This window comes from Pituophis catenifer, unplaced genomic scaffold, assembly GCF_029215685.1.
Source record: "Pituophis catenifer annectens isolate HBS135680 unplaced genomic scaffold, rPitCat1.0.hap2 SCAF_2, whole genome shotgun sequence".
NCBI lineage: Eukaryota > Metazoa > Chordata > Lepidosauria > Squamata > Colubridae > Pituophis > Pituophis catenifer.
Window position 1 is genome coordinate 31266405 of NW_027256882.1, and position 144179 is coordinate 31410583.

At 43.7% G+C, this 144179-nt stretch overlaps 3 protein-coding genes, 1 long non-coding RNA gene and 1 pseudogene across 5 annotated transcripts in view; 4 read left to right on the forward strand and 1 right to left on the reverse strand.

Moving 5' to 3' along the window:
* LOC139312052 (zinc finger protein 3-like) overlaps positions 1-7033 on the reverse strand; it is a 9317-nt gene extending 2284 nt beyond the window's left edge. The window contains exons 1-3 of one of the 2 annotated variants that reach the window (XM_070936575.1): positions 6738-7033; positions 4328-4467; positions 1016-1124 (exon numbers count right to left, since the gene is read on the reverse strand). In XM_070936575.1, coding sequence (XP_070792676.1) covers positions 1016-1124; positions 4328-4444 — 226 coding nt within the window. In that variant the 5' untranslated portion in view covers positions 4445-4467; positions 6738-7033. Of the gene's footprint in view, positions 1-433; positions 465-1015; positions 1125-4327; positions 4468-6737 lie in introns of those variants that run through there. The other variant, XM_070936576.1, reaches the window with a different exon arrangement.
* LOC139310066 (zinc finger protein 3-like) lies at positions 6721-14421 on the forward strand. Its single transcript, XM_070934230.1, is given in 7 exon segments — positions 6721-6846; positions 7360-7692; positions 7694-7789; positions 11533-11646; positions 13022-13148; positions 13477-13673; positions 13675-14421. Coding segments are annotated over 7 exon segments (1740 nt in total).
* Positions 14422-21260: 6839 nt separating this feature from the next.
* LOC139310067 (uncharacterized) lies at positions 21261-66019 on the forward strand (annotated as a pseudogene).
* Positions 52729-57495, forward strand: LOC139312075 (uncharacterized). Its single transcript, XR_011599966.1, has 3 exons — positions 52729-53123; positions 53414-53771; positions 56200-57495. It is a non-coding gene; the product is annotated as an uncharacterized lncRNA (long non-coding RNA).
* Positions 66020-75446: 9427 nt separating the features above from the next.
* Positions 75447-98611, forward strand: LOC139312070 (zinc finger protein 420-like). Its single transcript, XM_070936596.1, has 5 exons — positions 75447-75768; positions 76420-76533; positions 78386-78512; positions 79426-80536; positions 96570-98611. Exons 1-5 carry the CDS (start codon positions 75451-75453, stop codon positions 97531-97533), a joined length of 2634 nt encoding a protein of 877 aa, XP_070792697.1. The 5' UTR covers positions 75447-75450; the 3' UTR covers positions 97534-98611.
* Positions 98612-144179: the final 45568 nt, after the last annotated feature.

Below are 144179 nucleotides of genomic sequence, written 5' to 3' on the forward strand. Positions count from 1 at the left end.
GCTTTGAGTGCTAAGCACACAGCGTTTATAAGACGTATCCTCAATGATAGGAAGCGAGTTTCCTATAATCTTCTCAGCTGTCCTTACCACTCTCTGTATGGACTTTCTATCTGAGGCACTGCTGCCTCAGATAGAAAATCCGTAATAACTGATAACTGATGTTCCGGCTGTCCTAGCAAGCTCGGCTTCACGTGATTGTAATCCAGGCACTTGGCAACCAGTTCACAAATGTTATAGAGTCTGGTAGTCATGTGATCATCATTTGCGACCTTCCCTGCTGGTTTCCCACAAAGAAAGTCAATGGGGAAGCAACAAAGAAGGTTACAGATTGGTCCTGTAAGTTGCTGCCACCCCCACCACTTCTTCTACTGATCAGTTACAAAATACAAGATCCCAGGTAACTCATGTTCCATCCCCCATAATGCATACCCACCTAGCCACATTGTAATGGTGCCACTGCAGGCCTGGTAAAAGGAGAAAATAGAATGTTTATTTTCTGTTACGTGTAAAATTGAGGCAAGTTACAAATACCTTATTAGGTAAGAATTACAGGTAGTGCTCAATTTACAACAGTTCATTTAATGACCGTTCAAAGTTACAACAGCACTGAAAAAAGCGACTTATGACCGTTTTTCACACTTACAACCATCGCAACATCCTTGTAGTCACGTGATCACAATTCAGACACTTGGCAACTGGTTCATATTTATGATGGTTGCGGTGTCCCAGGGTCATGCGATCCCCTTCTGCGAACTTCTGTCAATGGGGAAGCCCGATTCACTTAACAACCACGTTACTGAATTAACAATGGCAATGATTCACTTAACCAACAGTGGCAAGAAAAGTTGTAAAATGTTCACTGAACAAATGTTTCAGCAGTGTAAATTTCGGTCGTAAGTTGAGGACTACCTGTATAATGTGTTAAAAAAACTCATTGGGTTTCTTTACCTCTATCCCTTCCTGCAGCTGTCCTAATTTTACATTAAAATAACATGAGAAATCCAAGAAGACTTACTGGAAACGGTGGTCTTTCTGTTTCCTTCTTGATGAGTTTTGCCAGGTGGCTGCATCTTCTTTGATTCTCCCGCATCTTTTTCCAAGTTGGAGAAAAGTACCTGGACTTGCTATAAAAATAAGTATGAAAGCAAAATACACATAACTATACCAAGTCCCCAGTTCAAATCATACAGTGACAGCATTCTTTAATACGATGCTCTCATAATTAATCATGCATGATTTATGAAAAGGAAACAATTTTTGACAAGCTTTTGCATGTGCATGTGTTGACTCCAGGCAACTGCCAGATTAAGCCCTTGCAGTTTTTTTGGCAAGACTTTAGAAGGGGTTTGCCCCGGCTTTCTTCTTCCTTGGGCTGAGGCCCAGTTGGCTTCATGCCAATGGCAAGACTAGAACTCACAATCTCCCAAATTCCAGCCTGGTGCCTTAAATACTTAACTGAACTGTCTGTCTTTGTCAAGTTTAGAGCTACATAATGCCAAGCCCTACACGAATTCAACTCAGCATATCATGGGCCTGAAGCAAAATGTTGTTGAATGAAGATAGACGGAATTTGAGTGGTATCATCCAATATTTCTGTCAGACATTCATACTATCCTTTGGTAGTTACAGGTAAGCCTTGACTTACAACCATTCATTTAGTAACAGTTCGAAGTTCCAACAGCCCTGAAAAAAATGACCGATGACCATTTTTCACACTTATGACCGTAGCAGCATCCCTGTGGTCTCATGATCAAAATTTGGATGCTTGGCAATTGGGCATGTATTTATGACTGTTTCAGTGTGTCCCGGTGTCAGGAGATCATGGTTTGTGACCGTCTGACAAGTGAAGTCAACAGGGAAACCAGATTCACTTAACAACCCTGTTGCTTAACAGCGGCCGTGATTCAACTGTGGCAAGAAAGGTCATAAAAGGGGAAAAACTCATGTAACAGCCATCTTACTTAGCAACAGAAATTTTGGGCTCAATTGTGGTCGTAGGTCGAGTAGTTCCTTCAAAATGGCCCCATGGGAGAGATTCGTATCATGTTCCCAGGTGCATTTATTCCTGCTCCCCATTCTTGGGCATCCCATCTGGGAAGCCCAATCTGGCTTCTCCATGAAAAAGACTTCAGTACGTGTTCTGCCCCAGCTACGGACCCCAAAGAACGCAGCACACACAAAGTCTGTACAAACCTTAGTTTACTAAATTAAATCAGTCTTTTTCAAACAAAGGCTGTTAATTAACTTTCTTAACAGCCTACAAGAATGCAAAGAATAAATAATCGTAATCTTACTATGGTTGGCAGAAAGCCCAGAAGCAATTTGCAGGAAACTGATAAGAGAACTAAGATCAAGACAAAGGAGAGTGAATGAAGTTGTTCCCTGCAAATTGCCTCAGTCGTCCTTCCTTAAATAGGCTAAGGGAGTGGCCAATTAGACCCAAGCCTTACTCTCGAGGAGACCTCCTCCTGAGGAGCCACTCCTGCCTTTTGGCAGCTCTGCGCGCCCGTGCATTGCGAAGAGGCTCCTCCTCTTCGTCCTCTTCATTAAGGGAGCTTCTGGAGGTTCTGAAGGCCCTGGCTGAATCCCTGCTTCTGGCACCATATCTTCTCCAGCCTCCTCATTGTCCAACTCGAGTGCCAACTGCACAGGCTGCTGGCGCAGCACCACACCAGCCTCCTCACTGTCGGAATCAGCTACTAGCTGCACAGGCCACTGACGGGCCACAACAGTACGAGGACCAAGTGGCCTGTACCAGAATCTAGAATTGGGATGGGCAACTTGTGTCCTTCTCAAGGCTGTGGACTTCCATCAATCCCAACATTATCAGGAAAATAACAAACAGGGGAATTACTACCCCAATAATACATGTAGTCCTCAACTTACAACCACAACTGAGCCCAACGTTTCTTTTGCTAAGCAAGACAGTTGATAAATGAATTTTGCCCCATTTTACGACCTTTCTTGCCACAGTTGTTAAGAGAATCTCTGCAGTTGTCAAGTTAGTAACATGGTCGTTAAGTGAATCTTAACGTGAGGCTTCCCTATTGACTTTGCTTGTCGTAAAAGGGAATCACACAACCCTAGGACACTACAACCATCATAAATATGAGTCAGTTGCCTGCATCTGAATTTTGATCATGTGATCGGGGATGCTGCAATGGTCGTTAAGTGTGAAAAATGGTTATCAGTCACTGTTTAGTGCTGTTGTAACTCTGAACGGTCACTAAATGAACTGTTGTTAAGTTGAGGACTACCTGCACCTTAGGAAGGCCATCCACTGACCTGCCCTCCTGATCTACGTCTTGTATTTCCTGCTGCTGTTGGAATCTGCCAAAAACATGTTTTGCCCAATTACCTTTTGAGGTCCCTTGTCATTCTGGCACCAGAATTCCCAAGAATGGCAATACTTCCTCTTCCAATTCAGTCCCTCTTCCTTATACAAAGCCCCCTCCTTCATTCCCACAGAAGACTCCAAGCTAAGTGACCTCTGCAGGGTTTCCCCTGAGATCCAGCAAGCTTTGGGACACCATCTTTTCACTCAGCCCCTGCCTGGCTCTGGCCTCCCTTGAGAGTGAGCCAGTGGTAAAATGTAAAATTTGTTATTACCGGTTCTGTGGGCATGGCTTGGGGGGGGTGGGGAGTTAATGTGACTGGGTGGGCGTGGGCAACTTTTATTTTTTCTACTTTTAAAAGTATTTTTTCTACAACCTTAAGAGGTTGCAGAAAAAAAATGCTTTTAAAAGCCTCTGACAATCAGGCAACCCAGCTGGGCTTGTCAGAGGCTTTTAAAAGGATTTTTTCTACAACCTTAAGAGGTTGCAGAAAAAAAATGCTTTTAAAAGCCTCTGACAATCAGGCAACCCAGCTGGGCTTGTCAGAGGCTTTTAAAAGGATTTTTTCTACAACCTTAAGAGGTTGTAGAAAAAAATGCTTTTAAAAGCCTCTGAAGATCCCAGCTGAGCCATGAGATCATCAGAGGCTTTTTAAAAAACTTTTAAAAACATTTTTTCAGCTGAAGAGGTTGTAGAAAAAATGCTTTTAAAAGTAAAAAAAAAAGCCTCTGATGATCGTGCAGCTCAGCTGGGCATGGGGGGGGGGGGCACAGGGATTTTTGCTACCGGTTTTCCGAACCACCCGCCACCATTGCTACCGGATCAGGCAACCCGGTCCGAACCGGGAGCATTTCACCCCTGGAGTGAGCTCTGCAGGACATTAAAAGCTTCCTCTGATTGAAGCTGAGGCCGCTGGGGCTGTTTCCATTCAGGCTCTGACTGGCTTCCAGTAACTCCCGCCAATGACTTTCACCCCTTTGCTCCAGCCGCACCTCTGATTCCTTCTCAGATTCTTCTGGATTTGCTCCAGTCAGAAGCCTTCCAATAGAGTCACTTCCTTTGTCTTCCTTCCGCCACTGGTTTTCTTTCCACATGGCTTCTAATGCCATCCTGCATTGTTTCCTGTACTCGTCTGGAAAATAATTTATAAAAGCATACAAATTAAAGCAGAAACAACACGTTCTTCCAGATGAAACAGGGTTTACAATTCACAGAAAAAGCTCATTTTAACCATGACCTGTTGACCAAGTTACAGAGACATGATTCGCTGTTTGCGTTCACGTGCTTCTCTAAAGGAAAGTCAAACAAAGCAAATTGGGAATTACTGCAACATAACTTGCCAGCCAATATTAGTATATAATCTTGGGAGTTATTCATACCCTGACCACCACAGATGGAAAAAAGGCCTAGAATTCTACAGTTGAAGAAGCCCAATTTAAACAAACAAACAGACAAACAAATCAATGGGAAATTACCAATGCCATGTATTCCAATATTTATTTATTTATTTCATTATTTTAGCATGCACACAAACACAGCTTTCTTCCAGGAGCTTATTTATTTTAGAAGTTGCCTGTTGCTCTAATTCAGAGGTCATCAAACTTGGCAGCTTTAAGACTTGTGGACTTCAAGCTATGCTGGCTGGAGAATTCTGGGAGTTGAAGTCCACAAGTTTTAAAGCTGCCAAGTTTGAAGACCTCTGCTCTAATTCACAAAGTGGATCACAAACAACATTGCAATAGGACCATTAAAACATTCTCTCTGAAATAATAAAAACAAATTAAAATCCATGCCAGAAGAATAATAACATTGCAAATACATAATTTAGCAGGGGGCTTCCCTTTTCATAGCAAGCCCACATCCAAAGCCCATTGGAAGAGCCACAATACCTATAATACTTGACCAGCACGGTAAAGCCCTCCTACAGCAAATGCTTAAATTTGTGAGCCATTAAGGTCACCTGAAGATTTATCTGTGTCATAGGGTCACCTGAGTGGTGCAAATTGGTGTGGCGCCTTCTTGGAACTGTTGAAAGGACTGTGTTGTAGACTGGAGATAGATGATGTCATATCCCTCCCCCTCTGTTGAGAGAGGGCTGTTCAATTGACAGAGGGGCAGGGATACGATACCATCATCTACACACACCAGTCCTTTCAACAGTTCCAAGAAGGCTCCACACCTATTTGCACCACTCAGGTGACCCTGATGACACAGATAAATCTTCAGGTGACCTTAACAACTTGCTAAAAGAATGCAAATGTCCAGCTGTCTGCAAGGAGGATAAATTCTTCCATTCCCCACCATCCAATCAGAGCTGAAGAAGCTTCTTGGATGAGAATTGAAACATCTTCAAAGAAAAACCAGTCCAGTTGCCTCTCGAAAAAGCACCTTTGGGAGAAGAGGCACCTGCTGATACAAGGAAAGTCACCAGTCCAGCCACTCCTGCGAACTTCAAGGGCAAGGCAAAGGCGCAAGGCTTCCCTTCCATTTTGCAGCCCCCCCAAATCCAATCTGCCTTCCCCTCCAATACCCCCCTCTCCAATTTTAATCCCCCATCATTCTAGCCACTCTATGCACTCACGAACATCTTGTTCTGTAGACTTAAGACTTAGAATAACTTTGTCACTTTGATTGTGCCCTAATTGGCATACATTAAAATGAATTTTTGTTGCATACAGGTCTCAAAAGGGTCTCCCCCTCCAATATACACTACATAAACATGGCAAGATAGATAGATAGATAGATAGATAGATAGATAGATAGATAGATAGATAGACAGACAGACAGACAGACAGACAGACAGACAGGCAGACACCGTGTTTCCCTGAAAATAAGACCCTGTCTTATATTTTTTTTGAACCCTGAAATAAGCGCTTGGCATTATTGCCATGCACTCAAAAGCCTGATTGGGCTTATTATCAGGGGATGTCTTATTTTGGGGGAAACAGGGTAGATAGGATGGATGGATGGATGGATGGATGGATGGATGGATGGATAGATAGATAGATAGTTAGATAGGATGGATAGATAGGATGGATAGATAGGATGGATGGATGGATGGATGGATGGATGGATAGATGATACATATATACGATAAATAAGAAAGATAGATATAAAGATAGATGTAGGTAGGTAGGTAGAAATATGTAGAAATAGATAGGTAGAAATGGTATAGATAGATAGATAGATAGATAGATAGATAGATAGATAGATAGATAGATAGATAGATAGATAGAAATGGAGAGAGAGGTATAACTAGATAGGTAGGTAGGTAGGATGGATAGATAGGATGGATGGATGGATGGACGGACAGACAGACAGTCAAATACAAAATTATGCATGTACCCACATATATGACACGGAGAAACAACACAGTCTAGTTCGGATGTTATACACAAGTACCTGGCGAGAGAAACGAATCTTGCGAGTTTTGCGAGGTGAGGAAATGTGTTATAAATGGCAAAGGTGCTACCGGGCGCCTTTCCTTTCATCTTCACCTGGATTCACCGACGTAAATGGGAAAAAAATCCCCATCTTTGACAATCCGAGGGGCTCCCCGACTTCCCTGCACGGCGCAGGGAGGACCCAGGGAGGTGGGAAGCGCCTGATTTAGAGGGGCCACTCCGAGGTCATCGGTCCTTTCCCTGCCTTTTGCACGCAACGCCGTCCCAGCCTCCGTTTCCTCCGCGGACCTTTCTCCGAAGCTTCCCCCATCCCCCCCCCCCCGCTCCAAACTCTGGAAAGAAGAACAGCGGCACAAAACCTCCCGGCAGGCCGGAAGAGGCAGGTTCCCCTTTCGTTCTCTGGCTACCAGGGCCACTCTAGGCGGCGCGTATCTACCATTCGGGGCTCCTTTCCCCTTTCGTTCTCTTGCTACCACAGGGCCACTCTAGGACGGCGCGTATCTATCGTTCGGGTTCATTCATTCATTCATTCATTCATTCATTCATTGCAGCGCTCGGAGCCAGGAGCGCGAAGGGAAATTGTGGCGGAAACGATTCGCAGTTTCTCTTCTTGGGCGCAGGAGCCCCGAAGCAGCCGACGCCCATTTCTCTCCACCTGGAAAGCGGAGGAAGCGGGTGCAGAGAGGCTGGTGGGAGCCCCCTCGGATTGCCTGGGGGCAGGAGACCCAGTGGAATCCAGGAGATCTCCAGGGATGGAGAGCACCCTCGTCCCAGAGGCTCCTGGCGATCGCTGCCGCCAGGAGGCCGAGGGGCCCCGGGAGCTTTGCAGCCGCCTGCACCGGCTGTGCCGTCAGTGGCTGCGGCCGGAAAGGAGCAGCAAAGGGGAGATGCTGGACCTGGTGGTGCTGGAGCAGCTGCTGGCCCTGCTGCCCGCGGAGATGGCGAGCTGGGTTGAGGGAGTGCGGAGCCGAGAGCTGTTCCCAGGCGGTGGCCCTGGCCGAAGGCTTCCTGCTCAGCCAAGCCCAGAGGGAAGAGTTCGGAAAGGGGCAGGTGAGGAAGGGTGCTGCTCATCCTGGGAGCTGAGGATGGAGGGGAGGATCAAAGATCCATCCATGTGCCAATAAAGGAGAATATTTGTAGCTCGGGGATGACATGGGGAGGCGGGGTGTCCTTGGCGTCTCTTAGTGTTGTCCCCAATTCGGGTCTGAGCCTGGGGCCGAAGCCAATGAAGGACGCCAGACACAAGGTGCAGATTTTGATTGCCTTTTTATTGGAATGCTCTAAGGAAAAAGAGTCCTGGCCAAAATGCCAAGAACCAAGAACAAAAGATTAAGAAAACTTTATACATTTTCACTAAAACAGAAGGGGGAATAATAAGAGATATCATCTAATAAACATTTTAGTAATGATCTGACAATTGGTTCTATTGGTCTCTAGCTGGCTCTATTCCTAATCCTTGGCTAATGAATGCTCCAGGAGTTATCTAATACACATTTTATTTGCTGCAGGTCATCCCTATTCCTAACTTTTAGCTCAGCTGTGCAGGATGTCTAACTCTTGGTTACTGTTATCAGTCCTCTAGCCACCTAGAATTGCTACAAGTGTTACTTGTGCATATTCTCTGTGAACAAGCATTCTTTGTTCTTGCCCGCACAATCACAGGGTTTCTGGTCTCCTTTCAAATGTAACCTTGCTTTGTTTTAGCAGCCAGCACACCATGGCTTGCTTGTTTTCTTGTAGAGGTTTCATTACCAAATTAGGTAAAATCCTCAGTGCTAGTAAGAAGTGATGTTTGCTGTCAGTTTATATTCTGGTGGCTTGTCCTCTCAGGGTTGCTGGGGGTGGGCTTAAAGATTCTTTGGTTGGGCTGTTTACTGTTAGCTCTTTGGCAGTTTCTTGATGGGGTATTGTTTACTTCTCGATTGTTGGTCTGATGTTAACTTTGGAGTTAATCTTATGCTGATCTGGGTGCTGATTGCTGATGGAGAGGTGCTTGGGTCATTTTGTTCCCTTTTGGGCTGGTCGATTGTCTCTTTTGCACAGTCTATAGATGTTATTAGTGTCTATGTGTCTGTTGATGGCTAATTTGTCAGAGTGCCAGGCTTCTAGAAATCCTCTGGCGTTTTTGGACAGGTCTAGGATAGTCACATTTTTCCCAATTGAAATTATGGTTAAATCTGTCTGTATGTTGTGAAATTAAAGAATTTTCATCATGTCTTCTGACTGTTAATTGGTGTTCATGGATGCGTTCTGCCAATCTTCTGCCTGTTTGTCCTCCATACTGGTGGTTGCAGTCCTTACATTGTGCGTTGTAGATGACTCCTATTTTTTTCTTCTTCTGGAGTTGTTGGGTCTTTTGGTTTGCTTAGGATGTTTTGAACGGCTTTAGTTGGCTTGTGTGCTATGCTGATTCCATGTGGTTGTAGTACTCTGTTGGTGGTTTCTGAGATATTCTTGATGTATGGCAGTGTAATTCTTTTTAGAGTTTGTGTTAGTTGTGCTGTATTGGGTTGAGTAGTCAGGGACTTTTTGATAATGTTTCATGGATATCCACTTTGTTGGAATATCTTGTATAGATGCTCCATTTCCTTTTTCTGCTGTTTGGGGTTGCTGCAGTGAGTTTGGACTTATTTAAATAAAGTTCTTACACAGCTTCTTTTGTGGGAGGTTGGGTTGTTTGGAAGTGAAGCACTGGTTAGTATGGGTGGTTCTTCTGTACAGTCGCATTTCTAGTTTGCCACTATGACCTCTGCTGATCAGGATGTCCAGGATGGGTAGCGAGTTGTTGTTTTCTTCTTCTCTGGTAAACTGGATTCCTTTAAAAATGTTATTGATGGTTCTATGGATGTTCTCTAATTGGTCCTTTTTATTATGGTGAAGGTGTCGGCTACATATATGATCCATATTTTCAGTTGTATTTGTGGAAGTGCTTTGGCTACAAGACGTTGCATGATGACCTTCGCTATAAGTTCTGAAAGTGGTGATCCCATAGGTGTCCCTGTAATTTAGACCACCCCCACCAACACTGAAATGGCAAGCCACCAGCATCTGAATTTCCTGCATTGGATGAGGAGAGCACATCTTTCTCCTTCTGTCCTGGCCACTTTTTACAGAGACAGGGTTGAGAGAGTTTTAACAAACTGCATCCCTGTTTGGTTTGGTGGCAACAGTGCCTCACATAGAAAGTCCATACAGAGAGTGGTGAGGACAGCCGAGAAGAATATAGGAAGCTCACTTCCTGTTATTCAGCATACTGAACACTATGTGCTCAGAGCTCAAAGCATTGTTAGGGACCCCACACACACATTTCACAGTCTGTTTCTGTTGCTTCCCTCTGGGAAGAGGTTTCAGAGTATTTCTAGCAGGACTACCAGATTCTGTAACAGCTTTGTTCCTTATGCCAGCTGTCTGGTAAATTCACAGGATTCGTTTTTCTCCCCATGTACATGTATACATCCGAACTAGACTGTGTTGTTTCTCTGTGTCATATAATATATGTGGGTACATGCATAATTTTGTATTTATTTATTTTTTCATGTTTATGTATTGTATATTGGAGGTGGTGACCCTTTGAGAGCTGTATGCACCAAAATTTCATGTTAATGGATGCTGATTAGTGTACATTCAAAGTGACAATAAAGTTATTCTAAGTCTAAGTCTATAAACTGAGAGCAAGCCCCATTCCTTACTAGCATTGATTATGTTACCTAGTTTGGTTAATGAAACATCTGCAGAAAAACAAGCAAGTTCAGAGAGCACCAAGGATTTATCCATGTCTCCAAGAAGTCAAAGAGATTAAGAATATGTCTGTGCAGCCTTTTCAGGAATTCCTCACATTTGGAGAACTAATTTCTTCTTGAGGCAAATGCTGCTCAAATTGGGAAATCAGGGATCTAGTCCCATCTGCAAGAAGTCAAAGAGATTTAAAAATATGACTCTACAGCCTTTTCTGGAATTCCTCATATTTGAAGAACTATTTTTTTCTTGAAGCAAATGCTTCTGTTTCCTAAATTGACCTTTCTCTTCCTTTACACCTCTGTATCCTTCATGGTGTTATCCACATGCCTCATAATAATCAGTGTTTATGTTGTGATCTGTTGTGATTTAAAACTAGATATGAGAAGCATTTGGATTATGTGAATTGCCTCTTGTTCAGAGCCACATTTAATAAGCTCTATAATACCACAATAGTAAGAAAAAAACTAACACACCCTTACATTTTATGTACATAAAAAAACACCTTGCTGTTCTCACTCTCCTCTGTTCATCACTTGCTCAGAAATATAAGTCATATACAGAGCAGAGTTCCTGAATTCTCTCTGAATTTGGGTTAGGGAAGCAAGAGGTAAGGAATGCATACTAACATTGATACTGTTAGGGTTCCAAGTAATACATCCATAGCAAGCAAAACTCTAAGGCAGGTAGAACTCCTCAAAGAATAGTTTTATTGGATATAAACCAACTCTGAAAGTTCCTGCGGTTTTCATCTAATTAAAAGTAAAAGTTTTCCCCCTTTCCCAAACAATCAGTCACATGGTCCAATCAAAGTGCTGTGCGGTTGCCTGGTAACTCCACTCCTCCTCTCTCTCTGGCCACATATGGGAATGTCCTTGGTTCCCAGAAGAAAGTATTTTGTTTTGGCTACAACACCCCAACTATCTCTATTCCCCCATCCCTATCTCTCAGCTCCACTTCAGCAACACTGAAGCTTCAAAATGGCTTCAGTCAGATCAGCTTCAGGGTTGACAGATACCATCAGCTGAAAATGGATCATGAACCAGGCTGTTCTTCAGGTGCGGGAGCCATTCCCAGAGGAGATTTCAGCTGAGCTTCAGGGAAGAGGAGATGGATCCAGCTCTATTCAAGGCCTGTTTTTCAGGAGGATCCAATTTGGGCCACTTTGTCAGGTAAGTGCAGGTTTCTTCTGAGAGCAATGGAGTTTCAGCTCCATCCATTCATGAGCTGCTTTTAACACCAAATTCTGAGTCTATGTGCATTTGAAAAGAGGGTCCCCCCAGAATATCCTGAGGAGTCACACATTTGACTTTCAAAATTGTTCTGGAGATGCAAACAAGAGACAATTCACAGGCAGAGAATCTTGTATTAGAAATGTAATTTATTTGTAGAAAGAGTTTAATATTTCTTAATGCTATTCAGAAGAGTGTCCGAATAAGACAGAAATAAAAGTCATGAATTGAAACAATAACAATGGGATTAAACATACTTGAGAAGTATTGTTCATTTATTTATTTTATTAAATTTTATGCCACCCATCTCCCTTGTAAAGTGACTGTAAATACACTGGCAAAAATAAAGCACATGAAGGATAAACCAGTAAGTCAACACTAAATGGCTGTAACAATAAGACTTTTTGTCAAGTGACTTGGGATTTCAAGGACATTACCAATATTTTGAAATGGGTTAGAAAAGAAATTCCTAGTGGCTATGTCCTGTTTTCTCAGGAATTTGGACAGCGGGGCAAGTGAGTCTAGGACAGGGGTGTCAAACTCACTTCATCACGTCGTCATGTTATGTATCGGAACTTTTTCCCCCTTCCCTAAACCGGGGGTGGGGGTGGCCAGCACATGACGCATTTGGTCTGCAGGCCGTGAGTTTGACATCCCTGGTCTAGGGGATTTTCTGCCCAAAACCTCCTTGCTGAGTTATTTCAGCCCAGTGGGAAGCTCCCCAAGGGTGGCTTGTGAAGCACCTAAGCCAGTGATGGTTAACCTTTTCGGCGCTGAGTGCTGAAACTGGAGTGCGTGCAAGCATCAGAACCCAGAAGAGAGCAGCTGGCCAGTGCACATGCGTGTGGTGGCCAGCTGCTCTTCCAGGTTCCATCGCACAGATGCGCACTGGACAGCCAATCCGGCGTGCATGCACACCAGCCAGCTGCTCTCTTCCGGGTTCTGACGTGCACATGAGTGTCGGCACGAACCCGGAAGAGCAGCTGGCCGCCGCATGCATGCGTGTCGGACCAGCTAACCAGCATGCATGTGCGTGATGGAACCCAGAAGAGCAGCTGGCGATGGCACGTGTGCCCACAGAGAGAGCTCTGTGTGCCATAGGTTTGCCATCACGGACCTAAGCCGTGATTTGTGCAGCTATAGCTTCCCAGCCCCAAGGACTATTTTGGGCAGGAAGACATGAATCTGTCCTGAAAGTAGATGTCCATTTGGTCTATTTCAAATGTCCTATTTTATGTTGTGTGCAGGAAGAGAGAAAACTTTCAAGTGTTTCCTGTGATTGTCTGCTAAAGAACACTTTTTTTTCTCTTTCTAGAGCTCTGATGCCTTTGAAGAGGTGACTGTGGATTTCACAAAGGAGGAGTGGAGGCTGCTAGAACTTGACCAGAAGGTCTTGTGCTGGGAAGTCATGCAGGAGTTTTCTAGGAATTTGGCTGCTCTGGGTAAGGCCAGGCTGTTCATTTCTCTATAAGGCCATGGCAGAAATACTCATCATAGATTTGGGAAATATCCTAGATGCTCCATGGAAGTGGCTGAGCAGATTGACTGATCAACACCCAAGCCTAAATATGTTTCTTGGCTGAAAAACTCCTTGAAGCCCATCAGAGTCTCCCAGATAAGAATTTGCATATATAACATCCTGGTTAGACAAGTGGATTGTACCAAACCTGCAATGCAGATTGGCATGTTTTTGAAGGGGGAGACACCCTCCCCCCTTTTACCCTTCTAAATTCTAATCAGAATGTTAATTTTCTTTTTTCCCCCAAACAGCTGATGTGTCTGTGAATGAGAATGGAGGAGAGAAATCGTCCACTTCTCTTCCTGTTGTTGTTCATGGCTTCCTGTCCCAGCAAGATCAGAAAGAAAAGAGAAAAGGGAAATACAGGAAAAAAAGACAACATGAATTTGAATTACATAGATACGGCAGAAACCAGACTAAAGAAAAACTGCATGGCTATAGACACTATGGAGAATAACTCCTTCGCTCCTACTTCACCAAATAAACTGAACAGGAAACGCAAATTACATACCTCTGTTAAATCTGGGGGGGATTCCAGTCTGAGCAGGAAGAGGGAACTTGGTAAGCAGAGTGGAAAGAATTTCAGCAGTGAAAGTGATCTTAATAACCACCAAAAGATCCACACCGCGGAGACACCACATAAATGTCAGTATTGTGGAAAGACCTTTAGCCAGAGTGGACATTTTAATCTTCATCTAAAGACCCACACAGGAGAGAAACCCTATAAATACTTCGAATGTGGAAAGACCTTTATCCAGAATGACCAGCTTGATCTTCATGAAAGGATCCACACTGGGGAAAAACCGTATAAAAGCAAGGAATGTGGAAAAAGGTTTGGTATCAAAAGTAGTTTTAGTCGTCACCAAAGGAGTCACGTAGGGGAGAAACCGTACAAATGCCTAGAGTGTGGAAAGAGCTTTTTAATCAAAAGTGCCCTTACTCTTCACCAGAGGATCCACACAGGAGAGAGACCGTTTAAATGCATGGAATGTGGAATGAGATTAATTACCAAGGGGAAATTGAATCGCCACCAAAACAGCTACACAGGGGAGAGACCATATAAATGCCTGGAGTGTGGAAAGAGCTTCATCCGGAAAGGACATCTTCATCGTCATGAGAGTATCCACACAGGGGAGAATGTCATGGCCCCATCAGAGCCCAGTTCAGAGGAGGAGGAGGAGGAAGAAGAAGAGTAACTGGGACTGTCCAACAGGAATAGCAATAGCACTTAGATTTATATACCGCTTCATAGTGCTTTTACAGGCCTTTCTAAGCAGTTTAGAGAGTCAGCATATTGTCCCTGTGAAGTTTCTGAAAGATGCCCTAATTAATTCATGAGCCATGAGCCAAACTTCAAAAGAAATACAGTCATTTATTAGGAGCACCATTTCGGCAATATTCGGGTGCAGTTAGAACTAACCCCACGTAGATTTACGTTCCCCTATGACCCTGTCTCTCCCCTCCTCCCTGGCCATGTCATAAATCACATTCTCCAATTAACCACTTTGGCCGGCTGTGAAATCCAACACCCTCCTTCTGATTGCGGTTAGGAAGCATGTATGGAATGTAACTTCAGTCAGCTCCATCAGTTCTCCCTCCCTCCTGCTTGTGGCAACTTGAAAGCTTTGCAAGTTGACAGTCCCTAACAATCTGGGTCCTCATTTTACCCACCTTGGAAGGATGGAAGGCTGAGTCAACCTTGAGCCTAGTGAGACTCAAACTGCCGAACTGCAGCTAGCAGTCAGCTGAAGTCGCCTGCAGTACTGCACTCTAATCACTGCATCACTTAGGCTTTCCCTTAGCATGTTTGGAGAGGCCAGGGGTTTAGGATGATGCTGTCCCAGGCCCCAATGCACAGACACAGTGGAGTATCTGATAGGCTGCAGATTTCCTCTGATGAGGAACAGCTGGCTCCTCCATTCTGTCCAAGGGCAAGGAGAGCAGAGCGTAGGCAAGCCCAGAGAAGGGCTGCAAGGCTACCCGGAAGGAGGTCACCCCAAGCCTCCTCACAACGAACACCTGGGATGGAATAACTTAAGGAGAAGCCATGGGGAGTTAGTAGTCTTTGCCAAGAACAATTGTTTGCTTTGTCTTACACTCCCCCAGCTTTGACTCATGCCTGTTGCTATTTGCACTTACCTTGCTTTGAAGATTGCTCTTCGCCTTTTGTCTTGCACCTTGCCCTTGTTTTTGGCCTTTGCTTCTCTTGCAACTGTTTCTTGCCTTGGACTTTTTCTTTGCCTGGAGGACTGCCATTGTCTTGGGCTCTGACTGGTGGATTGGCCTTGAAACCCTGGACCTTGCCTTGAGAGTGTGTTCCTACTCTCGGGACTTGATTTGTACTATAGGGGCTGTTGTTTGGGGGACTGAGGGGTGGCTGCCTTCAGAGTAGCGTGGGGATGGAGCCTTACCGGTTGTTGGAGGACCATTTCCTGGACCATTTGTTGAGATAAAGAAAGGACTCTCTAGAGCAGGGGTCTCCAACCTTGGCAACTTTAAGCCTGGAGGACTTGAACTTCCAGAATTCTGGAAGTTGAAGTCCGCCAGGCTTAAAGTTGTCAAGGTTGGAGATCCCTGCTCTAGAACATGGGTGTCAAATTCGCCTTGTCACATTGCCGTCACGTGACGTCTCATGACGTTTTTCCCCATTTGCGGAGCTGGAATGGATGTGGCCTGTGTGTGACACCTTTGGCCTGTGGACCACCAGTTTGACACCCTTGCTCTAGGGGCCTGCCTTGCCTTGACCACTTGGGTCATAACAGAGAGATCGTATAAATGAGTGGAATGTGGTTCAGTAGGAAGACTCCTCCTAATTACCACCAAAAGAGCCACCCAAGCCCTGGACCATGGACCAGTCCACTGCCCATTGAGAACCGTGCCATGCAAGTGGCGGGCAAGCATATGAAGCTTGGTTGCATATTGCAGGGGATTAGGTTACATGCGCAAAACCCATCCCTTCCCACCTACTGCCGGTCTGTGGGGAGAAAAAAGGTTGGGGACTGCTGACATAAATTACCTAAGTGCCTGAAATGAGGAAAGATCTTTCTTTGGAAAGAAAGATTTACTTCTCATAAAAAGATCCACACAACAGATAAATGCACCAAGTGCGAAAAGAGCTTTAATGACTATAACACCTTGAATTGTCACAGAGGTATCCCCACAGGGGAAAATTAGAAATGCTTTCAATGTGAAATTGAAAATTATGCAAGATGTTCCAGAAAGAGGAGGTCTTAAACTCCCAAACCTACAGTTATATTATGATGCAGCAGCTTTAACTTTAATAAGTGATTGGTTTGGAAGTAAAAAGACTGGAATACTGAATGCAGAAAGTTTTGATCTTGAATTTGGATGGCATGCTTATTTATTCTATGACGACAAAGTAGATAAAGTATTTAAAAGTCATATACTTAGAGAATCTTTGATGAGAGTTTGGAAGAAGCACCGACTCAAATGGGATTACAAAATACCGTTATGGCTGGATCTTGGTCATACTATGTGGAATACAAATATAATGTCACTCGGGGGGGTTTTATATAAAGAGGTTCTTTTTACAGATGCGGGCAGATGGCAGCTGAAGACATTACAGACACTGTTGGATGAAGGAATTAATTTAACTTGGTTACAATATAACCAACTACAATTGAGATGGAAAGAGGACCAAAAAACTGGTATTATGTTGCATGAGGAAGAATTGGTTAGACATATAAGAGAGAAAGGTCCAATGCATATTAAAAGGCTTTATAATGTTTTGCTAGAAAGGGATTCAGAAACTGAATTAGTTAAAGATTGTATGATTAAGTGGGCACAAAATTTTGAAGAACCAGTGATGTTGGAAACATGGGAAAAAATTTGGGTTCAGAATGTTAAATTTACACAGTCGCAGAACCTAAGGGAAAACTTTTATAAAATGTTTTATAGATGGCATTTAGATCCTAAAAAGTTGTCATGTATGTACCCTAATGTTCAGCCAAAATGTTGGAGATGCGAATGTTTGGATGCTACGTATTATCATGTTTGGTGGACCTGTAGGAAAGTTAAGGCTTTTTGGATAAAAATATGGTGGGTTATGCAGAATGTTTTGAAGAAAAAAATTCAATTCTCTCCACAATTGTTTTTATTGGGTATAGTTAAGGGTTTTACACGGGGTGAAATAAAACTAATATTGTATATGATAACTGCAGCAAGATTGTTGATAGGTAAATATTGGAAGAATGAAGCTTTGCCTACTATCGAGGAATGGACTTTGAAGATGGCTAGTTTTGCAGAGATGGCGAAGATTTCAGCATATTTAAAGGATTGTTCACAAGAGACTTATGAATGGGAATGGAAAAGGTGGATAGAATATGTTCAGAACAAATACCAAACTAGAAAGTATCAAATAGCTTTTATTTGAAAATAATGTATTAGAAATATCTTAATGTAAAGAGAAAAAGAGGAAAAATTATATAGGGGGAGGGATGGGTTCAGGTTTATATATCAGTGTTATTAGTTATGAGTAGATAATAGGGAAGTCTGGGGGGGGAGGATTAGGGAGGGTTAGGGAGGACGGGAAGTTTGGGGAGGGAGGTGGGGGGGGGTGAAAAAAAGGGGTGAAAATGTAATTGTAAAACTTTTGCAATAAAAAAAAAAAAAAAGAAATGCTTCAGAAGCGGGACCACCTTCACTGAGGGTGCTTACTTCACATAAAATGATCCACACAGGAAAAATAAATCCATGGATTGAGGTCAACTTCATCATCATCCAAGGATCCCGACATGGCAGGAAGTTTATTAATTCATGGAATGTGCAAAGTTCTTTAGTTTGTACTGGAATCTTATTTACCATCCATGTAGCTACACAGGAGAAAACGTATAAGCATTGGAATTTGGAAATCGCTGATGGTGGATCAGTGACCTTACTTATCATAGGATGATGCTTTTCTTCTTGAGGCAAATGCTTCTGTTTCCTCTCTGAGATAATTCATGAAATTCAAGCCTATGTTAACCTCCCATCTCCCTGAGGGGTGTAAGAAGCTCCAGAGATTGGCCACAATTCTTTCTCTACCCACCCTTGCTTTCCTCTATTGCAAAAGTTAGTTGAGGCACTTTTTCCATTTCAGCTGATATTCTTCAAAATAATCATGCAATATATGATAATATAGCAAACCTTATTATTAAAGACTTTTGTATGTCTCTGTTTCTCTTCTTATCAAACAATGGGAAAAGACTTCCATGGAACTCGGATAGGGATGGGGTAATAGTATGTGGGAATGATTTGGGAAGAGTCACAGACTGGACAAGCAGAATGTAAAAGATATCTTAGTCCAGTGATGGCTAACCTTTTTGGCACTGAGAGCCAAAAGCACCCATAATGCAATGTGTGTGCGACCCCCCACATGCCCCGTGCATGCGCACATGACCCCCCCCCACACAACCCCCCACTCATGCATGCACGCATGCATCTCCCACATGCACCCAGCCCCCCCATGCATGCGCAGAAGAGACCCAAAAACCAACTGGCTGGTGGGAGGCGCAAGCACATGCGTGGCAGAACTGGGCATGGGGGAACAGCTTGCGTGCCTGCAGAGAGAGCTCTGCATGCCACCTGTGGCACACATGCCATAGGTTTGGCAACACGGTCCTAGTCCCCTGAAGGAGACTAAGGGTAAAGAGCATTGGAACAATGATAGAAGAAACTCACCCTAGTTTTCCAGAGAGTAAAAGGAGGGGAGGGGAGAAATACTTTCAGAGTTGCTGGATTTTATATTGTGGTCTCACAATAGAGATAGAGCCTACTATTCATTCTTGACCTTCTTATCTGGACTAGCTTGAAGGCCTGACAAATGGATCTTGCAGTCAGGATTGCCAGATCTGGAATGCGGACCTCAACCCTGTATCCAAGACAGCTTCTGTACCCAACCATAGCCCTTCTCAAAGATATACCCAGAAAGAAAGACAGAGAGATATAAAACTTGTCTAGAAGCACAGACCCCACCAGTTTGCTTGGTCCTGCAACAAGGAACAGAGTAAGAATTGCCCAGGTAATTCCAGAGAAAGAGTCAGACGTGGTATTCAGCAGGTTCTGACCAGTTCTGGAGAACTGATAGCGGAAATTTTGAGTAGTTCAGAGAACCAGTAAATACGACCTCTGACTGGCCCTGCCCCCATCTATTCTCTGCCTCCTGAGTCCCAGCTGATCAGGAGGGAATGGAGATTTTACAGTAACCTTCCCCTGGAGTGGGGTGGGAATGGAGATTTTACAGTAACTTTCACCTGCCGTGTCCACCAAGCCACGCCCACAGAACCAGTAGTAAAAAATTTTGAATCCAACAACTGGGAAGTGTGATCCAAAATCCACTATTTTGGTGGGTCCCAGAGGTCCCTCCGGACTAGTTTACTTGCATGACTGTTCCTCCTCTGCCTTTCCAGGCGTTTAGATCTCAGACTGGGAAGGAAGAACTTCAGCAAGGAAGGTGGAAAGGAGAGATCTAGCTGGTGCCCAGTAGCCGGCTTCTTGCCAGGAGAAACCATCAATGGCAGGAGGGGCATTTTTTCTGAGTCCAGGATCACACATTGCCCTGCTGATTTCCTTGGATGCCCCCCTCTCCCATGGGGAGTTCTGGGATTGCTGAATGTACAAAGGAAAATATGGTGGCCTTTCTGTATTTGGAGAAGGCTGAGGAGTGGCTCTTTCAAGGCTGGTCCTCTTCTCAGATGATGGGGAGGCAGCAATCCCTCAAAGGCAAAAGGTGTCTGGACACAGGACAAGGCCACCCTACTTCCGGATGGGCTAAACCGGGGTCTTGCTCCTGCAACCGGGTTGTCGCTTATGTTTCACTTTGACTTCACTGGCAAGAGCCAGGTGGAATGAGAATCGGGTGGAAAACTCAGTGCGAGACTCCCATATGGATGTCTTCCACTCTGGACAGCCTTCACATCACATCAGTTCAAACAGTTAAGCGATGGGCAGGAGATGGAGTGGCTTCCCCATTCTCAGGTTTGCTTCCCAATCACCACTCAAATCAGCTGGGAGGAAAGTTTAGAGGGCAAGGCTGAGCGTGGGGGACGGGGTGGGGGCAGCAGTGATCCATTTTGGAAGTGAAGCCGTAGAGCAACAGCAGGGCAGCAAATACAAGACGGGAAGGAAGGATCGGTGGGAATAGGCAGTAACTAAAGTTGCCCGCAAAGTTTTCAGCACTGTGGAAAGTGGCTCATTCCACAAGTGACTTTTGATAGATTATGGGCTATCAAATCAGTGTTGACTCTTAGTGACCACATAAAGTAAGATTTTCTCCAAGAAGATAATCTGTCCTTCACCTGGTTTTTCACTACTTCCAAGGATCAGCATTTAAATAGAGACGCGAAAAAGCAAAGGGATTGGTGCATGCCGCCTTAAGCTGAGATCCTCAGTCATCTAACCTTCCTTCTGCTCTTGCCATCTGGCAAATAAAACTCTCGGGAAGATATAATTTTCACGATGAGAAAACAAAGAGTCGGGAAGGGAGCTTCACTCACGAAGCTCTTGGCTTTGAAGGAAACAGTTGGGAAAGGGGCTACCAGACGCCTTCCGATGTTTAGGAGGACCCATCCAGAGCTGGACTCAGAGACGAAGAAAAATCCCCATCTTTGAGCTCAGCCTCCCTGATTTTTCCTGCAAGGCAGAGGACAGGGGTCTAATTTAGCATGGCGACAGCGAGAACATCGCTCTTCTCCCCGCCTTTTTAATGTACCGCCGCTCTAAAGCAACGGCTGCAGCCGCGCGCTTTTCACCAGCCGCTCTACTTTCTCAGGAGAGGAAAGTCCTCTTTCGTTTTTTTTTCTTCTAGGTTCCCTCTAGGAATCACGTATCTATCGTTCGGAATCCTTGGTGAGGCACATGAGGCCAGGAGCGCGCAAGAAATTGGCGGGAACGGTTGTCCGTTGCTCTCCTCAGGCGCAGAAGGCTCGACACCCATTTCTCCCCTCCTGGAAAGCGGAGAAGGGAGTGCGGAGAGGGCCCGGGAGAACATTTCCGACTGCCTTGGGCTTCTTTTGGCTGCTCACGAGCAGGAGACGCGATGGAGGCCGAGAAATCTCCAGGGATGGAGGGCGCCCTCAGCCCAGAGATCCACCGCCGCCGCTTCCGCGCTCCCGATGGCTGCCGCCAGGAGGCCGAGGGGCCCCGGGAGCTTTGCAGCCGCCTGCACCGGCTGTGCCGTCAGTGGCTGCGGCCGGAAAGGAGCAGCAAAGGGGAGATGCTGGACCTGGTGGTGCTGGAGCAGCTGCTGGCCCTGCTGCCCGCGGAGATGGCAAGCTGGGTGAGGGAGTGCGGGGCCGAGAGCTGTTCCCAGGCGGTGGCCCTGGCCGAAGGCTTCCTGCTCAGCCAAACCCAGAGGGAAGAGCCGCCAAAGGGGCAGCAGGTGAGGAGGGGAGGCAGCTCAATGGGCAGAGGAGGGGAGAATCGGGGATCTTTCAATGCCTGCAATGAACTGATGTAATGGCAGATTGAAGGCTGTCAATCTTGAGCCGGTCAGGATCAAGTGCAGAATTAGCCTGCTGACTGCCATTACATCAGTTCATTTGCAGGCATTGAAAGATCCAGTATTTGGAGAACTAATTTCTTCTTGAAATGCTTGTTTCCTCTTGGAGATAATTCTCAGAGAATTCTCTAACCTGTAGAGTTTTTTTCAGTCATTTCACACAATATTGTCTTCTAAATTTAATGAAACAGTAGTGTCTCCCTGAACAGTTCTTCATTATGTGGGTACTTGGGATTTTCATAGCAGTTTTGTTAGTTATTTCAACAGAGATTTTTAAGTCCAATACCTATCTAAAATGACCAGCAGCTACCCAGAAATAGCAGCCACATAGAGAGCAGAGTCCCCAAGTCCTCTAACTTTGAATTAGGTTGGGGAAATACAGGTACAGAGGCAAAAAGTAAGGCAAGCAAATTAATATGTTTATGGTTCTCTGAAAGTGGATTATAAACCAGACTCTTCTGTCAGGTGCAGGAGCCGTTCATGGGGGAGATCTCCGCAGAGGTTCAGGAAAGAGGAGATCCATCCAGCCATTCTCAGGAGCTGCTTTTTAGGAGGATCCAAGTGGGGCCTCCTTGCCAGGTAAGTGCAGGTTTCTTCTGAGAGCAGTAGAGTACAAACTCCATCTCTTCATGATCTGCTTTTACCATCAAATGCTGAATCTGTGTCCATTTGAACTCAATGCCCCCCCCCCAAGAATGTCCTGCGGAATCACACTCAGCGTTCAAGATTGTTCCTGAGTTGCAAACAAGAGAAAATTTGTAGGCTTCATTGTATTAGACAATCTGAAAATTAGAAATTGTTAGAAAATTTGTTTGCTGGAAAGAGTTTAATAGGTCATATTTTTCAGAAGAGTGCTGAAAACTAGTTAGAAATGAAGCCCATGAATTTAACGAATAGGAATAAGATTAAAAACCACATGAATCCCATGAGAATAAAGCCCTAAGTGAATGCTAAATAGCTGCAACAGTAAGATTGTTGGCCAAGTGACTTGGGATTTCTAGGCTCATTGCTAACATTTTAAAATAGGTTAGGAAAAATTTCTAGTGGGTGTGTTATTTTTACTTAGGAGTTTGCTAGCCTAGGGGACTCTGCTCCCTGAAACCTCCTTGCTGAGTTATTCAGGCCCAGTGGGAAACACTGCAATGGTGGCTGTATTGCTATTCCATAGCCGGGATGCATCTAAGCCATGATTTGTGGAGCTATGGCTTCCCAGCCCCAAAGACAACATGGAGATACAGGCATAAATCTGTTTCCAGTAAGAAAATGTCAGTTGAGTTCCTTGTGAACTTCTGATTCCATTTTGTGCGGTAAGAGAGAAAACTTGCAAGTCTTTCCTGGTAATGTCTGCCAAGGAACATTTTCTTTATCAGGGATCTGATCCATTTGAGGAGGTGACTGTGGACTTCACGCTGGAGGAGTGGGAGCTGCTAGATTCTGGTCAGAAGACCTTGTGCAGAGAAGTCATGTGGGAAAATTTGAACAATATGGCTGCTCTGGGTAAGGCCAAGCTTTGCTCTGGCTTCCATTCATTGGGGGAGGTTTTTTTCAGTGGAGGATGACTAGCTATTTACACTCAGATGCTTAAGGTGATCGTCCCTCCTTAAGGCCTTGGCAGAAATACTCACCATAGACTCTGAAAATGTTCTAGATGCTCCATGGCAGTGGCTGAACAGATTGACCAATCAGCACCAAAGCCTTAATATATTTCTTTGTATACCATCAGGATATCCTAGATAACAGTTTGCAGCCTTCACATCCTAGCTAGACACATAGCTAGTGCCAAACCTAGAACATATGATTTTGAGGGGGAGACACACACCCCTTCACCATTCTAATTTTAACAAGAAATATTTATTTTCTTTTTTCCAAGGAGATGATGGGCTGGAATATGAGAATAGCAAGCAAGGAAGGTTAAAGACAGAGACGTGTGAAGCTGAAGAAGTGATATTTAGCCACGAGGACACAAGAAGACGAGAGAGGAAGCACTCAGAAAATGGAGGGGAGATGTCATCCACTTCTGTTCCTGTTGGAATCCCTAGCTTCCTGCCCCAGCAAGGCCTGGAAGGAACGCAAAAGGAAAAATATAAGAAAAAAGAGAAAAATCAATTTGATTTACATGAATATGGCATAAACCAGACTGAAGGGAAAATGTATGAAAAATACAGCAAAAGCAAACCACATACCTTTGTAAAATCTGGGAGGGATTCCAGTCAGAGCAGAGAGATGAAACTATGCATGGAGTGTGGAAAGAGATTCATTAACAAGAGTACACTTATTCTCCACCAAAGGATCCACACTGGGGAGAGACCACATAAATGTACAGACATTAACAACGTTCATCTTATTTACCACCAAAGGAACCACACAGGGGAGAGACCATACAAATGCATGAAATGTGGAATGACCTTTACACGGAAGGCACATCTAAATCGTCATGAAAGAATCCACACAGGGGAGCGACCATATAAATGCATGGAATGTGACAGGACCTTTACACGGAAGGGACATCTTAATCATCATGAAAGAATCCACACTGGAGAGAAACCACATAAGTGCCTCAAATGTGGAAAGACCTTTACCCGGAAAGAACATCTTAATTGTCATGAAAAAATCCACACAGGGGAGAGACCATATAAATGCATGGAATGTGGAAATACCTTTACACAGAAGGGACATCTTAGTCTTCATGAACGGATACACACTGGAGAGAAACCATATAAATGCATGGAATGTGGAAAGACCTGTTCAAGAAAAGGAAATCTTAATCGTCATGAAAGAATCCACACTGAGGAAAAACCATATAAATGAATGGAGTGTGGAAAGAGCTTTACTTAGAAAGAAAGTTAATTGTCATGAAATGTTCCACACTGGGGAGAGAACGTATAAATTCACGGAATGTGGTAAGAGGTTCAGCAGGAAGACTCTTCTTAATCACCATCAAAGGAATCACACAGCATAAATAATATATGTGCCTGGAGTGAGGAAAGAGAAATTTTTTTACTTATCATAAAAAGATTGACACAGGCAAAGCAATGTAAGTGCATCAAGTATGAAAAGAGCTTTAATGACTATAGCATCTGTAGTTGTCACAGAGGCATCCCCACAGGAGAAAATTAAAAATGCATGAGAAGTGGGACAACCATTGAGCGTGCTTACTTCTCATAAAAGTATCCACACAGGAAAAATAAATGAAATCCATAGATTCAGCTTTATTCTCAACAATAAAGCAAGACATTTGACAAAGTAGACCACAACCTACTTCTTCATAAACTAGAAAAAAGTGGGATAGATAGTGAAATGTATTGGCTGGATCAAGGAAAATGGACAATGCGAAGATCATGTAATTAACCGTTTATTAACAACAGCTGGGCTAACTGCCACAGCTATAACTGAAACTGCTTGGAACTCTGCCTGACAGCTCTTGTGTCAGCTGTCAGGTGACTTAACCAATCAACTAACAGAATGTTACTTCCTACTTCCTACATCAGCAGACTTAATACATTGCAGATAGCTTCACCATCAGTTAGATTCGTAACTGGCTGACAAACCATACTCAAAGAGTAGTCCTTAATGGGTCCAAATCTACATGGAGAGAAGTAAGCAGTGGGGTACTACAAGGTTCCATCTTTGGCCCAGTACTCCTCAATATTTTCATAAATGACTTAGATGAGGGAATAGAAGGAGAATTTACCAAATTTTCAGATGATACAAAGCGGTCAGGAATAGCTAACACCCTAGGAGATAGGCTTAAGATCCAGATGGATCTTGACAGACTTGAACACTGGGCTCTATCTAACAAAATGAAATTCAATATAGAGAAAAGTAAAGGAAAAGAAAAGTAAAGTAAGAAAAACCAAAAGTACACATATAAACTGGGTGAAATCAGGCTTAATAGCAGTGACTGTGAGAGGGATCTAGGAGTCTTAGTGGACAAGCAACTAAATATGAGCCAGGAGTGTGCAGCGGCAGCCAAAAAAGCCAATATAATCCTAAATTGCATTAATAGAGGGATACAATCAAGATCAAGTGAGGTATTAATACCACTCTATAAAGTCTTAGTAAGACCACACCTAGAGTACTGCATCCAGTTTTGGTCACCAGACTATAAAAAATATGTTGAGAGACTAGAAAAAGTGCAGAGGAGAGCAACCAGGATGACTAGGGAACGAGACTAAAACACATGAAGAACAATTACAGGAACTAGGCATGGCTAGTCTAGTGAAGAGAAGGACCAGGGCAGACATGATAGCAGTGTTCCAGTATTTGAGGGGCTGCCACAGAGAGGAAGGGGTCAAGCTACTTTTCAAAACACCTGAGGGCCAGACAAGGAATAATGGATGGAAACTGATCAAGGAGAGATTCAACCTGGAAATAAGGAGGAACTTTCTGACAGTCAATCAATTGCCTTGATAGTACAGTGGTCTAAGCACCCTGTTATTAACACAGCTGCCTGCAATTACTGCTGGTTCGAATCTCTCCAAGGCTCAAGGTTGACTCAGCCTTCCATCCTTTCTAAGGTAGGTGAAATGAGGACCCAGTTTGTGGGGGCAATAAGCTGACTTTGTATAAATATACAAAAGTATGAAGGCTATTGCTTAACGCACTAAGCAGCCCTGAGACTCCGGAGAAGGGCAGCATATAAATCAATTTTTTTTAAAAAAAAAATTGCCTTCGGAAGATGTGGGAACTTCATCACTTGAGACTTTCAAGAAAAGATTGGGCTGCCATTTGTCAGAAATGGTTAGGCAGTTGGTTGGACTAGATCAGGGGTCCCCAACCTTTTGGACTTCAGGGACACCAAGTTCATAATTTTAAATTTCGCGGACCACTAATACGAATCAGCGCGCTGCTTGCTGAAGCACCTGGACTCCCAGTGACGGGATGGGGTCCTTCAGGCACTCTCCCTCCTCTCTCTCTTTCTCTCTCCCACTGTTTCTCTCTCATTCTCTTTTTCTCTCCCCCCTCTCTCTCATTCTCTCTTTCTCCCCATCACTTTCTCTCCCACTCTCATTCTTTCTCATTCCCCTCTCCCTCTCTCTCTCCCACTCTCTCATTCTCTCTCCCCCTTCATTCTCTCTTTCTCATTCCCTCTCTTTCTTTCTCTCTCCCCCATTCTCTTTCTCTCTCTCCCCCTTTCTCATTCTCTTTTTCTCTCTCCCACTTTCTTTCTCTCTACCCCCTTTCTCCCCCACTATCTCTCTCATTCTCTCTCCCCCCTCTTTCTCTCTCTCCCACTCATTCTTTCTCTCTCCCCCTTTTCTCTCTCTCCCCCACTATCTCTCTCATTCTCTCTGCCCTCTTTCTCTCTCCCACTCTTTCTCTCATTCCCCCTCTTTCTCTCTCCCACTTTCTCTCTCATTCTCTCTTTATCTCTCCCCCTCATTCTCTTTCTCTCTCATTCCCCCTTTCTCTTTCTCTCTCCCCCTCTCTCATTCTCTCTCACATTCTCTCTCTCTCCCCCTTTCTCATTCTTTCTCTTTCTCTTCCACTCTTTCTCATTCTTTCTCCCCTTTCTCTCTCCCCCACTCTCTCTCCCCCTTTTCTCTCTCTCCCCCCACTATCTCTCTCATTGTCTCTCCCCCTTTTTCTCTCACTCTTTCTCTCTCTTTCTCTCTCATTCCCTCTTCCACTCTTTCTCTCATTCCCTCTCTTTCTCTCATTCTCTTTCTCTCCCCCCTTTCTCCCCCACTCTTATTCTTTCTCTCATTCTCTCTCCCACTTTCTTTCTCTCCCCCCTTTCTCCCCCACTATCTCTCTCATTCTCTTTCTCATTCTTCCTCTCTTTCTCTTTCTCAATCCCCCTCTCATTCTTTCTCCCTCCCTCCTCTCTCATTCTCTCTTTCTTCCACTCTTTTTCTTTTTCTCTCCCCCTCTCTCATTTTCTTTCCCCCTTTCTCTCTCTCCCCCACTCTCATTCTCTCTTTCCCCCTCTTTCTCATTCTTTCTCCCCTCTTTCTCTTTCCCCCTCTCTCATTCTCTTTCTCTCTCTCCCTCATTCTCTTTCCCACTTTCTCTCTCATTCTTTCTCTCCCCCTCTTTCTCTCTCCCCCACTATCTCTCTCATTCTCTCTCTCCCACTCTTTCTCCCTCTCTCTCTTTCTCTCCCCCCCTCTTTCTCTCACTCTCCCCCCCCCCAATCTCTCTCATTCTCATTCAAGGGCCGGAAGAAGTGTGGGAGCGAAGCACTATTTGAAATTGTGCGGCATGAGCATTCGCCTTGGTATATTTGCGCCAGCCGATGGCACAAGGCAGCCCTTGTTTCCTGCCGCTTGGGACTTGGAGCGGTAAATGGTGACTGGTCCAGGGAGCAGCCAGATTTTGCTCTCCATTGCGGACGCCAGATCAGCCCCCTGCAAGCTCTCGAGTAGCAGTCCCTGAAGCGGCGCTGGAAACTTTGGTCGGGCTCCTCAAGAGATGAGAGCTTGCAGGGGGCCGAACTGGTGTCTGCAATGGAGAGCAAAATCCAGCTTCTTCTCTGCTGTAAGTGTGGCATCAGGATTCCACCTTGATATATTTGCGGTGCAAGGCAGCCCTTGTTTCCAGCCGCTTGGGAGTCAGCGCAGTAAACAGTGTCTGGTCCGGGGAGCAGCCGGATTTTGCTCTCCATTGCGGATGCCAGATAGGCCCCCTGCAAGCTCTCGTCTCTTGAGGAGCACTCCCTGAAGTGGTGCGGGAAACTTTAGTCAGGCTCCTCGAGAGACGAGCTTGCAGGGAGCTGATCTGGCATCCGCAATGGAGAGCAAAACCCGGCTGCTCCCCGGACCAGTCACCATTTACCACTCCGAGTTCCAGGCGGCAGGAGATGAGGGCTGCCTTGCGCCACTGGTTGGCGCAAATATACCGAGGCGGAATGCTGTTGTCGTGCAAATGAAAGTAGTGCTTCGCTCCCGCAGCTTCCAGCCATCACAAACGCCATTTCTTCCCACTTGTGCCGCCCCCTCCCCCACCATCACAACAGCACCATTCATTCTGGACGGCGATGGCTGCACTCCTTTTTCCATATTGCACCACCTGCAAAAATGCAAAAATAGAAAATTTCTCCACGGACCACCAAAATTTTCTCACGGACCACCAGTGGTCTAGATGACCTATAAGGTCCCTTCCAACTCTGTTAATAAACCTCACCATCATCCAAGGATTCAGAAATGGCAGGAAGCTTATAGAACATGCAACAATCTTTGATTTGTACTAGAATCTTATTTACCATCCATGTAGTTACACAGGAGAAAAGGTATAAGCACTGAAAGTTGGAAATTGCTGGTGGTGGATCAGTGACCTTATTTATTACAAGATTTTAATTCTATAGGTTTGTATAACATTTCCTCCAACCATGTCTGTATTCTAGACCAATAATTTTTTGCTTCTATACATGACCACCACATATGATAATATGATTCCGGCAAATGTGAACATTTCCAACACTTGGGTGATTTATCTTTAAACATTTTTGCTAATCTTTCTGGTGGCATATGCCATCTGTAAAATATTTTATATAAATTTTCTTTAAATGCAGTCGCCATTGTCAATTTATTATTCCTTTCCCATAGTTGTTGCCATTTCTCTAATTCTACTGCATAAGCAAAGTTTTTCGCCCTTGTTATCATTGTCTCTAACTTCTTCATCTTCTAATCTAATTTGCAACAAATAATTGTACAGTCTTTTAATCATTTTTTCATCCTTTCCAGTCATTATCTGGTCCAACTCTGATTCCCCCAAATTAAAACCATATTGCTTCAAATCTTTATCATATCTTGATTGTATCTGCAACCATGTATACCAATCAATCTCAATCCCTTGTTTTTCTAAATCTTGCTTCTGTTTTAGTTCTCCCTTCTCTGTCAAGATGTCTTTATATCTTACAATCGTATCCATGTTAACCATATTTGGATGTGTCAACGCTTCTATTGTTGAAAGCCACATTGGTATTTCCATACAATGTTTTTCTTTTACTCTCTCCCATACTGCTAATAAACCATTCCTTATGCAATGTCTCTGAAAGCATCCATGTATTCGATTTTTTCCATACCATAAGAAAGCATGCCAACCTAGTTGTAAATCATATCTGTTATATCAAGTAACAGTTTAAATAAGCCAATCAGGAATTAGTCCTGAGAGCGGGAAATTTGGAGGCACATCAGTGGCTGCAGCCGCGGACAGCTCCTACCTATATAAAGGGCTGCCCGGGCTGGAATAGCCATTGCTGTTTCTGGAGTTAAATAAAAGAGTTACAGTTACATTGTGTCGAGTCTTCCTTCAATCGCCCACGATTTAACATTGGCGACGAAGGTGGGATCTGAAGGAACAGGACTGCACATCAATCTCCAAGCAATCATCAGCCACCCATCCGATCCACCGTATAACACCGGTCAGATCATCGGCTATCGTGATGTCTGCAATCACACCACCCGCTCCGTTCAACCCAACCGGAGAAGATTGGGAAGCCTACATGGAGCGATTCTATATGTTCATGGAGGTGAACGATCTGCTGAGTTTATCAGAACAGAGGAAGAGAGCCCTTTTTCTCACCCATTGTGGCCCGGCAGTGTTTAAAATGGCAAAAGCACTCGCCGCCCCAGCCGATCTGAAGACCATGACCTGGACAACGCTGCAGGAAATACTCAAGGCACACTATGCACCGCAAGCATCATCCCTGGTAAGAAGACATGAGTTTTACCGGAGGGACCAAAGAGAGGGAGAGACGATCAGTGCGTTCGTGGCGACCTTGCGAGAAATAGCTTCCGCGTGCGATTTCCTGAACCTAGAAGAGGCCATGAGGGACCGTCTAGTACTGGGACTGAGGGACCTCACGTTACAGAGTAGGTTGCTGGCCCGGCCTCAAATTACATTCAAGGAGGCCTTGGAAGAAGCATCCGCAACCGAAGCATCCCAGAAATTGGCGGCGGCTATGAAGAAAATGAAAAGTAGGCCACCCGTAAAGGAGGAGGCGGCCGTGCACTATGAAAGAGTGGAATCAGGTTCGGAGGAAGAGGACGAGGAGGATGAAGTCCATCACCTTTGAGCTGATTGTAAAGAGAGACAACAGGGGAAGAGAGAGGCCTGGTGCTTGGGATGCGAAGGGAACCACCCGAGAGCCGAATGCAGATTCTGGGAAGCTATCTGCCAAAGATGCAAAAAGAAAGGGCACATAGCGAGGGTCTGCAGGGCATCTCAGCCAGCCTCCAGGAGGACCAGACCCCCCCGATCGCCAACGAACAACAGAAAGTTCCAGACAAGTGGGAAGAGACAACCGTTTGGGCGAGGACAAAGAAACGATGACCACCGGGCGGATCGAGGCGAAACCCATCAAACCATCGTGATTGGCCATGCCAGTGCGAGAAGAGCAAATAAGATGGCGGTGACAGTCTTGATCGAGGGGAGATCCTGCAAAATGGAGGTGGACTCAGGATCCAGCCTATCGATGGTATCCTGGACAACAATCAAGAAGCTCCTGCCACACATCACAGCCCGCGACCTCAAACGACAGCGCCTCACACTCATCGACTACCAAGGGAACCGGATCCCTGTGGTAGGCATTGGCAAGTTCAACGTCGCCTACAAGACATTCAAAGCCACGCTACCCCTCACGATTGTGGACAGAGATAGGCCCAGCCTGCTGGGCATGGAGTGGTTCGAGCCACTGGGGCTAGCCATCACCGGTGTCGACCACATCGGAAACGACACCTGGGAGGAGGACCTGATGAGGGAGTTCGCAGAGGTGTTTAACAACGAGCTAGGCAAGTACAAAGGGTCCCCAATCTCATTCAATTTAGACCCCCAGGTAGCCCCAATCCGAATCAAACCCTGGAGAGTCCCTTTTGCGCTACGGCCAAAAATAGACGAACAAATAGATAAACTGGTCGTGCAGGGAGTCTTAGAGCCGATAGACCACGCGAGATGGGAAACCACCATCGTGACACCGATTAAACCTGATGGGTCAGTACGCTTGTGCGGAGACTATAAAAATACATTAAATAAGGCGCTCCAACAAAGCGCATACCCCGTACCAGTAGTCTCAACACCTCTTGCATTCCCTGGGGAGGGGAAGAATCTTCGCAAAATTGGACTTAGCACAAGCATACCAACAACTGCCCGTAGATGAAGCCACCACGGAAGCACAAACCATCGTTACACACAGGGGCGCATTCAAATGTAAGAGACTGCAATTTGGGGTGAGCGTAGCGCCCGGGCTATTCCAAAGCCTGATGGAACGGCTCCTACAGGGAATCGAAGGAGTTGTCCCATATTTCTACAATGTGTTAATATCAGCAAGGGACACGGCTCAATTGAAGCAGCGACTGAGGGAGGTGTTGACAAGGTTCCAGAAAGTGGGGCTCAAAGTTAAAAGGGACAAGTGCCAACTAGTAGAGACTCAGGTCGAGTTCCTGGGATACTTGATAGATGAGTCGGGAATTAGACCCATCCCCGGAAAGCTGAGAGCGATCAAGGAAGCACCCACCCCAAAAAATAAAACCGAACTGCAGGCGTTTTGGGGGTTGCTTAACTTTTATAATATCTTCCTGCCGCAGAAAGCTACCACTGCTGAACCACTTCACCTGCTGCTGGACAGGAAGGCAGAATGGAGATGGGGGGAGCGAGAGAGGAAAGCGTTCGAAGACATAAAGAACCTCTTAACTTCGGACAGAATTTTGGTGCAATACAGCAGGACATTGCCAATAAGACTAACTTGCGATGCATCCCCTTTCGGCATCGGAGCTGTATTGAGTCACAAGATGACAAACGGAACAGAGGCCCCCATCACATTTTTCTCCAGGACTTGGTTAAAACCCGAACGGAACTATAGCCAGTTGGACAAAGAGGCGCTAGCCGCAGTAGCCAGAATAAAAAGGTTCCATGAGTATCTCTACAGTCGGAGCTTCGAACTAATAACCGACCACAAGCCACTGTTAGGCATCATAGTAGGGGACAAACCAACACCCCCTGTTTTGTCGCCCAGAATGCTAAGATGGGTGGAATTCTTGGCAGCCTACGATTACACACTGCTCCACCACCCGGGAAAATCAATCGACCATGCAGATGCCCTCAGTAGGTGCCCACTTCCAGAAACGGGGGAGGATCCAGCGCCAGCGATGACCACACTGCTAATCGAGACAATGGAGGAAGCCCGAATATCTGCAGCTGACATCGCAAGGGCCACCTCGAAGGACAAAATACTGGCGCGAATTTTAAATTGGATCTGGAAGGGGTGGCCAGAAGAAAAAGACATAAGCCCAGAGTTCCTGCCATACAAACGGAGGCAAAATGAACTGTCAGGACTAAGGGGGTGCGTGTTGTGGGGGGATAGAGTCATTGTTCCAAACACATTAAGACTGAACAGACACTCAGATTACTCCACGACGGGCACCCAAGGATCGTGAGGATGAAAGCTCTGGCCAGAAGCTACGTGTGGTGGCCCGGGATGGACAAAGAAATCGAAACGTGGGTGTCCTCCTGCGCGAACTGCCAAGAGTCTAGGGCAGCACCAAACTCAGCCCCCGTCCACGACTGGGAAAACCCAGGAACACCATGGGCCAGATTGCACATCGACTTTGCAGGGCCTTGCAAAGGGAATACGTTCCTAGTCATCGTGGACGCGTATTCGAAGTGGCTCGAAGTAGTACTCATGACAACGACCACAGCAGACGCAGTGATTAAAGTATTGAGATGTCTATTCGCCATACATGGAATTCCCGACCTCATAGTTTCTGACAACGGACCACCATTCACATCAAACGCCTTCGAGATGTTCCTCGCTGACCAAGGAATAAGGCACGCGTTATCCGCCCCGAAAAAACCATTGACGAACGGTCTTGCGGAACGGATGGTGAGATCTACAAAGGAGACACTCATGAGACTAGGCCCAGGGGACATTCAGGCCAAATTAGATAAACTATTGGCCATCCAGCATATTACACCAAGCGCCACGACCCACCGAAGTCCAGCAGAATTATTAATGGGCCATAAGCTGAGATCTCCTCTGGACAGACTGCACCCGCAGTACAGCACAGAGAAGCCAACCGACTCCACGAGCAGAATCCGGGAGTTCCAGCCAGGGGACAGAGTATACACAAAAAACCTGAGCGGAAACCCACTCTGGGTACCAGCAACAATAACCCAAGTGACGTGGCCCCTGTCCTACCGAGTCCAAACAACAGACGGCCAGCACTGGAAAAGGCACATCGACCAGCTCAGAGGAAGATTAACGAGAGTCGAGAGTGAACCCCAGCACAACAACCAGGGGGAAGGAAAAGACAAGCAAGCAGTGGCAGAGCGGGCCAATACACAAACACCAGGTCTGGACATGCCAAACACCAGCCCGGAAGAAGATAACAGCGAGCACGTACCTGAGACCACGGAGGAGGTGACAGGCGCCAAAAGGAGCCGGAGGGGACAGCCAAGTAAAGTGGGAGGCGAATCCACGCCGGAAACCGAGTTCGAGAGAGTTCCGGAGCCCACACAGAGAGCAGCGGACCTCAACCTCTCAACCCGAAGGCACCGGGACGACTGAACTGCGCAGGTCCAGTCGAACCTCCAAACGACCCGCCTACTTACGCGACTACGTAGCCTAGGAGACCCCGGACTGGCGGACACTGAACTAGGGGGGAGGAGTGTTAGATATCAAGTAACAGTTTAAATAAGCCAATCAGGAATTAGTCCTGAGAACGGGAAATTTGGAGGCACGTCAGTGGCTGTAGCCGTGGACAGCTCCTACGTATATAAAGGGCTGCCCAGGCTGGAATAGCCATTGCTGTTTCTGGAGTTAAATAAAAGAATTACAGTTACATTGTGTCGAGTCTTCCTTCAATCGCCCACGATTTAACAATATCCTTCCAAAGTCAATAGCCTTGTATTTCTCAATAAAATCCATTCTTTAATCCAAGTTAGCATCGCCACTTGGTGATACAATTCCCAATTTGGTAGACCAAATCCTCCTCTAATTCTAGAATCTTGTAGCAATTTAAGATAGATTCTTGCTTTTTTTCCCTTGCCATATATATTTCCACATCATTTTATTCAAACTCTCAAAATATTTCTTCTCCAGCTTTATCGGAATTGTTTGAAAGAGAAACAACAGTCTTGGCAATGCATTCATTTTAATTAATGCTATTCTTCCCATTAAGGATAATTGTAAATTTCTGTTTCAATCTGATTTCTCAGTTTATAATAATTATCTTCCTTCACTGTGATACATTTTGAAGTTAGTTGGATGCCCAAATATTTCACTTTCTTCACTATTTGGATATCTAGTTTCTCCGTTAATTGGTTCTTTTGTTTTTCCCTCATATTTTTAACTATCATTTTTGTGATCATTATTTTCAAACCAGTTACTTCTCCATATTCCTCTATTTGCTCAATTAACTTTGGGCTTGTTTCTATTGGTTCTTTCATAATGAATACTAGATCATCCGCAAATGGTTGTAGCTTATATTCTTCTTTTTTAATTCTCATCCCTTTTATTTCTTTGTCTTGTCTTATTTTTCTTTTAAAATTTCTAGGGTCAAAATGAATAATGGCGGATACCCTTGTCTAGTTTTTTTTCTTATATCTATTTTCTCTGTCGTTTCACCATTTATTATTACTTTTGCCGATTGGTTTTTATATATAGTCTTAATCATGTTAATAAATCTATCACCAAAGTCCATCTTTTGTAGTTGTATAGTCATGAATTGCCAATTCACATTATCAAATGCTTTCTGCGTATCTAAAAATAACAGTGCCATTTGTTTCTCTGGATGTGCCTCATAATATTCCAATGTATCCAATATAATTCTTATATTGTCTCTAATTTGTCTTTTAGGCAGAAAACCATTTTGATCTAGATGTATAAATTCATTTAACAACCTCTTCAATCTTTCCGCCATAATTGATGCAGATATTTTAGTCTGCATTTAATAGTGAACTTGGTCTATAATTCTTTATTGGTTGTAAATCTGTTTTTTCTTTTAGTATAAGAGTTATATACGCCTCCATCCATGAGTTCGGAACCTTGGCTTCTATTAGTAAATCATTAAATACTTGTAGCAGTGTATTACTTAGTACATCCTGCAACTTTTTATATAATTCTGCTGGTAACCCATCTGGTCCTGGGGTTTTTCCATTCTTCTGCTTTTTAATTCCCTCCATCAATTCCATCATTGATATTCTTTCTTCTAATGCTTTTTTAAATTGTTCTGATATTTTGGGGATCTTTGCTTTTTCCAAATATTGTTCTATTTTTCCTTCTGGTGTCTGTTCTTGTTGATATAGTTTCTTATAATATTCCTCATTTATTTTTTTCTTTTCCTCATTTTGATAGTGTATCTTTCCCTCTTGATCTAATAATTGGCTTATCAATTTCCCTTCTTTTTCCTTCTTCATTTTATATGCTAGCCATCTTCCTGGTTTATTTGCATTTTCAAAAAAGTTTTGCTTTGATGATTTTATTTTTCTTGCCAGGTCTTCATTTTTTATTAAATTCAATTTATGTTTTTTCAAATCCATTAGATTTTTGATCTTTTTGTCTTGTGAATTTTTTTGCAATTCTTTCTTCAACTTCTTATATTCCTCCTCCAATTTTTTTTGAGCTTGTTTACTCTGTTTATTCCTTTTTTCTGCATATGTCATTGCCAAACCCCTTATATGTGCTTTGCTAGTATCCCATACATTTTGCAATGATGTATCTTTTCTATTTTCTTTAAACAAAAAAGTCCATTCTTTTCCCATATATTGTATAAAGTCTTTCTCATTTAATAAACTTTGATTTAATGTCCACCTCATTCTTTTTCTTTGACCTTTCCATGTCATCATTATTGGATTGTGATCTGCCCATATATTTGCTTCTATATCAATCTTATCTATCTTAGATATTAAATCTGTTGACATCCACATCATATCTATTCTTGACCATGACATATGCCTATTTGAATAAAATGTATATTATTTTTCCTTTAAATTTCTTTTTCTCCAAGCATCCTGTATGCTTAGTTCATCTATCATTGTGTGGAATGTTTTCGGAAGTGTCTTTCTTGATTTTTTATTCACTTTTGTAGATTTATAGTCTAGCTCATTATCAACAATCGCATTAAAATCTCCAATTATGCAAATTTCTTCATATTCATATTCTAGTATTTTCCTATGTAATTTTGCATAAAACTCTTCTTGATTTTCATTTGGAGTGTATATACCCACAAGTAATATTTTTTATAGTTCATTACAATTTCTACCATTAATACTCTTCCTCATCCTCAAATATTTGTTTGGATTGGATTGTCCGTTTAATGTAAAATACTACTCCTTTTACTTTGACAAGCCAATGTTGTATACAATGTCCCTAGTTTTGTTCACTCCAAAAGCTTTTTGTTGTTTTCTGATATGAACTTCTTGTAGACATATAATTTCTAATTTTAACTTCTCTAATTTATTAAATATTTTTCTTCTTTTTATTGCCGAATTCAGTCCATTTATATTCAAAGATATTATTTTAACTTCTTCCATTTCTTATTTATTTATTTGCTTTGTTGATCTAGTCATTCTTATCTCCCTTTGTTCTTTAACTTCTTTCGCCCTTGCTCCTTCATTCAACGCTCTCTCTTCTTGTTCTCTTGTTGTCTCTTTTGGCTGTTCTTTCTTCTCGTCCTGTCATCCATCCCCACTTTCATCTCTCAATCTTTCCTCCTCTTGGACTTCTATATGTTATTTATAAAATAACTCCGCTTTCTCTATTGAATCTAATCTGTATCTTTGTTCTTGCCAGTTCATCAGTATTCCTTCTGGAATTAACCATCTAAAATTTATTCCTCTCTTTATCAAACATTTTGTGAGAAATTGATATTCTTTTCTCAGATCTCTTAACTCTTCTTGGAATTTGTTTCAGTGCCACTACTTCTCTTTCTTTGTGCTTTATTGTTGTATTTCTCATCAGTTGCAGTATCTCTGTTCTCTGTGTTTTCTTTGTAAATCTAACATGAATTTCTCTAGGCAGTTTGTTTCTCATCGCATATCTTGTGTGCACTCTATATATTTCATTGATCCTACTTAATATCCCTTCCTTACTTTCTTCCATTGCTTCTGCTAATATATCTGCAATTTTCTCTGCCAAATTTTCTCTTCTTCAATAATTTGAAATTTTAGATAATAGTCAGCTTTATCCATTTCCAGAATTATAATGGATTTTCCTGATTTTTATCAGTAATTGTAAGTCTACAGTCCATCTCTTCAACTTTTTTCTCTGTTGCTTCTGTTTTTTCTTCCATTTGCTGCAATCGTTCATTTTTCCCTATCATCTCTTTAACTTCTTTCAGTTCTCCTTCCATTTTTTCCATTCTCCCATCTACCTTATCTAATCTTGTCTTAAGATCTTCATATATAGTCTGTAGCATATTTTTAAATTCTGTGTTAACTTTCTCTTGCTGTGGTGTGGGTTCTGTTTTTTGTCCTGTAGTATCAGATGCTGCAGATATTGATGGTGATGATAGATGTGTTATTTTCTTCATCTTGTTTTTTCAAATCTTACTGCCCAATTTATAATCCAAATATTCGATTTCTTCAAATTCAAACTGCCCAATCAAACTCTTCAGGTTCTTGCTACCCTAATCCATATATGCTTAATCCATACTCCAAATAAGACAGAAAAGAAGGAAAAAAAGAGATAAAAGACTGTATCCGGAAAAACAACACCAAAAAAAAAAAAAAAAGCAATCAAAATGCCCCAAAAAGGCAAGAAGAAAAGAAGAAGAAAAAGAGAGGATAAAAAAAATCCCAACTCAGAACAAAAATGAAGATTCAAAGCTCAAGTACTTGCTAAAATATCCAGCCTGCAATAAAAAGGTGGCAAAAATATTTATAATCTCCCAAAAAGAGTTAAAAAGTAGAAAAAACAAAAACCATGCCAATGATAAAAAATTTAAATCTCTTAATTTTAAGATGCTTCTACAAACAAAAAAGAGAGAAAAGAAACAAAAGGGAAAACAAAAGAAGAAATAGTATTCCGAAGTATCACTTTTCCAAAACCTTCCAAAATTTATAGATCCATCAAGTGAAGGGAAAAAAGAAAAACAGCTTTCATTCTTTTTTCTTCTTCTTTGTCTTTCCCCTTCTGTTACAAAGTCACAAGACTACTTCTCATTAAAATCTTCTTGCCAGTTTCCAAAACACTGTCCAAGGTCATTCCATTCTAATCTCCTTTATTCTCTTTAATTTCTTCTATCACCACTAGATGGCACTGCAGACACACTTAAAATAGTTTTAAAAGATCAATTTACTTTTCTTCTTTCAACATTAAACTCCCAGCTGCAAAAACTTCAAATTTTCAAAATACAGTTCATTAGCCAGAGAAGCCTCTTTTCCCAATCTGCTTCCAAGTTGTTATATTTGTTAAATTACTTTCTCCACTTTTACTAATTTGTCCTTATTAATGGCTTCCACTTCTTCACTGCTATTCCGGAAGTGGGGAGGTAGCTTTATTCTACTCCCTCCACTCTCCTCTTTGCCAATTCTCTTTAATTTAGATACTTTTAAAAGTTCAGGAGGAAAAAAAAATTAAAGAAACCTTGTTTCCAAGACTTCACTCTCTCACCCAGATGATCACCTCACTTTTCTTCCTCTTCTTGTTTGTAGCCTCCCCGGCTTTTGACAGCTCCAATGGCTGCCTTCCCTCACCACTGGGTCAAAGACTAATGCTGGCACTTCAGGGAACTTGCGCTTTCCCTATCTGTGCCAGCCTCTGCCTCCGTTCTTCGATGTCCCTACAGGACAGCTATGATCCCTGGAGATCCCCAAAATCAGCTGGGATATTGGTGTTCTCCTGGGGCTCCGGAATCCACACCATACCGCTGCAATGCTGGCCACGCCCCGAATCTAATGTTTCTATTGAAAGTCTTGGAGTATATGTGCCAATGTGACCAGGCCCACTGCAGGTGTTCAAGGTCATGGTAGGTTCCTCAGGAAACACCCAACGTCCCTGAGATGACATCCAATGTCTTTGGAGGACTTCCAAGGGTAGTGGATGGCTATTTCTGTACTTCTTTATCTTCTATAGAGTGTGCCAGCTTGTCTGGTTGGAGTATGCCAGTGCTTCTGGGTGGAAAAGTGGTCAATGTAGCAAACACAGAAATATGAGTGTCAAACTGTAATCAGGGTTCTCCTTTGTTAAGGGAGGTCCATCTTTATTCAGCTGAATAAAAGCTTATTGAGGTAAATACTTGGACTCTGACTTTCTTTATACCTAACCACATCTGAAACCAGCAAAACATTTTTGGTGAGTCAGCCCAGAGAAGTGATTTGTTTTGGGAAGCCCAGGAAGGGAGACGCACCAAGCGCACTCTGGGATTTCCTGGAGGTTCTTCCCTTCTTGATTCTCCCCAAGTCTTAAATTTTGGAGGACCAGGACTTTTATTGTTTGCCTCTATTTAATTCCTTTTCTACTCTGGAGGGCTGATGACAAGATAAGGAATATCATTTTTCTATTTCTCTCTTAATGTGTGTTAATCTATTTGATGTAAGAGTGTCTCCCCTAAATTATATCCCACTGTTTACCAGGGCTAGGTGGAATGGTTGCTTCAGCGACACCTAACCCATGTCTGGGGGTGCTTAGATAGCAAGGGGAGGCAATCCTGTACTCCTGCTCAACAGGTTGCAAATGCTAGTATGACGTGAGTGCCTTTTATATACTTTCACCATGGGAGAACTATGCCCAAAGGGGCATGGACAAAGATCAGCAAGCTGATTATGCACTTTTTTTGGACTTTACAAGGAACTAAAAAGATGTTAAAGGATAGTGGCTATGTCACCCTCTGGGGCTTAAGCCTTCCACTCCCTCAGCCCCACCCCATCTTATAAGGCCCTTACCAAACATGGTGCTATTGGAAGGGGGGATGCCCAGAAGGTCTTAATTTATACTGCCTTTTCCACTTCAGATCTCTATGCATGGAAGGACTGGCTTGGTTCCTACACAGCAGCCCCACATAAATAGGCTGATCTGGTCTTCTCCATTATTCATACAACCCCAATTGGGCAGACCTGCAGGCCATGTTACATGTTTTCCTTATGTCTGAAGAAAGATGTTTAGTAGTAACTGCCGCAAGGAAACTTGCTGAGGAAAGAAAGGCCCCTTTTTCTGGAAACCGACTAAGTGGTCTATCAATAGCTATGAGATTATGAATACTTAAAGGCATTTCAAGATCTGTGTGTCACTGCCTTGCAAACTGCCACTCCAAAACAGAAGAACTTGGGGAAGATATCTATCAGCTGGCACAGAAGCCCAAATGACTTCCTTGAGTGCCGTTATCAGGCCTTTCAGAAGTACAGTGACTTGAATCCGGAAGCCTCGGAGAATCACTGTTCGGTGAATATGTTCTTTATTGGCCAAAGTGCTCTGGACATGATGCGCAATCTGCAAAAGGTGGATGGCACCTCCTCTGAAAAGCTTCTAGAAGTAGCCTACAGAGTATGTGGCTGGACTCAAGAGAGGCATCACTGGCCACCAAAGGATCCACAGAGATCCATCTACAAATGTATTGAGTATGGAGAACAAAAACATTAATGATTACAGCACCTTTAGTTGTCATTTCAGCTGATATTATTCAAACTATTCATTCTCATTGACAATATAGCAAATTTTATTTTAAAGTCTTATATGTTTTTGTTTCTCTTCTCTACAAATAAAGAATTAGAAAAGACTTCTGAAATGGGGTAATGGTATGTGGGAATCATTGGGAGAGAGTCGCAGACTGGACAACCACTAAAAGCAGTGGTGAAATCCTATTTTTTTTACTACCGGTTCTGTGGTCATGGCTTGGTGGTCATGGCTTGGTGGACTTAGCAAGGGAAGGATACTGCAAAATCTCCATTCCCACCCCACTCTGGGGCCAGCCAGTTTCCGCTACCGGTTATCCGAATTGCTTAAAATTTCTGTTACCGGTTCTCCAGTACTTGTCAGAACCTTCTGGATTTCACTCCTGATTAAAATATATCTTAGTCCCCACAAGGAGATTGGGAGGGTGAGGGGGCATTGCAAGAATTAGAGGAAACTCTCCCTAATTTTCCAGAGAGGAAAAGGAGAGGAGAAATACTTTCAGAGTTTCAGAATTTTGTATTGTGGCCTCATCGTAGAGCTAGCACTAGTATTCATTCTTGTGCATCTTCTCTGGACTACCTCGAAGGGCTGTCCTCCAGTCAGGACTCCTAGACCAGGAATGCAGGTTCCCAAGCCTGTATCCAAGATGACTTCTGTACCCAACAATAGCCCTTCTCAAAGACGCCAGCTCCATTAAACTGAAACCCTCAGACCTCTACGCCCACTTTTGCTCTAGCAATCCGGCAAACGAACCACCGGGAGAAACAGAAAGTCCCGTGTTCAGGAAAGGAGTATGGGAATGGAAGCTGTCTGCTCCAGCCATACTGCGAACTTCAGGGGCGAGGCAGAGGGGAAGGCTCCCCCTCGTTCGCAGCCCCAGATCCAACTTGCCTCCTCCTCCCCGATTTCAAGCCCACTTTTGGCCCCTCTATCCGTTCGTCCTGCGCTGGACCTAGAGACGAAGAAGAGCCCCATCTTTCAGCTGAGGTTCCCCGACTTTCCTCCACGGCGCAAAACCTAGGGAGGTGGAAGCGCCTGATTAAGGGGGGGAGGACGCCTTCGGTCTTGGCCTTCCCTTTGCCCGCATCACCCCTCCGGGGAGAAGAGCAGCGGGCCAGAGACCCCTGTAGGCCATAAGAGGAAAGTCCGCTTTCGTTTTCTTTCTCCTAGGTTCCCTCTAGGAATCACGTATCTATCGTTCGGAATCCTTGGTGAGGCACGTGAGGCCAGGAGCGCGCAAGAAATTGGCGGGAACGGTTGTCCGTTGCTCTCCTCAGGCGCAGAAGGCTCGACACCCATTTCTCCCCTCCTGGAAAGCGGAGAAGGGAGTGCGGAGAGGGCCCCGGAGAACATTTCCGACTGCCTTGGGCTTCTTTTGGCTGCTCGCGAGCAGGAGACGCGATGGAGGCCGAGGGGCCCCGGGAGCTTTGCAGCCGCCTACACCGGCTGTGCCGTCAGTGGCTGCGGCTGGAAAGGAGCAGCAAAGAGGAGATGCTGGACCTGGTGGTGCTGGAGCAGCTGCTGGCCCTGCTGCCCCCGGAGATGGCGAGCTGGGTGAGGGAGTGCGGAGCTGAGAGCTGTTCCCAGGCGGTGGCCCTGGCCCAAGACTTGGCAGATTGAAGGCTGTCAATCTTGAGCCGGTAAGGATCAAGTGCAGAATTACCTTGCTGACTGCCAGTATTTGGAGAACTAATTTCTTCTCGGAATCTTTTTGTTTCTTGAAATGCTTGTTTCCTCTTGGAGATAATTCTGAGAGAAAGGAGAATTCAACCCTCTTTCAACCACCCACACTCCTGAGGGATAGAAGAGGGTCCTTAATTTGAGGAAGTGGCCTCAATTTCTTCTCCAACATCTCTTTATCTTTCCCATAGTGCAGGAATTAATTGGGGCACTTTTTCCAGTTCAGCTGATGATATTCAAATGATTAATTCTCAATCACTCCCATAGTTCTGACTTTATTACCTAAAATGTTAGGTTGTGACCTTTAGGGTTTTTTCCAGTCCTTTCACAGAATATTGTTTTCTAAATTAAATGAAACAGTAGTGTCTCCCTTAACAGTTCTTCATTATGGGAATACTTGTGATTTTCATAGCAGTTCTGTTGGTTATTTATTTATTATTATTTATTTTATTACATGTATTTATATGCCGCCATTCTCCCGAAGGACTCAGAGCAGCAAATACAGTTAAGAAACAAGTACAATAAAATCCCATTTTAAACCAAATACCGTATTTTCCGGCGTATAAGACGACTGGGCGTATAAGACGACCCCTGACTTTTCCTGTTAAAATATAGGGTTTGGGCTATACTCGCCGTATAAGACTGCCCCTCTTCCAACGCACACCAAATAAAAATTAAAAAACATCAACTGGCTCACCCACAATGTAAAAACAGCTGTGCTAGACCCAAAATGGCCCCTGAAACAAGCAGGAACCTCACACAGCCACAAAAAGCCCCCAAAAAAACTACTTTCACACTTTACACACACACAACACAACACAACACAACACAACACAACAGGCTCACCCACAATGTAAAAGCAGCTGTGCTAGACCCAAAATGGCCCCTGCAACAAGCAGGAACCTCACACAGCCACAAAAAGCCCAAAAAACCAACTTTCACACTTTACACACACAAAATTCCACATACAGCTTTGTGAGATTTTGTGTGTTTGTGTAGTTAGAGTGAAACACTACAGAAACACACTAAATCTCAGAAAGCTGCACAAATATTACTTTATTTTATTTTATTTTTATTTTTATATGAAAGCTAAATTTAAAACTTCCTAAACTTTAAATGGCTAGGTCTAAAAAAGAAGAACTAAAAAAACCCCAATTGACTATTTTTTTTAAAGCTACCAAAGGGGAAAAAAACTTACCCAATAGAACAGGGATCTCCAACCTTGGCAACTTTAAGACTTGTAGACTTCAACTCCCAGAATTCCTCAGCCAGCTTTGTTTTGCTGGCTGAGGAATTCTGGGAGTTGAAGTCCACAACTCCTGCCTGCATGATTGCAGGCAGGGAGTGGCTTGCTGATGGAATGGATTCAGGCAAGCGAAGCAAGGCAAGCGTTGCGATTAGCAGCTAAGGTAAGCAAGCTGGAGGGGGAAAACTTTTCCTTTTACAGGGCTCTGGGCTCTGGCGATCCCAGCTGAGTTGCCTGATTAGCAGGCAACGCAGCTGGGATCGTCAGAGCTTGGATCGATGGCTCTGGCGATCCCAGCTGCGTTGCCTGATCGGCAGGCAACTCAGCTGGGATCGTCAGAGCTTGCATAGCCACGTAAAAAGAAAAAAGTTTTTTCCTTTAACATGGCTCTGGCATCCCAGCTGAGTTGCCTGATTAGCAAGCAAAGCTGGGATCGTCAGAGCTTCGATCGCCAGAGCCATTTAAGGCTCGTCAGAGTCTTTTGGTTACAGGAGCCTGGTTACAGGAGAACGACACCCGGCGTATAAGACGACCCCCGACTTTTGAGAAGATTTTCATGTGTTAAAAAGTCATCTTATACGCCGGAAAATACGGTAACTAATTAATAGTAAATAATAAAACCCGGAATCAGAGTCAGCCTATTTGTTTGAACAGCCAAGTCTTCAGGACCCGATGGAAGGAGCGGAGATCAGGAGCTGTCCGGAGCTCGGTAGGTAATTCATTCCAGAGGGTGGGAGCACCCACAGAGAACGCCCTACTCCTGGGCATAGCAAGACGACATTGGCTCGCCGTCAGAACCCGGATTAATAAAACCTGGTTATTGCAACAGGGCTCTTTAAGACCAATATCTCTCTAAAATGACCAGCATTTACCCAGAAATAGAAGCCACATAGGGAACAGAGTCCCCAAGTTCTCTTACTTTATATTTATTTATTTATTTATTTATTTATTTATTTATTTATTTATTTATTTATTTATTTATTTTAAATTTCTATACCACCCTTCTCCCTGAGGACTCAGGGCGGTGTACAGCCAAAATTAAAAAACATGCAGTACAAATATTAAAAACAATTAAAAGATATATAAATTTGGCCCAATTAAAACTCACTACCAATTAAAACATTTAAAAATTTCTTCTTTAGTGTTTTTTAATATTTTAATTTTCAACCAAATTTGTAGCAACCATTTCTTAAAATATGTCTTTTGAAATAATCATGTGTTTTATATTTTCCATCCCAAAGGAATGCGTGCCATCCCACTTGTAAATCATGCCCTTCTATTGCTAATATTCTTTTGTCCCTTAGTTCTATCCATTCTTTTAGCCAACTTATACCCGCAGCTTGATAATACAGTTCCCATTCTGGGAGTGCTACTCCCACTCTCCTTTGTGTCCTGTAAGAGTTTAAGTTTAATTCTTGGTCGCTTTCCCTGCCATAGAAATTTGGCTATTATTTTGTTTAGTGTTTCAAATAACTTTTTTTCCAGTTTTATTGGTATGACCTGAAATAGGAATAACAGTTTTGACAAAATATTTATTTTTATGGTGGCGATCCTTCCCAGTAATGATATCTGTAAATTTCTCCAATTGTCCAAATCTTTCTTAATCTGTATTACTATTTTATCATAATTATCCTCTTTGATTGAGGAGCCTCTTGCCGTTAGCCAGATCCCTAAATACTTTATTTTCTTGGTTACTTGAATTTGTGTATTGATTTCCAAAACTTTTTCCTGTTTCTTTGTAAGATTTTTAGTTACTAATTTTTATTTATTTAAAAAAACTTTTAGAGGGGTGCAGCGAACGGCAGGGTGGGGCTTTTGGGGGGTCAAAATAGGAAACTCCCGCCTGCCACTGAAGCTGTTATTTTCTGTTTTGTTTTCAGTTCTTCCTTGATCTTCCTTGCTTCTATGTGGTATTTCTTCATTAGGCATTCTGTAGTCTCCTTATTCTTCAGCGTCTTGTTTTTCATCTGTTTTTGCTTGCATCTGATGTCAGCTTTCTGATCATGTCCAAAAATGGAGAACCTAGAGAGAAACAGGCTGTGGTGACAAGCTCACCCTGCTCAGCTTCGCTTACTCACTGAAGGTGTCTGCGCAGGATATCTAATCCACTTTTGGTGCATTGGGCAGCCTCAGTGAGTCTGAAGGAGCCCGAGACTACGCCCCCAAAGGCTTCCCTTCTCCACACCTGAAGCTTTTGCAAACATGAAATCGCTTCAAGGGAGCGATTATGCATCACTTTGGGTCTTCTGTCCCTTTACCAAAGATTTTGGGAGCAGAGAAGCCTGAAGGGGGGCTGAGACTTCCAAAGACTTTTCTTCTCCTTTGCCATGAGTGGAGCTACACGCATGGACACACACGCACATGCCAAGCCGCAAAGGTTGGGGACTGCTGTTTTAGGACTTCTATGAATGAAGTAAAAAAAAAAAAAGGCAGACTCAACACTCCAAAGAAGATGCCCCTATAGAGAAGTGGCCACCCAGTGATTAAGACAACAGAGTGGCCACCAAACTGGCCTGAAGAACCCCAGAGACTTTTTACTCCCTTACTTAGTAGGGTGGCCTAGAGGTAGAGCTCTAGCCTCACAGTAAGGAGACTGAGTTCAATCATAGGTAGAGGCAGATCTTTCTCTCTCTGGGCTCAATAAGAATATATCTGCTGAACAAAACTCCGCATTAGTGCCAGGAAGGGCATCCAGTCAGTTAAAACTCTAGCTCCATTCAGGTGCCCAGACTCCACCCTGGAAGGATTATGGGGTCCTTAAAAGAAGATGATGACTTAGTAATAAATGGATACATTGACTTGACATCTGTCTTAAGACTCCTCTTACTATTGTTGTTGAGGTAAATATAGCAAATAAAGAATAATGTAGATAAAAGAAATAATGTGAATAAAATAGGAATCATACAGAGTCAGATACATGAACTCTGAGAGACCCTCTCTATTCACATTATTATAAGAGAGGAAAGTGCTTGTTGGAAATTACATTAACAAACAGTTAAACCCCTTTAAGTGGTAATATATCTTTTGAGACCTAGATGTCACGGAAAGGACCGCCATATGGAAAAACATCTGAGTGACCTCACTGTGAATGATACAAAGACCTATATATTACAAAGAGTTACTTAATCCAATAAATTTACCCAAGAACAGTAAACTCTCCCATTAGCAACCGAGAGCACTTAAGGAAAAGTTGTAAACTAGAAAGCAATGATTAACCATATATGGGAAAACGGATGGTAAAGTATAATGTAATTAACAAATTTATGTGACCATATAGGGAAAGTGTATGAGATCATTGAATCTTTTGTCTTAGAAATGTATAAAAACGGTGGAATCAGAACATCCGTTGTTCAGTTTTGCGAGAATCAAAAATGCACTGAACCTTTGCAAATAAATTCTGACTCTGTCTGACCAGGAATATTGTTTCGTCCCTTCATTCCATAACATTGTCATTTCCAGAACCCTCCATCAAGTCTCTCCCCATCCCCCCCCCAACTTCTTCCATCTGTCCCAGGAACACATCCGCATTTCCAAGAAGATTCGGGCACAGAGCAAGAGAAATGTATTCATAATCAGGTTTATATTTATATCTGTTATCTAATACATGCTTGACGAAATCAATTAAAATAAATAAAAAAATAAATCCCAGGTGCCCAGAAGCAAACATCAACCCTCCCCCCTCCCCCCCCCCAGCTCAAAAGACTAGCCCGGGCCTGAGATCTGACCAGCTTTCCAACATCATTGGGCGGGGAAGGAGCATGCGCAGAAGTCCGTTATCACTGAACGGTGAAGATTGTGGGGGGGTGGAGTTTCCCAGGGAAAAGCTTTCTAGCCAGCGGGAGGAAAGGAGGGGCGCCTGTAGCGGCTCTGCCCCTCTAGGAAGGGGCACTCGTTGATGGAGACTCTCCAAGCCAGGAGCGATTTGCAGCGGCTCTTCCCAGGCGCGGAAGGTCCGAAGCAGCCCAGCCCCGTTTCTCCCCTCCTGCAAAGCGGGCGGAAGGGCTGCTGGGCCACCTCGGACCGCCTGGGGCTTGTCTCGGCTCCCCTCGAGCAGGAGACGCATTCAGACACAGGGTCTCCAGGGATGGAGGGCGCCCTCAGCCCAGAGATCCGCCGCCGCCGCTTCCGCGCTCTCGATGGCTGCCGCCAGGAGGCCGAGGGGCCCCGGGAGCTTTGCAGCCGCCTGCACCGGCTGTGCCGTCAGTGGCTGCGGCCGGAAAGGAGCAGCAAAGGGGAGATGCTGGACCTGGTGGTGCTGGAGCAGCTGCTGGCCCTGCTGCCCGCGGAGATGGCGAGCTGGGTGAGGGAGTGCGGGGCCGAGAGCTGTTCCCAGGCGGTGGCCCTGGCCGAAGGCTTCCTGCTCAGCCGAGCCCAGAGGGAAGAGCCGCCAAAGGGGCAGCAGGTGAGGAGGGGAGAATCGGGGGTCTTTCAACGCCTCCAATGAACTGATGGTAGCAATGGCAGATTGAAGGCTGTCAGTCTTGAGCCGGTCAGGATCAGGTGCAGAATTAGCCTGCTGACTGCCAGGATTTGGGGAACTAATTTCTTCTGGGAATCTTTTTGTTTTTATCTAACCTGTTGGGGCTTTTTTCAGTCATTTCACAGAATATTGTTTTCTAAAGTTAATGAAACAGTAGTGTCTCCCTGAACAGTTCTTCATTATGGGAATACTTGTGATTTTCATAGCAGTTCTGTTAGTTATTGCAACAGGGCTCCTTACATCCAATATCTATCTACAATGACCAGCATTTACCCAGAAATACCAGCCCCATAGAGAGGAGAGTTCTCTGACTTGGGTTGGAAAAATACAGGTACAGAGGCAAAAAGTAAGGCAAGCAAACTGAAAGTGGATCATAAAACCAGATTCTTCTGTCAGGTGCAGGAGCCATTCATGGGGGAGATCTCCACAGAGGTTCAGGAAAGTGGATATCCATCCAGCCCTTCTCAGGAGTTGCTTTTCAGGAGGATCCAACTGGGGCCTCCTTGCCAGGTAAGTGCAGATTTCTTCTGAGAGCAGTGGAGTACAAACTTCATCTGTTCATGATCTGCTTTTACCATGAAATGCTGAATCTGTGACCATTTGAACTCAGTGTCCCCCTAGAATGTCCTGCTGAACCACACTCAGCGTTCAAGATTGTTCTTGAGTTCCAAACAAGAGAAAATTTGTAGGCTTCATTGTATTAGACAATCTGAAAATTAGAAATTGTTAGAAAATTTGCTGGAAAGACTTTAATACTTAACATTTTTCAGAAGAGTGCTGAAAACTAGTTAGAAATTAAATTCATGGGCTTCATTTCCTAAGAATAGGAATGAGATTAAAAACCACATGAATCCCTTGAGGATAAAGCCCTAAGTGAATGTTAAATAGCTGCAATAGTGAGACTGTTAGCTAAATTACTTGGGGATTTCTAGGCTCATTGCTAACATTTTAAAATAGGTTAAGAAAAATTTCTAGTGGGTGTGTCATATTTACTTAGGAGTTTGCTAGCCTAGGGGACTCTGCTCCCCGAAACCTCCTTGCTGAGTTATTCTGGCCCAGTGGGAAGCTCTGCAATGATGGCTGTGTTGCCATTCAGCCTGGATGCACCTAAGCCATGATTTGTGGAACTACAGATTCCCAGCCCCAAAGACTATGTGGAGATGCAGTCCCATATCTGTTTCCGGCAAGAAAATGTGTGTTTAGTTCCTTGTGAACTTCTGTTCCCATTTTGTGCAGTAAGAGAGAAAACTTGCAAGTCTTTCCTGGTAATGTCTGCCAAGGAACATTTTCTTTCTCTATCAGGGATCTGGTCCATTTGAGGAGGTGACTGTGGACTTCACGCTGGAGGAGTGGGAGCTGCTAGATTCTGGTCAGAAGACCTTGTGCAGAGAAGTCATGTGGGAAAATTTGAACGATTTGGCTGCTCTGGGTAAGGCCATGCTTTGCTCTGGCTTCCATTCATTGGGGGGGGGGGGGTTTCCAATGGAGGATGACTAGCTATTTACACTCAGATGCTTAAGGTGATTGTCCCTCCTTAAGGCCTTGGCAAAATACTCACCTTAGACTCTGAAAATGTCCTAGATGCTTCATGGCAGTGGCTGAACAGATTGACCAATTAGCACCAAAGCCTTCATATATGTCTTGGCCTAAAAATTCTTTATATACCATCAGGATGTCCTAGATAACAATTTGCAGCCTTACATCGTAGCTAGACACATAGCTGGTGCCAAACCTAGAACATATGATTTTGAGGGGGAGACACCCCCCCTTCACCATTCTAATTGTAACAGAAATATTTTTTTCTTTTTTCCAAGTAGATGATGGGCTGGAATATGAGAATAGCAAGCAGGAAGGTTAAAGACAGAGAAGTGTGAAGCTGAAGAAGTGATATTTGGCCACGAGGACACAAGAAGACGAGAGAGGAAGCACTCAGAGAATGGAGGGGAGAAGTCCACTTCTGTTCCTGTTGGAATCCCTAGCTTCCTGCCCCAGCAAGGCCTGGAAGGAACGCAAAAGGAAAAATATGAGAAAAAAGAGAAAAATCAATTTGATTTACATGAATGTGTCATAAACCAGACTGAAGGGAAAATGTATGAAAAATCTATCAGTCATTCTTTCTCCATGAAACTATGCATGGAGTGTGGAAAGAGATTCATTAGCAAGAGTAAACTTTTTCTCCACCAAAGGATCCACACTGGGGAGAGACCACATAAATGCATGGAATGTGGAACGACCTTTACACAGAAGGGACATCTTAGTCTTCATGAACAGATACACACTGGAGAGAGACCATATAAATGCATAGAATGTGGAACGACCTATAGACGAAAAGGACATCTTAATCGTCACGAAAGAATCCACACTGGAGAGAAACCATATAAATGTCTCAAGTGTGGAAAGACCTTTACCCGGAAAGGAAATCTTAATTATCACGAAAGAATCCACACTGGGGAGAGACCACATAAATGCACGGAATGTGGAAAGAGTTTCATTACCAATGCTTGTCTTATCTGCCACCAAACGAAGCACACAGGGGAGGGACCACATAAATGCATGAAATGTGGAAAGTCCTTTACAAGGAAAGGACAACTTAATTGTCACGAAAGAATCCACACAGGGGAGAGACCATATAAATGCATGGAATGCGGAAAGACTTATACACGAAAAGCACATCTTAATCTTCATGAAAGGATACATACTGGAGAGAAACCATATAAATGCATGGAATGTGGGAAGACCTTTACACGAAAAGGAAATCTTAATCGTCATGAAAGGATACACACTGGGGAGCCACTGGGCTCTGCCAGTTTTTTTCTTCTAAAGTGCCGAGCACCAAGTGTGAAAAGAACTTTAATGACTACAGCACCTTTGATTGTTACAGTGGCATCCACACAAAAGAAAATTGGAAATGCATGAGAAGTGGAACCACCATCACTGAGTGTACTTACTTCTCATAAAAAGATCCACACAGGAAAAATAAATGAAATCCGTGGATTGAGGTTTATTCTCAACAGTCAACTTAAATCATCATCCTAGGATCCAGACATGGCAGGAAGTTTGTTAATTCATGGAATGTGGAAAGATCTTTGGTTTGTATTGGAATCTTATTTACCTTCCATGTAGCTACACAAGAGAAAAAGTAGAAGCACTGATATTTGAAAATTGCTGATGGGGGATCAGTGACCTTAGTTATCATAGGATGATGCTGTACTTCTTGAGGAAAATGCTTCCATTTCCTCTCTGAGATAATTTATGAAATTCAAACCTATGTTCATCTCCCACCTCTCTGAGGATATAAAAAACTCCCGAGATTAAGGGAGTGGGTAGATTTCTCTACCCACCTTTTCTTTTTCCTAGTGCAGAATTTTGAGGCCCTTTTGCCATTTTAACTGAAATTCTTCAGATGTTATTAAAGTCTTATATGGCTTATATGGCTCTGTTATACAACATATACTGTATTTTTCGGAGTATAAGACACACTTTCCCCCCCCCCCAAAAAGAGAGTGAAAATCTGGGTGCATCTTATACTCCGAATGTTGCATCAGCCATACTTGGGGGAGGGGGGAGGGAGTTGGGGAGGCGGTGGCAATGGGAGCAACAGGCAGCTGATTGGCAGTATTCTAGGAGGCTGATCCAACTGCCAATCAGAGAGGTGGGATTCAAACTGTTTGGATGAACCGTTAATTAAATTTTGGAGAATCGGCTGATTCCACCAGTCGAGTTGTTAGCCAAGGACGCCCTGCCATAGTGCCAGACCTGCCGCCTTGTCAGAGTTTGTTGCAGAAAATCAAATCCAGAAAGCACACACAGGTAACTGATGCAGCAGGATTCATTAACTTCTCTTTATATACAATATAACACATGAAGATAAATATACAATACCAATGGCTGATTCTTCCAACGTGGTAGAGAGGAGAGATCAGTTTCAGTTCAGTTCAGAGAGGCAGATAAGACCAGACTTGTTTAGTTCTCAGCACAAAATTTAATACAGACAAAGGGAACCTCCTCCATACAGGGCAGTTAACCTAAGCCTAAGCCACGCCCAGGCTCCAAGCTGTTTCAGCTCCCAAACAGCCCTCATTGGCTGACTTAGTTGCTATGCCTATACATTGGCTGACCTTGTTACCTTGTCCTATTCCAGCCAGTCCCCAATGGCTGACCTGTTGCCATGTCTATCCCAGTTCATGAATATTCTGACACGACCTGCTGCCAGACCTGCCGCCTGACCTGCTGCCAGATCGCTGCTGCCCCATCACCACTAGACCTGCCGCCCAACCGCCGCTGCCCCATTGCCGCCAGACCCGCCCCATCTGCCGCCAGACCTGCCACCCCATCGCCGCAGTCTGATCACCATTAGCTGAGGACGCCGACGCCCCATCACCGTTAGCCAAGAACACCCTGCCTCACCGCCGGACCTGCTGTCCCATCGCCACTGGTGGTGTAGAGGTAGGTCAAAGGTCATAGTGCCAGGCTGAGAGCAGCACACTGCCTTAGCTCATGCACTGTGGATCTTGCCTGCTTGTATGATCTCATTTTGGCTTTGATCTGCATTTTCTCACCTTGCCTTCAGAAGATAGCATCTTGAGAGGGGGGTGAATAGTTTCTACCAATTAGGACGCTGTTGCTTGCCTGCCTTTTTGTCTGCCTGTAAAAACTGTATAAAAAATAAAGCTATCTGCAAGAGTGAGAAAAGCATCTTTGATCAGAGCAAATGACTGGACATTGATTTTCTACAGGGCAGATCTGCCGCCTGACCTGCTGTCCCATCGCCGCCTGAACTGCTGCCTGACCTGCTGCCCCATTGCTGCTGCCTGATCGCTATTAGCCGAGGACACTCTGCCACACCACCGGACCTGCTGCCTGACCTGCCACTGGACGTGCCACCCCATCGCCACCGCCTGATCTGCCACCGGACTTGCCATCTCATCACTTCTAGATCTGTCACCCAATCACCATTAGCCGAGGACGCCCTGCCACACTACCAGACCTGCCAACTCACCACAGGACCTGCCGCCCAATTGCCACTGGCGGACCTGCCACCTGACCTACTGGTGGACCTGCCGCCCCATCGCCACCAGACCGCATCAGAGAGAGGTATGGCTTGGCTTCCAGCACAGGAGAGGGTGGGCAAAGATTAGGGCAGTGGTGGAATTCAATTTTTTTAACAACCGGTTCTGTGGGCATGGCTAGCTGTTCATGTGACTGGGTGGGCGTGACTATGTGCATAGGGACTACTCAGAGGGCTGAAAAAAGTCATTTCTGACTGGTCCTCGCACTTTTGACTGGTCCTCGCACTTATGTCCATCCTCACATTTATGCCCGTTGCAGCAGTCTTAACAACTGTGTCACTCATTTCTGCCCAGGTGGGAGGCGGGCGCAGGCCTACAGGGCTGGCTGCAGGGTGAAGCCATTGGATGGGGTAGGTCAGGTGTCTGGAACTTTAAACACTCAACCTTAAACACATGTAAACACTTAAACACAACCTTAAACCTGGGTGGGCATTGCCAACTCCATATCACTTACTCTCACTCAGGTTTTGTGGCTCCCAGTATTTTCTTTTAAACTGGTATCTCTGTGTGTCACTTTCATCTCTCTCATCTCTTTCTTTCTCCCTCCCTCTCTTTCTCTCCATCTCTCTTTCTCCCCCCTTTTTCTCTCCATCTCTCTTTCTCTCCATCTCTCTTTCTCCCCCCTTTCTCTCCTTCGTCTCTTTCTCCCCTCTCTTTCTCTCCATCTCTCTTTCTCCCCCCTCTTTCTCTTCTTCATCTCTCTTTCTCTCCATCGCTTTCTCCCCCCTCTTTCTCTCCTTCGTCTCTTTCTCCCCTCTCTTTCTCTCCTTCATCTCTCTTTCTCTCCCCCTCTTTCTCTCCATCTTTCTCCCCCCTCTTTTTATCCTTCATCTTTCTCTCCATCTCTCTTTCTCATTCCCTTCTCTTTCATCTCTCTTTCTCACCCCTCTTTCTCTCCATCTCTCTTTCTCACCCCCCCCTTCTCTCCTTCATCTCTCTTTCTCTTCATTTCTCTTTCTCCTCTCCTGCCCGGGTGGCAGTGGCGGCAGCAGCGCACCAACCGCACCATCGGGTTGCCGTCGGCCTGGAGGCAGCATCTTAAGCCTGCGTCCCACTGCACGTGTGCCCACCTGGCTGCGCCTGCAGCCAGCTCTGGTTGCTCTTACTGAGCTTCGCAATGGGACAGACGGCGCCCCTCCTCCTCCTGGAGCCCATTACGATGCAGAGCATCGGATGCAGCCTGGGCAACCAGTGTTCCGGGGCAGAGAAAAGTTGTGTGTCTCCCCCAGCGACTGGATGAGGTAGGGTAGGCTGGCACCGCGTGGGTGGGAGTTGGCCGCAGGACAGTCCTGCTGGGTTGGCAGCAGGCCGAGACGTTTGGATGGGGTATCCAGCGGCCGCCAGCTGCTGGCTACCCAATCCAAGCACCTTGCTGGCCACCCAATCCAAGCGCCTCACTAGCCACGCAGCCGCTGACCGCAGCCTATCCCCATCCAAGCACCTCGCTAGTGCCTGGCAGCCGCATGGCTAGCAAGGCGCATGGATGGGGTAGCCAGCGGCTCACAGCTGCTGGCCACCCCATCCAAGCACCTCGCCAGCCACGCAGCCGCCAGCCACTAGCAAGGTTCTCGGATGGGGGTAGGCTGCGGCTGGCAGCCGTGCAGGCGCAGGTTGACCACCTTTCCCAGCCCCGCTTCCCCGAGGGCAGCACTCAGCTGTATTTGCCTGTTGTGCTGCTGGAGCAGTCGGGGGCAGTATGATGTTGGTGTTCGGGAACAGAGTGGGAGGCCGCTGCAGGCAAAGTTAGGAAAGCAGGCTGGGCCACATGGTCGAGGAGCCAAAGAATAACTGCAGGCAAGCTGTGCAACACTGCGAGCGACACCAGTAAATAGTGGTGGGCGGGATGGGGCGAGGGGCGGGCGAGCCAGTAATTTAACAAACGGTTTGGTGTGCTGCGAGACCAATAAATTACAAAAAAACACCGAACCGTTTGTTAATTTGCTGGCTTACCAGCCCCTTGCCCTGCCCCGCCTGCCACTATTTATTGGCAATAAATAGTGGTGGGGAGGGCAGGCGAGCCATCAATTTAACAAACAGTTTGTGTGCTGCAAGGGCCGAGGCCAATAAATAGTGGTGCGGAGGAGCAGGGCAAGGGTCGGGGCGAGCCAACAATTTAACAAACGGTTCGGCCGAATCTCCTAGAACTGGCAGTCTCCCACCACTCGGTTAGGGTTAAGGGTTAGTGGTTGGGGTTAAAGGTTACGCTTAGGGTTAGTGCCTGTTTGTGTTTGTAAAGATAACATGGCTAGATTTTTTTTTTCGGGAGGAAAAGAATCACCAATGTCCTAATATTCTCAGCTTGCTAAGTTTAGGGCAGGAGCGTAATGAGCTAGTGTGGCATGTACTGGTACTGTATACGGTATACCGGTATCTTGTGTATGAATGTATGAACATGGTTTCAGCTACAGTGTTCTGTATTGCTATAAAGGACACATTACTGTTCTTTCTTGCAGAAAAAGAAAAAGACGCTACATACCGGTACAACAATGTCAAAGCAAAAAAGGCAAGCATATAAAATCTATTTCAAGCTGGAAGTTGTGAAATATGCTGAGGAATATGGAAACAGAGCAGCAGGGAAACATTTTGGACCATCTAAAACTGAAAAAATGATAAGGAAGTCAAGGAAACAGGTGGATCAGCTGCAAAAAATAAAGGATAAAAGCAAGCACAACTTTTGTAGGCTTCCTGCAAAGTGGCCACAGTTAGAGGAGGATATGAAAGACTGCATCACACGTCACCGGAACAGTAGCTTTGCAGTTTCCACAAAAAAATTGATATATGAAGCCAAACACATTGCTGCACAGAAAGGCATTCGGGATTTTATTGGATCGCCATGGTGGTGCTTCAGATTTATGAGGAGAGATGGCCTTGCTATGCGCACCAAAACTAGAATTACGCAAAAAATGCCAAAAGGGTATGAATCTTAAGATTCTGTCTTTTCATACTTTTGTGATAGTCCAGGAAGAAAAATAATTTTGAAATTGGCCAGATTGGGAATATGGATGAAGTTCCGCTAACCTTTGATGTGCCATCCAATAAGGTGCCAAAAGCATAACCATGAATACCTCAGGAGATGAGAAAATACATTACACGGTTGTGTTGTTCTGCTGTGCAGATGGCACCAAATTGCCACCAATGTTAATATTCAAAAGGAAAACCTTCCCAAAAGAAGTGATTCCAAGAGGTGTTGTTATGCATGTCCATGAGAAAGGATGGATGGACGAACATGGAATGAAAGTATGGATTGAAAAAGTGTGGTCCCAACATCTGGGAGGGCTTCCGAAAAAAACTCCTTTGTTAGTGCTCAACCAGTTTAGAGCACATATTAGTGAAACCATAAAGAAAAGATTCAAAGAAGTGAAGACTCATCTAGCTGTAACTCCTGGGGGTCTTACCACCCTGTTGCAACCTCTTGACGTTTCCATCAACAAACCATTCAAAGTGTACATGCGAGAAAAGTAGAACAAATGGATGGCTGCTGGTAATCATCATCTGACACCCACTGGACGAATGAGGAGGCCCACGGTCACTCAGGTTTGTGAATGGGTAAAAACATAATGAAACTCAGTGAAGGACGAAATTGTTACACGATCATTCAAAAAATGTGGCATTAGCAATGCCTTATATGGAACTGAAGATGATATCATTTATGAAGGTAGTGAAGAAAGTGATGTCAGTGATTGTGAGCAACTGAGCTTCCTAAATTCTGACACCAGCGATGATGATGAATTCTTTGGGTTTCCAGAAAATTAGAGGAATTTACACCATTTGGTTCAGAATATTTTTTTCCTTGTTTTCCACCTCTAAAACCTAGGTGTGTCTTATACTCCGAAAAATACAGCAACTTTATATAGTTGTTGCTTTCTATCGCCACCTAGTGGCCGGAGAGACAAATATGCCCCAACTATATTGTCTGAAGCTGACTGCCCATTTACCAATCAGCTCACTCTCAAACCAAGTGCATGCTGGGAAACCAAACTCCATTTCCCTTGGCATTTGGAGAAGGCAGAAGGAGCCATTTTAACCTATCGCACATGGTCATCCAAGAGCAAACTCACATGCCACACACAGAACATTGCTGATGAAATTCAAACTGCTTATATTTATTATTTGTTATGTTCAGCAGACAGCAGTCTATCTTATATTTGATTTTCACTATATGTGTTCCTATTTCCTTCAGCTTCACCATATCCTGTTCTCATATCCTTGTTACGTTCAGCAGTAACTTAATACCGTGTTTCCCCGAAAATAAGACCCTATGTAATATTTTTTTGAACCCTGAAATAAGCGTTTGGCCTTATTGCCATGCGCTCAAAAGCCCAATTGGGCTTATTAGGGGATGTCTTATTTTGGGGGAAACGGTACTATCTTATATTTGATTCTCACTATATGTATTTCTACTTCCCTCACTTTCACCATACCCTGGTCTCCCAATAAAGCATTCAGATCTACATACACGGACCATTTTATTGGAGGCTAGGTGGGTTGAGCTGCCTGTCGAGCTGCACACAGACTAACGTGCAGTGGGGACAGAACAGGTTCTGTTTCTCTTCTTTACCATCAGTGAGAAAAGACTTCTACGGAACACGGATAGGGATGTGGAAATGACTCTGGGAGACGGGGAAGAGTCACAGTCTGGACAACCACCATTGAAAAGATATCTTCATCCCCAGAAGGAGACGGAGAGAGTGGGGCACTGGAAGAATGGCAGAAGAAACTCCCCCTGTGGTATCGCTGAATGTGTGAAGGAAAATGTGGCCTTCATATCTGGAGGAGGCTGAGGAGTGGCTCTTTCAGTCTGTCCTCTTCTGCTTGAGTCCAGTCCACTATTTCAGCTGTGTATCGAAAGACTTTAATTGCCCAGGTTTTAAATGCCTTGATGTATTTCCTCCATTGAGCTTGAACTTTAAGATCTTTTTCACTCTTGATGTATTCACTTCTAACCTTCCACTTCAATGTGCTTGATCTTGTCAGTTTAAAGAATGCCAAGGTACAGAGCCATAGGGCTCTGCAAGTTTTTTTTTCCTAAAGTGCTAAGCCTCTGCATGGATTTTTTATAGTTATGGGGCTTTTAAAAACCTTGCAGGGCTTCAGCATTTTAGGAAAAAAAATTTCCAGAGCCCTTTGGCTTTAAAAAACACTTTCAGAGCAGTGCAGCCAAAGGTTCAGAGGCAACGGCAAGGAGGGGGTTTTTTGGGGTCAAAATAGGAAACTCCTGCCTGCCACTAGCTGTTATTTTCTGTTTTGTTTCCAGTTCTTCCTTGTTCTTTCTTGCTTCTATGGTATTTCTTCATTAGGTATTTTGTAGTCTTCTTATTCTTCAGCATCTTGTTTTTCATGTTCTCACTTCATTGCATCGGATCTCAGCTTGCTGATCTTATTTTCCAGTCTGAACTTCTATTTTGGTAGCGAACTGTTTGACATTTTTTCTTCTTTGTTGATTTTCCATCCTAGATATTTAGCTATCACTGCAGCTGTGCTGTACCTCAATTGGTTTGTTTCTTGAAGTGAGTCTGTCTCTATACTTGATACTACAGTCCTGGTATCTTTTAATACTTGTGCTCTTTTTCTGAAGACGCTTCAGTGCAGGCAACTTTATTCTGTGTGTGCGTGTATGTTTTTCTACATGCTCAGTTATTGTTTCAGTTTTTCAATTTATTGGTTAGAGGGTTTTGTTATTTCTGAGGCAGAGGTGAGGATGCTTCGTTTCTGAATGAAATCATTTCTATAGCTTTTGTGGCCCGTCAGCGGCCTGTGCAGCTAATAGCTGATTCCAACAGCGAGGAGGCTGGTGTGGTGCTGCGCCAGCAGCCTGTGCAGCTGGCACTCAAGTCAGACAATGAGGAGTTGGAGAAGATGTGTCAGAGGCAGGGATTCAGCCAGGGCCTTCAGAACCTCCAGAAGCTCCCTTAAGTGAAGAGGACGAAGAGGAGGAGCCTCTTTTCAATTCATGGGCATGTAGAGCTGCCAAAAGGCAGGAATGGCTCCTCAGGAGGAGTTCTCCTCGAGAGTAAGGCTTGGGGCTAATTGGCCACTCCCTTAGCCTATTTAAGGAGGAAAGCCTTTCCTTCATATACCTTCATGTCTTGACTTGTTTATCTTATCAGCTTCCTGCATATTGCTTCTGGGCATTCTGCCAACCACAGTAAGCTTTGAGTATTATTCTTTGAATTCTTGCCTGCTGTTAATGCAGTTAATTAACAGCCATTGTTGTAAAAAACTGGTTTAGTGTGTGCTGCCGCCTTTGGGGTCCCTAGCTGGGGCAGAACAATAGCTATGCTTGCTTCCTCTACTCCCAATTCCCCCTGGTTTGTCTCTACAGTCTGACTTACTTCTGGAAATGCTTTGGTTTCATTATGTTATCCATTGTCTATCCACTATAAAACGAAGGCCTCTTCCACGTTTCCAACCAATGCAGTCCTGAGCTTTCTTTGGGTCCACAATACTTGCTGATGTCATCACTCCATTTTGTTTTAGATCTCTTTCATAGATGCTTTTTATCAAGTGGGATCCATTCTATAACTGCCTTGGTCCACCTGCCATCGGTTCTTCTTACTATGCAACCTGCCCTTTTCCATTTAAATTCTTCCCTATGGATGATATTGTATACTTTCGTTTGTTCTCTAATCCAGAGTTGCCCAAATTTTCTGGGTTGACAGAACATGTGCGTGCGCAAAGAGGCACACGAGCAAACAAGGCCAGCGCCCGCACAACGCTTGTAGTGATGCTAGAGCTGCATGATAACCATATGGTAGCACCCAGGCGACACTTGCTCCGTCCCCAGTGCCCCAAGAAACACAGTGATCCCAGCGCCCCCACACTCATGGCAACACTAGAACCAGGGGTGTGTGTGCGTGCACTGACCAGCCATTTACATGGCCTGTTGGCCAACAGGGAACTGCCTGGAAGTGGGCTACAGCCCACAGGTTGGGTACCCCTACTCTACTCCATGTGCAGGTCGTTCTATCTTGAAGGTGTGCTTCCAATGATTTGTTTCTATTCACCATATAAGAAGAGCTCTAGGTAGAATACTTTATGATTGGGACAGTGCTCCCATTGCTTTTCCCCAGGAAGAGAAGGCCCGAGGAAGCAGACAGCCATTTCTCCACTCCTCCAAATTGGAGAAGGGGGTATGGAGGAGCTGGGGAAGCACCTCCGATTGCCTTGGGCTTCTTTTGGCCATCCAATGGAGGCCTAGAGATCTCCAACGATGGAAGGCGCCCTCAGCCCAGAAATTCAACACCAACGTTTCTGCGGGTGCTATTGCTGCCAGCACCTCCCCCCAGCCCACGAGCTTTGCAGCCACCTATGGCGATGTGAGTAGAAAGAGCATCCGGCCAATAAACATTCTACTAGATCCATTCAGGTGCCCAGATACCACCCTGGAAATGATTATGGGGTCCTTAAAAGAAGATGATGACTTAGTAATAAATGGATACATTGACTTGACATCTGTCTTAGGACTCCTCTTGAGATGTTTGTCATTTCCAGAACCCTCCATCAAGTCTCTCCCCATCCCCCCCCCCGCCTTCTTCCATCTGTCCCAGGAACGCATCCGCATTTCCAAGAAGATTCGGGCACAGAGCAAGAGAAATGTATTCATAATCATGTTTATATTTATATCTGTTATCTAATACATGCTTGACGAAATCAATTAAAATAAATAAAAAAATAAATCCCAGATGCCCAGAAGCAAACATCAACCCTCCCTCCTTACTCACCACACCTTCTGTTTCCCCCCACTCCCCCCACACAAAAGGCTAGCCCGGGCCTGGGATCTGAGCAGCTTTCCAACATCATTGGGCGGGGAAGGCGCATGCGCAGAAGACTGTTGTCGGCACCCTCCGAGCGGAAGGGAATGCGGGTGGGTGGAGTTTCCCAGGGAAAAGCTCTCTAGCCAGCGGGAGGAAAGGAGGGGCGCCTGTAGCGTTCTGCCGCTCTAGGAAGGGGCACTCGTTGATGGAGACTCTCCAAGCCAAGAGCGATTTGCAGCGGCTCTTCCCAGGCGCGGAAGGTCCGAAGCAGCCCAGCCCCGTTTCTCCCCTCCTGCAAAGCGGGCGGAGGGGCTGCTGGGCCACCTCGGACCGCCTGGGGCTTGTCTCGGCTCCCCTCGAGCAGGAGACGCATTCAGACACAGGGTCTCCAGGGATGGAGGGCGCCCTCAGCCCAGAGATCCGCCGCCGCCGCTTCCGCGCTCTCGATGGCTGCCGCCAGGAGGCCGAGGGGCCCCGGGAGCTTTGCAGCCGCCTGCACCGGCTGTGCCGTCAGTGGCTGCGGCCGGAAAGGAGCAGCAAAGGGGAGATGCTGGACCTGGTGGTGCTGGAGCAGCTGCTGGCCCTGCTGCCCGCGGAGATGGCGAGCTGGGTGAGGGAGTGCGGGGCCGAGAGCTGTTCCCAGGCGGTGGCCCTGGCCGAAGGCTTCCTGCTCAGCCGAGCCCAGAGGGAAGAGCCGCCAAAGGGGCAGCAGGTGAGGAGGGGAGAATCGGGGAATCTTTCAACGCCTCCAATGAACTGATGGTAGCAATGGCAGATTGAAGGCTGTCAGTCTTGAGCCGGTCAGGATCAGGTGCAGAATTAGCCTGCTGACTGCCAGTATTTGGGGAACTAATTTCTTCTCTGAATCTTTTTGTTTCTTGAAATGCTTGTTTCCTCTTGGAGATAATTCTGAGAGACAATTTCTTCTCCAACATCTCTTTTTCTTTCCTCTAGTGCAGGAATTAATTGGGACACTTTTTCCAGTTCAGCTGATGATATTCAAATGATTAATTCTCAATCACTCCCATAGTTCTGACTTTATTACCTAAAATGTTCAGTCATTTCACAGAATATTGTTTTCTAAAGTTAATGAAACAATAGTATCTCCCTGAACAGTTCTTCATTATGGGAGTCTTTGTGATTTTCATAGCAGTTCTGTTAGTTATTGCAACCGGGCTCCTTACATCCAATATCTATCTACAATGACCAGCATTTACCCAGAAATAGCAGCTAAATAGAGAGCAGAGTCCCCAAGTTCTCTTATTTCGAATTAGATTGGGGAAATACAGGTAAAGAAAGAAAAAGGAAGGCAAGCAAACTAATACGGTTATGGTTCTCTGAACATGAATCATAAAACCAGACTCTTCTGTCAGTTGCAGGAGCCATTCATGGGGGAGATCTCCACAGAGATCCAGGAAAGTGGATATCCATCCAGCCCTTCTCAGGAGCTGCTTTTCAGGAGGATCCAACTGGGGCCTCCTTGCCAGGTAAGTGCAGGTTTCTTCTGAGAGCAGTGGAATACAAACTCCATCCGTTCATGATCTGCTTTTACCATGAAATGCTGAATCTGTGTCTGTTTGAACTCAATGTCCCCCCAGAATGTCCTGCTGAACCACACTCAGCGTTCAGGATTGTTCCTGAGTTGCAAACAAGAGAAAATTTGTAGGCTTCATTGTATTAGACAATCTGAAAATTAGAAATTGTTAGAAAATTTGTTTGCTGGAAAGACTTTAATACTTAACATTTTTCAGAAGAGTGCTGAAAACTAGTTAGAAATGAAGCCCATGAATTTAAAGAATAGGAATGCGATTAAAAAGCACATGAATCCCTTGAGAATCCCTAAGTGAATGTTAAATAGCTGAACAGTAAGACTGTTAGCTAAGTTACTTGGGGATTTCTAGGCTCATTGCTAACATTTTAAAATAGGTTAAGAAAAATTTCTAGTGGGTGTGTCATATTTACTTAGGAGTTTGCTAGCCTAGGGGATTCCGCTCCCTGAAACCTCTTTGCTGGATTATTCTGGCCCAGTGGGAAGCTCTGCAATGATGGCTGTGTTGCCATTCAGCCTGGATGCACCTAAGCCATGATTTGTGGAACTACAGATTCCCAGCCCCAAAGACTATGTGGAGATGCAGTCCTAAATCTGTTTCCGGTAAGAAAATGTCATTGAGTTCCTTTGAACTTCTGTTCCCATTTTGTGCGGTAAGAGAGAAAACTTGCAAGTCTTTCCTGGTAATGTTTGCCAAGGAACATTTTCTTTCTCTATCAGGGATCTGGTCCATTTGAGGAGGTGACTGTGGACTTCACGCTGGAGGAGTGGGAGCTGCTAGATTCTGGTCAGAAGACCTTGTGCAGAGAAGTCATGTGGGAAAATTTGAACGATATGGCTGCTCTGGGTAAGGCCACGCTTGGCTCTGGCTTCCATTCATTGGGGGAGGTTTTTTTCAGTGGAGGATGACTAGCTATTTATACTCAGATGCTTAAGGTGATTGTCCCTCCTTAAGGCCTTGGCAGAAATACTCACCTTAGACTCTGAAAATGTCCTAGATGCTCCATGGCAGTGGCTGAACAGATTGACCAATCAGCACCAAAACCTTCATATATTTCTTGGCCTAAAAGTTCTTTGTATACCATCAGCATGTCCTAGATAACAGTTTGCAGCCTTCACATCCTAGCTAGACACATAGCTGCCACCAAACCTTGAACAGGGGAGACCCCCCACTTTTTCACCATTCTAACTTTAACAAGAAATATTTATTTTCTTTTTTCCAAGGAGATGATGGACTGGAAAATGAGAATAGCAAGCAAGGAACGTTAAAGATAGAGAAGTGTGAAGTTGAAGAAGTGATAATTGGCTACGAAGAGGACACAAGAATGGAGAATGGAGGGGAGAAGTCATCCACTTCTGTTGCTGTTGGAATCCCCAGCTTCCTGTCCCAGCAAGATCTGGAAGGAAAGAAAGAGAAAAAATATGGGAAAAAAGAGAAAAATCAATTTGATTTACATGAATGTGGCATAAACCAGACTGAAGGGAAAATGTATGAAAAATACAGCAAAAGCAAACCACATACCTTTGTAAATTCTGGGAGAGATTCCAGTCGGAGCAGAGAGATGAAACTATGCATGGAGTGTGGAAAGAGATTCATTAACTGGAGTGCACTTATTCTCCACCAAAGGATCCACACTGGGGAGAGACCACATAAATGCATGGAGTGTGGAAAAAGCTTTACCCAGAAAGGGCATCTTAATTCTCATAACAAGATCCACACAGGGGAGAGACCATATAAATGTATGAAATGTGGAAAGGCCTATACACGAAAAGGACATCTTAATTTTCATGAAAGGATACACACTGGGGAGGGACCATATAAATGCACAGAGTGTGGAAAGGGCTTTTCCGAGGAGAAAGAATTTACTCGCCACCAAATGATCCATACAGGGGAAAGACTGTATAAATGCCTGGAATGTGGAAAGAGCTTTACTCAGAAAGGATATCTCATTGCTCATGAACGGATCCACACCGGTGAGAGGCCATATCAATGCATGGAGTGTGGAAAGAGATTCATTAACAACAGTGCACTTATTCTCCATCAAAGGATCCACACTGGGGAGAGACCACATAAATGCATGGAGTGTGGAAAGAGCTTTATTCAGAAAGGACAACTTAATCGTCATGAAAGTATCCACAAAGGGGAGAGACCATATAAATGCATGGAATGTGGAAAGGGCTTTACTCGGAAAGTATATCTCATTTCTCATGAAAGGATCCACACGGGGGACAGTCCTTACAAATGCATGGAATGTGGAAAGGGCTTTTATGACATGACAAGTGCTACTCGTCACCAAAGGATTCACACAGGTGTTGTGGCCCGCCAGCAGCCTGTGCAGCTGGTAGCTGATTCCGACAATGAGGAGGCTGGTGGTGTGATTCGCCAGCAGCCGGTGCAGCTGGCACCCGAGTCAGACAATGAGGAGGCTGAAGAAGATGTGGTGCCAAAGGTGGGGATTCAGCCAAGGCCTTCAGAACCTCCAGAAGCTCCCATAAGTGAAGAGGAAGGAGAGGAGGAGCCTCTTCTCGATGCATGATCGCGTAGAGCTGTTAAAAGGCAGGAGTGGCTCCTCAGGAGGAGGTCTTCTCAAGAGTAAGGCTTGGGGCTAATTGGGCACTCCCCTAGCCTATTTAAGGAAGGATGATGACTGATGCAATTTGCAGGAAACAACTTCGTTCATATTCCTTCGTGTCTTAATTCCAGAAACTTTTGATCGGCTCTTGCTTCTCTCATGTCAATTTTCCTGCAAATTGCTTCTGGGCATTCTGCCAACCAGAGTAAGATTACAGTTATCTGAAATACTGTGCCTCAGAATTGAGTTATTATTCTTTGGATTATTGTCAGATGTTAATGAAGTTAAATTAACAGCTCTTGTTCAGAAAAGACTGATTTAAACTGTATTTGTGTTTGAACAACTACTACAAAAGCTCATTAGTTGTCCTTAATTAGTAAACTAAGGTTTGTATGGACTTTGTGTGTGCTGCGTTCTTTGGGGTCCATAGCTGGGGCAGAACAGCAGGAGGGAACATATAGATGCCTTGAGTGTGAAGAAATCTTAATGACTACAGCACCTTTAGTTGTCAGATTGTATGCAGACAGGAAAATTAAAAATGAATGGAAAGTGGATCAAGCTTGACTTAGTGTAGGTGCTCCCCTCTCATAAAAGGATGCACACAGGAAAAGCTGTACAAATCTATAGACTGATCTTTATTTGTAAGAGCCAACTTATTGATTTTTTTTTTATTTAAATTTTTTATACCACCCTTCTCCCGAAGGACTCAGGGCGGTGTACAGCCAAGATAAAAAAACCAACAATATAAAAGTTAAAAACAATTTAAAATTATTAAATAGTTTGGCCAATACTCTAAAATAAAATAACCGAAGGATCCAGACATGCCAGGCAGCTTATTAATGCACAGAATATGCAAAGATGTTTTTCTTGAGCCTGAATCGTATTTACCATCCAAGCAACAAGAAAAGGTAGAAGCACTCAAATGTGGAAAGAACTGAAGATGGATCAATGGGCTAATTTTTCATAGGATGACCCATTCAGGAGAGTCACCATAGAGACGTAAAAGAGAATGGGCGAGTTAGTGAAAATGCACTATTGTCTCACTCATCTAATACTTTCCGCACATATTCTCAGATATGGGGCACATAGAATCTCTTTGAAAGTTGGTTATCTTGGTATTGTTTTAGTGCTGGGCATGTGATACCTCAGTGGTTCAGTCCCTAGTCATCTCACGGTTGGGCTATCATAATGCACTCTACATGGGGTACCCTCGAGGAGCATTCAGAGGCTACAAGTGGTGCAGAGTGCGATGGCCTGGGCAGTTTTGGGAACCCCCAAAATGGCCTCTCTAACACTATTGTTCCGTGAGCTACATTGGTACCGTCTCACCCCACTGGGATTGATCTGCCCCACTCGAGCCAGCAGAGGAGGCATGCTGCTAGTCCCACTAGCCCAGGGGTGGGTTCCAATTTTTTTTACTACCGGTTCTATGGGCATAGCTTGTTTGGTGGGCGTGGCTTGGTGGTCATGTGACTGGGCGGGCGTGGTTTGGTGTGATGGCGTGGTTTGGTGGTCACACCCCTGGGTGTGGTTTGGTGGGCGTGACTGTGGGCGTGGCCAACTCGACATCACTCACATCAAGGGTTAAGGTTAGGGTGCCTGGCCTCTCCTTACCTCAAAGGCCTCAACGAGATACAGTTTCCCTGTCTATTTATTTACTACTACTGAACATCCAAAATATACTATTTAATCCTATGTACATATGCCATATGTGTGCATACATATTACATAGTATAGAGTATATAGGCACACAAAAAGATACATTATCTACTATATATACTGTATGTGTATGTACACACACAGAGAGCTCTTTTAAAACTATACACATTCAACCTCACTCACTACATTTGGAAAAACACACCCAGAATCCACTTTCTGCCACACATTTAACTATAACTTCTATACATTTAGAACATTATACACACCTTCAGATATTCTTCCCTACCTAGCTTGCACATGCCTGTTAGAGCCAGGAGAAGTCATGGATTGAGTAAAATGTGGTGAAACTCACTTAACAACGCTCTTGTTTAGCAACCAAAATTTTGGGCTCAATTGTGGTATTAAATCAAGGACTATCTCTGCCTTCCTCTGCATGGCAGCCTTGTCCTAGTAAACTCCTTTTCCTTTCTGGCAATTTTCCTCTGTTGGAGGCACCAAAACAATCTAGACGATATAAGGTTTCCTGCTGGAACAGGGGGTTGGACTAGATGGCTCCAAGGTCCCTTCCAGGCCTAGATTGCTATCCTGTTTCAAAGCGTCTTCTGAAGCCACGTCTAGTGCCAGGGTTTGTGGTCCTTCCTCTTTTCTTTCTTTCTCTTTCTTTCTCCCTCTCTTTCCCTCCCTCCCTCCCTCCCTCCCTCCCTTCCTTCCTCTTTCTTTCTTTCTCTTTCTCTCTCTCTCTCTCTTCCTCCCTCCTTTCCTTTCCTCCTTAAATGCCAGCAAAACCCACCACTTTGCTCCTAAAGTGGTCTAGGGCAGAAGTCTCCAACCTTGGCAACTTTTAGACTTGTGGACTTCAACTCCCAGAGTTCCTCAGCCAGCAAAGCTCCCAGAGTTCCTCAGCCAGGTGAGGTAGTGGTGGCAGGAACACTTCAGAGGCCTGGCCCTTGAACAGTCTGAACTTGCTGCCCAGGCCTCTACTTCAGTACTAGTGGAGTCAGCACCACTATTGAGGAATGCAGTCAAGCACCCGAATGCCACAGCACAAAGCCCCAGCCACCTCATGCTCCACAAGTGCTGCCATGCCCAACTGACCTTCACCATGTTCTCCCACTCTTAACCAGGCAGGTCCAGCCTTCCAGGAGGCAGCTGCCGGTTGTGTCAGACCCCCTTCCAGATGCTGCTCACAGCCTTCTCCAAATTGCACCAGCCACTCTCCAAGAAGTATACCCCGTTCCCATGTGGAAAGAATCTTTGGAAAGATTCTGAGGCCTTCCAAGGCATCGCAAAACTGGGGGCGCTTGCTATTCTCCAAATGGTGCTGAAAAAAAGAGTGCAATGGAGAATGGAAGGCGCACACAGGAAGTGGTTTTGCCCAGTGGGAAAGAGCTGAGGTTGTCTCAGGGAACCAGGTGTAACAGAAGCTGAGGGAAACCCCAGTGCTCTCTCACTGGGTGAAAGCGCTTCCAGCATTACCCCTTTGCAAAAAATCCTGGGCAGGGGTTGGGCTGGCTTTGTGTTGTGGCCCGTCAGCGGCCTGTGCAGCTAGTAGCTGATTCAATTTATTAGTTATTTTGTTATTTCTGAGGCAGAGGAGAGGATTCCTCGTTTCTGAATGAAATAATTTCTATAGCTTTTGTGGCCCGTCAGCGGCCTGTGCAACTAATAGCTGATTCCGACAGCGAGGAGGCTGGTGTGGTGCTGCGCCAGCAGCCTGTGCAGATGGCACTCGAGTCAGACAATGTGGAGGTTGGAGAAGATGTGGTGCCAGAGGCGGGGGATTCAGCCAGGGCCTTCAGAATCTCCAGAAGCTCCCTTAAGTGAAGAGGATGAAGAGGAAGAGCCTCTTCTTGATGCATGGGCGCGCAGAGCTACCAAATGGCAGGAGTGGCTTCCTCAGGAGGAGGTCTCCTCAAGAGTAAAGCTTGGGGCTAATTGGCCACTCCCTTAGCCTATTTAAAGAGGAATGCCTTTCGTTCACATACCTTCATGTCTTGTCTTGCTTATCTTATCAGCTTCCTGTATATTGCTTCTGGGCATTCTGCCAACCACAGTAAGCTTTCAGTTATTATTTTTTGAATTCTTGGCGGCTGTTAATGCAGTTAATTAACAGCCCTTGTTGTAAAAGACTGATTTATTTAGTAAACTAAGGTTTGAACGGACTTTGTGTGTGCTGCGTTCTTTGGGGTCTGTAACTGGGGCAGAACACTTTGCCATGGGAGAAAAAAGGTGGGAGGGGGAGTCTGGAAGGCAGTGTAAGGTCCCAAAATACACTTGAGTCACCAGAATGCCAAAGAGAGAGACTCAAGACGAGGCTTGCAAAAAAACCAGATTTTATTTATGGCCAAAAACAAAATACTGAGTGGAACTATATCCAGAACATACAGATACAATGCATGCGAGGAGATAGCCACACCTTGGGGAAGGTATGGCGTCCTTTTATACCCTCCGAGATGTCAGTTTAGTACCCAATTCTGGCCTCCTAATTTAGGTTTGTGTATTCCTTGTTGCCCTGCAAGGGGGAATAGAAACTTCCCAATTAGTCATCTTAAGCATTTCTTTGTTTACTTAATTGGCCACTTAGCCCCTAGCTGTGGAAGACCCAGGAGTTTATCCAGATCAAACATAAATTAGGGCTGAGGTGTAAATTATCCCTTGGAGATACGTACCATGCTCTTAGATGGCACAAGAAAAAACAGGGAGAAGATTTATATGGGTTTAGGACAAATGGCAGGGACACATGTTTGACAAATACCAGATACATTACAGATACATAACAGAATATGTTTGTTACAGGAGATACAAATATAAAGGCATAATATATGTGATACAAATACAAAGACATATATGTATTACAGGAACCTAATGGTTACAGAATCTAGTATACCAGTATATCATATTCTAGTATTATTTATTATATCCTTATTATTGTTTCCCTTCAGCAGATTTCAGGTGTTTTTTTTTTCCCAGCACAAAGTAAGCGGCCCTATTGCGAACCGGTAGTAAAGGTAAGTAGAACCCACCCGTTCCATTGAGGATCTGTATACTGCACAAGTCAAAAAGAGGGCTGTGAAAATATCTACAGACCCCTCACATCCTGGACATAAATTGTTTCAACTTCTACCCTCAAAAAGACGTGAAGGGAAACAATAATAATGATATAATAAATAATACTAGAATATGATATGCTGGTATACTAGATTCTGTAACCATTAGGTTCCTGTAATACATATATGCCTTTGTATTTGTATGCCTTTATATTTGTATCTCCTGTAACGAACAAATTCTGTTATTAGGCCTCTCTAAATGTATCTGGTATTTGTCAAACATATGTTCCTGGCATTTGATCTGAACCCATATCAATCTTCTTTCTGTTTTTCTTGTGCCATCTAAGAGCATGGTACGTATCTCAGTTAGAACTGCAGACATCATCTGCAGGGATAATTTACACTTCAACTCTAACTTACACCTTTGATCTGTATAAGCTCCTTCCTTGCAGAACCAGGGGGCCAAATGAGCAATTGGGAGAACAAAGGAATGCTCAAGGAAAAGATAACACTAATTGGGAGGCTTCTATTCCTTTGCAGGGCAACAAGTAAACTAGGAGGCCAGAATTGGGTACTAAGCTGATGTCTCTGAGGGTATAAAAGGACACCATACCTTCCCCAAGGTGTGGCTATCTCCTTGCATGCATTGCATCTGTATGTTCTGGATATAGTCCCACCCAGTATTTTGTTTTTGGCCATAAATAAAATCTTTTTTTTTTGCAGATTTTTTTTTGAGTCTCTCTCTTTGGCATTCTGGTCACTCAAGTATATTTTGGGACCTTACAGACGCTATAGGGTACTGCACACAAAAACAACTAGACACAAGGAGAGTTCCCCCCCCAATGCCATCACTGCTTAACAATTAATTTCCACACTGTCAAATAATTTACTAAAACTATTACTATTATTCTTCTCTTCCTTACTAGTATCTATCTCTTCCCACTTATTACTATAACCATGTTGCTTGCATCTTTCAATTTATATTGTTTTTGTTTCCTAGTACAATTTGATAGCTTATTATTAACCTTGACTATCACTAAGTGTTGTATCTTTTTATTCTTGATGAATGTATTTTGTTTTCTTTATGTACATTGAGAACATATAACACCAAAGAAAATTCCTTGTGTGTCCAATCACACTTGGCCAATAAAGAATTCTATTCTATTCTATTCTATTCTATTCTATTCTATTCTATTCTATTCTATTCTATTCTATTCTATTCTATTCTATTCTTCTGAGGACAGGAGCCGCAGTCACCAAACTCTTTGCTTTTTCAAGAAATGTGTTAATTGCAAAAGACGCCTTCCGATGCTTAGCCCCCATCCTCAGCAGCCGGACACAGTCCCTATTTTCCCAACAGTCTCCCCGAGTTCCCTGCAAGGAACCAGGACCTAGGCAACTGCAACCGCTTGGTTTAGAGGAGCGACGCCGAGATAATCAGGGTCCTTTACAGCCACAGCTCTCCTCCCCCCCCAACTCCCCCGCCAAGAAGCGCATCAGCGCTGAACAGCCGGCTGGCCGGGAATGAAAGATCCACTCTAGCAAGCCCGTATCTATCGTTTTCGCTGCGCGGGAAATTGTGGCGGGAACGATTGACGGTTGCTCTCCTCAGGCGCCGAAGCCCCGAGTCAACCAACCCCGTTTCTGCCCCTCCTGGAAACCGGGATATTAGGGGACGTGGTGGTGGTGGTGGGAGGGCAACTCTTCTTGGGCTTCTTTTATCTATCCTCGAGCAGGAAAGCCGATGGAGACCCAGAAGTCTCCGGGTACGGAGGCAGCCAAAGTCCCTGCCGCCCTTCATGAGGGGAACGGAGGGGGCTCCGGGGAAAGGAGCCGCCCGAAAGGCCAACCCCGAGGACGCCCTCAGCCCAGAGATCCGCCGCCGCCGCTTCCGCGCTCTCGATGGCTGCCGCCAGGAGGCCGAGGGGCCCCGGGAGCTTTGCAGCCGCCTGTACCGGCTGTGCCGTCAGTGGCTGCGGCCGGAAAGGAGCAGCAAAGGGGAGATGCTGGACCTGGTGGTGCTGGAGCAGCTGCTGGCCCTGCTGCTCGCGGAGATGGCGAGCTGGGTGAGGGAGTGCGGAGGCGAGAGCTGTTCCCAGGCGGTGGCCCTGGCCGAAGGCTTCCTGCTCAGCCAAGCCCAGAGGGAAGAGCCGCCAAAGGGGCAGCAGGTGAGGAGGGGAGAATCGGGGATCTTTCAACGCCTCCAATGAACTGATGGTAGCAATGGCAGATTGAAGGCTGTCAATCTTGAGCTGGTCAGGAGCAAGTACAGAATTAGCCTGCTGACTTGCCAGTAAAGGGGAGAGACCATATAAATGCATGAAATGTGGAAAGAGGTTTACCTGGAAAGGACAACTTAATCTTCATGAAAGAATCTACACAGGGGAACGACCCTATAAATGCATGGAATGTGGAACGTCCTTTACATGGAAGGGACATCTTAATCGTCATGAAAGGATACACACTGGGGAGCCACTGGGCTCTGCCAGTTTTTTTCTTCTAAAGTGCTGAGCACCAAGTGTGGAAAGAGCTTTAATGACTACAGCACCTTTGATTGTTACAGTGGCATCCGCACAAAAGAAAATTGGAAATGCATGAGAAGTGGAACCACCATCACTGAGTGTACTCATCAAAGGATCCACACAGGAAAAATAAATTAAATCCGGACTCACATGCGTGCACTGATCAGCCATTCGCATGGTCTGCTGGCCAACAGGGAACCGCTTGGTAGGTCTTTCTATCTTGAAGGTGTGCTTCCAATGATTCGTTTCCATTCACCAAATGAGAAGAACTCTAGGTAGAATATTTTATATTATTGTGGCAGTGCTGGCCAGCCAGAAAAAAAAACTATTATCGTGGCTTCTCAGTTGGAAGACACGGTGGGAAAAGCAAACTCCTTCTAGGAAGCACATATCTATAATTTGAACTCCTCAATGAGGCATGCGAGCCCAGGAGACACAGGAAATTGGCAGAGAAAAGTTGCTGCTCCTTTTCCTGAGGTGCAGAAGGCCCAAGGAAGCAGACAGCCATTTCTCCACTCCTCCAAACTGGAGAAGGGGGTGTGGAGGAGCTGGGGAAGCAGTTTGGATTGCCTTGGGCTTCTTATGGCCATCCTTGAGCAGGAGACCCAATGAAGGCCTAGAGATCTCCAGGGATGGTGGCCGGCCTCAGCCCAGAAATTCAATGCCGGCGTTTCTACAGATGCTATTGCTGCCAGTCCTCCCCCCCACACCCATGAGATTTGCAGCCACCTGCACTAGTTATTTAATCAGTGGCTGCTACCAGAAAAGAGCAGCAAAGGCAAGATGCTGGATGGTGGTGCAGGAGCTGCTGTTGGTGCTGCTGCCCCCAGAGATGGGTGAGGGAATTTGTAGCCAAGAGCTGTTCCCTGACCGGGATTCAAGTTCCCTGTTCCCCAATGCCCCAAAAATGGAGCTGTTAGAGAGAAACAGGTTGTGGTGACAAACACGCCCTGCTCAGCTTCACTGACTCACTGAAGCTGCCTGAACAGGACACCCGATCTGCTTTTGGAGCATTGGGCAGCCTCAGTTATTCTGAAGGAGTCCAAGACTGCGCCCCCAAAGGCTTCTCTGCACCCGAAGCTTTTGCAAATGGACGAAATCGCTTCAAGGGAGCAATTACGCATCACTTCGCCAAATATTTTGGGAGCGGAGAAGCCTGAAGGGGGCTGAGACTTCCAAAGGCTTCTCTTCTCCTTTGCCATGAGTGGAGCTGTGCGCATGGACACACATACACGCCAAGCCGCTACAGTTGGCGACTGCTGGTCTAAGTCGTCTTTTTTTTTTTAAAAAAAGTATTTTATTGATTTTCAAACATTAAAAAAAGAAAAACAAGAACAAAAAACACAAAACAAAAAAAATAAATATAAAAATACAAACAATTTTTTTTTTGCAAGACTGACCATTTACATAACACATTACTGTGAAATTCGTATACTCCATACATTTTACTTCATCTAGTTCTATTATATCCGAGTCTGTTTTATTTTTCTGTTTGGTCTAAGTCTTCTATGGATGAAGTAGACTCAACACTCTAAAGAAGATACCCACATAGAGAAGTAGCCACCCAGCGATTAAGACAACAGAGGCCACAAAACTGGCCTGAAGAACCCTGGAGACTTTTTACTTTCTTACTTAGTAGGGTAGCCTAGAGGTAGAGCTCTTGTTTCACAATCAGGAGATTGAGTTCGATCCTAGGTAGAGGCAGAACTTTCTGGGCACAATAAGAATATATCTGCTGAACAAAACTCTACATTGGTGTCAGGAAGGGCATCCGGTCAGTAAAAACTCTAGCTCCATTCAGGTACCCAGACTCCACCCTGGAAGGGATTATGGGGTCCTTAAAAGAAGATGACTTAGTAATAAATGGATACATTGACTTGACATCTGTCTTAAGACTTCTCTTGCCATTTTTTTCATTTCCAGAAACCTCCATTCAAGTCTCTTCCCTTCCCCCCACCCAACTTCGTCCATCTGTCCTAGGAACGCATTTGCATTTCCAAGAAGATTTGGGCACAGAGCAAGGGAAATGTACTCATAATCATGTTTATACTTATATCTGTTATCCAATACATGCTTGTCGAAAAAAACAAAATAAAATAAATAAATCCCAGGTGCCCAGAAGCAAACATCAACCCTCCCTACCCACCACACCTTCTCTCCCCTTCACCTTCCCATCCCCCTCCCACCTCCCATCAAAAGGCTAGCCCAGCCGTGGGCTCTGAGCAGCTTTCCAATGTCATTGGGCAGGAAACGAGCACGCGCAGAAGTCCGTTATCACTCTGAGCGGAGAAGATTGTGGGGGGGTGGAGTTTCCCAGGGAAAAGCTCTAGTCAGCGGGAGGAAAGGAGGGGCGCCTGTAGCGTTGTGCCACTCTAGGAAAGGGCACTCGTTGATGGAGACTCCGAGCCAGGTGTTGGAGGGAAAGTGTGGCGAGCGATTTGCAGCTGCTCTTCCCAGGCGCGGAAGGTCCGAAGCAGCCCAGCCCCGTTTCTCCCCTCCTGCAAAGCGGGCGGAAGGGCTGCTGGGCCACCTCGGACCGCCTGGGGCTTGTCTCGGCTCCCCTCGAGCAGGAGACGCATTCAGACACAGGGTCTCCAGGGATGGAGGGCGCCCTCAGCCCAGAGATCCGCCGCCGCCGCTTCCGCGCTCTCGATGGCTGCCGCCAGGAGGCCGAGGGGCCCCGGGAGCTTTGCAGCCGCCTGCACCGGCTGTGCCGTCAGTGGCTGCGGCCGGAAAGGAGCAGCAAAGGGGAGATGCTGGACCTGGTGGTGCTGGAGCAGCTGCTGGCCCTGCTGCCCGCGGAGATGGCGAGCTGGGTGAGGGAGTGCGGGGCCGAGAGCTGTTCCCAGGCGGTGGCCCTGGCCGAAGGCTTCCTGCTCAGCCAAGCCCAGAGGGAAGAGCCGCCAAAGGGGCAGCAGGTGAGGAGGGGAGAATCGGGGATCTTTCAACGCCTCCAATGAACTGATGGTAGCAATGGCAGATTGAAGGCTGTCAGTCTTGAGCCGGTCAGGATCAGGTGCAGAATTAGCCTGCTGACTGCCAGTATTTGGGGAACTAATTTCTTCTGGGAATCTTTTTGTTTCTTGAAAAACTTGTTTCCTCTTGGAGATAATTCTGAGAGACAATTTCTTTTCCAACATCTCTTTTTCTTTCCTCTAGTGCAGGAATTAATTGGGACATTTTTTCCAATTCAGCTGATGATATTCAAATGATTAATTCTCAATCACTCCCATAGTTCTGACTTTATTACCTAAAATGTTCAGTCATTTCACAGAATATTGTTTTCTAAAGTTAATGAAACAGTAGTGTCTTCCTTAACATTACAGGAGTAGTTGTGATTTTCATAGCAGTTCTGTTAGTTATTGCAACAGGGCTCCTTACATCCAATATCTATCTACAATGACCAGCATTTACCCAGAAATAGCAGCTAAATAGAGAGCAGAGTCCCCAAGTTCTCTTATTTCGAATTAGGTTGGGGAAATACAGGTACAGAAAGAAAAAGTAAGGGAAGCAAACTAATATGGTTATGGTTCTCTGAAAGTGGATCATAAACCAGACTCTTCTGTCAGTTGCAGGAGCCGTTTATGGGTGAGATCTCCACAGAGGTCCAGGAAAGTGGATATCCATCCAGCCCTTCTCAGGAGCTGCTTTTCAGGAGGATCCAACTGGGGCCTCCTTGCCAGGTAAGGGCAGGTTTCTTCTGAGAACAGTGGAGTACAAACTTCATCTGTTCACGATCTGCTTTTATCATGAAATGCTGAATCTGTCCATTTGGACCATCTCCACCATGGAGGCTATAATATATCCAAATGTCTAGAAATGGGTAAAACAGTTAGATACAATGAGTTATTAGATGGGGGAGGGAATCTCAAAACAAGGGAAGAATTGATGGAACAAGGTACTTCTATAGACTGGTGGCCATATAATCAAATTAAATCCCGATATAAAAAAGATGAGGAATTTGGCATATAGAGATGAGCATAAATGGATTTGACAAGATATGGATGGGTACAGATGACAAAATACTAGCCAAATTATATAATTATTTATTGGAGTACGATATGGCAGAGGAAGTAGTTAAAGAACCGATGTTAGCATGGGCCAAAAATATCGGACAGAATATAAATCTGAATGAATGGGATTCAATATGGACTAATAATCTTAAAATGACAAAGGCGACGGCTTACAAGGAAAATCAATACAAGCTGTTTTATAGATGGCACATGGCCCCAGCCAGGATAGCAAAGATCTAACCCAATTCAAGCCCTAAATGTTGGAAATGTGATCATCAGTAGGGTACTTTCTATCACTGCTGGTGGACTTGTAATCAGGCACAAAAATTCTGGAGGATGATATGGATGTGGATTAGGGAAATAATAAAAGAAAATTTTGATTTCGAACCAAAAGCTTTTCTCCTGGGAATCCTGAAAATTGAATATGCAAAAAAGAAAAAGTACTTAATTATACATATACTGACAGCCGCTAGAATTTCCTTTGCCCAGTATTGGAAAGAAAAACAAATACCACCTCAAGAACATGTTATTGGGAAAATACTGGAGTGCGCCGAAATGAACAAATTGACTTTAGAAATTAATGACAGAGAAGATTCAGAATTTTATAGCGTGTGGGACATGTGGTATGAATGGATGGAGAAAAGAAATAAAGAAGGAAATAGAGTATAGGGACTAAGTATTAATTAATCAACAAAGATCATAGAGAAATGAACAGTATTACATGTATGTTTAGAGATTGGAGCACTATTATCCTTAATTGTCTTAAAATTAAACTTAACTTTAAGAAACAATATCAAACAAAAGAGAAATGCTGAATCTGTGTCCATTTGAACTCAATGTCCCCCCAGAATGTGCTGAACCACACTCAGCGTTCAAGATTGTTCTTGAGTTGCAAACATAAGAAAATTTATAGATTTCATTGTATTAGACAATTTGAACATTAGAAATTATTAGAAAATTTGTTTGGTGGAAAGGGTTTAATATGTCATATTTTTCAGAAGAGTGCTGAAAACTAGTTAGAAATTAAGACCAAGAATTTAAAGGATAGGAATAAGATTAAAAACTGCATGAATCCCATGAAGATAAAACCCTAAGTGAACGTTAAATAGCTGCAACAGTAAGACTGTTAGCTAAGCGACTTGGGAATTTCTAGGCTCATTGCCAACATTTTAAAATAGGTTAAGAAACAATTTTAGTGGGTGTGTCATATTTACTTAGGAGTTTGCTAGCCTAGGGGACTCTGCTCCCCGAAACCTCCTTTGCTGGGTTATTCTGGCCCAGTGGGAAGCTCTGCAATGGTGGCTGTGTTGCCATTCAGCCTGGATGCACCTAAGCCATGATTTGTGGAGCTATGGCTTCCCAGCCCCAAAGACTGTGTGAAGATGCAGTCCTAAATCTGTTTCCGGTAAGAAAATGTCATTGAGTTCCTTTGAACTTCTGTTCCCATTTTGTGCGGTAAGAGAGAAGACTTGCAAGTCTTTCCTGGTAATGTCTGCCAAGGAACATTTTCTTTCTCTTTCAGGGATCTGGTCCATTTGAGGAGGTGACTGTGGACTTCACGCTGGAGGAGTGGGAGCTGCTAGATTCTGGTCAGAAAACCTTATGCAGAGAAGTCATGTGGGATAATTTGAAGAATATCGCTGCTCTGGGTAAGGCCATGCTTTGCTCTGGATTCCATTCATCGGGGGAGGTTTTTTTCAGTTGGGGATGATTAGCTATTTACACTCAGATGCTTAAGGTGATTGTCCCTCCTTAAGGCCTTGGTAGAAATTCAAAATTGGTTTTGAATTTAATAACAGCTGCCAGGTTACTGGTGGCACAGTACTGGAAGAAGGAAGATCCACCCACCATTGAGAAATGGACACTAAAAGTTGTGCATTTGGCAGAGATGGCAAAAATTTCATCATACCTTAAAGACCATTCAAATGAAAGATACATATCGGAATGGAGAAGATGGATTGACTATATACAAAAAAAGTATCCGAACAAGAAGATTCATATAGCTTATGAATGAAATATTTTTAAGTAGTTCATGTTTATAGTTTTTTGAGTTATAAGGAGTTAAAGACTTAGGGAGAATATGAATGCAATAATTTATTAGCATATTTTAGCTTTTTAACATTTAGCTTTATGTTTGTGAATTTTATACCCTGTGCTTGTTCTGGGAAGTCTAGGGAGGGGGTGGGGGGGAAGGAGGGATGGGAGGCAGGGGGGTGGGAGGGGTTGAGGGGGGAAGGGTGGGGCGGGAGAAAATGATTGTATTTCCTATAAAACTTTTCAATTAAAAAAAAAAGGCCTTGGCAGAAATAATCACCTTAGACTCGGAAAATGTCCTACATGCGCCATGGCTGAATAGATTAACCAATCAGCCCCAAAGCCTTCATATATTTCTTGGCCGAAAAATTCCTTGTATATCATCAGGATTTCCTATATAACAATTTGCAGCCTTCACATTCTAGCTAGACACATAGCTGGTGCCAAACTCAGAACATGTGATTTTGATTTTGATTAGAATGGTTAATTTCTAATTGTAACAGAAATATTTCTTTTCTTTTTTCCAAGGAGATGATGGGCTGGAAAATGAGAATAGCAGGCAAGCAAGATTAAAGACAGAGAAGTGTGAAGTTGAAGAAGTGATACTTGGCCATGAACAAGACATAAGAATGGAGAATGGAGGGGAGAAGTCATCCACTTCTGTTCCTGTTGGAATCCCCAGCTTCCTGTCCCAGCAAGACCTGGAAGAAAAGAAAAAGGAAAAATATGGGAAAAAAGAGAAAAATCAATTGGATTTACATGAATGTGGCATAAACCAGACTGAAGGGGAAATGTATGAAAAATACAGCAAAAGCAAACCACATACCTTTGTAAAATCTGGGCAGGATTCCAGTTTGAGCGGAGAGATGAAACTATGCATGGAGTGTGGAAAGATATTCATTAGCAAGAATACACTTATTCTACATCAAAGGATCCACACTGGGGAGAGACCACATAAATGTATGGAGTGTGGAAAAAGCTTTATCCAGAAAGGGCATCTTAATTCTCATAACAAGGTCCACACAGGGGAGAAACCATATAAATGTATGACATGTGGAAAGACCTGTACAAGAAAAGAACATCTTAATCTTCATGAAAGGATACACACTGGAGAGAAACCACATAAATGCCTCAAATGTGGAAAGACCTTTACCCGTAAGGGACATCTTAATCATCACAAAAGGATCCACACTGGGGAGAGACCACATAAATGCACAGAATGTGGAAAGAGTTTTATTACCAATGTTCGTCTTATTTGCCACCAAATAATCCACACAGGGAAGAGACCATATAAATGCATGAAATGTGGAAAGACGTTTACCTGGAAAGGACAACTTAATCGTCATGACAGAATCCACACAGGGGAGAGACCATATAAATGCATGGAATGTGGAACATCCTTTACACAGAAGGGACACCTTAATCGTCATGAAACTATACACACAGGGGAGGGACCATATAAATGCATGAAATGCGGAAAGACGTTTACCTGGAAAGGACAACTTAATCGTCATGAAAGAATCCACACAGGGGAGGGACCATATAAATGTGTGGAATGCGGAAAGACATATACACGAAAAGGAAATCTTAATCTTCATGAAAGGATACATACTGGAGACAAACCACATAAATGCAAGGAGTGTTGAAAGATCTTTACTCAGAAAGAAAAACTTAATTGTCGAGACACTTCCGGTTGGTGATCCGCGGCGATATGGCGTTGAGAGAGTGACCGCTGCTCCTCAACACCATCAGTCACCGTGTTTTGGGGACCCCTGAGGGGCGTGGAGCCTGGAGAGCCCCACGGACGAGAGAGCGAGCCGGGCAAGCGTGAAAGCGGGCGCAAAACGCTGATCGCAAGACCGGGCGGCTCTGTCAAATCCAGCACGCGTGAGTCGGCCAAATTAATGGCCGACGCGAAGCCGTGGTAACCAGCAGCCAGATGGAAGCAAGAGAGATCGGATGCTGCAGTGAGGATTGACACACACCTTCCCTGCATCGAGGAGAGAAGACATCAAGAAAGGGGCCGGTAAAGTCAGGCAGGAGCGTCTCACAAACGAGAGAGGCGGCAATTGAAAGTTTCCTGAGTATCCTGGCAGAGAGAGAGCCCGACGAGCCGGCATCGAAATAAGAAAGGAAATTTGTATTGACAGTGTGCGTGCCAAGAGAGGATTGGTGAGAAAATCTAAGACCAGCATTTATTTCCTCTTTCCTTTTTTATTGTGAATACAAGCAGACCCAGCGGAGGTTGAAATTGGGTGGATCGAGTCTGGCTTTCTTTTTTGCAATGAACAGGAAGCTCAGCCATTAGTGTGACAGGACGGAGGAACAATCTGCCTAGCGGTGGACAGTTTGGCAGCAAGAAATACCATAGAGTGCTGAACTTGGAGGAACGTCCTGAGCTTACAGAAGACCAGAGACTGAGCAAAAAAAGAATTGAGTAATATCCCAAGAAGGAGGAAAAATTATATATATATATATATATATATATATATATATATATATATATATATATATAAAATAATAATAATAATTAATTAATAATAGCACTTGAACTCCCAGATATTCTGTCTCCAGTATCCTGACTGTTAAAATTGAACATATCTTGACAAATTGATTTCTTCTTGGACTAGATAAAATTATACACTCTCAAGCTTTGATATTTTAAAATCTTTCTATAAACTTATTTAGCTGCTTAGCATTTATAGTATCTATCAGTATTTTTATAGTATCTAAAATCATAATTGCATTTAAAATATTTAAAAGTTTCTATTTATAGTATTTATAGTATTTATAGTATTTTAAGTATTTAAGTATTTAAAAGTACAATATTTAGCCAAATTAATTGCTATATTGCTACATTCGATATATTGATTGTAAACTGTTGATTAACTGATATTTTGATTTATATAGTATTGAACTATTTAACATATTTATTACATATTTATTAAGCCAATTTAATATTTAATACATTTAAATAATACACTGTGAGGAGGAGTTTAGAATTACAGTATAGATATTGATATTGATTGCCCACCGGAAAACTAGCTATACTCGTCTATAAATTTAGAAGGAAAAAGTAGATACAGTAATATATATATACAAATATACATTTATATAAAATAATAATAATAAAAAAAAAGATAATAGAGGCGCTAACTGGCGAATGAAAATTTGGTGTAATATTGATAGGATAATTAGAGAGCAAAAGAAAATTTTGAAAGAAATGACAAGCATGGCATCCACAGTGGGGAAAACAGGAAAAAAGACCCCCTCTAATCCCACTATAGCGACAACCTCTCCGGCGACACAAAAATCAACAGAAAGCCTGGCAATGCAAACCCTGCAAGCATCATTAACCTTGATTCAAGAAACGATGATGGCAATGCAGGAAAAACTGTTAAATAACCATATTGAATTAAAATCAGACATACATGCATTGGACCAGAAAATGAATGATATCCAAACATCAATAGTTAATAATGAAGTGCGAATTCAAAAAGCCGAAACAAGAATTGACCAAACTGAAAAGAAATTAGATATTGTGGACCAAACATTAACGAGCCAAAATAAAGAGATTGAAGACACAATAATCCAATTGGAGATGGACCGGGCCTCCTTCTATTTACGATTTCAGAATGTTGTCGAGGACAAAGAGGAAGACCTAGGTGAAAAGATGGCGGAGCTGATAGCCGAGGCACTTCACCAAGACAAACAGGCGATAATCAGGGAGCTGGACGACGTATATAGAGTCCAGACTAACTATGCAAGAAGGAACAAGCTTCCTAGAGAAGTACATATCCGCTTCGCACGGAAAAAAGTTAGAGATATTCTTTACAACATGGCAAGGAATGAACAGATTACATACCGAGGAAAAGAAATAATAATTTTAAAACAGATACCAAGAAGAGTCCGGGAGATGAGGAAGGGATATAGATTTTTGGCCATACAGTTGAATAAAAGAAAGATACTATTTAGGTGGCTTCTCCCAGAAGGGATGCTAATAACCTGGCAAGGAAGAAAAATAAAAATAGAAAGCCTGAGTACAGCACAAGACTTCCTTGACCAGTTAAAAGGTGTGGAAGAAGAGCAGGGGAGCAAGGAAGAACTAGAAACAGCAGTAGTGGAGGAGGAAGCCCTACACCAACAGAACACAAACGAAGCAACTGTAGAGGAGAAGACAGAAGAAGAAGAAGAAGCCAAAGAGAAGAAAGCAAGACCAGTAAGGGCCGTAAGAAACAAACAAGAACCAATAATCAGATAGGGGTATAGAGATGAATGATTTGAAGCTAATATCTGTAAATGTTAATGGACTAAATGAATATAAAAAGAGGAAAAGAATATTAACAAAATTAGGTAAACAAAATGTTGATATAATGTGTTTACAAGAGGTACACATAAAAAAAGAAGAAAGTAAATGTCTAGAATATAAAAAATTTGGTCAAACATTTGATTCGCTGGCAGAGAAAAAGAAGAGGGGGGTGGCTATTTACGTAAAAAAAGGAATTGAAGCAGAACTGAAATTTAAAGATACAAAGGGTAGAATCCTTATGGTTGAAATTAAGAGAGGGAATTCCAAGGTATTATTAGTGGGCATTTATGCCCCGAATAAAAAACAGGGAGAATTTTTTAAGAAACTTCACGAACAATTAGTGAAAATGGCATATAATGAAATCTGTATGATAGGGGATTTTAATGGCATCGTGGATCCGGAGAAGGACCACAAGAGCAATAAAGTAAAAAAAAATAAAAGGACAAATTTACCGAGAGCCTTTTTTGAGTTAGTTGATGAATTGGATCTAATTGACATCTGGCGTACCTTGCACCCAAATGACAGACAATATACCTTCTTTTCAAACCCACAAAAGTCGTGGTCTAGAATTGACATGGCATGGGTCAGTAGGAGCTTGGGGTTAGAAATTGGAACAGCTGTAATTAACCCAAATGATTGGGCAGACCATAATCCATTGGAGATTAGATGGAAGTCTGTTCAGAGAAAATACCAACGGAGGTGGAGGTTCAATGCTAAATTACTGGGCGACAAGGACTGTATACAAAAATTCAAAGAAGAAATAAATTTCTTTTTCAAGGAAAATGAAAATAAAGGCACATCCCGTGCAATAGTTTGGGATACAATGAAGGCCTACCTGAGAGGAGTTGTGATTTCATACACCGCTCATAAAAATAAACAAGAAAGGAAGACCCTGGAAGACTATTTAAATCATATAGGAGAAGCAGAAAGAAAACTCCAAGATGATCCAGAAGATGAAGCAGCCAAAGAAAATTGGATGATGTGGAAGCATAAAGTAAATATCATGGAGCAAGAAGAATTAGCACAAAGAATGAAAAGAACGAAACAATATCTTTTTGAGAACACTAACAAATCGGGGAGGTGGCTGGCCTATAAATTAAAAAAGGAAAATGAAAGGGGAATAATCCATATTTTAGAGGACTCTATGGGCAAATTATTGACTAACGAGGAAGAAAAACGAGATAGGGTGAGAGAATATTACGAATCTCTATATAAAGAAGGGGTGACATCAGATGACAAAATAGAAAAGTATTTGATAAAAGCAGAACTCCCACAAATAACTGATGAAGAGAAAGAAATGCTTAATAGAAAGATTACAATTGAAGAATTAAAAATAGCCCTCTCCAAATTGAAAAACAATAAAGCCCCAGGACCTGACGGATTTCCAGGGGAAATATATAAAAAATTAGAAGAAATACTCCAACCGAAATTAGTAGAAATTTTTAATGACGCACTGTTGGACCATAAAATTCCAGAGTCATGGAAAGAGGCGTATGTCACACTCGTGCCGAAAGAAGGTGCCGACCTAAAACAAATTCAAAATTACAGACCAATTTCGCTTCTAAATACGGACTACAAACTATTCATGGGCATAATTGCGGAAAGAATGAAAAAGATTTTAAATAATTGGATATATAAAGACCAGAACGGATTTTTACCGGGGAGACAAATTAGGGATAACATGAGAATTGTGCTAGATACGCTAGAGTACTATGAGGAACACCCCGGAAAACAGATGGCTCTGATTTTTGTCGATGCTCAAAAGGCATTTGACAACCTAAATTGGAAATTTATGATTAAACAAATTGAGATTATGAAATTCGGAACAAATTTTGAAATGATCAAATCCATCTATAACAACCAAAAGGCGAGTGTCCTGGTGAATGGGGATAGGACTAAAACATTCCAAATTAGTAAGGGAGTAAGGCAAGGCTGTCCCCTATCCCCTCTATTGTTCATTCTGGCCCTAGAAGTCCTTCTACGGAAAATTAGAGCTAACGATGAAATAAAAGGAATGAAGATTAGGAAGGAGACTTATAAGACACAAGCATTTGCAGATGACGTTGCCCTAATCCTTGAAGACCCTATAGAGTCGGGACCTAAAGTATTGGAGGAATTAAGTAAATATGGAGAGGTGGCAGGCTTCATATTGAACAAAACTAAAACTAAAGTATTGATTAAGAACATAACTGAGAGTCAGCAAAACGAGATAGAAGAAGTATTAGGACTACAGGTTGCCAAAAAAATTAAATACTTAGGAATTTGGATTACATCAAGATGTTCGACTCTGAAAGACGATAACTATATTCCCCTAATTAGAAAAATAAAACAAGACCTAGATAACTGGAAAAAAATAAGATTATCACTTTTGGGCAAGATAGCCACAATTAAGATGAACATCCTCCCCAGAATATTATTCCTATTCCAAAATATACCAATAAATTTAGATAAAAAATTCTTTCTAGAATTAGACAAAATCATTAGAGAATTTATATGGGAGGGGAAAAAACCGAGATTTTCCATTAAAGTTTTAAGAGGCAAAAGAGATATAGGTGGATTTGGACTCCCGGATTGGGAAACATATTATAGGTCAGCCAAGCTAGTTTGGATAAGAGATTGGATCACCCTGGAAAATGCGAGAATTCTTACTCTAGAAGGCCATGACTTGCAAAAAGGCTGGCACGCCCACATTTGGGAAATGGAGAGGAAAAAGAAGACATATTTCCATAGACATAAAATTAGAGATTCTTTGATACAAACATGGACTCAGATCAGACAAAAATACTACAAGAAAATCCCAAATTGGCTCTCAACGATGGAGGCCCTGACTCACCCAAACAGGTGGGAGAGGGAGAAAATGGCCAGATATAAAGATATTCTAGACGAAGGAGGGAGGCTTAAACCAAATGATACCTTACGAGAGCAAGGAATAACCTTAGATTGGTGGACCTACTCACAAGTAAAATCCAGATATCAGAGGGACAAAGAACAATATGGTCTAGAACCGGGACCAAATGGATTGGATAAAGTTCTGATGGGAACAAATAAAAAGATTCTGGAAAAATTATACAATTATCTGTTAAGCGATGAGAAGTTTGAAGATGTTACAAAGAATCAAATAATTGCATGGGAGAAAAATATAGGGTGCAATATAAATTTCGGGGAATGGGAGGAGGCATGGAATAGAAATCTCAAATTGACCAGAGCGGTGGCATATAAGGAAAATCATTACAAAATGTTTCATAGGTGGTACCTAGCCCCGGCCAGACTAGCGAAGATATATCCTAATATACATCCCAATTGTTGGAAATGCGGCCATGGCCAAGGCACCTTCTTTCACATGTGGTGGACATGCCCGGAAGCGAAAGGATATTGGAGTAAGATCAGGAGATGGTTACACGAAATAATTGGGGAAGATATTGAACTAACACCAGAGATTTTCCTCCTGGGAATAATAAAGAAGCCATATAGAAAGGAAATGACACATTTAATGATCCACATAATCACAGCCGCTAGATTGGCATACGCACAGTTTTGGAAAGAGAAAATTCAACCACCAGAAGAGCTTACAATTAAGAAAATACTCGAGTGCGCAGAGATGACTAAATTAACTTATGAATTAAATGATGAAAAGTCAGTATACTATATGGTGTGGGAAAGGTGGTACAAGTGGTTGCATGACAAAATGGAAGAAAGATCAAAGGTGTGTTAAATATTGGTTAAAAGTGAGTCAAAATATCAACAAGTATTATTTATGTAAATAGTTAAAACACTGCATATCCGATACAAATTGAAAATGTTTATTATGTTTATGTGTTCTATGTTATTGTTTGAATGATTGTTTTGTTTGTTTGTTTGTTTGTTTGTTTGTTTTTCTCATTTATTTTTGTTCTGTAAAAAATCTCAATAAAGTCTATTAAAAAAAAAGAAAAAGAAAAACTTAATTGTCATGAAAGGATACACACTGGGGAGCCACTGGGCTCTGCCAGTTTTTTTCTTCTAAAGTGCCAAACACCAAGTGTGAAAAGAGCTTTAATGACTACAGCACCTTTGATTGTTACAGTGGCGTTCTGCACAAGAGAAAATTGGAAATGAATGAGAAGTGGAACCACCATCACTGAGTGCGCTTACTTCTCATCAAAGGATCCACACAGGAAAAATAAATGAAATCCATGGATTGAGGTTTATTCTCAAGAGTCAACTTAATCATCATCCTAGGATCCAGACGTGGTAGGAAGCTTATTAATTCATGGAATGTGCAAAGATCTTTGGTTTGTATTGGAATCTTATTTATCTTTGATGTAGCTACACAGGAGAAAAAGTAGAAGCACTGGAATTTGAAAATTGCTGATGGGGGATCATTGACCTCACTTATCATAAGATGATGCTGTACTTGAGGAAAATGCTTGTTTCCTTGCTGAGATAATTCATTAAATTCAAACCTATGTTCATCTCCCACATCTCTGAGGATGTAAGAAATTCCCAAGATTAAGGGTTTCTCTACCCACCCTTTCTTTTCTCTAGTGCAGAAATTTGAGACCCTTTTTCCTTTTTAGCTGATATTCTTCAAAGTATTCATGCTCATCGATAATATAGCAATGCATGCTGGGAAGCCAAACTCCATTTCCTTTGGCATTTGGAGACGGCAGAAGGAGCCATTTTAATCTGTGGCACGTCGTCATCGAAGAACAAACTCACATCCCACACACACGGCATGGCTGGTGAGATTCAAACTGCTTATATTTATTGTTATGTTCAGCAGTAGCTTAATATTGTCTATTTTATATTTGATTTCCACTATATGTATTCTTATTTCCCTGAGCTTCGCCATACCCTATTCTCCAATAAAGCATTCAGATCTACACCCACCATCTATTTTATTGGAGGATAGGTGGGTTGAGCTGTCTGTTGAGTTGCACACAGACTAACGTGCAGTGGGGACTGTTGTGCGCCAGCTGCCAGCAGAGCTGGCGGCAGACTCAGACAATGAGGTGGTTGGGGAGGAACTTAGTCCTGGAGTCTGGGGAAGGCTCTGATGGAGGCTCTGCGTAGGAAGCAGAGATTCAGCCAGGGGCATCCAACATTTATTTATTTATTTATTTATTTATTTATTTATTTATTTATTTATTTATTTATTTACTTACTTACTTACTTACTTACTTACTTACTTACTTACCTACCTACTTACCTACTTACTTACTTACTTACCAACCAAAAATTTATATGCCGCCCTTCTCCCTAAGGACTCGGGGCGGCGAACACAAGTTAAAAACATACAATAATAAAAGATCAAAATGATTAAAACCCAGTTAAAATAATGACAATCAAAATAAGAAATAAACATTCCCCAGCTACCTTCAGAGTCAGAGATAAGCAGGGAAGAGGAATAGCTGGGACCTGTTCCAGATGTGCATATGTGCAGAGCTGTCAGGAGAGGAGAACAATTGACCATGGGCCGACTCAGAAAGAAAGGCACATTGGGACGCTGGATGGCCCCTCCCTGGCTCGGGAATAAATAGAAGCAAAAGGGGAAGGGTATCGTAGGAGATAACTGTTTGTATTGCCTTCAGAAGATTTGTTTATTGGGATTCATGTCTGTTTAAGAGAGTTTAATTTAAGCTTTGTGGCTAGCAGTTCCCGGCCTGGCATTTATCCAAGAAGCGAATAAGATCTGTATTTCAGTTAACCCTTGGAAGGATTATTTCCTGGACTTTTCTGTGTGTGAATGCCATGAATTCCCAGTAACTAAATAAAGGGGTTTTTCCATACAAGGAGTCTGTTTCCTGGTTCTTCTAAGGCTGGGTCAGAACAGGGACAGAACAGGCTGTTTCTCTTCTTTACCATCAGTGAGAAAAGTCTTCTACGGAACACGGATAGGGGTGTGGAAATGACTTTGGGAGACGGGGAAGAGTCACAGTCTGGACAACCACCATTCAAAAGATATCCTCATCCCCAGAAGGAGACGGACAGAGTGGGGCACTGGAAGAATGGCAGAAGAAACTCCCCCTGTGGTATTGCTGAATGTGTGAAGGAAGATGTGGTGGCTTTCATATTTGCAGGAGGCTGAAGAGTGGCTCTTTCAGTCGGTCTTCTTCTGCTTGAGTCCAGATCACTATTTCAGCTGTGTATCTAATGACTTTAATTGCCCAGGTGTTAATTACCTTGATGTATTTCCTCCATTGAGCTTGGACTTCGTCCGCTACGAGGTGAAAAGACCAGACCCCGGAGCCTCTGCCCGCCAGCCTTCTGATTCCCAGCCCCGCACCTTATACAAACCCCAAGTGGGGGCTGTATTGAAGGCTGTGAATCCCAGCAAAGCTGCAGGTCCAGATGGAGTGCTGGGGATAGTGGTAAAGACCTGTGCTGACCAATTAGTAGGGATCCTGACAAGGTTATTTAACATCTCCCTGCAAATGGCCAATGTTCTATCATGCTTGGAAACAGCCACTATTGTCCCAATCCTGAAGAAAACAGTAATTAACTGCCTAAATGACTACAGACCAGTGGTGGGTTTATACTAGTTCACACTGGTTCGGATGAACCGGTATCAGTAAATTTGCCTGGGTCTCCAACCTGTTGCTGGCCATGCCCTCCCTGCTTGCTCCGTCCCACCCCGCCCAATCACTCCTCACTTCTACTGTGTGGGTCCTCGCTTGTAGCTTGCCTGCCTGAAGCGCTGTGCCCCAACTGAGCGGTCCTGATCTGCCTGCCAGGTAAGCCTGCGAGTCGCAGCCTAGCTAGCTGCCACTGTCCCCCCCCACCATTCCAGCCTGCCTCCCCTACTCCCTTGCCCACAGCACTGCCATGCTTCCCTGTCTTCCACGCGACCTTCCCGACAGTCCCCATGGCCAGACATACTTGCAAAAGCCTCCCATCCTCCCTTCCCCACAGCCCGCAGCTGGGTGGCCCCGACATGCTTGCCTGCCTTCCACATGGCCTTCCTGGTGTCCCCGTGGCCAATTTACAAAGGCAGGCAAGTGGGCCTGGCCATGGGAACCACCGGGATGGCTGCGTGGGAGGCAGGCAAGCATGTTAGGGCTGCCTGGCCATAGGGAAGGGAGCTAGCAGTCTACTCAGTTCCCCACAGTCCTGCCGTGCTTGCCTGCCTTCTATGCAACCTTCCTGGTGGTCCCCCATACCCGATTGTCATCTGAGGTCAGGTCACACATCCAGTCCGTGACAGGCGACACGCTGCTTTAATACCATATTAACATCAAATATCATTATTCTCTTCATATATATACTAACAATGTTCATCTTATTTATAACTCTTTCTTAATATATTTTCTACTTATTTTTTGTCTTTCATTTCCAAACTATTTTTATTCTCTAACCATTGATAAAATACTTCCTCTATTATATAATATTCAGTTTGCTCTATTTAATTGCTAATGTTAATTTATTAATTTCTGCACATTCTAATATTTTCCTTATCATCTTCTCTTCAATAGGAATCTCCACTTTTCTAGCTCCAGTTAATACATGAATAATTAAATATACACTGTCTTTATTATAGCTTTCCAATAAAAGTCCTAACAGAAATATTTCTGGTTTCAACTCAATACGTTGTATCATCTCTTCCAACCAAGTCTTAATTTTTCCCCAGTACTTCTTTGCTTCTTCACATGTCCACCACATATGATAGTAAGATCCAGGTAGTTGATGACACTTCCAACATTTAGCTGATTTATATTTAAACATCTTTGCCAACCTCGCTGGTGGTAAATGCCATCTGTAAAACATCTCATACAAATTCTCTTTATATGTGGTTGACATCATTAATTTATAATTCCTATCCCACAATTTCTGCCATTTATCCAATTGCAAATTGGGCCCACAATACTTGCTGATGTTATCACTCCACCTTGTTTTAAATCTCTTTCATGGATGTTTTTTATCAAGTGGGATCCATTCAATAACTGCCTTGGTCCACCTGCCATTGGTTCTTCTTGCTATGCGACCAGCCCATTTCCATTTCAATTCTTTTCCTCTCTTGATGATATTGTATACTTTCATTTGTTCTCTAATCCAGAGTTGCCAAAAGGGGCAGTCATCATGTACACATGCATGTCCGCAAACAGGTACGTGAGCAAACAAGGCCAGTACCCGCGCAACGCTTGTAGTGATGCTAGCGCCCTCATGATACTCATGGTGATGGTAGCATCTGGGCGACACTTGCTGTGTCCCCAGTGCCCCAAGACACAGTTACCCCAGCACCCCCACACTTGGGGCAACATTAGCACCAGTGGGGATGTGCACGCCACTCACGCTGACCAGCCACTCACGCTGGAGCGGGGTGTGCTTCCAATGATTCGTTTCCATTCACCAAATGAGAAGAGCTCTAGGTAGAATATTTTATATGATTGTGGCAGTGCTGGCCAGCCAGAAAAAAAAAAAAAAACTATTATCGTGGCTTCTCAGTTGGAAGACACAGTCGGTGGGAAAAGCAAGGTCCTTCTAAGAAGCACCTGTCTATAGTTTGAACTCAACGAGGCATGCGAGCCCAGGAGCGCACAGGAAATTGGCTGGGAAAAATTGCTATTGCTTTTCCTGAGGTGCAGAAGGCCTGAGGAAGCAGACAGCCATTTTCTCTCCTCCTCCAAACTGGAGAAGGGGGTGTGGAGGAGCTGGAGAAGCAGTTCGGATTGCCTTGGGCTTCTTTTGGCCATCCTCGAACAGGAGACCCAATGGAGGCCTAGAGATCTCCAGGGATGGTGGGCGCCCTCAGCCCAGAGATTCAACGCCGGTGTTGCTGTGGGTGCTATTGCTGCCAGCCCCCCCCCCCCACCATGAGGTTTGCAGGCACCTGTACTGGTTATTTGATCAGTGGCTGCCGCTGGAAAAGGCGAAATGCTGGATCTAGTGGTGCAGGAGCTGCTAGCCTGCTGCTGGCCCTGCTGCCCCCGGAGATGGGTGAGGGAATGCGGAGCCAAAAGCTGTTCCCAGACCGGGCCTCACGTCCCCTGTTCTCTGATGCTTCAAAAATGGAGAACCTAGAAACAGGCTTGTGGTGACAAGCTCACCCTGCTCAGCTTCGCTGACTCACTGAAGGTGTCTCCGCAGGACACCCGATCCGCTTTTGGAGCATTGGGCAGCCTCGGTGAGTCTGAAGGAGCCCGAGACTTTGCCCCGAAAGGCTTTCCTTCTCCGCACCAGCAGCTTTTGCAAATGGATGAAATTGCTTCAAGGGAGCGATCACGTTTAGGCCTTCTCTTCTCTTTTGCCGTGAGTGGAGCTGCACGCACAGACACACAAATACACGCCAAGTCGCAAAGGTTGGGGACTGTTGGTCTAGGTCAGGGGTGGGCAATTGTGGCTCTTTTATAACCAAGCTTGGCTGTCTCAGGAATTCTGGGAGTTGAATTCCACAGGTTGTAAAAGAGCCACAATTGCCCACCCCTGGTCTAGGTCTTATATGCATGAAGTAAAAAAAAAGGGCAGACTCAACACTCTAAAGAAGATGCCCCCACAGAAAAGTGGCCACCCAGCTATTAAGGCAACAGAGAGGCTACCAAATGGGCCTAAACAACTCCAGAGACTTTTTACTCCCTTACTTAGTAGGGTAGCCTAGAGGTAGAGCTCTTGCCTCACGATCAGGAGACTGAGTTCAATCTTTGGTAGAGGCAGATCTTTCTCTCTCTGGGCTCAATAAGAATATGTCTGCTGAACAAAACTCTGCATTGGTGCCAGGAAGGGCATCCAGTCAGTTAAAACTGTAGCTCTATTATGTCCAGACTCCACCCTGGAAGGATTATGGGGTCCTTAAAAGATGATTTAGTTTAGGACTCCTCTTGCCATTGTTGTCATTTCCAGAACCCTCCATCAAGTCTCTCCCCATTCCCCCCCCCAACTTCCATCTGTCCCAGGAATACATCCACATTTCCAAGAAGATTCGGGCACAGAGCAAGAGAAATGTATTCATAATCATGTTCATACTTAAATCTGTTATCCAATACATGCTTGTCGAAAAAAATAAATAAAATAAAATAAATAAATCCCAGGTGCCCAGAAGCAAACATCAACCCTCCCTACCCACCACACCTTCTCTCGCCTTCCCGCCCCTCTCCCCTCCCCCGCATCAAAAAGGCTAGCCCAGGCCTGGGCTCTGAGCAGCTTTCCAACGTCATTTGGGCAGGGAACGAGCATGCGCAGAAGACCGTTGTCATCACTCCGAGCCGAGAAGATTGCGGGGGAGGGGTTGGGGGGGTGGAGTTTCCAAGGGAAAAGCTCTCTAGCCAGCGGGAGGAAAGGAGGGGCGCCTGTAGCGTTCTGCCGCTCTAGGAAGGGGCACTCGTTGATGGAGACTCTCCAAGCCAGGAGCGATTTGCAGCGGCTCTTTCCCAGGCGCGGAAGGTCCGAAGCAGCCCAGCCCCGTTTCTCCCCTCCTGCAAAGCGGGCGGAGGGGCTGCTGGGCCACCTCGGACCGCCTGGGGCTTGTCTCGGCTCCCCTCGAGCAGGAGACGCATTCAGGCACAGGGTCTCCAGGGATGGAGGGCGCCCTCAGCCCAGAGATCCGCCGCCGCCGCTTCCGCGCTCTCGATGGCTGCCGCCAGGAGGCCGAGGGGCCCCGGGAGCTTTGCAGCCGCCTGCACCGGCTGTGCCGTCAGTGGCTGCGGCCGGAAAGGAGCAGCAAAGGGGAGATGCTGGACCTGGTGGTGCTGGAGCAGCTGCTGGCCCTGCTGCCCGCGGAGATGGCGAGCTGGGTGAGGGAGTGCGGGGCCGAGAGCTGTTCCCAGGCGGTGGCCCTGGCCGAAGGCTTCCTGCTCAGCCGAGCCCAGAGGGAAGAGCCGCCAAAGGGGCAGCAGGTGAGGAGGGGAGAATCGGGGGTCTTTCAACGCCTCCAATGAACTGATGGTAGCAATGGCAGATTGAAGGCTGTCAGTCTTGAGCCGGTCAGGATCAGGTGCAGAATTAGCCTGCTGACTGCCAGTATTTGGGGAACTAATTTCTTCTGGGAATCTTTTAGTTTCTTGAAATGCTTGTTTCCTCTTGGAGATAATTCTGAGAGAAAAGAGAATTCAACCCTCTTTCAACCACCCACACTCCTGAGGGATAGAAGAGGGTCCTTAATTTGAGGAAGTGGCCTCAATTTCTTCTCCAACATCTCTTTATCTTTTCCCTAGTGCAGGAATTATTTGAGGCACTATTTCCAGTTCAGCTGATGATATTCAAATGATTAATTCTCAATCACTCCTATATTTCTGACGTTATTACCTAAAATGTTAGGTTGTGACCTTTAGGGTTTTTTCCAGTCCTTTCACAGAATATTGTTTTCTAAAGTTAATGAAACAGTAGTGTCTCCCTGAACAGTTCTTCATTATGGGAGTCCTTGTGATTTTCATAGCAGTTCCTTTAGTTATTGCAACAGAGCTCCTTACATCCAATATCTATCTACAATGACCAGCATTTACCCAGAAATAGCAGCTACATAGAGACCAGAGTCCCCAAGTTCTCTTATTTCGAATTAGGTTGAGGAAATACAGGTACAGAGAGAAAAAGTAAGGGAAGCAAACTAATACGGTTATGGTTCTCTGAAACGATCATAAACCAGACTCTTCTGTCAGTTGCAGGAGCCGTTTATGGGGGAGATCTCCACAGAGGCCCAGGAAAGAAGAGATCCATCCACCCCTTCTCAGGAGCTGCTTTTTAGGAGTATCCAACTGGGGCCTCTTTGCCAGGTAAGTGCAGGTTTCTTCTGAGAGCAGTGGAATACAAACTCCATCCATTCATGATCTGTTTTTACCATCAAATGCTGAATTTGTAACCATTTGGACTCATTGTCCCCCCAGAATGTCCTGCTGAGCCACACTCAGCATTCAAGATTGTTTTTGAGTTGCAAACAAGAGAAAATTTGTAGAAAATTTGTATTAGACAATTTGAAAATTAGAAATTATTAGAAAATTTGTTTTTTTAAAAAAAAATTGATTTATATGCCGGAGACTCAGGGTGGCTTACAATGCGTTAAGCAATAGCCTTCATACTTTTGAATATTTATACAAAGTCTGCTTATTGCCCCCACACACTGGGTCCTCATTTTGATGTTTGATGGAAAGAGTTTAATATGTCATATTTATATGTTAGCTAAATTACTTGGGATTTCTAGGCTCATTGCCAACATTTTAAAACAGGTTAAGAAAAATTTCTAGTGGGTGTGTCATGTTTACTTAGGAGTTTGCTAGCCTACGAGAGTTTGCTCTCCAAAACCTCCTTGCTGAGTTATTCTGGCCCAGTGGGAAGCTTTGCAGTGATGGCTGTGTTGCCATTCAGCCTGGATGCACCTAAGCCATGATTTGTGGAACTACAGATTCCCAGCCACAAAGACTATGTGGACATGCAGTCCTAAATCTGTTTTTGGCAAGAAAATGTCCCTTTAGTTCCTTGTGAACTTCTGTTCCCATTTTGTGCGGTAAGAGAGAAAACTTGCAAGTCTTTCCTGGTAATGTCTGCCAAGGAACATTTTCTTTCTCTTTCAGGGATCTGATCCGTTTGAGGAGGTGACTGTGGACTTCACGCTGGAGGAGTGGGAGCTGCTAGATTCTGGTCAGAAGACCTTGTGCAGAGAAGTCATGTGGGAAAATTTGAACGATATGGCTGCTCTGGGTAAGGCCATGCTTTGCTCTGGCTTCCATTCATTGGGGGAGGTTTTTTCCAGTGGAGGATGACTAGCTATTTACACTCAGATGCTTAAGGTGATTGTCCCTCCTTAAGGCCTTGGCAGAAATACTCACCTTAGACTCTGAAAATGTCCTAGATGCTCCATGGCAGTGGCTGAACTGATTGACCAATCAGCACCAAAACCTTCATATATGTCTTGGCCTAAAAATTCTTTATATACCATCAGGATATCCTAGATAACAGTTTGCAGCCTTCACATCCTAGCTAGACACATAGCTGCCACCAAACCTAGAATGGGGGAGACCCCCCCCCCCCTTTCACCATTCTAATTGTAACTGAAATATTTCTTTTCTTTTTTCCAAGGAGATGATGGGCTGGAAAATGAGAATAGCAAGCAAGGAAGGTTAAAGACAGAGAAGCATGAAGTTGAAGAAGTGATACTTGCCCATGAAGAGGACATAAGAATGGAGAATGGAGGGGAGAAGTCATCCACTTCTGTTCCTGTTGGAATCCCTAGCTTCCTGTCCCAGCAAGACCTGGAAGAAAAGAAAAAGGAAAAATATGGGGAAAAAGAAAAAAATCAATTGGATTTACATGAATGTGACACAAACCAGGCCGAAGGGAAAATGTATGAAACGTATGAAAAATATGTCAGTCATTCTTTCTCTCTTACTTTACTAAAGGAACTATACAGCAAAAGCAAACCACATACCTTTGTAAAATCCGGGAGAGATTCCAGTCGGAGCAGAGAGATGAAACTATGCATGGAGTGTGGAAAGAGATTCATTAGCAAGAGTAAACTTATTCTCCACCAAAGGATCCACACTGGGGAGAGACCACATAAATGCATGGAGTGTGGAAAAAGCTTTACCCAGAAAGGGCATCTTAATTCTCATAACAAGATCCACACAGGGGAAAGACCATATAAATGCACAGAGTGTGGAAAGGGCTTTTCCGAGAAGAAAGAAGTTACTCGCCACCAAAGGATCCATACAGGGGAAAGACCGTATAAATGCCTGGAATGTGGAAAGAGCTTTACTCAGAAAGGACCACTTATTTCTCATGAAAGGATTCACACCGGTGAGAGGCCATATCAATGCATGGAGTGTGGAAAGAGCTTTATCCAGAAAGGACAACTTAATTGTCATGAAAAAATCCACAGAGGGGAAAGACCATATAAATGCATGGAATGTGGAAAGGGCTTTACTCGGAAAGGATATCTCATTTCTCATGAAAGGATCCACACAGGGGAGAGACCATATAAATGCACGGAGTGTGGAAAGGGCTTTTCCAAGAAGAAAGAAGTTACTCGCCACCAAAAGATCCATACAGGGGAAAGACTGTATAAATGCCTGGAATGTGGAAAGAGCTTTACTCAGAAAGGATATCTCATTGCTCATGAACGGATCCACACCGGTGAGAGGCCATATCAATGCATGGAGTGTGGAAAGAGCTTTATACAGAAAGGACAACTTAATTGTCATGAAAGAATCCACAGAGGGGAGAGACCATATAAATGCATGGAATGTGGAAAGGGCTTTACTCGGAAAGGATATCTCATTTCTCATGAAAGGATCCACACAGGGGAGAGACCTTACAAATGCGTGGAATGTGGAAAGAGCTTTTATGACATGACAAGCGCTTCTCATCACCAAAGGATCCATGCAGGAGGGAAAGAACTGAAGATGGATCAGTGGGCTAATTTTTCATAGGATGACCCATTCAGGAGGGTCACCATAGAGACAGTAAAAGAGAATGGGCGAGTTAATGAAAATGCACTATTGTCTCACTCATCTAACACTTTCTGCACATATTCTCAGATATGGGGCACATAGAATCTCTTTGAAAGTTGGTTATCTTGGTATTGTTTTAGTGCTGGACATGTGATCCCTCAGTGGTTCAATCCCTAGTCATCTCACGGTTGGGCTATCGTAGTGCACTCTACATGGGGTACCGTCGAGGAGCATTTGGAGCTACAAGTGGTGCAGAGTGCAATGGCCTGGACAGTTTTGGGAACCCCCAAAATGGCCTCTGTAACACTATTGTTCCGTGAGTTACATTAGTTGCCAGTGTGCTTCAGGGTATAATTTAAGGCGTTGTTGATCATCTTTAAAGCCCTTCATGGTGTGGATCCAGGTTACCTTGAGGTACCGTCTCACCCCACTGGGATTGATCTGCCCCACTCGGGCCAGCAGAGGAGGCATGCTGTGAGTCCTGCCAGCCTGATTATTCTGACTGGTAGGGTCCAGGAGGAGGGCCTCCTATGCTGTTGGTCCTGCTTTCTCGAACATCTTACCCCCCTCTCCCTGCTCAATGTGTGGTTAGCCCCAATCCTCCTTTCATAAGAGCCTAAAGAGCTGGCTCTGTCAGTTGTCCTGGGGGCCTAATGGGGGAACAGCACAGTGGAGGAGATTGATCAAGTAACAACAGACCCCATTTTGCCCCCACCTCCCAATCAGGGATGGGTTCTACTTACCTTTACTACCGGTCTGCAATGGGGCTGCGTGCAAGCGCATGCGCAGAAGCGTTTTGATGATGTCAGGGTTAGTGGGTGGAGCCTCCCGCCAGTTTTACTACCAGTTCTATAGAACTGGTGCGAACCGGGGGCAACCCACCCACTGCTCCCAATGTGTCCTTGACTTTAATCTTTGGTTTTAATTTATTCAGGATTTAATGTAGATGTATTTTTATGTCTGTGAGCCACCCAGAGTTACCTTATGGTAAGATGGGTGGCGAAGGAAGAGAGAGAGGGAGGGAGAGAAAGAAAGAAAGAAAAGAAAGAAAAGAAAAGAAAGAAAGAAAGAAAGAAAGGAAGGAAAAGAAAAGAAGAAAAGAAAAGAAAAGAAAAGAAAAGAAAAAAAGAAAAGAAAAGAAAAAAAGAAAAGAGAAAAGAAAAGAAAAGAAAAGAAAAGAAAAGAAAAGAAAAGAAAAGAAAAGAAAAAAAGAAAAGAAAAGAAAAGAAAAGAAAAGAAAAGAAAAGAAAAGAAAAGAAAAGAAAAGAAAAGAAAAGAAAAGAAAAAAAGAAAAGAAAAGAAAAGAAAAGAAAAGAAAAGAAAAGAAAAAAAGAAAAGAAAAGAAAAGAAAAGAAAAGAAAAGAAAAGAAAAGAAAAGAAAAGAAAAGAAAAGAAAAGAAAAGAAAAGAAAAGAAAAGAAAAGAAAAGAAAAGAAAAGAAAAGAGAAAAGAAAAAAAAGAAAAGAATGAAATCAGATTAGTCAGGTTGGATGTGATGTGGCAGCCAAGAGAGGTGGAACAAGAAGAAAAGTCACACTGCATAGCTAAAGAAAGAAGTGAGCGGAAAAGGAAATGTTTAATTTTTTTTTCATCTTCATGGAATGAAATTCCTGTAAGTTTTTAGGAATTTCTTCAGAGAGGATCTGCCTAGGGCCGCTGTGTTAGGTATGTGTAAAGGCCTACGTAACTCCAAACTGCATGTTTTTTGTAAACCTAACATACATTGACCAAAACCTCACATTCCCACTGATTTTCCAGTTTTCCAGTGGTATAAATGAATTTGTTCCATGATTTCTTAAAAGCGTCTCTCCTGGGCTGTTGACAGTAGGAGAAAAAAAAATACTAGAGGCCAGTTTGATCTACTGATTAAGACACTCGACTAGCAACGTAGAGATTGTGAGCTCTGGTCTCAACTTAGCAATGAAAGCCGACTGGGTGATGTTGGAACAGTCATTCGGTCAACCCAATTCATCTTCACAGGGTGGTGGTTGTGGGGAACATAGAAGGAAAGAGTATTAGATACAGTTGCTATGTTGAGTTATTTATAAAGATAATAAAAGCAGGATTAAATTGGGTCAGGGATTCAGATTGGAAGAGAAAGGAGATGGAAAGGATCTCTAGGGATAATGGTAGCTCAGGTCTGTCACAAGCACCTTTTTTGGAGTTCTCCGATCTTAAGATGATCCTGCACAGCTTCCTCCATGTAATCCCTGGATACTGCCTAAGTAGCTTCTAACTGAGGGGCCCCATTAAATTCAAATTTCACACAGACCGGATACAGGCAGTCCTCGACTTAAGACCACAATTAAGTGCCAAATTTATGTTGCTAAGCGAGACAGTTGATAAATGAGTTTGCCCCATTTCACAACCTTTCTTGCCACAGTTGTTAAGTGAATCGTTGCAGTTGTTAGTAACCGTGTCAGTAGTAACACGGTTGCTAAGCGAATCTGGCTTCCCCACTGACTTTGCTTATCAGGTCACAAAAAGTGATCACATGACCCTGGGACACTGCAACCATCATAAATATAAATCAATTGCCAAGCATTTGAATTTTGATGACGTGACCTTGGGGATGCTGCAATGGTCATAAGTGTGAAAAACAGTCATAAGCCACTTTTTTCACTGCTATTGTAAGTTCAAACAGTCACGAAATGAACTGTTGTAAGTCGAGGAATACCTGTGCAGCAACTTTTGTGCTGCCTTCCTTTAATGCAAGGTGAAACAGCCGGTAAAATGGCTGCAGAAAAGACATTCTGTGCTTGGGTACCAATTCCCCTAAACTCAGAGAACATCAAGAAATGTCTGAACTTTTCTTTCCGTCTGTGTCTTCAAGTCATTGTGGAGTCCAAATGACGGCCTGGCCTGGACTGTACCCTGCAGTTTTCTTTGCAAGATTTTGGAAGTGGTTTGCCATTGCCTGCTTCCTAGGACTGAGAGGGTATGATTGGCTCAAGGCCACTATGCTTAAGACAGGACTAGAACTCCCGGTCTCCTGATTTCTGGCCCAGTATCTTTACCATACTGCTGCTCTACTACAGATTGCCTTTGCTAACCGGCACTCCCAAGATCCATGCTCTGTTTCCACACCTGCTGCCATATTTGTTGCTCCTGATTCTGTTGAAATGTGCCTACCCTGCCAGCTGGGCCATATTGTGGTTGGCTTTGTGTGTGGAAATAAAAGCAGCTTTAGCGGAGTAAACTAGACTGTGCTTTGTGTTACGCTCCTGGGCTATAGGAGGCTGGTTTTCCACTTAATCAGGCTAAAGCAGTGTTTCTTAATCTTGGGAACTTTAAGAGGCGTGGGACTTCAACTGCCATGCTGGCTGGGGAATCCTGGGATTTGAAGTCCACACCCCTTAAAGTTGCCAAAGTTGAGAAACACTGGGCTAGAGTGCACCAAATGCCCTTTGCATCATGTTCCTGGATGTATAGGGCTGGGGGGGGGGAAAAAACCTGAAATCTGCCTTTCAGACTCCTCTTCCCACATTTTTTTCCCCATCGCAAAGCCAGCCCAACCCTTGCCCAGGATTTTTTGCAAAGGAGTAATGCTGGAAGCGCTTTCACCCAGTGAGAGAGCACTGGGGTTTCCCTCAGCTTCTCCTACACCTGGTTCCCTGAGACAAGCTCAGCTCTTTCCCACTGGGCAAAACCACTTCCTGTGTGCGCCTTCCATTCTCCATTGCACTCTCTTTTACAGCACCATTTGGAGAATAGCAAGTGCCCCCAGTTTTGCGATGCCTTGGAAGGCCTCAGAATCTTTCCAAAGATTCTTTCCACATGGGAACGGGGTGTACTTCTTGGAGAGTGGCTGGTGCAATTTGGAGAAGGCTGTGAGCAGCATCTGGAAGAGGGTCTGACACAACCAGCAGCTGCCTCCTGGAAGGCTGGACCTGCCTGGTTAAGAGTGGGAGAACATGGTGAAGGTCAGTTGGGCATGGCAGCACTTGTGGAGCATGAGGTGGCTGGGGGTTTGTGCTGTGACATTCAGGTGCTTGACTGGATTCCTCAGTAGTGGTGCTGACTCCACTAGTACTGAAGTAGAGGCCTGGGCAGCAGGTTCAGACTGCTCAAGGGCCAGGCCTCTGAAGTGTTCCTGCCACCACCACCAAGAACTGCCGCTGAGCAGGTTACCCAAAAGGGCAGAGATGAAGAGGTCATAAATGCGGTCATAAATGTTTCCATTTTCCAGTGCATATAAAAGTTACAGTATACTGTAGGTCTATTCAATGTGCAATAGCATTGTGTGTAAAAAAAACAATGTAACATACCTTCATTAAAAAATACTTCATTGGTAATGGGCAAATACTCTTAGAAGAATAGCACCAATCCCGTCAGCTAAACAATGCCGGCTGGCGGGCCCGCGGGGGAGGGCCTTCTCTGTGGCTGCCCCAGCTCTCTGGAACCAGTTACCTCCTGAGGTCTGGACCATCCCCACTCTATTGACCTTCCGAAAAGCGGTGAAGACCTGGCTTTTCCGGCAGGCCTGGGGCCGTTGATCTTGCTCTTGCGATCAGGCGAGATCCAGCCATGAATGGTGTGAATGAGTTTTAATGTCTTTAATGTTTTTAATTTTAAAGTGTTTTTATAGTGATTTTTTGAGTGTATTGTGAGCCGCCCTGGGTCTTCGGAGAGGGGCAGCATATAAATTGAATGAATGAATGAATGAATGAATGAATGAATGAATGAATGAATGAATAAATTTGCTCAACTAAGCACATTAACATGAGCTATGCCTGTAAGTGCTTCTATTCTGAGAAAGCAAGAAGCCAAAGGAGGGATCCAAAGTACTAGAATTAAGCATGGAAGATTGTGGATGGAGTGGCCCACCAAATGGGTCCTTATAACATCAGGTGAGGATAAAATGGGATTGGGTACTTTCTGGCACCTGACCAACTTTATCTAGATAAGCAAGGTCTGAAATGGTTAGAAATGGGATAGTAAACCACCAGGAATTCCAATGCAAGTGTCCCAGTGAACAGAATTTATAAAGTGTTTCATTCTGAGGAATTGTGCCAATTCTCATGAAAGGTTTCATACAGACAGCGACTAAAGATGATGTAAATTGTGGAAAGAACTATTTTATTTGCAACCAAACAACTTCTCTACATGGTGCTGCCCTTGAAAACCGGAGGTTTCAGCTGGTGCAGAATGCAGCCGCGCAGGTAGTGATGGGAGTGTCCCGATGCTGCCATGTCACACCTCTCCTGCATGACCTGCATTGGCTACCGGTTGCCCTCCGGGTGAGGTTCAAGATGTTGGTGATTACCTATAAAGCCCTACATGGCTTAGGCTCGGGGTATTTGGCGGATCATCTGTGGCCAGCAACAGCTCCCCATCGCCCGGTGCGCTCACACAGAGAGGGCCTACTTGGGGTCCCGTCGGCCAAGCAATGCTGGCTGACGGCCCCTAGAGAGCGAGCCTTCTCTGTAGGCGCACCTACCGTCTGGAATCAGCTCCCCTTGGAGCTTCAGGTGGCCCCTGACCTTCGCTCTTTCCGCCGTGACCTTAAAACATGGTTGTTTCGCCAGGCTGGCCTGGACTGAATGGGGTTTTAATGGGAATTTTAGTTTCTTTTATTGTTTGAATTTTAATCTGGACTTGTTGCTGCTTATTGTTGTGAGTCGCCCTGAGTCCTTGTGGAGAAAGGACGGCATATAAGTTCGATAAAATAAATAAAAGAAAAGAAATAAACTGACAGGTGAGAAACCGTACAGATACTCTTTCCTTTCAAAAATAGCCACATTTACTCTGTAAATCTTGGTATCCAACCTGGCAGTCCTAGACTCACAATTTCTGCTCAAAGAATGGGTAGAAGTTGTGGCTAGGAGGATCTTTGTACAGCTTCATGTTGTGCACCAATTGTTCCTGCTCAAGGTCACACATGCCCTTACTTCCTGATTGGACTACTGTAATGGATTTTTACCTCACGGTAAGATGGGCAGCCAATACATTTTATAAATAAATGAGGCTGCCCTTGAAGAGTAGCCAAAATTTCTGTTGAGACAAAAGATGACATTGTGGGCAGTCACATGTACCCCTCAAATAACACACACTATATCTACATTGATAGCTAAATGGGTTGCCAGTTTGCTTCCGAGTCCCATTCAAGGCTCTCACTTTGACCTTTAAAGCTCTTCATCGCATTGGGGCCAGGTTATTTTAAGGGACCCCTTGTTTCTGTTTACGTCTGCCAGCTTCATAAAGTCCAGCAGAAGTAGAAGACTGAGTGTCCTATTTTTTAAAAAGTTATATCTGGCAGGACCTAAAAGACAGTTCATCTCTGAGATGGTTCCTGGACTGGGGATCCCCAGGAATTGGTGAAATAGTGATCTGATTTTTGAAGAGTGTTAAAAGTGATGCATGTTTCTAAACTATAAACTCAAAAGTTAAAGAAGGAAAGTATAATTCCTGCATAAAATATATAGAAATTGCTACTCTTGAGAACTGTCCGTAGTTAACACTGCCTTGGAGACTCTCGAGTGACCACTTAGGTAACATTTTCTCTAAGACACTAAGCCTCTTGTGTTCAAGTCTTCCCTCCTTTGCACAAACCCAAATCCACCCTGCTTCCAATCCCTCTTCCCGATTTCAATACCGCTCTATGCTTCCAACCTGCCTCCCATTGAGGATCTGTACACTGCACAAGTCAAAAAGAGGGCTGTGAAAATATCTACAGACCCCTCACATCCTGGACATAAATTGTTTCAACTTCTACCCTCAAAAAGACGCTAGAGGGCACTGCACACAAAAACAACTAGACAGTTTTTTCCCCAAATGCCATCACTGCTTAACAACTAATTCCCACACTCAATTTACTAAGACTGTATTACTATCATTCTTCTCTTCCTTACTAGTATCTAACTCTTCCCACTTATTACTATAACCGTGTTGCTTGTATCTTTCAATTTATATTGTTTTTCTTTGTTTCCTAGTACGATTATTGGTAACCTTGACTATCACTAAGTGTTGTATCTTTTTATTCTTGATGAATGTATTTTGTTCTCCTTATGTACATTGAGAGCATATAACATCAAAGAAAATTCCTTGTGTGTCCAATCACACTTGGCCAATAAAGAATTCTATTCTATTCTATTCTATTCTATTCTATTCTATTCTATTCTATTCTATTCCATTCCATTCCATTCCATTCCATTCTTCTGAGGAAGGGAGCCGCAGTCACCAAACTCTTTGCTTTTTCAGGAAATGTGTTAATTGCAAAAGACGCCTTCCGATGCTTAGCCCCCGTCCTCAGCAGCCGGACACAGTCCCTATTTTCCCAACAGCCTCCCCGAGTTCCCTGCAAGGAACCAGGACTTAGGCAACTGCAACCGCTTGGTTTAGAGGGGCGACGCCGAGATAATCAGGGTCCTTTACAGCCACAGCTCCCCCCCCCACAACTCCCCCGCCAAGAAGCGCATCAGCGCTGAACAGCCGGCTGGCCCGGAATGAAAGATCCACTCTAGCAATCCTGTATCTATCGTTTTCGCTGCGCGGGAAATTGTGGCGGGAACGATTGGCGGTTGCTCTCCTCAGGCGCCGAAGCCCCGAGTCAACCGAGCCCCGCTGGCCCTGCTGCCCGCGGAGATGGCGAGCTGGGTGAGGGAGTGCGGGGCCGAGAGCTGTTCCCAGGCGGTGGCCCTGGCCGAAGGCTTCCTGCTCAGCCAAGCCCAGAGGGAAGAGCCGCCAAAGGGGCAGCAGGTGAGGAGGGGAGAATCGGGGAATCTTTCAACCCCTCCAATGAACTGATGGTAGCAATGGCAGATTGAAGGCTGTCAGTCTTGAGCCGGTCAGGATCAGGTGCAGAATTAGCCTGCTGACTGCCAGTATTTGGGGAACTAATTTCTTCTGGGAATCTTTTAGTTTCTTGAAATGCTTGTTTCCTCTTGGAGATAATTCTGAGAGAAAAGAGAATTCAACCCTCTTTCAACCACCCACACTCCTGAGGGATAGAAGAGGGTCCTTAATTTGAGGAAGTGGTCTCAATTTCTTCTCCAACATCTCTTTATCTTTCCCATAGTGCAGGAATTAATTGGGGCACTTTTTCCAGTTCAGCTGATGATATTCAAATGATTAATTCTCAATCACTCCTATATTTCTGACGTTATTACCTAAAATGTTAAGTTGTAACCTGTAGGGTTTTCCAGTCACTTCACAGAATATTGTTTTCTAAAATTAATGAAACGATAGCGTCTCCCTTAACAGTTCTTTATTACAGGAGTAGTTGTGATTTTCATAGCAGTTGCGTTAGTTATTGCAACAGGGCTCCTTATGTCCAATATCTATCTACAATGACCAACATTTATCCAGAAATAGCAGCTACATAGAGAGCAGAGTCCCCAAGTTCTTTTACTTTGAATTAGGTTGGGGAAATACAGGTACAGAGGCAAAAAGTAAGGCAAGCAAACTAATATGGTTCTGGTTCTCTGAAACTGGATCATAAACCAGATTCTTCTGTCAGGTGCAGGAACTGTTCATGGGGGAGATCTCCACAGAGGTCCAGGAAAGAGGAGATCCATCCAGCCCTTCTGAGGAGCTGCTTTTCAACTTGAGCCTCCTTGCCAGGTAGGTGCAGATTTCTTCTGAGAATAGTGAAGTACAAACTCCATCCGTTCATGGAGCTTTTACCATCAAATGCTGAATCTGTGTCCATTTGAACCCAGTTCTCCCCCCACCCCCCAATGTCCTGCTGAATCACACTCAGCGTTCAAGATTGTTCTTGAGTTGCAAACAAGAGAAAATTTCTAGGCTTCATTGTATTAGACAATTAGAAAATTAGACATTATTAGAAAATTTGTTTGGTGGAAAGAGTTTAATACTTAATATTTTTCAGAAGAGTGCTGAAAACTAGTTAGAAATGAATCCCATGAATTCAAACAATAGGATTTTCTTTCAGGTGTTTTTGCTTTAATTTTTTCTTTCATGTTTTACTTGTTACTAGATTTTTTTTTTTTATATATATATACTTTATTGATATTTTTTTTTTAAGACAAATAAAATATAATAACAATTTTGTTTGACATCGGATTCGCAGTGTTTGTACATATATACATGAAAAAATATCTGGTGTCATTTATACTATACATTTCTAATTAATTTCCGCACCTTTAACTCCTTCCTTGATTCTATCATTTATCTATTCGTACCATCTTCCCCATATCATATCGTAATCTGAGTTTTCATCATCACTTATCTCGTATGTTAATTTACTTATCTCTGCACACTCTAATATTTTGCTAATTATAAGGTCATCTGGTGGTAGGTCTTTCTTTTTCCAGTATTGAGCGTACACCAGTCTGGCAGCTGTAGTTATGTGTATTAGGAGGTGGACCTTTTCCTTTCCATGCCCTTTCTTTACCATTCCCAGGAGAAATATTTCTGGGTTCAAATCAATTTCTTCTTTGAGTATGTCTTTCAACCAACTCCGAATTTTGCTCCAGTATCTTTTTGCTTCGGGGCATGTCCACCACATATGAAAGAAAGTGCCCTGACCATGACCGCATTTCCAACAATTTGGGTGTACATTGGGGAACATCTGTGCTAATCTTGCAGGTGCTAAGTGCCACCTATGAAGCATTTTGTAATGATTTTCCTTGTACGTGGCTGCTCTAGTTAATTTATAATTTTTATTCCACGCCTCTTCCCATTCGTTGAAATTCAAACTATGTCCGATATTTCTCTCCCACGCTCTCAATTGGTTTCTGATTATGTCCTCATCTCTATCCTCATCTAATAAGTAATTATACAGCTTGGCCAACGCTTTTTTTCCTGGTCCCATCAGAATTTTGTCTAATTTTGTTACTAGATTTTGACTTCATCGCCCTTGTCTCTCTTTGTTCCATTGGATCTTTAGATTGCGCTCCTTCTTTTAGGGCTCTTCCTTCCACTATTTTTTCAACTTTATCTTTCTCTATCTTTTTGCTTTGTCTTTCCTATTGATCCCAAATCATCTTCTAGTGGTCCACAAAATTGTTGATTAAATAGTTTTGCTTTTTCAATGGAGTCAAGTCTATGTCTTTGTTCTTGCCATGTCACCAAAATTCCTTCCGCTTTTAACAATCTAAAATTCACTCCTTTGAATATTAGGAACTTGGTTAGAAACTGATATTCTCTCCTCAATTCTCTAACTCTTCTAGGTATTTATCTTAATACCGCAATTTCATCTTTGTGTTTCTGTGCTATATTTCTTGCAGCTTGTAATATCTGTTTCACTGCCTTCTTCGTAAATCTTACATGTACTTCTCTCGGTAGTTTGTTCCTCATTGCATATCTTGTGTATACTCTGAAGGCTTCATCAATCTTGTTTAAGATTTTTATGTATATAGTGTCTTCTAAAATACCCCTGTATTTTTGTTCCTTTATACCATAAAAAAGCATGCCACCCCATCAACAAATCATGTCCTTCTAGATTCAATAATCTAATATTTTTTAAAGTTATCCATTCTTTAATCCACATCAGGCTTGTTACTTGATAATAAAGTTCCCAATTAGATAAACCAAAGCCTCCCCGCGTTCTAGCATCTTGTAGTAACTTTAATTTTATTCTTGCCTTCTTTCCCTGCCAAATATATTTCAACACCATTTTATTCAAATCTTCAAAAAAGTCTTTCCCCAATCTAATTGGAATTGTCTGGAACAAATATAAAATTCTAGGCAAAATATTCATCTTGATAGTTGATATCCTACCAATCAAGGAAAGCTGCAAATTTCCCCATTTCGCCAAGTCTGCCCCCATCTGTTGCTTAAGTTTATTATAGTTATTTTCTTTAAATGAACTACACCTTGCTGTCAAATATATCCCCAAATATTTGACCTTATTTGTAACTTGCATCTTGGACATCTCCCTCAGTTCATCTTTTTGCTTTGTCAACATATTTTTAGTCAAAATCTTCATTTTATCTTTATTAATTTTCAAACCAGCTACTTTCCCGAACTCTCCAATATTCTCTATCAGTGTATTTATTGATGTTAATGGTTCTTCAATAATAAAGACCAGGTCATCAGCAAATGCTTGCAATTTGTATTCTTCTTTTTGAATTTTCATTCCTTTTATATCTTTTTCTTCTCTAATATTTCTATTTAAGACTTCTAATGTCAATATAAACAACAGTGGGGACAGTGGACATCCTTGTCTGGTACCTTTTTCTATCTCAATAGAATCTGTCAATTCTTTGTTTATCATTACTTTTGCCGTTTGTTTGTGGTATATAGTTTCTATTGCCTGAATAAATTTTCTGCCAAAGCCCATCTGTTCCATTTCAAGCAGCATAAATCGCCAATTCACATTATCCAAAGCTTTTTGCGCATCTAAGGAAAAATTTTCTTCTGACTCTTGTAGTCTTAATCCGACTATCTAGTTTTGTTTTGTTTTTTTTTAAAAAAAGGCATTTAAAAAAAGGCCCTAAAAAAATAAGTAAAAATAAAAGACACAAAACACAAAATAGAGTTCCTTTCATCCACCAGCAAAAATCTAAACACGGAACTTCAAAGCAATCATTAGTCAGTGAATAATAATAATAATAATAAAAGATTAAAACCCAAAAGGAAAGTTCAAAATCCAGTCTTCTCTCTGTTTTCTTTATCAGTCTACCGAAATGTCAACTATAGTCAGAGTTTCTTCCAAGTCAAAATCTTTTCCCTTCTGCCACTAGTTGCCACTAGCTTTCAAGAACACAGCAAACTTTTTAAAGCAATCTTAAATTTCGTTTTATCTTTTAAGAACACAATAGGCTTTTTTTTAAAAAAAAAAAACAATCTTCAAAGTTTCGTTTTCTCAGTTTCTATCATTCTGCCATTTCTATAGAAATGGGATTCAATCATTAATTCATTTAGTCCCAATTTCTTATTTTTAAGAAATAACTTTTCTGAATCACAAAGAAAAATATAAGAAAGAAAAAAAAAGAGGCTGCAGAGGAGGGATACCTCAGGGGACTTCACTCACCCTTGCCAACCCAGACACCTCCCCACTGATGGAGAGCTGGTCGAGAAAGCCACACCATGGGGGGGGGATACTACTCTTCTGGCGGTCTCCTGATCTGGACCTTTCAGCAGAGACAATGAACTACAATTTTGCTGGTTGTTAGGCAAGGACTGACCCAACCCTCAAGCAATTCCAACATAACATCCTAGCCAATACATAATTTTGGGAGTAATTCACACTATGAAAATCACAGTTGGACAAAAGGCCTAGAACAGAGGTGAAATGTTCCCGGTTCGGACTGGATCGCCCAATCCAGTAGTGATGGCGGCGGGTGGTTCGGAACTTTTTTTTTTTTTTTGCTTTTAAAAGAAAAAAAGCCTCTGATGAGGCAACTCAGCTGGGATCGTCAGAGCCTTTTAAAAGCATTTTAAAAAATGCTTTTAAAAGTAAAAAAAAAAAAAAAGTTGGCCACGCCCACCCAGTCACATTAACCCCCATCAAACCACACTCACAGAACCGGTAGTAACAAATTTTACATTTCACCACTGGCCTAGAACTGTATAGTTGATGGAGCACAATTTAAGCAAATGAACAAAAATCCTTGCAGTATCACTGCCATGTATTCCAATATTTATCACTTTTATAGAGCTTTATTTTTTTTATTTTTTTTATTATAGTTCAACAAAAACAAATGTATAATAGTTTTTCTATCACAGTATAACATCACCAAAATATCCATTTATATATACACCAATAATCAGAAAGTAAAAATAGAAACTATTTACAGATTCCTATATACAAATTTACATTTCCAATACTTATTGATTACCATAATTATACCATCATCTATACTTATAATCCAACATTATCCTTTGTCTCTCTCCCATCGTTTCTGTATCCAATCATACCACATGTTCCAGCTACTATAAAAATCTGAGTCTCTTTTACCCTTGATCAGTTTTGTAAGTCTGTTGGACTCCGCACATTCCATGATTTTATAAATTATTTTTGAGTCCGTTGGTAAGTCCTCATTCTTCCATTCTTGTGCGAATGCCAGTCTCCCTGCAGTGATTATGTGCAGCATCAGATACCATTTAGTCAATCCAATATTTGTGGGTCTAACCCCCAACAAAAAGGTTTCCGGTTTCAGTTCCATTCTACAGTGTGTAATTTCAAGCAACCATTGTCGTATTTTCATCCAATATTTAGCTGCCAGCGGACATGTCCACCATTGGTGAAAGTAGGTTCCATTGCTATGCCCACATTTCCAGCACTGTGGGGATGTCCCAGGGAACATTTTAGCTAATCTTGCTGGAAGTAGGTGCCATTTATAAACCATCTTATAAATATTCTCTTTATAAGAGGATGCCATAGTTAATTTTAAATTTTTAAGCCAAATCTCCTCCCATTTTGAAAATCCAATGAATAACCCATATTTCGCCCCCAGGCAATCATGGAGTCTTTAATGACTTCCTCCCCCACTTTCAATGATAATAGGTAAGAATAGCATCTCGATAAAACTTTCCTGTCATTACCTAATAATATTTTATCCAATTCTTGTTTCCCATGATATATCCCTTCACTCTCCTGATCTTTCTTCCACCATGAGTGTATTTGGATGTAGGCCCACCAGTCTATATTACACCCCTCCAACCTCAGTTGTTCCCATGTCTTCAGTCTGCCCTGAATATCCAAAACGTCTTCATAGGTCAAAACCTTCTCTCCTTTATATAATGTTGGGTATACCAGGGCCTCCTGAGTCGAAATCCAACATGGTATCTTCAGATACAACTTTCTCCTAAGTCTTTCCCAGGTATCCCCTAGGGCAGTGGTTCTCAACCTATTGGTCATGACCCCTTTGGGGGTCGAATGACCCTTTCCTAGGGGTCGCCCAAGACCATCGGAAAACCGGTTCTGGGGCCCCACCCACCCCCCGCATTATTCTTAACTTTTATTTGGCCCCACCCCCAATTTATTGCTGCCTCCTGAGTCCCAGCTGATGGGTAGAGGGAAAAAAAACTGTTTAAACTCTTGCCGCGGGGCTTCAAAGGGCTGCCCTACAGCTGATCAGTGTTAAAAGAAAACAAATGAGTAGACCGGTGTCTGCAAAAATAAATGGGTAGACCCAGTGGTGGGATTCTACTTCGGTAGAACCGGTTGTTAAGTACTTAAGTAGTTAAGCCAGTGGTTCCCAAAGCGGGCAGTACCATGCCTTAGGGGGCGGTAAGAGGCCAGGGGGGCGCTAGAGGCAAAAGAGGGCGACGGGGGTGCTAAGTGGCAAGGAGGGTGGCCCCTACCCTTTGGCCTGTTACCTCCTTGCAAGCAAACAGCAAGAAAAAACAAATCCTTTCAGCTTCAGCATAGGCTAATTAGCCCGTTGATTAGATCTGCCTCCCGACTCTCAGCTGATTTGCTCTCAGCTGTTTTGCGCAGGGCTCTGCAGCTTGCTGCAAAGAGCTAAATTGCTGGAGCAGATTTTTTTTTCTCCTTATGCAAATCAAGCTGAAAACGAAACTGGAAGTAAAGCAAGCTTTGGCTGTTACGTTGGAAAATTAGGGAGAGGAAGATTTATTTTCTTTTTCCTCACCAAAAAAGGTAGGTGCAAACAATGGGAAATTTAGGGCAAAAGAGGAGAGTTCAAGATTTTAAAACACAAAAGAAAAAAAGCTCTATTTAACTAGGGAATTGTAATAATTGAGATACTATTAATTGTATATTGTGTTGAAAGCAGAAATGGTTAAGTTGTGGTTTGGAAGAATATATGGGGGAAATTATTTGGTTTATTATTATTGGTAAATATAATTAATTGATTTGTAAGAAATTGGATTGCATGGAAATAATTGGAATATTCATGTTCATATTGATTAATATACAAAAAAGATAGTTATATAACTAATTGATTTATATTAAAATGTTGAACTTGTATTAAACAACTGTAATATTACATAATTAACCAATGTGAGGATAGATATAAAAATAGATGACAATGGGAGGGGGTATAATATAGAATAGAAGGGAAAAATTGAATTTGATTAAGATTAGAGATGAGGATGAGGGTAATATTGGTTTTTTACAAAAATAGATGAGGAATAAATATGGCAAAAAGGAAATATAGAAATTGTAAATTTAATTGAAATGACTAAACACTGTTTAAATTTGTGAACCGGCCAAATACTCTGTTCAAAGAAAATACATTGTATGTTTGTACGTGTGTTTCTAATTATTGCTATTTATTCATATTTGTTCTCTTTTATTCTTTAAAGTTTAACAATTCATTCTTTATCTTAATATCTTTATATTTGTTTGGGGTTGCCTTTCTTCCATTTCATCTTTTTTATTGTACAGCAATCTTTCTCCTCAAACCTACCATCTCTCTCTTTTCTTTCCTTCTTACTTTCTCTTCTCCTCCCTACTTCCTCTTCCTTTCTCCTTCTCCTCTTCTCTTCCTCCCTCTCTTACCCTTACTCTTACTCTAATTTCCCTTCCCTTCCTTCCTCTCTTCTCTTCCTTCCCTCTTCTATCTCTCTTCCCCTTCCTTCATCCCTCTCTATTGCTGTATTCATTTTTAATTTTATATTTTCCACTATGGAGTCCAGGCAACCCCAGTCTTCCTTTCATTTATCAAGTATATTTCTCAGAATTTCCCCTCATCTTTTTAATTATTAGCAATATATTTCATCTTATTCCATTTTTTCTATTGAACCCAGTGTAATCATCTTTATCTTTTTTTTTCAATTATTTCCTTTTCAATATTATCTCCTTGTTTCTCTTGCTTCTCATTCATCTTTTCTCTTTCTTTTTTTGCAAGCTAACCAATTCTCTGCTTCTTTAATTCCCTTAAATGCCTCTCTTACTTTTTGAAACATCTCCCTTAGTGTCTCAAATTCATCCTCCCAATTCTCCATATTTTCAATTTTAAAAGGCTAGGATTTTTAAATTTATTCTTTTCATTTACATATGTGGGGGGGGATGCTTTTCAAGGAGCCACAAGGGGGGCTGAGAGCAGAGTCATTCTGACAGTGTCTCTTTAAATTGCTTGGAAGACTTATTTTTTTCCCTAACAATAATGGTTTGTATACTTTGGAATAAAACATATACCTGGAAAAAGTACTTGCAAAACTTGGACAGAAGGAAAAGAAAGGCAGGACTGGACTCATTATCAGTAGCTAGTAGTTCATTGTTATCAGTGACTTCCGCTGATTTTAAACTCATTTTAAGACTGGGATTGGTGACTACTGAAATTTAAGTATTCACCATTGGTCTCAGAAATCTTTGATTTGCGAGGACCTGTCAGAAATCACTTTTTTCAGCCCTCTGGGTAGTCCTTTTGTGCATATGGACTACTCAGAGGGCTGAAAAAGTTATTTTTGACTGGTCCTCGCACTTTTGACCAGTCCTCGAACTTACGACTGTCCTCACATTTTATGTTTTTCTGCCTATCTTGTCACCATGGTGAAGAGAAGTAATTGTGAAATGAGTGACATGGTTGTTAAAAATGCTGCACAGGCATAAATGTGAGGATGGTCATAAGTGTGAGGACCAGGTAAAAGTGCGAGGACCTGTCAGAAATGACTTTTTTCAGCCCTCTGAGTAATCCCTATACACATAATCATGGCCACCCGGTCAAATGACCAGCTAGCCACACCCACCCAGTCACATGACATCAAAGCCACACCCACAGAACCGGTAGTAAAAAATTTTAGAACCCACCCCCGATTGGGGGTCACCACAACATGAGGAACTGTATTAAAGGGTCACGGCATTAGGAAGGTTGAGAACCACTGCCCTAGGGTCTTATGTAAATAATGATTCCGAAAATACCTCAGTCAGGTTGACTGTCCTAGCCATAAAAAGTGGTGCCTGTCAGGTATAAATGCCCTACCCGTGCCAGGGATCAGCTATAGCTCAGTAGTGCAAGGGTTAACCCAGACATCCACCTGGTCAGCTCCTCCCATAGACCCCTCCTTACCTGAATCCCCGCCCACAGGTATAAAAGGTGGGCACACTCCTCCATATTGTCCAGATTCTGATGTAACCAGTGATCACATGAAGAACCTGTAAATAAAGGAGAAATACTTAACATGATGACTCAAGTCTCATCATTGGGCCTGATCCATCAATCCTCGTAACAATATGGTAGCAGAGGATGGTTGGTAAGGCCCAGCGATCCCAAACCACAAGACAAGGATCCATACCTACCTACGGAATGGCGACACCTCCGAAGCAACGGGAAAGCAACCCATCGGACTCGCCAGGGAAGGTAGAAACCTCAACCGCCCCCAAAACCACCGCGATGGAAGAAAAGGGGGAGATCGAGAAAGGGAAAAGGACTCACCACAACGACCAAGAAGAAAAAAAGCTGCGACTCGACGTCCTGCAGCTATTGAAGGAGCGAGCCGGCGACAAGAACCTCCTTGCCGACCTGCGGAGCTTCATAATCGACCGCGAGGTGGCAAGGAGCGAAGAAGACTCAGACTCTGATCTCGAGGAGCTGGACTCGGTGAGTGGATCGCCCAAAAGGGCACCCCCAACGGCCACCGAGCCCCGAAGCCCCGCTCAAAATTTGAAACGGCGGCCATCTTTGTCCACGTGGTTGGACAAGATAGCCGACCCCCGACCAATCGGCAGTCAGGATTCAAAATGGCCGGCGCGCGAAAAATGCCGGACCATGAACCGCGAAGAAAGTGACCGGGGAGAGGGGACAGAATCAGACTCGGACCCCTGGTACACCCCCAGCGAGCGGCAAGTGGATAGGGCCATGAAGACCCTTGCCGCCGCCTTCGGCCCAGGCCTCAAAATTACGAAAGAGAGACCGGAGAGGCCAAAACAGAAGGGGAGGCGAGGAGAGGGGCAACGAAGCACCCACCCGAGAGCCACCGACGCCCGTGCCAGCTCACCAGCCCACCTACGCACCCCAGGGACACCGCGCCTCCGATCGCCCAGGCCGCACACCCCGGACCGCATGGACTGGGGCAGCTACTTACAGCCGTCGCCGGAGCCTCAGCGCCGCCAGGATCTTCACCTCGGAGAAGCAGCTGCAGGACGACGCCTTCCGGAGCACACCTGGACCCCCAAAACCGAAGCCGAGGACTACCCGACCAACAGAGGCCTCTACACCGGAGCCGCGATGAATAGGTCCTTCCACGACGACGGCAGAGCTGAAATGGACTTCGCGCATGCGCTCTTCCGCCTAGAAGAAGAAAAAAGAAAAAAATTACAAAGCGGGACTTTTAAACTACCGGCAAGTGTTCCCATGCCTTACTGCTGCTATAAGCACATAAGGAACCATGGACAGCAGCCAGCAGTAAGTAATTTTACAAATAGTGCTGGGAACTTACCAGTAGACTTTCCCAAGTTGAGAATGGATGGGGGCAATATCCTAGAGTGGTCACAGCAGCTCCAGGTGGTGTTCCTAAAAGAAAACATGTCTCATTTTATTAATGACCCCCCAGAGAGACCATGGACTTTAGAGCTGGATTGCATGCACCATAGGGCATTCTACCTTTTAATTGCCAGCATATCCCCCACAATTTACCACTGTATTGGCCATAACCTCACAGTATCAGAAATTATAGGGAAAATGTTTGGGTTATTTTACAGTGAGAGTGTGTCCACCACCACCCAAATTTCCAAAGACTTCTTTTCTGCCAGACTTAAGCCAGGGACACCCATGAGTGAGCACCTAGTGTCCTTAAGCGGTACCAGAGCAGAGCTACACTTTAGGGGAGAAGTTATTTCCGACCAGATCATGAAGAGCGTGATAATTAACTCTTTAGATCACTCATGGAATAACTTCTTAACACACTTAGACACCGTTAGTCTAGGAATGCTATCCGTGGAGAAGCTATCCAACAAGCTAATCGCAGAAGATAATCTGAGAAGGAGCCGCCCCGGCCCTCCCAGAGAACATAAGAGTGAGAAGAGAGTAGTCTTTCAAGAGAAACAGCACAACACGCCAGAGTGCTACATCTGCGGGTCGAGGGGACACATCAAAAGGGACTGCCCCAAGAACTACAGGGAGAGAGGCAGGCCAGAGCATAGGTACAGACAAACGAAAAGGCACATATCTGAAGAAAGGTATAGGCGCAGGGACTCACCCAATCCCAGGGACAGGAGGGGGAACAGAGACAGCTCGCGCGACAGCAGGACAGGATCTTTATACGGGATAGGGGAGCACACACACACCACACACCAAGACAAAGGCACCAGCTCATGGCTCCTGGACTCGGGAGCCTCCAACCACACCACCTACAATCAGAAACTACTCTCATCATTTAAGAGGGAGGACTTTTCGATCAAAGTTGCGGATCAAAACCAGGTTAGAGTGACGGGCAAAGGGACAGTTACATTGCCAGGCGTAGGGAGAATAGAGGGGGTACTGCTAGTCCCGGAGATACCCCACAACATCCTAGCCGCAGTAAAGCTTAGCAAGGAATCAGGGGTTGAGGTGACTTTTACAAAAGGTAATGTCAAAGTTAGCAAGGAAGGGGAAGATATAGGGAGAGTAACCGTCAACCAAGGGTTACCTTATATAACTTTCTATGAGAATGACACCCACAGCGTGTACACCAGTTCAGAGAACACAGAGGACACTGACCAGGGCAGGACTGAGGGGGAACAGGTAGACGGGAGAGAGAGAGATAGCGATAGTAACACGACGCAAGAAACACAACACAAAGACACACCCAAAGGGGTCCCTCAATAGGCAAACCCACACATGACGACTGCGCTCACCTGCTACACTGGAAGCTAGGGCACGCCAGTTTTCCCGTGGTCCAGAAAATGGCCAATTGTACCGAGGGTATCAAAATAAAAAACTGTCAAAACTACCTCGAGTGCTCGGTGTGCAAATGTTCTAAATTAAAGGTAAAACCCAGACCCAAGAAGTCGTTACGTGCCGCCAAACAAATATTCGACTTAGTCCACATGGACCTGGTAGGGCCCCTAAGGCCATCCGTAAATTATAAGAAAAGGTACTTCCTCACTATAGTGGATGACTATAGTCGATATGGCTTCGTCTATACCTTAAGAAAAAAGGATGAGGCCTTCCAAAAATTCAAGGAGTTTTACAAAAGAGTAGAAACCCAAAACAACACCCGGATCAAACAAATCATGACCGACAGAGGATCTGAGTTTCTATCTAAGGACTTCTCCCATTGGCTCAGGTCCAAAGGCGTGATTCACTTTACGTCGTCCCCGTTCTCCGCCTTTCAGAACGGGGTCGCAGAACGACGGAACTCCACGCTCCAAACAATGGTCAGGTGCGCCTTAGAGGACGCGGGCATTGGCCAACACTTCTGGTCTGAAGCCCTGGTCTACTCCAACTACACACTTAACAGAACATGGTCCAGTGTGATAGACAAAACACCATACGAGCTCATGTATAACAAGAAGCCTCAGATAGCACACTTACATGTATTCGGCGTAATTGCTGATGTACACATACCCAAGCAGTTGCGCAAGAAAGGGGATAAGGTATCCAGAAGACTGAGGTTTATGGGATACGAGCCGGGAACCAAGGGCTTCAGGTTTGTGGACAGCAATAATAGATTTGTGGTATCTAGAACAGCGGCATTCCATGAGCAAGCCAACTGGTCCAGAATACACTTAAACGAGGTACCCACCAAGCGAGAGGATAGTCCAATCGAGCAAGCTCAAAACTAAAGCGAGACAGTGGATAGACAGGAAGGGAGCAGGCCCAAGCCCAACCTCCAAGGCATCAAGGTTGAGGGATGGAAAGAGAATCACCCCAAGATAAGTGTAGACTCACTGACACAAAGAGAGGCCAGATACCTGCATGACACTGAGCAGACAGTAGTCAGACCGGTCAGGTCAACCAGAAACCAACTGCCAAGAAGGCTAAATGATTACGTGATGCACGTGCACACGAACCACGTTACACCAAACTCCTACGAAGAGGTACTGAGACTACCCCAGGGGGAGAGGGCAAAGTGGGAGTTAGCCATGGCCAAAGAACTGGACAGCCTGAGGAAGCTAGAGGTCTACACCCCAACCAAAGTCCCAGAGGGCAAGAATAACAGTGCCAACCGTGTTGAAGGCCATGACCTTCTGCCGCCAATAGCTGCCTCCTTTTCAGGGCGATCCAGTACTTCACCCATATCAGAATGGCTGCCTCATGGTAAAGCTCCCAATTTGGGAGTCCAAATCCTCCTCTATGTCTAGGTTCCTGCATCATCCTAAACTTAATCCTTGATTTTTTTTACTTTGCCAAATAAATTTAGAAATAACTCTGTTCAAGGAGTTGAAGAATTCCCTATCCAGACTTACTGAGGCAGTTTGGAACAAAAACAACCATTTGGGGAGGATGTACATTTTGATGGCAGCTATCCTTCCCATAAGTGATAGTTGTAAATTTTTCCACTAGTCCAAATCTCTGACTGTCTGATTATAAAGGGGAACATAATTATCCTCCTTTACCGAAGAACACCTTGGTGTCAACCAAATTCCCAAGTATTTTATTTTATTAGTTATCTGCATCCCCAGGAGTCCCTCCAACTGGCATCTCTGCCGCTGCATCATGTTCTTAATTAATATTTTCGTTTTTTCCTCGTTAATTAATAAAAACTGAAGAGGCAATGCAAAGGGATCAGGAAACTGGAAATTGGATAGAAGAGAGGAATTTCTGGCAACATCAAATTAGACTGTTGGATCAGGAAGAACTAGCCAATAAAATAAAATGGGCAAAGCAAAATCACTTTGAGAATGCCAACAAGCCAGGGAGGTGGTTAGCCTATTGTTTAAGAAAGGAGAGAGAAAATAGAAGAATAGAGGAGTTAAAGGATCAGGGTGGAAGGTTGGTTGCATGTTAATATGGAAGGTAAGAGAAGGGTGGTGCAAGAATTTTTTACTCAGCTTTATAAAAGGGGTGAAGAAGGGGAGCAAGACATTTGGACATATTTGGAGAGCACAGACTTGCCAAAAATCACTAGGACATGAAACAATTGCTTAACGCAGAAATTATTGAGGGTGAGGTAGAATTGATTATGGGGAAACAAGCGAATGGGAAGACACCAGGGATGGATGGATTACCTGTAGAAGTATACAAGATGGGTTTTGAGGTGCTGGGTAAGCACATGGTGGAACTATTTAACCGGGTGATGAAAGATTCCCAAATACTGGCATCTTGGTCAGAGGCCTATATATCTATTCTACCGAAGGAAGGCACTAATTTGACACTTATTGAAAACTACAGATCGATTTCATTGCTTAATTTGGACTATAAAATATTTACGGCACTTCTAGGCGCGAGACTTGGATGTTTTCTTAATCGACTTATTCACCCAGATCAGAATGGATTCCTGCCCAACCAATAGCTACGCGATAATATGAGAATGGTGATGAACATTTTAGAGTATTATGAAAATTGTCCGGATAAACAGTTATCCTTGATTTTTGTCAACGCCCAAAAGGCGTTCGACAGAGTGAGCTGGGACTTCATGATTTCCCAAATGAAATATATGGATTTTGGTGAGAGGTTCATGGGAGCAGTGCAAGCAATCTACCATGAACAGATAGCAAAAGTATTAATCAATGGGGAAGAAACAGAGAAGATTTGGATTGGTAGGGATACACAGCAGGGTTGTCCACTCTCTCCGCTATTATTTGTGCTAACACTAGAAACATTGCTAGGGAGGTTAGGAGGAATACAGAAATAAGAGGAATGAGGGTTAGGAACAAGGAGGTGAAAGTTCAGGCATATGCGGATGAACTAGTTTTCATACTGGACGATCCATCAGAATCAGGTCCAAAGCTATTACAGATACTTAGGGATTGTGGGAGAGTAGCAGGATTAGAACTTTATTTTTAGATCACCAGACCCTTCCCAAATCCGGACAGCTTTCTTCCAGGAATTTATGCATAAAGAGGATATTTTATGCAGAGAAAGCAAAAAGAGAGGCGGAAAAACATTAGACTAGAATAGAATTCTTTATTGGCCAAGTGTGATTGGACACACAAGGAATTTGTCTTGGTGCATTAGATACATTCCTCAGGAATCATGAGGTACAACACTTAATGACAGTCATAGGGAACAAATAAGCAATCAAATCATATTAGGAAACAGTCAATATAAATCTTAAGGATACCAGCAACAAGGATAGTCGTACATTATGAATGGAAGGAAGCCTGGTGTTAAATATAAGGAAAATGCTCATTTAAAAGAATGATCATTATCATGTATTACTATTTTGTATAAGAAAATGGAGTTGGTGTTGTTTCTAAAAAGGTAAATGCTTGATATGTCAAATGGAACAATTATAAGCTGTTTCAAAATTACTTGCATATAGCAGCTAACAGCTAAGAACCACAAGCCTATAGCATGAATGCCAGCTGAAACCACAAGCAGAGGAAGTGCAAACATAACAACAGAGTTTATGCTAGCAAGGAAGGAGTTGGTGAACTTGTTAAAATTCTTTGACCAAAGGTGGGAGGCTTTTAGAAGAATTGAGCAGGATGCTGTGTCAAAAACAGGAGCGGGAAATGAGGGGATAAAAGCTTCTGAATGCTTTGTTCTGTGTCCACTTTCTGTGCACCCGTGTTTGCAAATACGTGAATAAACTTCTTTGCTGCTTTCAAGTTGTTTCGGCTAGTTCATATGAGAACATGCACTGTTTGTAAGTCCAGGAAGGGAATAGGGAGAAGAACCTTCTGACCTAAGGAGCCACGGATCCAGCCACTCCTGCGAACTTCAAAGGCGAGAAAGAGGGCCCCAAATCCAGCCTGCCTTCCCCCCTCCCCGATTTAAGTCCTGTATCATCTGGCCTCCCTACGCATGTGACGAAGGAGCGGGCGGGAAATTGTGGCGGGAACGATTGGCGGTTGCTCTCCTCAGGCGCCGACGCCCCGAGTCAACCGAGCTCCGTTTCTGCCCCTCCTGGAAAGAGCCGAGAGCTGTTCCCAGGCGGTGGCCCTGGCCGAAGGCTCCCTGCTCAGCCAAGCCCAGAGGGAAGAGCCGCCAAAGGGGCAGCAGGTGAGGAGGGGAGGGTCTCATCCTGGCAACTCCTGGGGAGGGAAGATGTGACTCACCAGTCAGAAATTGCACAGAGTCATTAAGTGAAGCAACAAGCAGTTTATGGTACAATACCTTCTTGCAAGAGCAGGTGGCTAGCAATGTAGGCACACCCTAAAATAGATTTCAGCAGCATTTTTGTTGACTGTTTCCAAGGATCCAGCCCAATAACTCCAATACAAGTTAAGTTTGAATCAAAAGCATTTATTTACATATTACTTATCTCTTGCAGGTGAACATCTGGATTGCCCCGGGACTCCTGGACAGAGACTTATATACCTGGGAGGTGGAGTCAAGGGAAGGGCTAGGTGGGGTGGGTGGTGTTAACCCTTGCCCTGCCATGGGAACACAATGTTAGGCATTTACTTGTAACAAATCCCCCTCTAAATGCCTAACAGTTGGAGCTGTGCGTGTGTTGCATATGTACACCTAATTTCGAAGTTAAGTAAGTGTGTTGTCTGCTCTGTAAGGGTTTAGTCAGGATGTCAGCAATTTGTTCAACAGTCTCACAGTGTATAGCTTTGATAAAACCAATGTTCGTTAATTGTCTAACGTGCTTGTTTGATATCGATGTGTCTTGATCTTTGACCCACAGCGTCCGCCGTGGGTATGTCTATAGCTGCTTTATTATCTTCATGTATAATTATCGGATAAGTTGGTTCAGTCCAAATATTAGAAAGCAGGTCATCGAACCATGTCAAGTTGTTGGCTGCCTTTGATAGACAGATGTATTCTGCTTCTGCTGTAGAAGTACTTTTCCTGCTCTTCGTGTCACCTGCCCAGTCAGCATCCGCATAACAGGTTAATATAGGTTCTTTGGAGTTCACCGGTTCTAAACATAGACAGGCATCTATGCTATATTTTAGATATCTGAGTATACGTTTTTCCCCCTCCCAGTGATATGTTTTTGGCTGACTGACATGCGTGGACAGAAGATTGACTGCTAGGATGATATCTGGTCTTGTCCAGTTAGCTATGTATAGAAGGGATCCAATGACAGATCTATAGAGGGTATTGTCCTTAAATGGTTCACCTTCTTCGTTCATATGTTTTAGAAAGTCGGCCTGCATGGGTGTTTCGCATGGTTTGGCATCCTTCATGTTTCATTTGTGTGGGAGTTCCAATATCTTTTCTTTCTGGGAGATTCTGAATCCCTTCTGTGTTCTGTTGATTTGAACCCCTAGATCAGCGGTTCTCAACCTAGGGGTCGCGACCCCTTTGGGGGTCGAACGGCCATTTCACAGGGGTCGCCAAAGCCCTCTCTCGCCCCCCCCACACCTTCACTCACCCTCTGCCTCTGTTGGATCGCCCGTTCGCTTACCCCGCCCACTCCCAATCTATTGCTGCCTCCTGAGTCCCAGCTGATGGCTAGAGGGAAACAAACAGTTTAAATTCTTGCCGCGGGGCTTCAAAGGACCGCCCTACATCTGATCAGTGTTAAAAGAAAACAAATGAGAAGACCAGTGCCTGCAAAAATAGAAAAAAACAGCCCCTTTCAGCTTCAGCATAGGTTAATTACCATAAGTAGATTTGATCAGCCTCCGGACTCTCAGCTGATTTGCTCTCAGCTGTTTTGCGGAGGGCTCTGTTAGCTGCAAAGAGAGGAGCAGATTTTTTTCCCCCTAACTATGCTAAAAAAACAAAACTGAAAGTAAAGCAGGGTCTTTGTTGCAAGTGACAAAATGAGGCAGAGAGATATTTCTTTTTCTTTTTCCTCACCAAAAAAGGTAGGTGCAAAACTGCAAACAATGGGAAATTTAGGGCAAAAGAAGAGGTTCAAGATTTTAAAACACAAAAGAAAAAAAGCTCTATTTAACTAGGGAATTGTAATAATTGAGATACTATTAATTGTATATTGTGTTGAAAGCAAAAATGGTTAAGTTGTGGTTTGGAGGAATATATGGGGGAAATTATTTGGTTTATTATTATTGGTAAATATAATTAATTGATTTGTAAGAAATTGGATTGCATGGAAATAATTGGAATATTCATGTTCATATTGATTGATATACAAAAAAAGATATATATATATATATAACTAATTGATTTATATTAAAATGTTGAATTTGTATTAAACAACTGTATTACATAATTAACCAATGTGAGGATAGATATAAAAATAGATGACAATGGGAAGGGGTATAATATAGAATAGAAGGGAAAAATTGAATTAGATTAAGATTAGAGATGAGGATGAAGGGTAATATTGGTTTTTTTTAAAAATAGATGAGGAATAAATATGGCAAAAAGGAAATATAGAAATTGTAAATTTAATTGAAATGACTAAACACTGGTTAAATTTGTGAACCGGCCAAATACTCTGTTCAAAGAAAATACATTGTATGTTTGTATGTGTGTTTCTAATTATTGCTATTTATTCATATTTGTTCTCTCTTATTCTTTAAAGTTTAACAATTCATTCTTTATCTTAATACCTTTATATTTGTTTGGGGTTGGTTTTCTTCCCTTTCATCTTTTTTATTGTACAGCAATCTTTCTCCTCAAACCTACCACCTCTCTCTTTTCTTTCCTTCTTACTTTCTCTTCCCCCCCTCTTCTTCTCCTTCCTACTTCCTCTTCCTTTCTCCTTCTCCTCCTCTCTTCCTCCCTTTCTTACCCTCAATCCTACTCTAATTTCCCTTCCCTTCCTTCATCCCTCTCTATTGCTGTATCCTTTTATGCATATGGACTACTCAGAGGGCTGAAAAAGTTATTTTTGACTGGTCCTCGCACTTTTGACCAGTCCTCAAACTTATGACTGTCCTCACAATTTATGTTTTTTCCCTATCTTGTCACCATGTTGAAGAAAAGCAGTTGTGAAATGAGTGACACGGTTGTTAAGAATGCTACAATGGGCATGATGACCAGTCATAAGTGCGAAGACCGGTCAAAAGTGCAAGGACCTATCATAAATCACTTTTTTCAGCCCTCTGGGTAGTGCTTTTGTGCACATGGACTACTCAGAGGGCTGAAAAAGTTATTTTTGACTGGTCCTCGCACTTTTGACCAGTCCTCGAATTTACGACTGTCCTCACATTTTACGTTTTTTGCCCTATCTTATCACCATGGTGAAGAGAAGCAATTGTGAAATGACTGACATGGTTGTTAAGAATGCTGCACGGGCATAAATGTGAGGATGGTCATAAGTGTGAGGACCAGTCAAAAGTGCGAGGATCTGTCAGAAATGACTTTTTTCAGCCCTCTGAGTAGTCCCTATACACATAGCCATGGCCACCCGGTCACATGACCAGCTAGGCATGCCCACCCAGTCACATGACCTCCAAGCCACGCCCACAAAATAAGCCATGCCCACAGAACCGATAGTAAAAAATTTTAGAACCCACCCCTGGTTGGGGGTCACCACAACATGAGGAACTGTATTAATGGGTCGTGGCATTAGGAAGGTTGAGAACCACTGTTTTAAAGGGTGCCAGGAACAGCTTCTCCTACTTAAGCAATAGTTACCTCAAGTCTTCTGCTTTTTGGTTCTAAGTAGAGCAACCCTTGTAGATAGGATAGTCCTGTACAAAATAATGTACACAATAGAAGAAACTAAGTTTCTGCAGAGACAATCAAGAAAGGACACTTTGTGTAGCATTACAGTGATCACTAGGCTTCCTACCTAGTAGATTGAAGATTAAGTACACATCATCACTAGTATTCGAAGAAGAAAGATAAGAGAAAGACAAAAGGAGTAATGCAATTACAGACCACCGGTTCCTTTGAAACAGTTTGCTCAGCTATTAAATTGATATTTCTCTTTCTCCTTATCCTCCCCGATGTTATCCACATGTGGCCCTTTACATTTTGATGTTCTGTTACCTAATTTCTAGCCAAATAAGAATAAGCATTTGTATTATGTGAATTGCCTGTAATACAGATCCACCTTTATATAAGCCCTATAATACCACAATCGTAAGAGAAAGATTTTATAAATATAACACAGCTTGTTGTCATAAATCCCACCTGTTCATCATTTACCCCAAAACATCAGTCAGTACAGAGCAGAGTCCTTGAGTTCTCCTACTTTGACAGGTTTGGGAAGCATAGGTAGAGAAGTAAAAAGTAAGACAACTGAACTAAGGTAACATGGTTATGGTCTTTCAAAGGTGCAGGAGTCATCAGCAAAGCTTCAGGGAAGAGATCAGTCCAGCCCGTCTCAGAAGCTGCTTTTCAGGAGAATCCAAATTGGGCCACCTTGCCAGATAAGTGTACGTTTCTTCTGAGAGCAATAGAGTTCCAGCTCCAAATCATGAGCTGCTTTTAACACCAAATGTTAAGTCTGTGCACTTGAACACGGTGTCCTCCAAAAAGGTCTTGCTGAGTCAAGATTGTTCTGGAGATGCAAATGAGATGCTGACAACTTTGTATTAAGAAAAGTAATTTATTTGTTGAAATATCTTAATATTTCTCCATTTTTAAAATATTATTTAATACTTTTCAGAAGAGTGCTGAAAAATACATAGAATTGAAACCAGAAAATTGAAACAGCAGGAATAAGATTAAAAATATGAGGGACAAACCTCTAAGTCAACACCAAGTAGCTGCAACAATAATATATATTAAAAAATTTTGAGGACTGTTGAAAACTAGTTTATAAATGAAAGCCTTGATTTCTAATAATAGGAATCGGATTAAAAAATCAAGATTAAAAAAAATCATACAGGAATTCTAGGAAGGATATTGGTAGTTTCTAAACATGATACAAGTATAAATAAAATGAATAAAAATACTTTATGTATGCCTGCATATCCACTTAAAAATGTATTATAGGAAGGGCAAACGCCTAAATCAATACTAAGTTGCTGCAACAATAAGTGTTGGTCAAGTGACTTGGGATTTCCAGGCTCATTGCCAACATTTGAAATAGCTCAGGAAAGAATTTCCCAGTGGATGTGTCCTGTTTTCTCAGGAACTTGGTCAACAAAGCAGATGAGCCTAGGGAATTCTGCTCCCTGAAACTTCCTTGTTAGGTTATTCTGGCCCAGTGGGAAGCTCTTCAATGATGGCTGTGTTATCATTCTACAACCTGGATGCACCTAAGCTATGATTTCTGCAGCTACAGCTTCTCAGCCCCAAGGATTCTGTAGACATGTAGACATAAATCTGCCCTGCTAGAAAATGTCCATCTGTCCATCACAAACCTGTTTTCTGTAGTCAGAGAGAAGATTTAGAAGACTTTCCTGGTTTGCCTTCTGAAGAAAATTTTCTTTCTCTTTCTCGGGATCTGGTCCCTTTGAGGAGGTGGCTGTGGACTTCAGGAGGAGGAATGGATGCTGCTGGATTCTGTCCAGAAGGCCTTGTGCATGGAAGTCATCCGGGAGTTTTCCATGGATATGGCTGCTCTGGGTAAGGCTAGGTTTTGCTCTGGGTTCCCTTCATTTTTTTCAGTGGGAGGTGAACAGGGAAGGAGTTTGTACTTAGTGGCACCTCTATAAGGCAGTGGCAGAAATACCATCGATTTGGGAAATGTCTAAAAGCTTCATGGAAGTGATTGGGCAGATTGACCGATCAACACCTAAGCTTTAATATGTTTCTTGGCTGAAAAATTATTTGTATACCATCAGAATCTACTAAATAACAGTTAGCAATCATCACATCCTAGCTGAGTGTGGGTGGTGCCAAATCTGGAATGCAGATTAGCATGTTTGGGGTTTTTTTGAAAAAAAATTATTTTAAAACCAAAACCAAAAAATAAAACCATCATCATTCCAACAATTACAGACTGTGTCGAGCAGATAATATTCTCTTGTGCATAATTCCATTTCTAAAATACCATTTTATAACAGTAGCTTATGTCTCTTATATATAAAAAAAACTTCACATATTTTATCTTTATATCAACCTCATAGTTCATAATTCATCTCCATGATTTATTGTCAATCCATTGGTAAAACAAATCCCATATCAAATAATATTGTTTATCTTCCTGTTCTCTAATTTCAAATGTCAGCACATTCCATAATTTTCTTAATAACCTCATCATCAGTAGGTAACTTCTCTCCTTTCCAATTTTTAGCAAATACAATTCTAGCCGCTGTTAAAACATTCACGATTAGATATTGCAATTCTCTATTATGTTTCTGGTAAAATCCCCAATAAAAATATCTCTGGTTTAAAGTCAATGTGTTTCTTTATCATTTTTTCCAACCACGTGTGTATCTTAGTCCAATATCTCTTAGCTTCTACACATGTCCACCACATATGGTAATATGATCCTGGAATCTGATGACATTTCCAACATTTCTCCAATTTGTTCTTGAACATTCTGGCTATCCTTGTCAGGGGTAGATGCCACCTGTAAAACATCTTATACAAATTCTCCTTATATGCTGTAGACATTGTCATTTTATAATTCTGTGACCACAATTTGTGCCATTTCTCTAAATCAATACCATGACCAAAGTTTCCCCCCCATGCTATCATTGATTCTTTAACTTATTCTTCTTCCAATTTTACCTCTAACAAGTATCCATATAATTTTTAATCACATAGTCATCAGAATCCATTAAAATCTTATCTAAATTAGTCATGACATTGTAAAAACCTTCTTGTTTAAAATCTTCTTCATATCTAGAACATATTTGCCAATAAGAAAACCAATCCATCTTAAATCCTTGTTCTTCTAATTCTTGCTTTGTTTTAAGTTCACCCTTTTCATTCATTAATTCACTATATCTAACAATTTGTTCCCTTCTGAATACTACAGGATATGAAAATGCTTCAATTGTAGATACCCAGACTGGAATTTTCAAATAATGTTGTTTTTTAATCTTCTCCCAATTCAATAACAGAGCCTCACGTATGTAGTGTCTTCTAAAATACCCCTGTATTTTTGTTCCTTTATATCATAAAAAAGCATGCCACCCATCAACAAATCATGTCCTTCTAAATTCAATAATCTAATATTTCTCAAAGTTATCCATTCTTTAATCCACATCAGGCTTGTTGCTTGGTAGTAAAGTTCCCAATTAGGTAAACCAAAGCCTCCCCTCATTCTAGCATCTTGTAACAACTTTAATTTTATCCTCACCTTCTTTCCCTGCCAAATATATTTCAACACCATTTTATTCAAGTCTTCAAAGAAATCTTTCCCCAATTTAATTGGAATTGTCTGAAATAAATATAAAAGTCTAGGCACCACGGGCCTGGTGGCTCAGCAGACTAAAAAGCATTGTGATTAACACCAGCTGTCTGCAATTACTGTAAGTTTGAATCTCACCAGGCTCAAGGTTGACTCAGCCTTCCATCCTTTCTAAGGTAGGTAAAATGAGGACCCAGTTTGTGGGGGCAATAAGCTGACTTTGTATAAATATACAAAAGTATGAAGGCTATTACTTAACGCATTGTAAGCCGCCCTGAGTCTCCGGAGAAGGGCGGCATATAAATCAAATAAAAAATAAAAAAATAAAAAAATAATATTCATCTTAATAGTTGATATCCTACCAATCAAGGAAAGCTGCAAATTTCCCCATTTTACCAAGTCTGTCCCTATTTGTTGCTTAAGTTTATTATAATTATTTTCTTTAAGTGTACTGCATCTCGCTGTCAAATATATCCCCAAATATTTGACCTTTTTGTAACTTGCATCTTGGACATCTCCATCAGTCCATCTTTTTGCTTTGTCAACATATTTTTAGTCAAAATCTTGGTTTTATCTTTATTAATTTTCAAACCAGCTACTTTCCCAAATTCTCCAATATTCTCTAACAATTCATTTATTGATGTTAGTGGTTCTTCAATAATAAATACCAAGTCATCGGCAAATACTTGCAATTTGTATTCTTCTCTTCGAATTCCCATACCTTTTATATCTTTTTCTTCCCTAATATTTCTATTTAAGACTTCTAATGTCAATATAAACAACAGTGGGGACAGTAGACATCCTTGTCTAGTACCTTTTTCTATCTCGATTAAATCAGTCAATTCTCCATTTATCATTACTTTTGCCATTTGCTTGTGATATATAGCTTCTATTGCCTGTATAAATTTTCTGCTGAAGCCTATCTGTTCCATTTGAAGCAACATAAATCGCCAGTTCACGTTATCAAAGGCTTTTTGTGCGTCTAAAAATATCAAAGCCATCTGTTTTTCAGGATGAGCTTCTAGTATTCCAAAGTATCCAAAATTATTCTAATATTATCTCTAATCTGTCTTTTTGGAAGAAATCCATTTTGATCTGAGTCTTTGAAATTATTTAAATATCTTTTAAGTCTTTCTGCCAATATTGAAGCAAAAATTTTGTAATCTGAATTCAGCAGGGATATAGGTCTATAGTTTTTGATTTGTTGTGGGTCAGTATCTTCTTTATGGATCAATGTAATATATGCCTCAGTCCATGACTTGGGTATTTTCTTCTTCATCATCACTTCATTCATAACTTCTTATAATGGGAGACTTAAAGATTCTTGTAATGTCGTATAATATTCTGCAGGCAAGCCATCTGGCCCTGGTGCCTTTCCATTCTTTTGTTTCTTAATTGCTTCTATTAACTCCATCATCGTTATATTTCCCTCTAACATCTCCTCAATATCTTTGGGAATTCGAGGCAAGTTTGCTTTTTGTAGATATCTTGTCACATTTTCCTCCTCTATCTTTTCTCTCTCATAAAGTTGTCTATAATATTCCTGTATTATCTTTCCCATCTCTTTATTTCCAAATTTACTTAGCCCTTGATCATCAATTAATTGTGTTATTTTTCTTGATTTTCTTTCTTTTTTCCGTTTATATGCTAACCATCTTCCTGGTTTGTTCGCATTCTCAAAATAGTTTTGCTTGGTGCTTCTAATTTTTTGGGCTAAATCTTCTATCTCCAGTAAGTCCATTTTATGCTTTATAGTATCCATTTTCACTTTAACATCTTTTTTATGTGGACATTTCTGGAGTTCTTTTTCAAATCTCTTATAATCATCTTCCAATATTTTGTATGTTTGCCTTTTCTTCAAGTTCCTCTTCCTTGTATAGTCCATTATTAAACCTCTTGCATAGGCCTTCATCGTGTCCCAAAGATTTTGTGTCGATTAGCATGTTTTTGAGTGGGGGTGACTATATGTCCTTCACCATTCTGTATGCTAACCAAATTTATTTTCTTTTTTTTTCAAGTTGATGATGGGCTGAAGAAAGAATGACAAGAAGACTAGGTTGAAACCACTCGAAACAGGAAAATGTTAAGTAGAGGTGATGTTTGGGCATCAGGGGGACACAAAAAGGCAAGAGAGAATCCACTCAGAATGAGTCATCCCCTTCTCTTCCTATTGGAATCACTAGCTTCCTGTCCCAGCAAGACCCAGAAGGAAAGAAAAGGAAAAATATGGAAAAAAAGAGAAAAATCAATTTGATTTACATTAATATGGCAGAAGCCAGACTAAAGGAAAACTGTATAGGTCTAGACAGTGTGGAAAATATGTCAAAAATTATTTTGCCCTTACTTTACCTAAGAAATTGTATAAGAAACACAAACCACATAACGCTGTAAAATCTGGCAGGGATTCCAGTCGGAGCAGAGAGATGAAACTGTGCTTCAGGTGTGAAAAGAGTTTTGGTAGCAAGAGTAAACTTAATCTGCACCAGAGGATCCACACTGGGGAGAAGCCACATAAATCTCTGGAATGTGGAAAGAGCTTTACTCGGAAAGGATATCTGAACTGTCATAAGAGGATCCGTACAGGGGATAAACCGTACAAATGCTTGGAGTTGGAAAGAGCTTTACTCAGAAAGGAAATCTCAATTCTCATGAAAGGGAATTCACACAGGGAATAATCTGTTTAAATGCATGGAATGTGGAAACAGCTTTGTTAAAAATAGAAACCTTACTTGTCAGCAAAAGATGCATACAAGAGAGAGACCATATAAATGTATAGAGTATGGAAGGACCTTTTTTGGTGACAGAGCTTACTCATCATCAGATCATCCACTCTTTGGGGTTCAGCTGTCAAAACTGTCTCATGTCTGTTTCTTCACAGGTCAAGAAGGAGTTTTGCTTCCTTGGAACTTCCATTTTCTCTTTCTCTGACAATGGTAAGCAAATCTGAGTTTGGGGGATATATGTGGGTTCCAGTGAGAATTAGTCAGGATTCAGGTAAACCTGATTCCTTTCAAACCTGACTCCCTTCTAACCACTGCAGCGACACAGTGCATAGAAGGCAGTGCTGCAGGTTACTGCTGACTGTCAGCAGTTCAATTCTCACTGACTCAAGGTTGACTCAGCCTTCCATCCTTCTGAGGTAGGTAAAATGAGGAGCCAGATTGTTGGGGCCAATAGGCTGACTCTGTAAACCGCTTAGAGAGGGCTGTAAAAGCACAATGAAGCAGTATATAAGTCTAAGTGCTATTGCTATCTACTTAATGTGTAACCCTCCATCTTGAACTGCCCATCTCTGATCTGGGCAGCTGAGGAATGCGGAGCAAGCTTATGAGTGGCAGCCCATTTGCCTCACTCAATGCTTGGATTCCCTGGGAATCCCCCCTCCAGGACCCCCTGAATAGGACTCAGAGTTCAGCATCCTCTCCTCATCCTCAATTTTGAGTTCAGGAGTACCCAATGCTGCCGTGTGCCAACTGATATAAGATTTCAGAGGGAAAATTTACAAAACAATCCAATCGAAGAACAGATATTCCTTCTGAACAAATTCTAAGAATATTCCCATATCAAGAGATGGGAACATTTTAAATCCAAAGTGTTCTTTATGTCTCCAATTTGTCTTATATTTGTCTCCTATTTGTTGTTTCAGGTGGATCCAGAGACGCAGCATATTTTATTCTGCTCTTGGGCTTGGTGGTTCCAGGAAGTGGCCCTCTCCAGCCTTGAGGTCTGTTTGCAGCAGAATGATCCACCATCGCCCACCCCTCCGTCTATCCAGCCACCCGTCCACCCCGTCCTTCTGGCTTCTCACAGGTCTGCATGCCCAGATCCAGCTGGTGCCTAAGGAGGTTTCTTCAGGACTCTCCCGGACACTCCACGGAACTAAGAGCAACGTCTTTATCAGCAGAGACTCAGCAAAAGGCCGGCCACGCTCCTACTTTCCTCTCTTCATATACAGGTCGTCCTTGAATAAGGACTAAGTCAATGACAGCCTTAGTGACCATTCAAAGTTTCAATGGCACTGAAAAAGGTGAATTACGACTTACAGCAGTTGCAGGATCCTCACGGTGTCCTGATGAAAATTCAGATGCTTGAAAATGGACCCAAATTTATGACGGTTGTGGCACCTTGGGGTTACCAGGAGCCAGGGAAATGCGGGAGCCAGATTCACTGAACAACCGTGTTACTGAGGGGACCTCTTGGATGAGAAGTGAAACGTCTTCCAGGAAAAGCAAGAAAAGCCCAGTTGCCTCTTGAAAAAAGCACCTTTGGGACAACCCTGACCTGGATGGCTGGGAGTCTCTGTAGACACTGAACCATGTTCCTAACAGGACATGGCAGTGATTCACTTAACAACTGTGGCAAGAAAGAGCAAAACTCATTTAGGAACTAAATTTTTGGGCTCAATTGTGATCATACGTGGAGGACTACTTCTACACAGGAAATGTACATGCCTTTTTACTCCAATGTGTTTATACCCTCCCAAAATGAGCCATACAGGGATGCTCAGGGATGCCTGATTTTGCACTGTAAAAGTCCAGAGCATTTAAAACTGGAGTCCTGTCTGCTTTGATTTTGCTATTAGAAATACTTTTCACCTGAAAAATGGGATTTTTTTTATAAGTCAGTTGAGTTGCTGAGAATTTAACTGACCTCAGGGCTTCCATCCATAGGAAATACTAATTGAATAATGTATTTTTCAATGTATTTTTACATTGAGATTTCCTTTCACTTGAAATAAGAAAAACATTGACTACAAAATATAATAAATTCATATTCATATTTGATTATATTTGTAGAATATGATGAATAAATTTATATTTGTAAATGTAGGAAACTTTTTAAAATATCAAATAACAGACTCAGGATTATCATGGGGCAGATTGTATGAGAGCTCTTTGGGGGAACAAATTGTCAGCAGTTGTTCAATTAAATATTAAAAAATAAATAAAAGATCCCAATGGAGAAAATCTGCAGTCATTGAGCCACGTTCTGTCCAGGAAAAAGTGTGTTAATTTGTCTTTCTTAAATTCACCGTTAACAGCAGGAACTAACCTTTCTAAATAATCTCAGAATTGGGGTCCTCCGAATCAGGTGTGTGTGGACACATACATGTGTGTCTGTGTGTGTCTGTGTTTGGGAAAGGCTGTGGGTGGGTACAGAAGCCCCCTTGGATTCAGGCTAGGCAGGTTCCATCCCTGGTCTGGAAATCATGATCCGAGGAGACATTGGAGAGCCCTTCAAGGCGGTCCAGACAACAAACGGGAGAATGAATTCTTCTTTTTTTACCTTTAGTCCTTTTATCTCTCCATTGTATCTAATTTGGGTTAGCAGCACTTCTAATGTCAAGATGAAAAGCAGAGGTGACATTGGGCATCCCTGTCTTACTCCTTTGTTTATTTCAAATTTCTCTGTGTTATCCCCATTAATTATCACTCGAACTTTTTGTGTCGTTTATATCGCCTTTATTGTTTTCTCAAACTTCCCTCCAAATCTCATATCTTTGATCTGTTGGAACAAAAACTGCCAATTAAGATTATCCAGTACTTTCTGGGCGTCTAAAAATATTAGTGCCACCTGTTTTTCAGGATGTGCTTCATAGTACTCTAAGACATTTAACACCTTTCTTATATTGTTCCGCATTTGCCTTGTAGGTAGAAAACCATTTTGGTCCATTTAATATTAATCTCAACCTTTCCACAATTATAGTACTAAAAATTTTGTAATCTGTGTTCAACACAGTTTCCATGGCTGCCCCGCGGACCTTGAGTTTGGCAGGCCTGGTGCAAGGGCTGGAGTCGGAGGAGCCCTTAGGCAGAGGAAGGAGGCGTCAGGACGGAATCGCAGGCCGGGGCAAGCGGAGCCTCCGGGCACCTATTTAAGTCGGTGCGGATCGGGGCTGCGAGACCCTGGGTGCGTGGGCAGGCGGAGATGCGGCGCGAGGGGAGGGAAGGAGGCGCCGCTCGGGATTGCAGGGCCGTCCTCTCCCCCCGCTCTCGCCGGGGCAGAAAGGGCGGTGGGGCAGCGTGAGCCGCTGGGGGCCGAAGACAGGTCGGAGGGGTTCGGGGAGAGGGGAGGGGGAGCCTCGGAGCGGCCCCCCAAGGGATGCTTTTCTCCATGCATCCCAGTTTTACACAGCATTCGGTTTTCCTCTTTAAACTACACACCGCCCAGAGTGTCTCGGTGACTCCGGTGCGGAGTATCCAAATTCACCTCGATTTGCATATCTTGAGATCAAGGGCCTTGGTAGTACAGTGGTCTAAAGCACCCTGTTATTAAGAACAGCTGCCTGCCATTACTGCAGGTTCGAATCTCGCCAAGGCTCAAGGTTGACTCAGCCTTCCATCCTTTCTAAGGTAGGTAAATTGAGGACCCAGTTTGTGGGGGCAATAAGCTGACTTTGTAAAAATATACAAAAAGAATGAAGGCTATTGCTTAGCGCATTGTAAGCCGCCCTGAGTCTCCGGAGAAGGGCGGCATATAAATCAAATTAAAAAATAAAAGATATACAGACGAATTGGGAACATTGAGGGGTGGGGAGAAAAAACAATCCCCCTTTTCAGATGAAGAAAATAATAAAATAAACTGATATTCTGCTCTCTCCCCATCCCGCACCTGATCCTGCAGTTGGGCTGCTATTCCCCCCCCCCACCACCTGCCATCAGAGGTACGGACATAAAACATTGGTGACGGCTGGCCATGATGGTGGTAAGTCAAGGATTGCAGTCAAATTAGAAAACAATACAGGTAGTCCTCAACTTAGGACTGTATTATATAGTGACCGTTCAAAGTTGCAGTGCCACTGCTGACCATTTTTCACGCTCATGGCCATTGCAGTATCCCAATGGTCACGTGATTTACAGTTGGATGCGTAGCAACTGACTCGCATTTATGACGGTCAGTTGCCTTCGTCCTGGGGTCACATAACGTGATCTCCTTTTTGCAACCGTCTGACCAGCAAAGTCACTGGGGGAGCCAGCTTCGCTTAACCATGGTCTGACTGACTTAAACAACGATCCACTTAACAACAGTGGCAAGATGAGCCCTAAAGTGGGTGAAAGCTCACTGAACAGCTGTCTCTCTCTTGCAGCGGAGATTCGAGGCTCAATGGTGGACATGCGGTAAGTGGAGGGGTTCCTTTACCCTGCTCTTACTTGTGGGTCCATCACCGGTCATCCGGCAGGCCTTTGCTCTCCAATGCTCAATCTGGCCCACAGTGATTGACATCCACTGTTGGAGGGTGGATTGAGTCAGATGGGTCTTCCGGGACCGCCACGAAGGCTCCTCCGACTCCAGCCCTTGGACCGGGGCTGTGAAACTCAAGGACCGCGGGGCAGCCATGGAAACGGCCAGTGACTGGCCCGCGGTGCCTCTGCCAGCGGAAAATGGAGCTTGGGACGGTCGTGCGGAGGTGGGGGGGGGGGTGGGGGCTTTTCGCTGGCAGAGGGCTAGCAAAACAAATTAAAAGCAAAAGGGGAAATATCGCTTCCTTTGGACTCCCAAGTAAGACCCTAGGCATTTTTTTCGGCTGCCAAGAATAAACTTCTACAACAGCCTTGCTTAAAATCGGAGTCTATGAAATCTCGAGCCAATGGAACGTCCTGCTACTTTAGAGGGGCACTCAGGGAAACGGGGGGTGGGTGGGTGGCTGGGTGGGAGCGGCCCCTGATGTGTCCCTTATGGATGTAGCGTCCTTTTTTTATTCGGGTTTAGAGTTGAAAGATTGCACAACACCCGCTGTCCCGCCGCCACTGATTAACTAAGTATGGTAGCTAAATTCCACAAAGGAAATACAGTAGTTTTTGGACCGATCCGTCCAAAAAAGAAGCAGCTTCCACGGGCAGTGGGGCTGGGCTCACCTCTGGACGTCCCAGTGCGAGTGTCTGACACCACACGATGCTTGGTGGAAGCAGCTTTGCTCAAACTCGGGGGTGGGGGGGGTGGGGGGGGGGGAGAGTTTCAGCTGTCACAAACATCTCCCGACTGTTTCTTCACGGATCAGTGGGGGAGGGGAATCTTTGCTTGCTCGGAAGGTCAATTTTCTCTGGCAATGGTAAGGCAATTGGAGTTTGGGGGAGATTTCGGGCTTTTAGCGAGAATCAATCAGGAATCAGGTAAACCTCACTCCTTTCTGTGGATCTGCGCAACCTGGGATTCTTTTGAACAAACACCCCACCCCACCCCAATTTTTAACCAACTCCACATCTCCGATCTGGATAATTCTGGAATAAAGGAAGAGTTTACGAGTGAAAGTTCGTTTTACCCACCAGAGGGGCGGGGGGGGGGGGATGTGCCTCAAATTCTGCCATCCTCCACATTCCTTCTACTACTACAGCTCCGTCACCCTCTGGGCATCCATATCTAGTGAACTGCCGTCCGGGATACGGGATCCGTGAAGCGGTGCGAGGATAGAAGTAGCAGTTCCCCAGAATCCTCGTTGCTTCTACTACTACCCCCTGGGCAACCTTATCTGGTGAACTGCCGTCCCGTATACGGGATCCTTACAATGAGAGATGGAGCTCCTATTCATTCTCCCGTTTGTTGTCTCACACACACACACACACACACACACACACACACACACACACACACACACACACACGTATGTGTCCACACACATCTCATTCGGTGGACCCCAGTTCTGTGATCATTTAGAAACCTTAGTTGGTGCTGTTAACGGTGAACTAAGACAAATTAACACACATTTTCATGGACAGAACGTGGCTCAATGACTGCAGATTTTCTCCATGGGATCTTTTAATTTTTTAATATTTCATTGAACAAGTGCTGGAAATTGGTTTTCCAAACAGCTCTGATATAATCTGTCTCATAATAAACTTCGATATTTTAACAAGTTTCCTACAGTTATAAAGAAGCAAATACAAATTTATTCATTTATACTGCAAATGTATTGAATATTTATTTATTGATTAATTGATTGATTTTTTTATACCGCCCTTCTCACTAAGGACTCAGGGCGGTGTAGAGCCATAATAAAAAAACATGAAATACAAAACTTAAAAAACAATTTAAAAACAAATTAAATATTTTGGTCCCACAGTTAAAAACCCAAAAGTTAAAATACCCCATCCAGATTCTTATGACGCCATGCCAGCGTAATATAAATATTAAAAAATATAAAAATATATAAATATTTTTTCTCATCAGGGCTGTTAAGTGAATCACTGCCGTTGTTATGTCCGGAACATGATCGTCTTCGTTGATAGTCTGGAGTGTCCGGCAGAGTCCTGAAGAAACCAAGTTAGCCACCAGCTGGATCTGGGCATGCAGATCTGTGAAATTCCCTGGAATTCAATGTGGGAGAGGCTTAATTAGAAGGGGAGGGCTTCCGTTGGAGGTCCCAGGAGTCATTTGTCCTCTTTCGTGTTGTGAGTGGGGGTACAGCCCTGGACCAGAGACCAACTCCCCACCAAAGGTACAAAAGTGGCTTTGCAGTTGCTCAATACTAGGTCCTCACGACTGTTCGGCTGTTCCTCCATCACCAGGCAATTGATGAAAGAGCGAGAGAAATAGGTGACCATTGGGGGACCTTGATTTCATTCTCCTTGAATCCTTCCATTATGGGAAGGGAAGCATCTGAGGGCCAGTCTTTGCGGTCAAAGGGACTTACCAGCAAAGTTGGGCCATCTTCTATGGAAGGCAAAAGATACCGGGAGGCCTCCTGGAATTCTCCTTCCGAGGCAAGAAAAGGAGAAAGCAGCGTGAGGCACATCTTAAACTCCAAAGGGAAAACGATCACCATTCATTCATATATATATGCCACCCTTCTCCGGAGACTCAGGGCGGCTTACAATGCGTTAAGCAATAGCCTTCATACTTTTGTATATTTATACAAAGTCAGCTTATTGCCCCCACAATCTGGGTCCTCATTTTACCTACCTTAGAAAGGATGGAAGGCTGAGTCAACCTTGAGCCTAGTAAGATTCGAACCTGCAGTAATTGCATGCAGCTGTGTTAATAACAGGGTGCTTTAAACCACTGTACTACCAAGGCTCTTTTAATTCAGAGAAATGAGAAATTTGACTGGCTTCTGTGTGTTTTCATTGTGAACCGAAATGGTGAACCTATGGCAGAGCCCACTCTATGGGTGCAGGCACCATCCTCACAGCTCAGCCAGCTGGTGGTGAGATCTATATCAAGGCTGAAAAGGCCACTTCCTGGGACTTACCACCAAGCGGTGAACAGCCGAAGAGCATAATAAAATATGCTGCCTCTCTGGATCCGTCTTGTCCTGAAACAATAAAGAGTTGGAGACATTCGGAGACATCGAAAAGACACTGGATTTAAAATGCCCCCGTCTCTCGATGTGGGAATATCCTCCAAATCCATAATGGAAATGGATTGGAGGGAATATCAGGGCTTGGGATATGTCACTTTGTACTTTTTAAGTCGGGTACTCCGTGACTGAGGACCGGGAGAAGATGCTGAGCTGTGGGTCCTATTGGGGGGTTTCCTGGTGGGGGGACTCCCAAGGCGGGATCTGGGACGGAATCTGGGACAGATCCCTTTCCAACCCTACGGTGAGGCACATGGGCTGCCTTTCCTCAACTCCTCCCTGGTTCCTCAGCTGCCCAGATCAGAGATGGGCAGTTCAGGATGGAGGTCTACACTTCCAAAGAGTCGCACATCGAGTAGACCCATTGAAAGGAGTCAGGTTTACCTGAAAGCTGACCGATTCTCACGCCAACCCACCTACATCTCCCAAACTCAAATTTGCTTACCCTTGCCAGAGAACGTGGAAGTTCCGAGGAAGCAAAGATCCCCCTTGACCTGTGAAGAAAGAGAGGTGAGTCAGTTGTGACAGCTGAGCTTCCCACCCCCTGACTTTGAGCAAAGCATCTTTCCTTGACAGCCAATATCCTGCAAAGACGCACTGTAACCAGATCTCTTTGGGAATCCCCTTGGTCGTTCCCTTGGATGATCTAGCGCTCTTTCCGTATTTTCAGGCACTGATCCCAGGGGGCTTCTGCATAAGAAGGAGCTGCCACCGAGACCCTCCCCCACACACGCGGTTCAGGCTGCAGGCAATTCCTCTGCAGGGGTGGCTGTCAAGGACGATCCCCGCTTTTCTTTCGCACTCACCTCCAACCGGAGGAATATCAGGCTGGATCTGAAAACGGGCCGCACACTGGAATCCACCCTGAGCTGGAAGAGCAGCAGAGGTAAATTTCAGACAGTTGGTCGCCATTGGGGCTCTTTGGGGGGGGGGAGATTTGGGCATTCGATCCCCATCCAGTTTCCCTCCCAGGGTCCTAACTCAGGGCCTCCCAGGAACGGTGGGTGCCCGGAGAAACGCAAGGACGGCAGAGCCTCACCTGAGACTAGAGAAAGGCCCAGTTGCATCTTCAGATCCAACCCTCTCGGGGCTTCGTTTGCACCTGCAAGGGGACAATTGACCCGAGATGAAAACACACACAGATACAGACACCCGAACAGACGCACGCACACATCACGACGGTCCACGCCCCCCTTCAAACCCCGAGGGAGGGAGCCAAGGAGTCCTGGTCCTCCCCAAACTGACCTCCGAGTCTGGGGGGCCCTAGTCGGAGAGCCAGAAGGAGGCTCGCCTCCAGTCTCCTGGGTCCTGCAACAAGGAACAGCGGAAGGATTATTAGACAATTGATCCCAGAGGAAGATTCATCCAAGATGCCGGTCTGGGTCCCTCCGCACAGGTTTAGCTGTGGGCCGACCCTCCTCTCCCTTTCAAAAGGATCGCGATCTCAGATGGGGAAGAGCTGCAGCGAGGAAGGTGGAAATGAGGGAATCCAGCTGGTTCCCACTAGCTGGCTTCTTCCAAGATTAAAGCTTCAGTGGCCGGAGGGAGGTCCAGGATCACGCTTTCCCCAACTGGATTTCTCGGAAGCCCCCTTAGGCCGGCTGGGGATGTTGTGGCATCGCTGGAGAGTGTGTGTGTGTGTGGGGGGGGAATGTGGAGGAGCGGAGTGGGTGTTAGGCGCTCCTGGCAGCTCCTTCCGCAGGTGGTTTTTGACGGAGTGGATTCAGTGGTGGGATTTTTAAGTAGTTCAGTATTATTATTATTATTATTATTATTATTATTATTATTATTATTATTATTATTATTATTATTAGTCATATTTCTATGCCGCCTACTCTCCAAGGACCCTGGGCGGAATGGACAAAAGAGCGAGTACCTGTCAGAAATCACTTTTTTAAGCCCTCTGGGTAGTCCCTATCTGGATATGGACTACTCAGAGGGCTGAAAAAGTTATTTTTGACCGGTCCTCGCCCTTTTGACCAGTCGTTGCACTTACGACGGTCCTCACATTTTATGTTTTTTGCCCTATCTTGTCACAATGGTGAAGAGAAGCAGCTGTTAAGAATGCTGCAACGGGTATAAATGTGAGAATAGTCATAAGTGTGAGGACCAGTCAAAAGTGCGAGGACCGGTCAGAAATGACTTTTTTCAGCCCTCTGAGTAGTCCCTATACACATAGCCACACCCACCCGGTCACATGATCAGCTAGCCACGCCCACCCCAGTCACATGACCTCCAAGCCATGCCCACTCAAATAAGCCACGCCCACAGAACCGGTTGTTAAAAAAAATTGAATCCCAACTGAGTGGATCCCGCCACTTTACACTTTATTTTTCTTCCTGGAATTTGGATACCCTGCACCCAAATCCCCGAGACACTCTGGGCCGGGGTGAAATGCTACCGGTTCGGACCAGATCGCCGAATCCGATAGCAATGGAGGCGGGTGGAGAACCTGTAGCAAAAATCCCTGCCCCCCCACCCATTGCCCAGCTGTGCCTCACAATCATAAGAGGCTTTTTTTTTTAATTTTTAAAATCATTTCTTCTACAACCTCTTTGGCCGAAAAAATGTTTTTAAAAGTTAAAAAAATAAAATTTGGCCACGCCCACTCAGTCATATTATCCCCCACCAAGCCACGCCCACAGAACCGGTACTAACAAATTTTACATTTCACCACTGCTGTGGGTGGTGTGCAATTTAAAGAGGAAAACCAAAAGCCGTGTAAAACTGGGATGCATCGGGAAAAGCATCCCTTGGAGGGGCCGCTCAGAGGGTCCCCCTCCCCTCTCCCTGCGATCCCGACCAGCGCCTCCTTCCCTCAACTCGCGCCGCATCTCCGCCTGCCGACTCACCGTTTTCCATGTCTTCTTCTAATCCAAGCAAACAAAATATCCGAATCCACATCAAAAGCTCAAGTGTCTCGTAGCCACGATCCGCACCTGCTTAAATAGGGGTCCAGAGGCTCCGCCTCCCACTGTGGGGAGATTTTTCTTAAGGTTTTCAACGTACTTGGTGTGATGTTAAGACAATCACTGCTATCACTGATATCAGTCCAATGATCCTCACCAAAATTGCACCTCTAGTGGTTGTGGGGGGGGGGGAGCGTTTTCTATCCGATTGACAAGGAGAGACCAAAATTGCACCTCTAGTGGTTGTGGGGTGGGCACCTCTAGTGGTTGGGGGGGCACGATCCGCACCGGCTTAAATAGGGGTCCAGAGGCTCCGCCTCCCACTGTGGGGAGATTTTTCTTAAGGTTTTCAACGTACTTGGTGTGATTTTAAGACAATCACTGCTATCACTGTATCAGTCCAATGATCCTCACCAAAATTGCACCTCTAGTGGTTGTGGGGGGGGCACCACTAGTGGTTGGGGGGGGGCACGATCCGCACCGGCTTAAATAGGGGTCCAGAGGCTCCGCCTCCCACTGTGGGAAGATTTTTCTTAAGGTTTTCAACGTACTTGGTGTGATTTTAAGACAATCACTGCTATCACTGTATCAGTCCAATGATCCTCACCAAAATTGCACCTCTAGTGGTTGTGGGGGGGGGGAGCGTTTTCTATCCGATTGGCAAGGAGAGACCAAAATTGCACCTCTAGTGGTTGTGGGTGGGGGCACCTCTAGTGGTTGGGGGGGGCACGATCCGCACCGGCTTAAATAGGGGTCCAGAGGTTCCGCCTCCCACTGTGGGGAGATTTTTCTTAAGGTTTTCAACGTACTTGGTGTGATTTTAAGACAATCACTGCTATCACTGTATCAGTCCAATGATCCTCACCAAAATTGCACCTCTAGTGGTTGTGGGGGGGGGGAGCGTTTTCTATCCGATTGGCAAGGAGAGACCAAAATTGCCCCTCTAGTGGTTGTGGGGGGGGCACCTCTAGTGGTTATGGGGGGGGCACGATCCGCACCGGCTTAAATAGGGGTCCAGAGGCTCCGCCTCCCACTGTGGGGAGATTTTTCTTAAGGTTTTCAACGTACTTGGTGTGATTTTAAGACAATCACTGCTATCACTGTATCAGTCCAATGATCCTCACCAAAATTGCACCTCTAGTGGTTGTGGGGGGGGGAGCGTTTTCTATCCGATTGGCACGGAGAGACCAAAATTGCCCCTCTAGTGGTTGTGGGGGGGGGCACCTCTAGTGGTTATGGGGGGGGGCACGATCCGCACCGGCTTAAATAGGGGTCCAGAGGCTCCGCCTCCCACTGTGGGGAGATTTTTCTTAAGGTTTTCAACGTACTTGGTGTGATTTTAAGACAATCACTGCTATCACTGTATCAGTCCAATGATCCTCACCAAAATTGCACCTCTAGTGGTTGTGGGGGGGGGCACCTCTAGTGGTTGTGGGGTGGGGGCACGATCCGCACCGGCTTAAATAGGGGTCCAGAAGCTCCGCCTCCCACTGTGGGGAGATTTTTCTTAAGGTTTTCAACATACTTGGTGTGATTTTAAGACAATCACTGCTATCACTGTATCAGTCCAATGATCCTCACCAAAATTGCACCTCTAGTGGTTGTGGGGGGGGGAGCGTTTTCTATCCGATTGGCAAGGAGAGACCAAAATTGCACCTCTAGTGGTTGTGGGGGGGGCACCTCTAGTGGTTGTGGGGGGGGGCACGATCCGCACCGGCTTAAATAGGGGTCCAGAAGCTCCGCCTCCCACTGTGGGGAGATTTTTTCTTAAGGTTTTCAACGTACTTGGTGTGATTTTAAGACAATCACTGCTATCACTGTATCAGTCCAATGATCCTCACCAAAATTGCACCTCTAGTGGTTGTGGGGGGGGGAGCGTTTTCTATCCGATTGGCAAGGAGAGACCAAAATTGCACCTCTAGTTGTTGTGGGGGGGGGCACCTCTAGTGGTTGTGGGGGGGGCACGATCCGCACCGGCTTAAATAGGGGTCCAGAGGCTCCGCCTCCCACTGTGGGGAGATTTTTCTTAAGGTTTTCAAAGTACTTGGTGTGATTTTAAGACAATCACTGCTATAACTGTATCAGTCCAATGATCCTCACCAAAATTGCACCTCTAGTGGTATTGGGGGGGGGAGCGTTTTCTATCCGATTGGCAAGGAGAGACCAAAATTGCACCTCTAGTGGTTGTGGGGGGGGGCACCTCTAGTGGTTGTGGGGGGGGCACGATCCGCACCGGCTTAAACAGGGGTCCACAGGCTCCGCCTCCCACTGTGGGGAGATTTTTCTTAAGGTTTTCAACGTACTTGGTGTGATTTTAAGACAATCACTGCTATCACTGTATCAGTCCAATGATCCTCACCAAAATTGCAACTCTAGTGGTTGTGGGGGGGGGGA

What these genes read in the sequence shown, in the direction of transcription:
- LOC139312070 (XM_070936596.1), top strand. Translation starts at nt 75,451, where the DNA reads ATGGAGGGCGCCCTCAGCCCAGAGATCCGCCGCCGCCGCTTCCGCGCT. An exon ending in AGCCGCCAAAGGGGCAGCAG is followed by an intron (nt 75,769 to 76,419) that starts GTGAGGAGGGGA and finishes CTCTTCTGTCAG; the next exon opens with TTGCAGGAGCCGTTTATGGG. An exon ending in AACTGGGGCCTCCTTGCCAG is followed by an intron (nt 76,534 to 78,385) that starts GTAAGGGCAGGT and finishes TTTCTCTTTCAG; the next exon opens with GGATCTGGTCCATTTGAGGA.